Here is a 103,872-nt window from a genome sequence, read left to right as displayed (position 1 = left end):
CAGTTTATTTTCACAAGTACTACTCAGATATTATCTTTCATCATAGAGCACAGCCACTGTTGGCATTCAGCTCATTTTTTTATTTGTAGACAATAAAATTCATTTGATCTGCCTTCTATATTGGATTTTTCCACTTAATATGTTTCAAATGATACATTTTCAGCATTTTGTCTGCTTTCCTCCTGTTACAAAGTTTACACTAGGACTGGAGGACCAATCCGTGGCAGTTACTCATAAAGCCTCTATTAGACTTCAATAACTGACTGAGGCTTTCTGAAATTTTTTTGCCAAGTTGCAGTTTTTTCTCATCCTAAGCCACAAGCCTTCCCATATGTATCACCACAGTGACACCTAGAAGTTTAACAACAATTTGCTTGAAAATGTGGTGTTTTCAGAATTGGTGACTAATGATGGCACCATTCAAACACAAATGGGCTTGGGCTCACTTTCTGTTTCTCTGACCATTTCAGTTACTCAAGTGTATATAAACCCTGACAGCTCATGTGAATGCAAATTCTGCCATTTAGGGTTAGAAGTTAAGTGTAGGGCTAGGTATAGGATGAGTGAGTGTTAGGGTTAGGGTTAGTATTAGGACTAGGATGAGAGCTAGGATTGGTGTTAAGGTTTAGATTGAGTGCTATTATTAAGGCTATTGTTAGGGTTGGGGTTAGGGTAAGATTTAGAGCTAGGTTTATGTTTAGTGTTGGTGGTGTTAGTATTAGGCTTATGGCAAGAGTTGGGGCTAGTTGTAGGATTAGGGTTCTGTTAAGTTTAGGCTTAGGTCTAGGGTTAGATTAAAAGCCATGGTTAGGGTTATGGTTAGGGCTAGGCTTAGGGTTAGGGCTACACAAAGAGTTATGTTTAGCTTTTGGGTGAGAATAAGGATTAGGTCCAGGACTAGGGTTATATTTAGGATTCGATTTGTGATTAGAGTTATAGATAGGGTTAAGGCTATTGTTAGGCCTAGAGATAGAGCTAGGATTAGGGATAAATTTAGGAGTAGGGCTAGGGATAAAGTTAGAGCTGTGGTTTTATATACATTTTATATATATAATATAATATATATTTTTATATATGGTTATAAATATTTATTGTTATAAATATGGTTATATATCTATAATATATAGAGAGAGCTGTGGTTATATATAATATACAGTTATAGTTGAAGTTAGGGTCATCATCACTAGGATGAGGCTTAGTCTTTGTGTTAGCATGATGGTTAGTTTAAGGCTGGTGTTAGATATAGCATTGAAGTTAGCATCAGGTCTATGGTCAAGTTCACACTGAATGCTAGTTTGTTTTAGGGTTAGGCCTAAGCAGAAAGATAGGATTAGTGTTGGGGTGAGATTTAAAATTAGTTTAAGATTAAGGTTAGATTTAGTTCTATGGTAAATTTTAGAGTTAGAGCCAGAGTTAGGACTATGGTTAGAGCTAGTGTGATAGTTAAAGTTAGGACTATGGATAGGTTTTAGGCCAGGGTTAGTGTTAGGGTTAAGGCAGAGTTAGGTTTAAATTTTGGTATTACTGTTAGGGTTAGAGTTGGGGCTCAGATTAGGATTAAGGCTAATGCTTGTGTTATTAAGGCTAAAGTTAGGGAAAGGATTAGTGCTAGTGTTAGAGTTTAGATTGGGGTAAAGCACCATGTTGGGATACAATTAGGATTTTGGCTAAGTATAGAGTTAAGGTAAGGTTATGGTTAAGATGAGGGCCAAATTTAGGGTTAATGCTTTGTCTAGCGATAGACCTAGTATTAGGCTTCAGAATGGGTTTAGATGTAGGATTAGGTTTAGGGTTAGGGCAAGGACTAAGGCTAGGGCTAGGGCCAGGGTAAGGATTAGGGCTTGGACTAATGTTATAATTTGGTTTATTTTTATAAAATAAAAAGCAATAAAGACATAGTAATCTGAATAGCAATCATATTAAAAACAACTTCCTCCTAATACATCTCATGCTGATTCTGAAACTGAGGTGAAACACTGGAATTTAGGTGGACCTACAGAACATGGACACAGGGACAGACCATATCATCCCAAACTGGCTACTGCCCCAAAATAGGTGTTCAATTCCAAGTTTTTAAAGGACATTTTAAAACTAACCAATGGCAGAGATATCTAGGTTAACATATCCCAACTATAACTAAACTAAGGAGAGAATTACTTGGTTACTTCCCAAGAATCTTTAGTTGATCTTTCTTAGTATTTGCTCTTCATTATGGTAGTTCAGTTATTTCCTTATGAACTATAACATTTGTTGAACCAGATAAACTAGAAAAGATAATATAAGGGCAGTTAAGAAAGGTTTGCAGAAAATGGAGCTAAAAGTTGTGTATTTTGTGAAATTTTTTTAATCTATGTAGTTTTCTCAAAATAAACATTTCCATGAACTTTTTGAAGCATCCTCATCCATCTTAAGATACTCTTCCAGAAAGATATATAAACTCCACTGACTCATGTTGCATATCCACATGAGTGGAGATGCAATCTGTAGGTTGTATCATCTTGATGTTTCTATATGCCTTATACCACACAAAGAAGATCCCTGTCTGTCTCTGACAAGATAACATTAATCTAATTCTCCAAGCGGGTACCCAGAATATCACAAAGGTCAGAAAGAAAGCCTCATTCAGTGTTACTGTGTTCACAGAGGATGGCATTTATTCCTTGGGAAGTAGCATCCAGACCATCATGATGGGACATCCCACCCCTGAGGTACAGGTCTGCTTCCACACCCTGCAGGACACTGCTCCCAGAACCAGCACACAGGGCCACAGCTTTGACTCATGATGCTAAGGTCCCTCCTACCCCAAGAGCTAATTGAATATGAGTTAGTTTGAGGTGTCTTTTGATTCGCTCAATCATGGTTGCCAAGCCAACAGATTCATCCAGGGTGCATGATCGACCCATTCCAGTATGTAGAGCAAAGGCTTCTCTGCAGTGACAGAATTTCAGATCTCTGGTAAAGTTATCTGTTTTGAGAGAGCTGAGCCACCACCTGCATCAAAGGCTTCTCAGTACAATTCAGGTGGATCCTTATTTTTCTCCTCACCAATCCTAGCAGAAAAAGAAGTGACAGGAACACCTTCAACTTCTCTCACTGCAGACACAACTTTGTCCATATCTTGGGTATGGTTAATGTTGAATTGTACTCAGTGGTTCCCTCTATAGGAAAGCCATGAGCTTTGGAAGTGTGGGGAGCAGCCCGGACTGGACTGAGTTACTGGAATTAAGACTTATTCTATGCATCTGCTCTCCCACAATATGGCGCTGGGAGAGAAGTAAACAGCTTCCGCACAGCTGCCTCCAGTTCAACCAATAAACTGTAGGACTTGTTCCTGATTGGAGAGCAGCGTACTCGGTGTGTGGGCAGCCGAGTTAGGATTGGCGGAGGAGGACTATAAAGGAGGAGAGAGACGGCATGCACCAGGAACATCTAAGGGGAACATCTGAAGGAACGCTTGTGCAGCCCCCGAGAGAGCTGGCCGGCGGTGTGCCGCTCCCCTGCGGAAGTGGGGAATGTGGCCAGGGGGAACTGCCCTTCCACGGAGGTGGAAGGGATAGTAGCCAACCTGGGAAGAACCAGCAGCAAACCCGGGGAGGGCCGAGCAGACGAAAGAACAGCGCAGGGTCCTGTGTCGTTCCTCCACGAAGAGGGGGAGCGACATAATGGTGCCGTGACTCGGATATGAAGCCTAGGCAGGGTTTAGTGTCGTTCCTCCATGAAGAGGGGGAGCGACAGGAAGGATATATATGCCTAGATGTGCAGGCTCCAAGCCCTTTGGAAAACCACTTTTTCAATCCCTGGGGTGCAGCATCATAGGCTGTGTGAAGAGAGTAGATGCCAACTCTGTTCTCCAAAGCCCGGAACACCAGGCGCCCCTTTCAGGATGTCCAGGTAATACACTTTATGTGTAGGAAAATAGGTGGAAGGTAGGAAAAGATGAGATCTGCCTTCTTATGCAGAGCCTCCCCCATCACCTGCTCAGTCAAGTCATTGGTCAGGAAGAGTGTATTTATAGTTTGTGGTGGGCTTGTTCCACCAGCAATCCAACATTGTCCCAACTCTCAGCAGAAGACAGTGATGCAAAGTCCTTCAAGGAGGAAACGAGAGTCTTCAGATCCATGAAGGAACGGGAAGAATTGAAGTTCAGAGAATGGACAAACCAGACTGTCATGGGGACCAGGCGTAAGCAAGAAGACAACATACAGCAATTTTTGGGCAAAACTCAATTTGAGTCCAGGTACATCTCCATAGCCTTTAATCTGTCTTTTTACATTGGATTTTGTTTTCTAAACATCGCTTTTCAAGTTGTTGTATATTTGGATTGCAGAACAATTTGTAAGATGAATTTTTTAACATGCATTGCTAAAATGTTCTGAGTGAAGCTAATTGTCAACTTTATTAAGGAGGATTGCTTTCTGTCCACCTAGTGTAAAAATAAAATCAAGTAATGAAAAAATGAGATTACAAATTTAAAGACAAAGAAAGATCTGAAATTAGACCTGATAGAAAATGAGGAGCCCAACAAAAATCCCATTATGTTGATTTAAGTCATGGCTGGCTTGTACTAATACCATATACAAATAAAAAAGAATGAAAGCTGCAGGTTTCATTTGAGATTCATCAAGTGTGAGGTATTATTTGAACAGCTACAAAGAAGCATTCAAGATGGAGAAGGAACTATAGTCTAAAGGTCATGGAAGACGTTCAGACTGGAAAGAGAATGTCTGATTACAGATGGCAAAATCAGTCAAGCAGAATCAGAGATTGGGATCAATGGGGGAATACCTAGATGGGTAATGTTAAGGAGAATGCAGATGGTTTCAGGAGGAAAATACAAGAAACCATCAGTGGAGTTCTGATAGAAACAGAGAGGAATTACCAGGGGAAAATCATATATAGTACTTTCAAATATGCCAAAGAAAAACATTTAAATGGGCGTTATGCATTTAGTGTAGTGGTTATGATGCCTATTTTTTTTTTGACAGACAGTTAGTGTGAGAGAGACAGAGAGAAAGGTCTTCCTCCCATTGGTTCACCCCCAAATGGCCACTACTGCCATTGTGCTGCACCAATCTGAAGCCAGGAGCCAGGTGCTTCCTCCTGGTCTCCCATGCAGGTGCAGGGGCCCAAGCACTTGGGCATCCTCCACTGCCTTACTGGGCCACAGCAGAGAGCTGGACTGGAAGAAGAGCAACCGGGACAGAACCAGCACACCAACCAGGACTAGAACCCACAGTACTGGTACCGCAGGCTGAGGATTAGCCTAGTGAGCCACAGCACCGGCCTATGATGCCTATTAAGATACCCTAGTTCTACTTTAGAGTGCCTGGATGTGACTTCCAGAATCAATTAATTAGGCTTCTATCATTACCTTTGAGAGACTGGGACTACATTTCTGGCTCTTGTATTCAGTCTTGGCCCAGGTCTGGCTGCTGTGGGTGTTGAGGAATGAATTAATGCAAAAAAGTGTTCTCTCTACCTATATGTCTCATTCTTCCTAGCTCCCTTTCTCTTGAAGATAAATACTTTTTAGACATGACAAAAGATTCAATTAATGCAATGAGTAGAGAATAGCCTTTGGCTCTGACTATAATTTATGTTACTGGTAAGTGTTTCAGGGTTTCAATTAAGACTAATTTGAGTAGGTTAAAATTCAAATGTATAGTAGAATGATTTGCCTGAAAATATAACATTAAAAAGTGTCTGTGCAACCTACATTAATAGACTGAGAAAAATGCATGGACAATTATTTAAGGCCACACAATAGATTTTGTCCTCCACATACTCCTGGTCTTATCTATATATAAGTACAGGCTCCAAAAGGCTATCAAAGATCATACTGTTTTAGCAATTCCAAAATAAGCTAAATAACCTGTTTATGCTTTTTTTTAAATTTGACAGGTAGAGTTAGACAGTGAGAGAAAGAGAGAGAGGTCTTCCTTCTGTTGTTTCAGCCCCCAAATGGCAGCTACAGATGGCACTGTGCTGATCTGAAGCCAGGAGCCACGTGCTTCCTCCTGGTCTCCCATGCAGGTGCAGGGGCCCAAGCACTTGGGCCATCCTCCACTGCCTTCCTGGGCCACAGCAGAAAGCCGGACTGGAAGAAGAGAAACCAGGACTAGAACCCATATGGGTTCCAGTGCCCATATGGGATACTGGCACCGCAGGTGGAGGATTAACCAACTAAGACATGGTGCTGGCCCCTGTTTATATTTTAACACTAGGTAATTCTTGGCTCTGCAGCATATTGAGTGTTTATTTCCAGCCTTGAACTAAAACACTATGCACAACATCATCTTTATGACTCATAAAGGTTCTGTTTCAGAATACATCTCATAGGTATTTAGCAAATTTCCTCTTAATTTTTAAATTAATTTTTAAATGGAAATGTAACAAATATATCTTTTTGCTATAGCATCAGAAAGACAAGAGACTATCTAAAGCCATACAACCCTGAACCTCCCACCCCCCATCTCATCTGATCTTGGAAACTAAGTTGGGTCAGGCCTGGTTAGTACATGGGTGGGAGAAAGACAAGATATTAATTTGCTCTCAGCTTACATGGCTCTATTTTCTTATAACTGTGCCAACTTTATCTTGTTCATGTGCATTCTCTAATGATGAATGTTGTGTTTGCCGTTCCATTTTAAGTAACAAATTTTCATAAAGGTCCTAAAACACAATGTAAAATGAGCTGAGAAATGATGAAGTAGCAAGTTACTGAGATATATTAATTTCTCTGGTCTTAGAAACATGTAGACATGTAGAAGTCAATAGAACTATATCTGGAAGAGAAAGTGAAAGAAGGTGGTAGTTGTGGGGAGCAACTCAGACTAGACTAAGTTACTGGAATTAAGACTTATTCTATGCATCTGCTCTCCCACAATATGGCGCTGGGAGAGGAGTAAACAGCTTCTACACAGCTGCCTCTCACCAATTTGACAAGCTGCAGGAGCTGCTCCTGATTGGAGGAGAGAAGTGTGCTCTGCATGTGGGTAGCAGAGTTGGGATTTGTGGAAGAGGTCTATAAAGGAGGAGAGAGACAACATGCACCAGGAACACCTGAGAAACATCTGAGCAGCCCCCGAGAGAGCCGGCCGGTGGTGTGCCGCTCCCCCGCGGAAGTGGGGAAAGTGGCAGGGGGAGCCGCCCTTCCACGGAGGTGGAAGGATGGCAGCCCACCCGGGAAGAACAAGCAGCAAACCTGGGAAGGGCTGAGCAGACAAAAGAACAGCGCAGGGTCTAGTGTCGTTCTTCCGCGAAGAGGGGAAGCGACAGTAGTGAGAGAACTGGTCAGGATTGTACCTACATTTCACTGTGCAAAACAAGATTATGATAGAAATGTATACAGAATAACAGATATATAAGCTGGAAGAACAAAATAAACCTCCCTATGCAAGAATAGTGTTTTACCCATGATTACAGGCTGGAAAGAATTCTTGAAAGGGCATACACAATTTATTAATTAGCAAAGATTAAACACAACTTAGTTTCATGAAGACATTCATTTGCTACTGATTTTGTAAAAAATGTAAGTTAGTAAATGTGGTGGAATGAGAAGGCCATGCCAAGGTGGCCACTGGCAAGCGAGTGTCAGTTACTCAGGAATGGCTTTGAAACCCACTTGGCAATGGAGCCTGCCTGGCCACAGGCTGATTGGTTGGGGCATAGGTTACCCCTTGACCAGATTGGCTGGTCTTGGCTATATAAGATGTTATTCCAACTGTAATAAACGAGTTTGTGGGCTGCTCGCCTCAAGCCTGCTTTCACCTGACTCCTGGGGTCTATGTGGTGACTCCGCACCTCTTGCCCCCACCATGCTGCTCCTCTCAGAAATGAATCCACTGCAACATTGTTGAGAAATCAACAGCAACAAGTAAAGATAATATAATTTTAAGAATTATTACCCAAATTAATTACAGAATTGCAAAGAAAGATCATGTGTCACTAACAACTAAACAATGGAAAATAATTCAATGATATTAACTATGTTCCTCTTAATACAGGGATACCCTGGGGATGCCATGTTAGCATTTTTCAATAGAGTATCTCCAGATTTTATATAGCTAAAATTTCATAAAAAGCATGCATGTTGGAGGATTCAAAGAAGGTGGAATAGGGAAGGGCATACACTAGTGGTAACTAGTTTCAAAAAATGTTGGAAGTACATTATTGGGGAAGAGTTAGAGAAAACTGCGGTGGAAATTCTACAGGAGAGAAATGCCATGGATCAGTGTGGATGATGCAGACATGCAACATGAACACAGACACAACATGATGCCAGCAGCCAAGAGGAGGAGAAAGCACCAGCTTTGGAGAGTGAGGTGAGATCAGACTGCAGCAACCCATGCCACTGGTGATGTAGACAGAGGGAGATGTTGACATGAGTCTGGCCTGGAGCTCTGAGGGGAAAGTGTACCCACTGACCCAGTAAAAAACTAGGGGGGCATGTTTCTCTCACTACATTCACTAAGCAATGATGCCCAATAACCAGTTGAGAGAAGGTGGGCACCATTTTGGACAGAAACAGAAGATGCAGAAGCTCTTGTGCACGTGCCCAGCACCTGGCTGAGACAAGATGCCATCTACTACCAGTACCAGTGGCAGCAGCTTGAATGCATGCAACTTGCAACTGATGGGGAGAAGGAAGCATTTGGTTGGTGGCTATTGTGCATGTGTGTGATCTAGATTCTAACAGAAGGAAAACTCCATGTTTCCCACTGACTTTGAGTCTGGCTGGCAAATTGACTAGAGTCTGTGCACTCACATATTACTGAGGTCCCCCCAATCTCTCAACATGTCACAGGCTCCAATGCTCAAACTGTCAAGGCTCTTGGAATGTCTCTGCCTCTCTGTGAATGAGACAGTCTAGCAAGGTGGATCAAATCCTCTGCACCCATTGACAATGGGAGCCCTGTGTGCTGAGACTGTGGAAACCCTGTGACTGCATAAGAAGGCACAGGATATAGCTGGTTCTCTGGGCAACCAATGTGAGCTGCTCTACAGGCTCTTATCAAAAGAGAAAATTTTAAAAACCACAGGCAAGTGAAAAATGCTCAATATCACTAGTCACCAGGGAAGTACAAATCACAATCACAATGAGGTTTGACCTCACCCCTGTCAGAGTGGCTCTCAAACAGAAATCAACGATCAACACATGCTGGCCAGGATGTGGGGAAAAGGCATCTTAATCCACTATTGGTGGGAAAATAAACTAGCACAGCTGTTGTGGAAGACGTATGGAGACACCTCAGAAACTTGAAAGTAGATATAGTATATGACTCAGCAATCTCAATCCTGGGAATTAATCTAAGTGAAATGAAATAGGCACATGAGGGGCCAGCACTGTGGTGCAGTAGGTTAATGCCCTGGCCTGAAGTGCCGGCATCCCATATGAGCACCAGTTCTAGTCTTGCCTGCTCCTCTTCCAATCCAGCTCTCTGCTATGGCCTGGGATAGCAGTGGAAGATGGCCCAAGTCCTTGGGCCCCTGCACCACATGGGAGATGTGGCAGAAGCACCTGGCTCCTGGCTTCAGATCAGTGCAGCTCTGGCCATTGCGGTCATCTGGGGAGTGAACCAGCAGATGGAAGACCTCTCTCTCTATCTCTACCTCTCTCTGTAACTCTGTATTTCAAATAAATTAATTAAATATTAATAAAAAAGAAATAGGCGTATGAAAGAGCTATCTGTATCCTCATGTTCATTGTAGCTCAGTTAACAATAGCTAAGATATGGATTCCACCTAGACTTTTATCAACTGATGACTGGATAAAAACATTGTATATATATATATATATATATATATATATATAAAATAAATAACTACTCAGCTATAAAATATAACAAAATCCTTTGTTTTGCAACAAAATGAATCCAATTGAAAACCATTAAATTTAGTGAAATAAGCCAATCCCAAAAAGACAAACACCTTATGTTCTCCTTGATCTGTGGTAACTAATAGAGCAGCAAAAAATGGAATGTATAGGAGTGAAATTGACATTTTGAGAGTTTATGATTGTTTACAGCCCTTGTCTCTACTGCTGAACAACAGTGCTGTACTCTTTACTTAGTATAGGGTGAATCTTAAGAGTAAAAAGTCCACTGAAAGTAGATCAGTGTAGAAAGTAAGAGAAGTAGGGCTGGAGTCCACTGAAAGTAGATCAGTGTAGAAAGTAAGAGAAGTAGGACTGGCACTGTGGTGTAGTATGGAGAACTGTGCCCAATTTCAGTCCCAGAGGCTCCACTTCCAATCCAGCTCCCTGCTAATGTGTCTGGAAAATATCAGATCACTCAGGGGCTTGGGCCCCTGCAACCACATGGGAAACTTGGAAGAAGCTCCTGGCTCCTGGCTTTGGACCAGCCCATCTCCATCCATCGCAGCCATGTGGGGAGTAAACCAGTGGATGAAAGATCTCTCTCTGTCTCTTCCTTCCTTTGTCTTTGTAACTTTGCCTTTCAAAAAAAAAATGAATGGATCTTTAAGGAAAAAATAAGACAGGGAATTAGAGAGAAAAGATGAGAGGGGATGTGTGGGTGGGAGAGAGGATAGGGTGGGAAGTATCACTATGTTCCTAAATCTGTATATATGAAATACATAAAATCTGTTTACCTTAAATTAAAAAAATAAAAACTGACATTTAATTTCAATAGCTGTAAAATAGAATAACTACAATAAAAAGTTCTACTTGTAGGCCAAATAAATTGGAATAGTAATAAAAATGTAATATAATTTTAAAAAAGGTCTGACTTTAACATGTATCATCCCAGATGATGCATTGAAAACCTAATATCTGGGACTGGTGCCGTGGCACTGTGGGCTGAGCCTCTGCCTGTGGTGCCAGCATCCCATATGGTTACCAGTTCACGTCCTGGCTGATCCTCTTCCAATCCAGCTCTCTGCCACTTGTGAAAGCAGTGGAGAATGACCCAAGTGCTTTGACCCCTACATTAATGTGAGAGACCTGGAGGAAACTCCTAGCTCCTAGGTTCAGATTGGGCAAGCTCCAGCCATTGTCACCATTTGAGGAGTGAACCATCAAATGGAAGACCCTTCTCTCTGTCTCTCCCTCTGTCTGTAGCTCTACCTCTCAAATAAACAAAATCTTAAAAAAAAAAAAAAGTCCCCAAGACAATAGTTTCAACCCTCAGGAATAGATTGACAGCAATTTTGAAAGGACCTTGAGGTGATAAGTTTTATCTCTTACACTCTCTCTCACCATGTAATGACTTCTGCCATGTTAAGTTACAGGAATATGGCCCTCTCCTGATGGGGCCTCTTGATCATGGACTTCTCATATGGACTGTAAGATACACTTTTTCTTTATAAATACACATTGTACACTGGTTTTGTAACAACACAAAATAGACTAAGACTAAAAATAGATCAATACATATTTTCTCATCTGTAGGAAAGAGAGAAGGAAAATGGAGAGCCAGCGTGTGGCTTAGCAGGTTAAACTGCTGCCTGGAGTGCTGGCATCCTATTTGGGCACTGATTCTAGTCCTGGCTTGCTTTACTTCCGATAACTCCTTATTAATATGCCTGGAAAAGCAACAAAAGATGCCCTAAGTACTTGAGAGTGTGTACTCATGCGGAGAATTGGATGAAGATCCTGACTTCTGGCTTCAGCTTGACCCAGCCCTGGACATAGCAGCCAATGGTGAGTGAAACAATGGATGGAATATTCTCTCTCTCTCTCTCTCTCCCTCTGTCTCTCTCTATTTTTCCCTCTCTCTCTCTCTCCTTGTCTTTTTCCCTCTCTCTGTAATACTGCCTATTAAATAAATAAATCTTTAAAGCAAAACAGAACACTAGCTTCTGGAGGATATCATGTTAATTTAAAAAAAAGAGAAGGAAAATGCACAGAACGTTAGAAAGGCATGAGACTATTAAGTTTTTATTTTAAAAAATTTTTAAAGATTTATTTATTTGAAAGTCAGAGTTACAGAGAGAAAGAAGGAGCAGCAGCAGAGAGAGAGGGATCTTCTACCTGCTGGTTCACTCCCCATTTGGCTGCAACAGCTGGAGCTGCACTGATTTGAAGCCAGGAGCCAGGAGCTTCTTCCAGGTTTCCCAAGCAGGTGCAGGAGCTCAAGGACTTGGGCCATCTTCTACTGCTTTCCTAGGCCATAGAGAGAGCTGAATTGGAAGTGGAGCAGCTGGGACTTGAACCGGTGCCCATATGGATGCCAGCTCTGCCAGCAATAGTCTTACCAGTTGTGCCACAGTACCAGCCCCATTTTTTTTTAATTTAGTTCATGTCTGTTCTCTAATGAGAATAGGGAAGGATTTAAAATTTTTTTTTATTTGAAAGGCAGATTTACAGAGAGGCAGAAAGAGAGGGAGAGGGAGAGGGAGAGGGAGGGAGAGAGAGAGAGAGAGAGAGAGAGAGAGAGATCATCTATCCACTTGTTCACTGCCCAAATGGCTACAAACAGCCAGAGCTGAGACAATCTGAAGCCAGGATCCAGAGCTTCTCCTGGGCCTCCCATGTGATTGCAGGGTCTCAAGGACTAGGGCCATCTTCCACTGCCTTCCCAGGCCATAGCAGAAAGCTGAGTGGGAAGTGAAACAGGCAGGACTTGAACCAGCATATATAGGGGATCCCAGCACTGCAGGCAGTGGCTTTACCCACTATGCCACAGTGCCAGGCCCATGAGATTATTTAGCAACCAACATAAGAAGCATACTTCAAAAAGTTGGCAGAAAGTTGAATTAAAAATAAGAGAAGACTGAAAATAAGCTGAAGAATAATTAAGTAATCACTTTACTGGAGAAAAATTAATTTTATTGGATCTTGGAAATATATAGATGTCCTTATGATCATAACTGGAAGAGAAGATGAATGGAGAGAGTTGTGGTATGCTTTTGTACACTATTAACTATCTGTTTTAATTGAGTGGTTGCAGTAGCTCTGATTGGATCTGGCTCTGGTTGAAGATCTCAACTTGGTGGCTGTTTTAATTAGACTAGGCGCTATAGGAGGTTCCCAGCACTCTTGGTGAAACGGCGCACCTACCCAACCCCACGGCCAGTCCTGCTAGGCCCTGGCGTGTGCAGTCTTCCCTGTAAAAGAGGAACCATAGCCTTTCTCTGCGCTCCATTCCAGCCAATGTGGCCTGCCGCACCCATGCAGGCCTAGCCAGATATTTCCTGGGAGAGTGCTGCCCAGGGCTGCTTTTTTTCTCCCCATTTCCTCACTAGGAGGGGGGCAGAGGAAGTGCCTTTGGCTAGTGCTGGCCTTACCTAAGGGAACAAGAACCTTAATTCATTAACCCTTTCAAACCTGATGGGTTTTTCTCTTTACAGTTAATGGAAACTTAAACAATGGGCTCATATGCTGACGATCAACTCTTTTCTGTGCTACTGTACTAACTTATCTAATGAGAGTTTTCATGTGTCTTGAAGGTTTCATGTTTTTCTATTGCCAGTATGAGTATTGATTGGAAAAACTGCAATGAGAAGCTGTTTAGGTTATTTTCCTGTTTTAATGTTTGAGTGATTACCTAACTGATCAGATCTAGCCCACAGTCTTGGTTAAACATACTAATTTTTAACTAAAGAAGTTTGACTCTCTGACATTTTAAATTCTAAACCGAGTCTTTCAACTTTGGGGCTTCCAGTTGGATCCCTGGAACTCTCAAAGGATGAGACTCAAAAATTTGTTAAAGTACAACTGTTTGAGTCAATTCAAATTATACAATGTTAGAGTTGGATTGCTCTTGCCACCCCAAAAACGCTCCAAGAGACTTTCTCTCATGCAATTAACAAAGGGTAAGGTTTATTGATGATCCGACATGTCGGGGCCCTCATCCCAGTACAGGCGAGTGGCCCCAAATAGTCTTGGGTTGGGGTTTTTATGCATGTTTAAACAAAGAAAATCAATCATTGCATGGATCAGACAGAGGTATAGAGTAAACAATTGATACAAGTTAAGTGATTTTACAACCAGTTGATTTATGAATACAGGGAGTACAGGATATCGAGTAAGGGCCTGATTAGACCTCAGAGAACCATATGGCCTATACAGGGAGTATCAAAAAGCCTCCTATTGCCAAAAGGGAGGGCCACACAACAAACACAACAAGGTTGCAGGAACTGCCTTGATGATACCTAGGAATGCAGCCGAGTGGCGATAAGGGACACATGGTGGGGTCAGGGTTCCAGGAGGCAAGGAGATATACGGTGACTTCTTCTATCTTACTTAGGTGAAACTAAGGTTACGCTCACATTGGGGTAATTTACTGACTAATTAACTTTATAGAGAATGGCTATGTAGAGCAAGTCTAACGAGGTCAGGAAAGTTCACCAGAGGAGGTGGGGGGGGAGCGGCTTTTAACTTTTTAACCCTTCAACAAAGTGTATTAAAATGTAGTAAATGATGTCAGATCTATGTTGTATTCATGTTTTTGATTTTCAGCTAGAGTAGTCTTATAAAAATGAGAGTAAATTCTGTGTATACAAGCCTTTATGTTGTTAACTAAAGTAAGACAATACAGATTGGTTCAGAAAATTGGGTTAATGCAAACGCCCTGCCCTTTGGTTCACTTGCTCAGTTTTACATTTCTTTGATATGCTTTAAACTTGTTTCTCTTAAGGATAAAGATCTTTTCAAAGCTGTAACCATGCACTAGTGACTGTGTTTGCTGCTCAGGAGGTGTTGTCCTTATGTTTCTTAAAAGCATGGAAATGTAATTTTGACTTTTAATTCAGATAATGGTGTGGTATTCATTAATAACTCAGTGTCTTAAGTCATCTAGGCATCGGTGCTAAGTAAAACATGAAAAACGTATTATGTGTACTTTTCACGTCTTTGATAAGAGACTAAGTTTGTCAGCATGTATTCTCAGAGGTTGTCCATTCATGACAATTCAAAACTATGGAAAAGTAACTACGGGTGTAAAGTTTCAGAAGGTGTGAGCAAGTCATAAAAAGTTGTAAAAAGTTTATGATTTTAAAATATTGTTTACAGGGTTTTCTATAAGTTGAGTGTTAATGCCAAAATTACACTGACCTAAATTTACAACAATAGGGTTATTTTTTTTTAAAAAAAGTGTACTAATGTTAGTAAATATCTGAAAATGGTCTGAATCATAAATCTTAATCTGTTTTTGCAAAAACTATAACGTCTCTGTTTAACAGTGTCTGCTTAATCAGTTACTCTGCCATTTCTAAAGTTAGGTCCTGTAAGCTCTTTTTAACTCTGTTAAATAGTTCTGAGTTATGTGATGATTTTGTGTACTAACTCTTATGTTCAAGTTTTTTTTTTTATTATTTCTGGTCTATTCAACAACAAGAAATATAGAATCCATATTCTGCCAAAGTAATCTGTGTACTCTACTGTCTGTTAAGTTATGATTGATAAAAAGCATTAAGTCTTAAAAAGTTATGTTAAATGTTGTTATGATCAGATCTGGTCTAAAAGTGTTAAAATTGCCCTAAATGTTAAGGAATTCTATTTTGACCAGATACTCTAAGTTCTCTAGGCACCTTCAACAGACTTTCTGAAAATAAAAGTTTTAAATTCTCTGGACTTTTGATACCTCCACAGGGGCCCCTGGAGATGTCAAAAGATATATCCCTCATCTCACAGAGATAATAACCAATTGGGCTGTTTAGATTAAAAGTGGTGCCAAGATGTAAAATGATGCTAAACTTCAGTTTCTTTCTAGCTGCTCCAGTCTCTGGCTCAGAAGCCAGATCCTTTAAAGAAAGACTGACAAAATCTAAAAAGCATCCCGTGGTCCTGATTTACATCACCTTAATGCCCAGACCTTAGGACTAAGATATGGAATCACCCGGAAACAGGCAAGGCAAATTGTAAAATCCTGCTCTTCCTGTGTTATATTTCTCTGGGTCCCTCACTATGGTGTATAGCTTTGGCAGATGGATGTTACCCATTTCCCTAAATTTGGTAAGCTAAAATACATATATGTCTCTTTAGATAACATGTTCAGGTTTTGTTTTTGCCACCCCGCAATCGGGTGAGGCTGCCAAACATGTCATCTCTCATTGGCTTCAGGCCTTTGCTGTTTTAGGAATCCCTATACAAATAAAGACTGATAATGGCCCAGCGTATACTTCCAACTCTTTTAAGCACTTCTGTACTAACTTCCACATCTCTCATATCACCAGGCTTCCTTATAATCCCCAGGGACAAGGTATTGTGGAACATGCACATGCCACATTAAAAAAAAAAATCATTTACAAAAAATAAAAAAGGGGGAATATGGGGCCATAGCACATTCCCCGCAAAAATGGCTATCACATGCTCTCTTCATCTTAAATTTTTTAATACTGGATAATCAAGGGGAATTTGCAGCTGATCGTCACTGGCATCCTGAAACCGAAAGACAACAAGTCTATGTGAAATGGAAAGACCCTCTAACTGCTCAGTGGTATGGACCTGACCCTGTTTTAATATGGGGACATGGACATGTTTCTATATTCTCAAAGAAAGACAATGAAGTGCGGTGGTTACCTGAGCGACTGGTGCAGCAAACAATGTCACGAAGCAGCCCCTTGATCATCATGATAACATTAGTGATCGGGATCCTGGCTCGCCGGCTCACATCAAGCCAAACTTACGTTACCACCTCTGTTGGTTTGCCGGTAGTTCTAAATTGTTCATGTACTTATGATAATGGAATTAAAACAGCAGGGTTTGTACAATGGGTAAGGAACAATCAAACCTTGTTCCGTATTGGGAGGGATATACTTGAAAATCAATGGCTTAATGTGACTGATCAATCAAAAAGGGAGAATAGGGCCGGTGCCGCGGCTCACTAGGCTAATCCTCCGCCTAGCGGCGCCGGCACACCGGGTTCTAGTCCCGGTCGGGGCGCCGGATTCTGTCCCGGTTGCCCCTCTTCCAGGCCAGCCCTCTGCTGTGGCCAGGGAGTGCAGTGGAGGATGGCCCAGGTGCTTGGGCCCTGCACCCCATGGGAGACCAGGAAAAGCACCTGGCTCCTGGCTCCTGCCATCGGATCAGCGCGCACCAGCCGCGGCGGCCATTGGAGGGTGAACCAACGGCAAAGGAAGACCTTTCTCTCTGTCTCTCTCTCTGTCCACTCTGCCTGTCAAAAAAATAAATAAATAAATAAATAAAATGTGGGGGAGAATACTGATTTTAGCATATTAAAACTGGTCACATTGTCAGACTCCGGGGTATACCTTTGTCAACTCTGGAAAAAAGGCCTCGTTGATGTATTGGTTAAAACTGTTAAAGTAACTCTATGGTCAATTCCTCCTTCTCTGTCGAAAGTAGCAATTTCTGGCTACATTTAGCTGCCTCAGCTAATACGTCATCCTTTTGTGTAAATATAGCCGATTCTCCTACAGACCTGTTAACTAACAATATCCTGGGAGATCCTTCTACTAAAAAGGAGTTTACAAAAATTACCGGCATAAACCCTACTTCTCTAAAAATTAGCAATTCGACCAAAAGGTTATACTATGTGCCTTGGCAATTAAACAAAACTCAGCTTTCTCGATTCAATGGGAGCGAAGCTCCTAAAGGATGGGTTTTTCTGGGTGATTATTATGCATATAGCTCTCTAGCTCCTCATGATAGGGGTAAATGCTCCCTTGGATGGGTTGCACCCATCCTCAAACCTGCTGATAAGAATCTGTACAAAAGAAGATATACGTGTATGATTTATGAAGGATGTACTGATAATTTCCATGTTCCCGGGGATTGGGAAGCTTTTTTTCTTGCTGCCTCCATGGCAGGAGCTGCTGGGCTTGCTTATGCAAACACGGATTAAGAGAACTAGCATGTATTGTTACGAAAACTGTGAACACCACTGCTGCTGCCTTAGCCAATATTGCTGAGGAACTGTTACTGGAGAAATTGCAGGGTTCTTGTCTTTGCGCAAGAAAGAATTCAGGCGTGAGACAGAGAGTAGTGGGAGGTAAAATAACAAGGTTTATTAGGGAAGGGACATCCTTAAGGATGCAGTCACAGGATCTGCAAATGTTTGGAGTTACCAAGTTTACATCCTTAACCAGAAGACATGGTGAATGAGATTTTAGAGTCTTTTTTAATGTATGATTAAATGAATAACTACAGTGAACTGGAAAATATGAATAAGAGGTTGGTGTTATTGCAAATGGGTCCAATAGAGGGGGAATCCTCTTGCAGTACTACAAATGAGTCATATAGAACAATAGTGTGAACAAGCTAGAAGGTAATATTCCAGATAAAATTTGCATCTGATATGCACCCCTAAAGATGTACATGTTTAGGATTCTGAGCTTTGAAAATAAGTACACATGAATGCAAATTCTTGCCATGTTATATTTTGCAAGGCAATTTTGTTATATTACGAAAACTTTGACCTACATTTCTCCTCACACAGAATTAAGAATTCAATCCATAAGTAGAGGTGTACTTCAAAGATTAAATAAGAAAAAATATACAAGACCCCATGGATATGCTTTTAATTAAACAGCATCTGAAAAATTTGTTCTCTTGCCATAGGTCATGGGACTCCAAATCCCATTAAGTTGACATTTACCAATGCCATCTTACTAGTTAAAGTGATCAGTTTAAGTTCATAATCGATCATAAATATAGCATTAAATGTCAAAGGGATTACATAAAAAAGATCAGTGCCTGCTAATAATAATTGATAGAATTAAAAAGCAGAGAATGATCCAACATGGAAAATAGGATACACAGCAGACTCATAGAATGACAAATGCCCTAAACAGCACTCTGGCCTCAGAATCAGCCCTTAAGGCATTCAGATCTGGCTAAAAAGCCCATGAGAGTTTCTCAGGCATGGAAAACCAAGAGACTGTGGCAAAAAATGACCTAAATGAAAGATCTCTGTGAGTGAGATCCTGGTGGAAAGAACGGGCCATCAAAGAAGTAGGTACCTTTCTCTGAAGGGAAGAGAGAACTTCCACTTTGATTATGGCCTTGTCTAAATAAGGTCAGAGTTTGTGAACTCAAGAGACTTCCATAGCCTTGGCAGCTCATGACAAGAGCCTCGGGTGATTACTGACACCATAAATAAGAGTGTCAATTGTTAAATCAACAACAGGAGTCACTGTGCACTTGCTTCCCATGTAGGACCTCTGTCCTTAATGTGTTGTACTATGAGAATTAACTGTAAAAGTAATCTTCAAACAGTACTTTGTACTTTCCCTGTCTTCCTCTCTCTCCTTCTCCCTCTCTCTCTTCTGAAAAGTCTGACTTTCAGGTAAGTAAATCAATAATTTTTTAAAAAAGAAACTAGGAAAGCAGAACAGTTTCAAGAAAAAAAATATTTTAATAAGGACTCCAGAACAAACTATAAATGTGCTACTACTGCAGTTTTGTCACTATGATATACTAAAAGAAAAGTAATTAATGTCTATTATCATGTACTAATTTGAATGATTGATTATTGGTAATTAGAATTCAGTTTTAAATGAAAACATTTCAAGTGACAATACTCATCAGCCTAGTAGAAAAAGGTTGAAACAGGCTGGCGCCATGGCTCACTAGGCTAATCCTCCACCTGTGGCGCTGGCACTCTGGGTTCTAGTCCTGGTTGGGGCGCTGGTTCTGTCCTGGTTGCTTCTCTTTCAGTCCAGCTCTCTGCTGTGGCCCAGGAAGGCAGTGGAGGATGGCCCAAGTGCTTGGGCCCTACACCCACATGGGAAACAAGGATGAAGCAACTGACTCCTTGCTTTGGATTGGTGCAATGCCAGCCGTAGCAGCCATTTGGGGGGGTGAACCAATGGAAGGAAGACCTTTCTCTCCATCTCTCTCTCTCTGTCTAACTCTGCCTGTCAAAAAAAAAAAAAAAAAAAGGTTGAAACAAAGCACTCTCTCTTAATCTTACAAAGTCATGTGAATAGAAGGCACATCTGATTCATTCTATTAGGCCTTCCTAAAATTTAAAATTTTTTTTCTGACAACAGTGAATTTGGCTCATCATAGAAAATACTTTGAAGGCTCTTGTTAAAATTGTCCCTCTTTGAAAAAGTAAATTTTACTGCATGAATCTACAAGAGGTAAATTTTTGATTTACAAAACATTGGAAAACCAATTATGCTTAGTCTCTAATTTCTGATTTACTTTATAGAACAGAAATTACACAGAAAAATTTCACTTTATCTATTTTTTTTAAATATTTACTTACTTATTTGACAGACAGGAGAGAGACAGAGAGGTCTTCCCTTTGCTGGTTCACTCCCCAATGGCCACAATGGCCAGAGCTGAGCCAATCCAAAGCCAGGAGCCAGGAGATTTTTCTGGGTCTCTCACATGGGTGCAGGGGTCCAAGCACTTGGGCCACCATCCACTGCTTTCCCAGGTCATTAGCACAGAGCTGGATTGGAAATGGAGCAGCCGAGACATGAACTGGTACCTGTATGGGATACCAGTGCCACAGGCAGAGGCTTAATGACTGTGGCACAGCACCGGCCCCCACTTTATCTAAATTTATGGTAAACCCATGAGTTGTATCACAACACAATTTTTTCCTTCCTTCCTTCCTTCCTTCCTTCCTTCCTTCCTTCCTTCCTTCCTTCCTCCCTCCCTCTCTCCCTTCCTTCCTTCCTTCCTTTCTTCCTTCCTCTGTCTTTTTCTCTCTTTTTCTTTCTTCTTTCTTTCATTCTTTCTTCCTTTCTTTCTCTTTTTCTCTTTTTTTTCTTTCTTCTCTCTCTTTATTTCTTTTTCTTTTCTTCTTTCTTCTTTCTTCTTTCTCTTTATTTCTTTTTCTTTTCTTTGTTCTTTTTCTTTTTTTTCTTTCTTTCTTTTTGTTAATTTTTCTGTGTCATGAAGCTTGCACATTGCATCCAAGGACATGGACCAGGGAGAGAGGCTTATGATTACTGTGTGCAAGAACTCTCCTCTTGAGGGTCAAAGCACCTGACAAGGAAGCTCTCCTAGATTAAGTCCTCAAGTGCCTCTCTCAATAACAAGCAAGAGAAGGTGTGCTAACTGGAGAGCCTCTTTGGTTGAATTAACTCTGGGAGGTCTGAGTGTTGCTGGGGTCCTCATTGGGATATAATAATGGGTCATGAATCAGTTGAATGTGACTATTCACCACTAGAGGGCTCTGTAGGGGCGATTAAATTTTTACAATCATTGACACCTGATTCCCCACTGTTGTCCCTAGCTGCTCTTCTGGCGAAGAAAATCTGCTCCACTTGCAGGATACTTAAGTCCAGCAGTGGAGGAAGCATAATTGAAAGAGCCCACAGCTGAGATAAAGGCAAAAAGACACTTGCTTCCATGTGAGAATGACTGAGAATACTGTCTTGGTTGGGTAAAAGTCATCATGAAGAGGATAAGGGACCTCTGCATCTCCAAGTGTATTTCTACCTCCCAGCTGTGAACCCAGACTAGGGCATCCATTGAATAAACAATGATTGCATACTTCTATGTGGTGATTCCCTGCTTAACATTGCCTGCTGAAATCTTGTTCCCATATACTTTTACCCAGCATGATTTGTCTTAATTTTTTCACTTCTCCCTGATAATACTCAACAATTTGCACACTGTGCTCTACATTTGACACACTGACAGCACTTTCTTTTTGTGTGCACTATAAACCTGATAAATTGCTCTAATGATTTTTATTATTCCATCATTGTAAAAATTCCTGTATCATGTTCTTTAATAAGTTTGGCATAATACTGAACAGTGTTTGACACTGAAGACACTGTGTTTTTGCTTGCTAGTATTACCTAGATTGGGAGTAGTGATATCCTCTGATTATACCTTCAAATTGAACTAAAGAGAGCCTAAATTCTAAAACAGGAATAAAATTGCTGATAGTGGAGGTGAAGCTGAAGAGAAGGAAGCCAAGATTGGGCACTCTGGTGGTGTGAGTGAGCTGTTTATGGGTGATCTCTTCCTTATATAAAACCTGCAAGTTTGCCAAGTTATGTACCACTCAGTAACCTTCTTTCACATATCTTTAAGAATTCTGTCTCAAATCTCTCCCTTAATTTCATTTTCACAGTTACAGAAAATGAAGTTTTGAACAAAGCTGATGGTTATGGATTTAAATTATTTGCAGAAATTCTTTCTAATGCATGACTCACTGATGCTGAAAGTTCCCTCTTATCTCTCCCAGCAAGAATCCTTCATGGCCCACACTGCTGTTGGTGCTGTAGAAACTTACAGTGCTGAAGGGGTAGTCCAAAATGGAGGCTGTCATGATGAAATTCTCTGAGTGCACTATTTTAATATCAGGCAGTGGGTTAACGCCCAGGCCTGAAGTGCCAGCATCATTTATGTGAGCCACTTTAAGACCCAGTTGCTCCACTTTTGATTCAGCTCTCTGCTATGGCCTGGGAAAGCAGTAGAAGATGGCTCAAGTTCTTGGGCCCTTGCACCCACAAGTGAGACACAGAAGAAGCTCCTGGCTCTTGGCTTCTGATTGGCACAGCTCCGGCCATTACGGCCAATTGGGAAGTGAACCATCAGATGGAGGACCTCTCTCTCTGCCTCTCCTCTGTGTTACTCTGACTTTTGAATAAATAAAACTTTTTAAAAAAAGTTATTTGGCATATCACCTTTATTATAAAAATCACATCTGGGCAAGTTTTCGGCTCTGGATGCAACAGCTGTCACTGGCTAAGCGGTAATTACAGTGTACTGACTTCTTCCAGATGGCAGCAGAACCCACCAGCACAGCCCCTTCTCTGTGATGACACCACTCCACATGCCCACTGCTCTCCTGCATGCTGCTCTAGAGCTCTAGCCTTTTAGTTTGCAACCAATCAACCGCAGTTGGCTCTAATCACACACACAAATCATGCTGCAAATATCACACGTTTGAGAAAGGACTTACTGTTACAGACCCACTGGTGTGTGGGGACGGGGATGGCTGAGCACACCCTGGCACCTGCTCCTAAGAAGTGACACAAAGGGCCCCAGGTCTCAGAGCTTGCCCTTTGAGTGTTTACAGCATCTCTTGGTTTGGTTTGAAGAGGTCAATTATTTCTGAGTTTTCGGTCCAGTGATTTGACAGCTACCAAGAAATTAATTCTCCCATTCCTTAATCAGGCATTTGAAACTTATTAGCAATATATGTATTTCTACATCTTTGAATAATGACTACTTCTCTGAAGGAAACAGTGAGAGACACCATGGAGGTTTCCTCTGGTAGGGTAAATCACACTTAGTAATATATGATTCGAATTAGTAGATCATTTTCCATTTTGACTTAAAGATCCTACCAGTTTCTGCTTACTACATTGTACTTCAGAACTCTTTCACATTAAATATGACTAATATGCATTTCCATATTTTGAAAGAGAGTATAAAAACATCTCACAGCTTTTAATAAAACTTTCCATTTCCCTTTTGCAGCAAAGAGACAAAATCAGTTCAACACACCAGAATGAGAGGGGGGAAAAAAAACTCAACTACCTATTTAATTGTTTTATTGGTAAATAGTTTAATTTGCGATTAGTGTTTCTTTTCTTTTTTTAATAACCAGAGATGCGCCGATCTGAAGCCAAGAGCCAGGTACTTCTTCCTGGTCTTCCATGCGGGTGCAGGGACCCAAGGACTTGACCATCCTCCACTGCTATCTCAGGCCATAGCTGAGAGCGGGATCAGAAGAGGAGCAGGTGGGACTAGAACTGGTGCCCATATGGGATGCCGGTGCCACAGGCAGAGGATTAACCTGTGCCATGATGCTGGCCCCTGGGATTAGTGTTTCAAGATATGAATTTTGAGGACAAACAGTTCAGCCCAGAACAATGAAAAGGGACCCACTGCTCTGCCTCAGAGGTGGGCAGTTCTAAGGAGGACTGAATATTTGAAGTTAGGAGTAGGGCTCCTCACAGCATTTTCAATGCAATCGCTGTCTTATATGGCACCTGCATGAACACACATACACACACAGACACTTACACTTGTATACACATACACAAACCAGTATGGGATGTCTAAGTGTTTTGTATAGGTAAAATCAATATAATATCTGATATGATGAAATTAGGGAACAATTAACTGTGATGAGAAGTAGAAAAATGGTAATAAAATCTGCAGTTACACATATATATGGCATCCACCATTCATTGTTCCTAAAAATTAAACATTAGAATACATGATTCCTAATACATGATTTCTAGAAATCATGCCTTACATCAATATAGACTAGTCTACATGAGAGATGTTTTCTTAAAGACCTTGCAAATTTTAACTTGTTGCTCTAAATTAGCCATTAGGATTATAGAACACATAGGAAAGAAACAATCCAAAAAGGCATAATCTATTGATGCAACTAAAATTTTGGCATATTCTCTCGTTTATCTTTTCATTACCTATTAAATTAAGTTCATACTTCATTATCAATGAATTTTCAATTCCTTGAAATTTCATGTATCATCTAAGGTTTTCAAAATTATTGTCAAAGGTGTTTTAAATATGTGAATGAATTTTACTAATTCAATGAACTTGGGGTGACTAGTACAGAATTTTTTTCTAAAGATGTATTTATTTATTTGAAAGTCAGAGCTACACAGAGAGAGAAGGGGAGGCAGAGAGATAGAGAGATCTTCCATCTGCTGGTTCACTCCACAACTGTCTGCAATGGCCGGAGTTGTGCCGATCCAAAGCCAGGAGCCAGGAGCTTCCTCCAGGTCTCCCACATGGGTGCAGGGGTCCAAGGACCTGGGCCACCTTCCACTGCTTTCCCAGGCCATAGCAGAGAGTTGGATTGGAAGTGGAGCAGCCAGGACTTGAACTGGCACCCACATGGGTTGCCAGCACCACAGGCGGCAGCTTTACCTGCTACACCAGAACTCTGGCCTCTAGAATTTTTTAATTGCTAAAGTATAACAACACATATGACACTTTGGCTTCCTCAAAGCCTCCAAAGGATGTCAATAACAATGTGACTCTCAGGATATTGACAATTGATTGATGATGTTAATTGTCAGAGTTAATGTGTCATTACTGTATGACAATTACAAGTAATTCATGAATTACTTGTTCATTACAATTCATTACAATTGAAAGATCTTTATAAAGATTTCTTATAGGACAGCAAGTAGTTATATAGACCTACATTATTCTTAAATTGGTGAAAATTCCTTGAATATAAAAAGAAATCCAACCCTCTAAATGCTCTTTAAATGGTCTCAAAAACAGCCGTGAATGAAAACATAACTGCTAAAATCTACTAAGATTGAGGCTGGTGCTGTGGCATAGTGGGTAAAGCTCCACTTCTGATCCAGCTCTCTGCTATGGTCTGGGGGAGCAGTAGAGGATGGCCCAAGCCTTTGGGCCCCTGAACCCTCTTGGGAGACTTGAAAGAAGCTCCTGCCTTCTGGCTTTGGATCAGTGCATGTCTGGTAGTTGCAGCCATCTGGAGAGTGAATGAGTGGATGGAAGACTTTCTCTCTCTCTCTCTCTCTCTGCCTCTGACTCTCTGTAACTTTACCTTTCAAAATAAATGAATCTTTTTTTTAAAATCTGCTGAGATTAAGTAACAGCATGGAAATTCAGTGATATTTGAATTTAGATTTTCTCTTTCCCTCTCCTCTCCTGAATCATTGTCAGTAAACTGCAGTCCAATTGTGTGAAGCCAAGAATGGGAAGTTTTCCTTTCTGCCAGTTGACTGGATACCTTGGATGTGAGAAATCATCTCTACTTCTCCTCCTTTCCATGGGCCTGTTGCTGTTCCTGTGCACTGTGAGTGCAATTGTGAGGTGGGCCCCAGGCCCAACTTGTGGATGGGCTCCACACTGGGCATGAGAACTCTTGGAAACCTGCATCCATCAAATGAGATGTTCACAGTACAAAATTCTATGAAAAAAACTAACTAGATTTGTGTTTAGTTCAGGTTGGAGGGATGAAGCCATCATTAAGGAACAGTTATAGGGTACTGAGTTTGTAGCTGAAGTGGTAAATGTGTTCTTAATTGACAGCCATCATGAGTCCATATATCTGTTAAAACCACTCAATTGTACACTCTGAATGGAAAAGTTACATGATAATTAAGTGAACATAATATCTCCATAAGTAATTAAAAATTTGTATTTCAGATCATTTTAAAACATGTACATTTAATTATTTGAATTCATGTAACACTTTATACACTAATATTCCAAAATCAAGTATGCATAAAATGAGAATTCTCATCTTTGTTATGCATTCTATATGTAGACATGGCTAAAAATGCTTGAGAAAATTAAACTTAATAGAATGATTAACTCAGGGAGCAGGTTTTCTGTGGATGGTGAAGAGGAAAGTGGTATTTATCTTATCTATGTCTGTTTCTAAAGAATATTAAATGAATTAATATAGAACTAAACATAATCAGACTCAAGATGCATGAATGTATATATTTTCATTAATGATTATTACAAGATTGACTTGGATCTTAATTCTTGTAAGATCTTCAGTCAATTCCTCTTTGATTATCACTCTCTTTATGTTTACCACAGCAGCTACATTATATACATTTTTGTAGATTAAACACAAAATATATATTAGTACTCAGGTCATTGATAAGCGGCTTGAAATTACAAGTGCTAATCACTATGTGGGAGGTATAACATTAATTCAGACAGAGGAATTGAGTTGACAAAGGGAAGTCAGCAACAATTGAGTGTGGCTTTCCCACTTTCTCTTCTCAAAGATCCCCATTGAATCTATATCTCCAATTTCAAAATAAACAACTCCTGCTGGCACATTGTAGGGAATCCTGCAGGAGTCCCAAAAGAGTTACAGAGCACCACTAGCCCAAAAAGAAAGAGAAAAATCAAACCAAGATCGAGTTACTTTAGCTAATGCTACTAAGCACGAGGAACTGCCCAGATCTTCTGCCAGAAACAGACACAGCTTGTCAGCACGATAAGAACAGAAGAACATTACATCATAAAGAAGCAGCCAACCAGCTGGCCACTACTTTACTTCACCCACTTTACCGTATCACAATTGGTCTCACTTAGAAGGCTTCTATCACACCATTGGCCACACCCAAAACCAACTTCTGGTTGGTGACACCCAAAAAGGATGGGCCTGTGATTGAGGATGCCCTAGATCACAATCACTGCCCACCTACCCCAGAGAGGGGATAAAAATCAAGCCTCACAACTGCTTTCCATCCTCTTGGGCAACAATGGCTTATTCCAAGTGATGGCTGAGTGGATCTGCTGCATCTTGTCAAAGCTCTGCCAAATTGTTCACTGGCCAAAACTCTGCTTGCCAGACACTATATCTTCTATTTGCTTTGCAGTATTCTTTGCATTGTTCTGTATAAACATACTGACTTACATAAAAGCAGAAGGCATATTTGGCATAAAAGTTATTAATGTTATAAGAGATGTTTTTGGTAAGCTATTTATGATCAAAGTGCCCGGCCACTTTGGTAATATTTTCATCAAGATGTTTCCAGATTTTCAGTATGATTGTAGATTGGAGTAGCAGGGTTGGTGGTGAAATATGGGGGGGGGGGGCTTGAGATTGAAATTTGAAGAAATTGAAGGATAATATAGGAAATGATGAGGCATCTCATACTATTCTGTTTCTGTCTCAGGAGCAGTAGTAAAGTTTGTCAAGATGTCTTCTAATTGGTCATCCCAATGATTGGTATACAATGGTGAGATGATGAATATTTAATTGTGGAAGTAAGTCATCGATATAGGTTATTATATTTTTGATGAACTATTCTTGATTTATACCAATGCCATCTGTCTCATCATCAATCAAGATGAAATCTTCATAATTTTCATCTGTTTCCATACACTCCTGGGCTCTTTATTCACATTCCTGGGTTGTGTATCCAATTGGGAATTGATCCAGTGTAAAAGGTGATGAATGGAATCTTTGTATAATTCCATCTGGGCTCTGCAGTTCTACCATATATGTATATGGGTTTGTACTGATTATAGTCCAATTATTAATATCCATTGAATTTTATTCTTTTAAGGTTTTGATCAAACAGAAGGTGTAGTTGGAGATGAGCTTTCTCTACCAGTCACTGCTGTTCACTGACTGTTCATAAAATGTTAATGTCAAGACAGGACAACCACAGTAAAGGTTAAACAGGTTGTATATATTGTAGGAAGCATGTTTGGAAGAACCTTGAAGTTGATTTCATGGGGTTGCACAGGCAGATTGGCATCCCATCATCAGGGTAGATCAGTGTTATTGAGTGTTAAATTTAATGTCTGTGTCAGTGTAAATGTTGAAGATGTTGGGCTCAAACTCTGAGGTTGGACTCTTGTGCAGGATACTCACCAGGATGTCTAGTAGTTGGTTGTCATAAATCCATCCAAGGGCAGCAATGGTTTTATGAAGGTAGTGATGGCCTGTATTGTTGATGGATCCAGATTGGGTTGGCTATTTGCTGGCATGATCCTACTTCAGATAAGCACAAGTTTTTTTTTTTTTTAAAGATTTATTCATTTATTTGAAAGTCAGAGTTACACAGAGAGAGGAGAGGCAGAGAGAGAGAGGTCTTCCATCCGTTGGTTGGCCTAAATGGCTGGAGCTGTGCCGATCTGAAGCCAAGAGCCAGGAGCTTCCTCTGGGTCTCCCACATGGGTGCAGGGGCCCAAGGACTTGAGCCATCTTCCACTGCCTTCCCAGGCCACAGCAGAGACTTGGATCAGAAGTGGAGCAGCTGGGTCTCAAATGGTGCCCATATGGCTTGCTGGCACCTCAGGCCAGGGCATTAACTTGCTGCACCATAGTGCTAGCCCCAGTATAAGAGTATTGACCTGAGTTTACAAAAAATATTAACTCATCTCTCCTTGGGAGTTTTAATTGTTCTTTATTGCTTGTAGTCCAGTATGTGTTTCCTGGTCTGTTAGCTATAATTTCTTGTGAGGGTAACATTTGATCCTTAAATGTTTTTTTAAATTAACTTATAAGGTTTGACTTTGTGTTTTGAATTTTGTTGTGGTGTTACTTCTAATAAATCATTGGCATTTTGTGTTATGCTTTATGTGGGTGTTCTGTGTTTATTCTTGTTCTGGAGTTTAATTCAAAAACTGCAATGTCTAGGGCATTTTGCAATTTTTTTATTATTATTGTCTTGAAGTATTTCAGGTTTAATTCATCTGTTAAACCTTTCTATGTTACCACTAGCATGTGGATTATATGCCATATGGTAGTTCCATATTATTTTTTATTGATTGATTTATTTGAAAGTCAGAGTTACACAGAGAAAGGAGAGGCAGAGAGAGAAAGAGAGAGAGAGAGAGAGAGAGGTCTTGCACTCGATGGTTCACTCCTCAATTGGCCTCAATGACCGGAGCTGCACCAATCTGAAGCCAGGAGCCAGGAGCTTCCTCCAGGTCTCCCATGCAGGTGCGGAGGCCCAAGGACTTGGGCCATCTTGTACTGTTCGTCCAGGCCATAGCAGAGAGCTGGATAGGAAGTTGAGCAGTCAGGACTAGAAACCGGCACTCATATGGGATGCCAGTGCTTCAGGCCAAGATGTTAACCCATGGCGGCACAGCACCAGCCCCAGTTCCATATGATGTCAAAATTTTCTGCCCATCTTTTATATCCCATAAAGTGGGATCCTTGATCACTTTCAATCACTATTGGGACTCCCAAGAGTGAAATCCATGTCCGTAAATACTAATAGTGTTGTCCTGGTTTGGGTGTTTGCATTCTCTAGCAATTTCCAGTCCTGTTTCAGTGTCTACTATTGTACATGCATATTTCTTTTGGAGCTTGAGTAATGGATCTATAAAGTCTATTTGTAGTAAACAGCTAAATGTTCTAATTTTATAATTTAATGGTGGGTCTCTGTGTATAAATCTTGGTGATATATTTGGACAATCTGTACACATTTTGATAGCATTCTTACACTGTTGCCACGTAATGGGTAGGTTTCAATCAGGAACCCATTTGTACATTGCATGTGTTCCTATATGTCCTAGCCATTGATGTAATTGAAGAGTTTCTTTTGTTATCTCTAATGGATCAGTATTAACTATTTTCCATTTGGATTTTTCTTTAATTTTAGTGTATTTTTACTTTATATTCTCAATTTTGTTTAGTGATTTTCAATTTAGGTATGTTAATCTACCAATTATTAGGGGTTTTTTTTTAGCTTAATAGTTGCTATTTGATCTAAATCTGTCTACCACCTCATTGTATTGTGCTTCATGATTGGGTTTATTACTACTGGCATCTACATGAGTAATCATTATTTTAAGTTTGTTAAATCATTATTTTAAGTTTATTTGGACTCAGATATCTTAGCACATGTCTCATTGGACCATATATCTTTACCACAGATTTGCCAATTATTTTTCTTCCATTTACTAGGCGAAATTGTGACTGCATTGTATGAGCACTGTGAATTATTGCAAATGTAAATGTGTTTGTGTCCTTCTTGGATTGTTTTTTCTACTGCTAACCAAATTGCAAGCGTTTCTGCATGTTGTGCTGAATTGTCTATTCCCTCTTTTGTCAGGATCATTCTATCTGAGGGTCTACAGGCTGCACCTTTCCAGGGTCTACCAAGGCTGAGCCACCTGTAAACCAGGCATTCCTGAGTTGCTCTGATCAGGTTGGTCCCCAAGTGCCAATGGGTTTAGGTGGTGGGTTTTGTGTTTGTGGTGGTGGAGTTGTCATCTCAGCCACCTGTGCAGTGACTTTTGATATGTTGCCACCTGTCTTTGCCTGTCTTTGCAGCTATTGGGATTGATCTTACAAGTTCTTTCTCAGCTGTGGTATTGTCTGCATTTGCAAAGGAAGATAATTTTTGTGTGTTGATTTTATATCCTGCTACTTTATCAAGCACATCTGGGAGTTCCAATAGTCTCTTTTTTAAAAGAAAGCTTTTATTTAATGAATACAAATTTCATAGTACAGCTTTAAGAATATAGTGGTTCTTCCTCCCCATTTCTGCCCTCCAAGCCCACTGGCTACTCCCTCTCCCATCCCATTCTTCATTAAGATTCATTATTAATTAACTTTATATATAAAAGACCAACTCTGTACTAAGTACAGATTTAAACAATTTGTACACACATGCACACAGTATACAGTACTGTTTGAAAACAAGTTTTGCAATTAATTATCATAGTACAACTCATTCAAGACAGAGGTCCTACATGGGGAGTAAGTGCACAGGACTCCAGTTGTTGATTGAACAATTAACTCTTATTTATGGTGTCAATGATCACCTGAGTCTCTTGACATGAGCTGCAAAGTCTATGGAAGTCTTTTGAGTCCACAAACTCCAGCAATATTTAGACAGGGCCATAAGCAAAGTGGAAGTTCTCTCCTCTCTTCAGAGAAAAGTACATCCTTCTTTGATGGCCCCTTCTTTCTAATGGGATCTCACTCACACAGATCCTTCATGTAGAACATTTTTTGCCACAATGTCTTGGCTCTCCATACCTGAAATGCTCTCATGGGCTTTTTAGGAAGATCTGAATGCCTTAAGGGCTGATTCTGAGGTCAGAGTGCTGTTTAGGGCATTTCTCATACTATGAGTCCACTGTGCAGTCTGCTTCCCATGTTGGAACATCTCTGCTTTTTAATTCTATCTATTGTTATTACCAGACACTTGGTCTTATTTATTTGATCCCTTTGACACTTAACCCTATCTATATGATCAATTATGCACTTAATATAATCACTGTAATACATAAGGTGGCATTGAAGCCATCCAGCTTAATGAGATTGAGAGTCTCATGGCACGTTTTTAGGCTTACCCTTAGGTAAGTCTGTGGGAATGTGCTCCAAACTGTACAGCTTGTATCTCTCTTATTTCCACCCTTATTTTTTACTGGGATATATTTTCCATTGAATTAATACACCTATGATTAATTCTATTTTAAGTAAAGAGTACAACCAATGGTATTATGTAGAAAAAAAATGAGATAATAAGCTGTTCCTTGACATTCAAGACAAGGGCTGTTCAAGTCTTTGCTTCTCATCGTATCAATTTTACTTCTACAGGTTTCCTTTTAGGTGCTCTGTTAGTTGTCACAGAATAGGGAGAACATATGGTATTTGTCCCTTTGGGACTGCCTTATTTCACTAAGTATGATTTTTCCAGATTCATCCATTTTGTTGCAAATGACCCATCTTCCATTGATGGATGACTAGGTTGTTAATTCCATATATTAGCTATTGTGAATTGAGGTGCAATAAACATGAGAGTGCAGATAACTCTTTTGATGGCTGATTTCATTTCCCTTGGGTAAATGCTAAGGAATGGGATGGCTGGGTCATATATTCAGGTTTCTGAACTATCTTCAAACTGTCTTCTATAGTGATTTTACCAGTTTGCATTCCCACCAACAGTGGATTAGTGTACCTTTTCCCCCAAATCCTCACCATCATTTATTGTTTGTTTATTTCTGTATGAAAGCCATTCTAAACAGAGTGAGGTGAAGCCTCATTGTGGTTTTGATTTGCACTTCCATGATAGCTAATGATCCTGAACCTTTTTTCATGTGTCTGTTGGTCATTTGGATTTCCTCTTTTGAAAAATGTCTGTTTAAGTCCTTGGCCCATCTCTTAACTGGGTTGATTGTTTTGTTGTTGTGGAGTTTCTTGATCTCTTAGATTCTTGTTATTAATCCTTTATCAGTTGAATAATTTGTGAATAATTTCTCCCATTCTGTTGGTTGCCTCTTCTTTTTCTTGACTGTTTCTTTTTGCCATACAGAAACTTGTCAATTTGAAGTAATCCTGTTTGCTAATTTTGGTTTTGACTGCCTGTGCCTCCAGGGTCTTTTCCAAGAACTCTGCCTGGCCAATGTCTTGCAGGGTTTCCCCAATGTTCTCTAATAATTTGATGAAATCAGATCATAGATTTATATCTTTAATCCATGTTGAGTGGATTTTTGTGTAAGGTGTAGGGTAGGGGTCTTGTCTCATACTTCTGCATGTGGAAATCCAGTTTTCCCAGCAGCATTTGTTGAAGAGGCTGCCCTTCCTCCAGGGATTGGTTAGCTCCTTGGTCAAATATAAGTTTGCTATAATGTTTGGATTGATTTCTGGTGTTTCTAGTCTGTTACACTGATCTGTCCATCTGTTTTTGTACCAGTACCAGGCTGTTTAGATTATAATTGTCTTGTATGATGTCTTAAAGTATGGTATTGTGATGTCTCCAACTTTGTTTTTGTTGTATAAGATTGTTTTAGCTATTCAAAGTCTCCTGTGGATCCATATGAATTTAAGCATCATTTTTTCTAGATCTGAGAAGAGTGACATTGGTATTTTGATTGGTATCACATTGACTTTGTAAATTACTCTCTGAAGAATGGACATTTTGATGTATTGATTCTTCCAATCCATGAACATGGAAAATTTGTCCATTTTTTGTGTCTTCTTTTATTTCTTTATTTAATGTTTTGTAATTTTCATTGTAGAGATCTTTGACATCCTTTGTTAAGTTTATTCCAAGGTATTTGACTTTTTTGTAGCTATTGTGAATGGGATTGATCTTAGAAGTTCTTTCTCAGCCATGGCATTGTCTGTGTATACACAGGCTGTTGGTTTTTGTGTATTGATTTTATATCTTGCTACTTTATCAAACTCTTCTATGAGTTCCAGTAACCTCTTAGTGGATTCTGTTGGGTCCTCTATATATAGAATCATGTCATCTGCAAATAGGGATAGTTTGACATCCTCTTTCCTGAATTGTTTGATTTCTTTTCTTGCCTTATGACTCTGGCTAAAACTTCCAGTACTATATTGAATAGCAATGGTGAGAGTGGGCATCCCTGACTGGTACCGGATCTTAATGGGAGTGCTTCCAACTTTCCCCCATTCAGTATGAGTTGGCCGTGGGTTTGTTATGAATTGCCTTGATTGTGTTGAAGAATGTTCCTCTAAACCCAATTCGCTTAGATTTTTCATCATGAAAGGGTGTTGTATTTTGTCAAATGCTTTCTCTGCATCTAATGAAATAAGCATATGGTTTTTGCTCTTCAATTTGTTGATGTGATGTATCACATTGATTTGCAAATGTTGAACCATCCCTGCATACCAGGAATGAATCACATTTGGTTCAGGTGAATGATCTTTTTGTTGTGTTGTTGGATTCAATTGGCCAGAATTTTGTTGAAAATTTTTGTGTCTATGTTCATCAGGGAAATTGGTCTGTAATTCTCTTTTTCTGTTACATCTTTTTCAGCTTTAACAATTAAGGTGATGCTGGTTTCATAGAAAGAATTTGGGAGGATTCTTTCCCTTTCAATTTATTAAAAAATTTCAGAAGAATTGGTTAGTTCTTTAAGTATTTGGTAGAATTCAGCAGTGAATCTATCCAGTCCAGGGCTTTTCTTTGTTGTGAGGGTCTTCATTACTAATTCAATTTCTGTCTTTGTTATGTGTCTGTTTAGGTTTTCTACATCTTCATGGCTCAATTTAAGTATGTTGTAAGTGTCCAAGAATTTATCTATTTCTTCTAGGATAAGATGAGTAAAAATAGAGGCATACTTGTGTGCCTCACAGTAGAAAATAAAGAAATTACATGTTTACATGTCTTTATATTTAAAAATGCAGTCAGAATGACAATACTTATTGCACATCTTGGAGTACCAATGGTATTTATTTATTTATTTATTTATTTATTTATCTATTTTGACAGGCAGAGTGGACAGTGAAAGAGAGAGAGAGACAGAGAGAAAGGTCTTCCTTTGCCATTGGTTCACCCTCCAATGTCGGCCGAAGCTGGCACGCTGCAGCCGGCGCACCGTGCTCATCCAATGGCAGGAGCCAGGTACTTATCCTGGTCTCCCATGGGGTGCAGGGCCCAAGGACTTGGGCCATCCCTCACTGCACTCCCTGGCCACAGCAGAGAGCTGGCCTGGAAGAGGGGCAACTGGGACAGAATCCAGTGCCCCAACTGAGACTAGAACCCAGTGTACCAGCACTGCAAGGCGGAGGCAATGGTGTTTTTATATTTTTCATATACAAAATAATCATATGATATTCAGCTTTAAAATACTAGTATGCTTGTGAGAAAGTTAGAATTGGAGTCATTATAGAAGATAACCAATTTTAAAATTAAAATATTTTAATTCTAAAATAATTTTAATTAAAATAAAGATGAGGGAAGAGGGGCAGATGACATCAGGTAATAGTTATGAAAATCTAGTTATATAGGAATAATCAGTTCTTAGCTTTCCCAGTACAGCAAAGAAACTATAGATCACAATATTGCATTATATACTATATGAACAATTAGAGGGGAGGAGCTGATGAGCTTAGAAAAAAACTATAAGGAAATGGAAACACTAATTACTTGATTGATCTACTTATACATGTTTTGAAATATTGGATTATACTCCCTAAGTTTTACAAGTACCACATGTTGATACAAAAGATGAAATAGTTGTTTTCTGGGAAAAAAAAATGCTTTATAGAAATGATGTATATGTGGGGCCAGTGCTGTGATGTAGTGGGTAAAGCTGCTGTCTGCAGTGCTGGCATCCCATTTGGGCACTGGTTTGAGTCCTGGCTGCTCCATTTCCAATCCAGCTCTCTGCTATGGCCTGGGAAAGCAGTAGAAGATGGTCCAAGTCTTTGGGCCCCTGTGCCCATGTGGGAGACCTGAAAGAAGCTTCTGGCTCCTGGTTTCAGATAAGCACAGTTCCGGCCATTGTGGCCAATTGGGAGTGAACCAGTGGATGGAAGACCTCTCTCTCTCTCTGCCTCTCCATCTCTCTCTGAGTAACTCTTTCAAATAAAGAAATAAATCTTTAAAATAAAAGAAAATTGAGAGTCACCAATTAAACAAAAACTTTAAAAAAATGGATGTATAAGTAATGAATATTTATAACATTTATTATTTTTATGTACTTATGTATACTATGCATAGTTTTGGAAGAAATGCATGACATTTATATGTACAAGAGTGCATGTATGTGAACACAAGCATCATTTTTACTGTAAGAGTTTAACACTAAGAGATTACCTGTCACTTCAGGATGAAATAAAATGTCTTCCCTGTACCTCTTTAAGAGAAAAACTTACACTATATTGACAATATTTTAAATTGTTTAGGGGTGGGGTGGCATGGTGGTGCACTACGTTAATCCTCTGCCTACAGCACCAGCACCCCATATGGGCACCAAGTTCTAGTCCTGGTTGCTCCTCTTCCAGTCCAGCTCTCTGCTGTGGCCCAGGAAGGCAGTGGAGGATGGCCCAAGTGCTTGGGCCCCTGCACCCACATGAAATCAGGAAGAAGGACCTAGCTCCTGGCTTTGGATTGGCATAGCTCTGGCCATGGAGGCCATTTGGTGAGTGAACCATTGGAAGGAAAAGCTTTCTCTCTCTCCCTGTCTGTAACTCTACCTGTCAAATAAATAAATAAATAAATAATCTTTAAAAAAATTGTTTAGGGGCATTTATTTTCATTTTATCAAAAATGTTCAAAATATTTGCTGACATTCATTTTCTATGAAATTATTTTTGAAACTAATGAAAGTATCCATTGAAATGCTTTTAACACATTGACTATCATATTAATGTCTGTTGTTAAGGTAAATGAATTTACTATAAATTCAAGAATAACACTTCTTTTGTCATCTTTGTTTAAATGAAAAATGGTCTTAGAGAATACCAGGGGCTGACTTTTTAAGAAATAATTTTTACTTATTTATTTATACTTGGATTTTTAATGTTAGATCATTAAAATGTAGAAATAAATTTAATGTTGAGTCTAACATATTGACTTTTCATAAGATTTATAGGTTTTTCTTTGGTTATTTAAGTTTTTCTCTTTTGGACTGTCAGATTGATATGGGTGGGGTTATGTTAATTTTGTTCACCAGTATGTAACTTTAGTACTTACCATAACATCTGATGCAAATATAATGTTTGGTAATTTTAAACCTGCAAATGTCTTACATTGCACTTAATTAGTGGTTGGGTCACTCATGAATATTAACATTTTAAATCATGATTTTACATGTAAAATGGCTTAATATGTTTTACATGTTAGATTTTCCATTAAGCTGTTTATTTTAAAATACTGTCCCTCTGCTGAAAATATTTGTGCTGCTAGAGCCACCGATCCAATTAGAAAAAAAAATTTTCATTAACATTTTCTACTTTCTAATGTTCTTTATCAAAGAAAATCATTCAAGAACTTGAACTTCATGGCTCCTACATGGGCATATCAGTAACGGGAGACCAATCACACTATGCAAAGTAAACATAGATTAAAACATTTCATCTAAACCACTAGTTTCCAAGCAATGATGTTTGAAGACTTTGATAGTTCCTCAGGAACTGCATGCAGTGCAGGTGTGGTGAGGTTAAGCTATTACGGTTCTGAGAGCTCTCTTTGTTTGAATCAGTTGATATTATCTGCACGATCAATGAGAACTGGACATTGGGTTTTATTTTATACAAGCGTTTGGAGAAAATGAGCTTGAAGAAAAATGTTTGACAAACAGTGAAATAAGGATGTAAATCAAAAAATAGATCTTATAACTACTGACATTTTAATTACATTTTGTTTTGTCTAAAAGAGTCTAGAGTTTAGTATCTGTAGGATATGTCATACTGGAAGAAACAGGGAAAACATCTTCATTTAGCCAACCAATTTAAAACATGTTCTTTTCTTACAGCACTGACTCATCTAATGACTGAGGAATGTTCCCTTTTGAAAAATGATAAAGAAGTAATGTGGGGCCATGAATCCATCTTGCAGCCATTCCTGGCACATATCACGTGGCCCCCATGGCTGGAGGGGGTGTGGCATATCCCTCATGATGCCAGAGGCACTCCTTCTGGTAGAGCTGGATGGAGCTGCTGACTAACTGCTCATACTTCTTACTCAACCAGAAGATAGCATTTCTTCCCTAGAAACACCATTGTCTTTGGTGCCCTCTGACTTACAGAAGACTCCCTGAATGTGATGTAGTGCTTGAAGATCTCATGTGCCCAATTTGTTGCAATCTGTTTGATGATCCTCAAGTTTTGCCTTGCTCACATAACTTCTGCCAAAAGCGCCTGAAAGGTCTCATAGAGGGAACTGTGCAGAATTTATTGTGGAGACTATCATCATTCAAGTGTCCCTCCTGCCATAAGAAAATGTCAGCTACTGGAGTTAGCAGGTTGCAGGTTAATTATTCCCTGATGGGTATTGTGGAAAAGTAGAACAAGATCAAGATTTCTCCCAAGATGCCCGTGTACAAAGGACTCTTGGGGCAGTCCCTCATTGTTTTCTGCCTGACTGATATGCAGCTGATTTGTGGGATCTGTGCTATTCCTGCTGACCACACCAAGTATGTCTTCTGATCTATTGAAGATGCCTATGCTCAGGAAAGGAATGCCTTTGATTTCCTCTTCCAGAGCTTTGAGACAACGTGTAGGGGAGATGCTCTTTCTCACTTGGATACCTGGAAACTAGCAAGAGAAAATACTCAACAGTTACTGACTAAAGATTAAGATGAAATTAAGAAAAAAAAGATAAAATTAAGAAATTTTTTGAGAAGTTGAAACAAACATTGGATCAAAAGAATAATGAAGGATAATGAAATCCTATCTGACTTTGAGATCATGAAATTTGCAGTTCTGCAAGCTTATGACCCAGCGGTTAACCAACTCAACACCACCTTACAGGAACAATGATTGGCCTTTAACATGGCTGAGGCTTTCAAAGACTTGGCAGAACCCATGATGTTTCTGCAACATATGTAGGCATTCTGGGAGAAAATCAAGGTCATCAAGGAAATCCCTTTACCTGCCTCTTAATTTTCCCAGAAGCACTTTGATGAAGAACATTGACCAGTTAGTGTGAGAACATCAAATTAGTAGATGTGGATACTTTCTTTGCTTCAGGGCACTGTCACATTCATTAGCAAGATTCCCTGGCACTTTTATCAGTTATTTGTAGTAGTCTTTCTGCTTGACTTTCTCATTTTCTTCAGTCCCACTGCATCCCTAAAGTGATCTTTATTTGATGAATATGCAGGCAATTCACTGTCAGCCTATGTTCTTTGGGTGGGTGCACCTTATTGGCTGTGGTCTCACCAATCCTTATCCACACTAACACAGAAGGCCTGTATAGCAATCCTGACAGCCAGAGCAAGTACAACGGCGTACTGAACTCCTGGAGAAAGATCGATCTGTAAGGGCAGTTCATGACATCAAAGCCACAGATGTCAGGTTAGATAAATAAGATTTAATGCAGAGGTACATTTTGATGGCTGAGTTGTTACAAGACTTTATTTGGAAGGACAAGATTTTTGACTAAGTGATATATGAAATTGAAGATATGAAACACTAGAACTAGAGACCTATGCACTTAAACTTAGAAAAAATATCATTGATGCCTTAGGAACTGAAGTCCATAGACTTGAGAGTGAACAAAAAAAAAAAAAGAAATCCTGAAGTTCCATGTGTAAATCTGCAGATATTATAAAATGATACAATGAATCACTTCGGAAGCATGTTTGCCCAGCCACTCTGAAAAGCCATTTCCTACACTTTCATGCTGATTACAGAGCCATTCAGGAGACATTGTTTCTAAGAAGAAGAAAATATTCTGTGTGAAGAGCAATTGAAGATCCACAGAACCAGAACAACTTCTTAAATTCTATGAGACAATACAAGTTGGATTAATCTGAAAATCCCATTTTTGTGATTCAGTATGGAACATTTTGGTATTTGAATTGCTTATAGTTTCTCATTTTAGCCTATCAATGTGTGTTGTACCTTGAAATAATAATTCTTCTCTTTACATTGGTAAAACTAAGTGGCATCCCCAGGATTATGACTTTCAGTTTTGTTTCCACTGAAGTTTTCATTTCATCCAAATCTGCCCATCTGAATATGTTGGCTATATCTCAGTATGTGATTTTTAAACAGTCCCTGTTTCAGAGTCGATCTTTCCTCATAAAATGTGTAAATTGTTACTACATACCTTGTGACTTTGACTTGAGTCCTAACAGAAGCACTATCCTAACCTAGTTATCCACATTGTTCATTCCAGAAATGATTTAGTTGCTGAACTGCATGAAGGTGTTTTAGGACACTCTTTTAGTCCATAGTTGTTGTACCTTTGTAAAATGTCTTCTTTATCTTTGTTAATATTTCATTTAATTTTCCTTCTTTTATAATCCTACCTTGACTTTTACATTGTTGTAGTAACATTCTACTGAAGGGAAAAGTTTTCCTCATCAGCTGGATGTATTAATAATTCCCAAACTATGGTTCCTAATCAAAAAACAAGAAGGCAGGAGCAATACTTCCATAACAAGAACTTCTATTTCACTTTTCTCAAATGGTCACAGCCCAAGAACCATGACTCCCAAGAATAGAGTATCTTTTCTGATGAAAGAATAGAATGATTACATTCTTTTACCTAATAATTTCATTTTTAGGAATTTATTCTAAGGAAATAAAAGGAATAGACCACAAAGACATAATGGGCACATAATGTTCCTCTCAGTGTTTCTTAAAATAGTAACCCATCAACAAATAAGCAGGAAAACAATAGGGGGAAAATTCAAATATCTATCAGAAAAGAATATATAAGTCATTGTTGGAGCACCCAACAGGATTAGTCTACACATTGTCAACAAGAGAAGTGATCTCTTAAAGTCACCCGAGACAAAGAAAGATCTCCATCCTTAAAATCCACTAATAGAGTCTCATTTATGTTTCTTATTTATTTATTGGAAAAAATAGATTTCAATTAAAAATAAAATATATACAACATACATTCATTTACTATGAACAATGCGTGTGTGTTTTTTTTTTTTTTTTATTTGACAGGTAGAGTTATAGACAGTGAGAGAGAGAGAGACAGAGAGAAAGGTCTTCCTTCTGTTGGTTCACTCCCCAAATGGCCACTACGGCCGGTGCTGCATCAGCCCAAAGCCAGGAGCCAGGTGCTCTTCCCAGTCTTCCATGAAGGTGCAGGAGCCCAAGCACTTGGGCCATCCTCCACTGCCCTCCCAGGCCACAGCAGAGAGCTGGACTGGAAGAGGAGCAACCAAGACTAGAACCCGGTGTCCATACGGGATGCCGGCACTGCAGGCAGAGGATTAGCCAAGTGAGCCACAGCGCTGGCCCCAACAATGTGTATTTTAAAAAATAAGATGGGAATGGGATTCAAAGGTAAGTTTATTTTGGTGCATTAAAATTTGAAATTCATGAATCTGGGTGATTTTTAAAAACTTATTGAAAATGTCCATTATAAAAATCTATATGATATAAGAGTTTTTGAATCAAAATAATCTCTCAATGCATTTTACATGAATTCCTTGAATGGCCATTGTACATATTGTTTTGGAATTTATACACATTGTAAAATGGTTTAATAAAGTGAATTACCATATACATCATAATGCATATTTTTAAAAGTTAAAATTCTTTAAATTTTTCTCAAAAATTTTGGAGAAAACATTTTGAAGTGTAGTCACCATGTTTCACTTTTTTCTTCATCTTCCAAATCTTTCCTCTTTTATCCATTAATTATACATCTATATTTCCCCCCTCATTAAAATCTTTAAATTTGCTTTTCACTTCTGCAGCTTAGATGCTCTTTTCCTAGCTTCTGCACTGAAAGTTACTCCCCATTGTTATGTTTTAAGATCACGTATTATCCATTAGTGAGGACTTTCAAACTCTTCTGGCTAAAGCAACCCTTGTCCTCTCCTCTGGGACCTATCACATTATTTTATTTTTTATCCAGAGCACTTCAAATATTTAAACTATTTTACACAAAGCTATAATTTATACCACTTTCTTCAAATATGCTCTATGAGGGCAGAATTTTGACATTCAGGCCACTCCAGAATGTCAAATTAATTAATAGAAAAATCAGGTATGTGAATCTCACTAGCATCAACACAAGTTGGTAATTAGCCAGTAACACCATAAAGAAAAAAAACTGACAATCAGAGCAGTTCTGGTTGCTATGAAAGATTGATTTAGAAACAACAACTCAGATGTAGCCAGTAGTATATATAGAAATGTCTAACATGGGCTGTTTGGGAAATTTCATCTGCTTCTCTAAAAGAAATCAAGATGTGATATATTTTAAGGGACCATAGCCCTTTTGCAGACATGGAAAGGGTAGCTGATGGGCTGTGATTACCTGGGCACACAAGTGTAAAAAGTGGGTCTCTAATGGCTGAAGCACTAATTTACCAGTCAGTACATGTGGGTTTCAGAACTGGAGCCTGTGATGGAAACAGGTTGGGAACACATGAAGGAATAAAGAGGATGCAGTAAACCAGTGCTTAGAGATTGTTTATAACCTTAAATGCTTATGTTAGAATAAAACTGAAAATCAATCATTACAGCTCCCTTGTTAATTATAAACAAAAAATATCAGAGTATTGAAGAAAAAGAAGAAAAAAGGGAACAGCAGACATGTATGAAATGCTATACAATGTACCACAAATAAACAAGGACACAATGACTTTTTTTTAAGAAAAATGTTAACAAAGTTAACCATTAGGAAAAAACAATTAAGGAACAAATGGGGAAGGTAACACAAATAACCAGTTTAGGAATTAAAACAGTATCATTCTTTTGTAGAGATTATAGTTTTGACCAAGATACTAGAGAAAGATATGAAATTCCTAGGAGTAAAATTTGACTACAGAGATCAATATCCACCCTATTTTGAAAATCAGGTTTCCAAAACACAAATATAACATAAAATAGAAAAACTCCTATATAACGCAAGTAAGTTGAATCACATTTTGAAAACTCCAAACGGTCAACCCAGAAAGTCACACAATGACAATTTCAGGTCCAGAATTAGAGAATACTTCAAAATTTTACCGAAGAAAAAACAAATTTACATTTCAAAGACCTACCCAAAGTGAAAATAAGCAAAGCCTATTTTTTAGTTTCTTTTGGAAAACCACCATTACAGTGAGGATGGTGCAAGCAGGCCAAGACTTGAAATTAAAAAAGGGGGCTGGCGCTGTGGCACAGCAGGTTAAAACCCTGGCCTGAAGTGCCAGCGTCCCATATGGATGCCGGTTCTAGTCTTGGCTGCTCCTCTTCCAATCTTGCTCTCTGCTATGGCCTGGGAAAAGCAGTAGAAGATGGCCCAAGTCCTTGGGCCTTTGCGCCCATGTGGGAGACCCAGAAGAAGATCCTGGCTCCTGGCTTTGGATCAGTGCAGCTCTGGCTGTTGCAGCCATCTGGGGAGTGAACCAGTGGGTGGAAGACCTCTCTCTCTCTGTCTCTACCTCTCTCGGTAACTCTGTCTTTCAAATACATAAAATAAATCTTAAAAAAAAGAAATTAAAAAAATAAATTTTTGGATCAAGACTTGAAATAAAAATTAAGTTTTTAAAAGCATCTCTTTTCGGCCGGCGCTGCAGCTCACTAAGCTAATCCTCCGCCTTGCGGCACCAGCACACCGGGTTCTAGTCCCGGTTGGGGCGCCGGATTCTGTCCCGGTTGCCCCTCTTCCAGGCCAGCTCTCTGCTGTGGCCAGGGAGTGCAGTGGAGGATGGCCCAAGTGCTTGGGCCCTGCACCTGCATGGGAGACCAGGAGAAGCACCTGGCTCCTGCCATCGGATCAGCGCGGTGCGCCGGCCGCAGCGCACCAGCCGCCGCGGCCATTGGAGGGTGAACCAACGGCAAAGGAAGACCTTTCTCTCTCTCTCTCTCTCTCTCACTGTCCACTCTGCCTGCCAAAAAAAAAAAAAAAAAAGCATCTCTTTCATAAACAGAGCTACAAATATCCTCAGAAAAGTATTAATGTAATAAATGAAATCATCTAAGAAAATATATCAATAGGAAGCAGGGACATAATAAAAAATGCAAGGGTGGTTAACATTCCCAGACAGGCCTTCCAGGCAGGTACAAATCGCAAGAAGAAAATCCCATGGTCATTTAGATTTCGTGTTGGAAAGCATTTAGTGAAGTTCAGCAGCTAGGAAAGAGAAAACTGCTAGCAGAGCAACAACAAAAAAGCCAGCGACTTCTTTACTGTGCCTGAGAGTGAAATGAACCTACAGCAAATGACGCAAATAATAAGGGCTCATTGAAAGCTTTTTTCCTTACAGTAAACCTAGGCCATGATTCCTGCACTCTCTCTCAGACTTTCTACTACAGGTGTAATAAAGGAAATAAAACAGCAAAAAGTAATTACATGGTATAAAGATCAATTTCTAAGTCATAAAATGTGAATATACTGGGTGATGCTTATATACGGAGATAATCCATAAAAATCTAAAAACTGATAAATGAGATTACTGGAAGAATTATACATACGTATGTGTGTGTGTGTGTTCTAATTACTAAGTACTAGCAGGAAACAGAAAACAATAAAGGACAGGCAGACTAAAAAAAAAAACAAGTGAAATTGGAGGATTCAATTTTGTGATATCCTTAAATATTCTTTAAATCAATACTTAAAAAACCACAGATGATTCAACAGAAAAAGTATCACATAGATGATGAAAAAGAAAGACTCTGAAGCCAATAAACAGCCATTAAATGGTAACCGACCTGAGTTAGTTTACTGCAAGCTCCAAGTAGGAGCCTCTCAGGAAGATGCAGGTGGGAGCCCAGCAGTGAGCAGGACCAGAGAGGAGATCCCACCTCTCGCTGCAGGGAGGGTGGTGCGCAAGAGGACGAAGTTTCAGAAATGAACCCAAGACTCCTTCTTGCTTCTGCCTCCAGCAAGACCTGGAGTTATGCAGCACACTGATTGGCTGCATCTTTTATGACGTGTGCATCCTCACAGCTAGGCAAGCTGTCCAATCAGGTGTGGTAGCATAAGTGCTACGTAATCCCACGGAATCTTGACATCATAGTAGTCAACCAGTTCCGTGGTGGAGAGGCCCAAGGAGGGGGCTCCAACACTCAGAACTCTGAATGTAGCCCACGTCCATTGTTCTCGTACCTTCTTCCATCGCAGGAAGCTGCTCACCTAGGACCTCGGGACATGGTGCGTGGGGCTGAGCTTGAGGAGAGGGGAAGGCAGGGTGGGGAAGTTGTCAGAAAAGGCTGGCAGGATGTGGGCTTCCCAGAAGTTGTCGCTGGAGCCTGTAGGCCCCCTCTCATTGCTGATACGACCCTCCACTCAGCCCCTTCTGGTCTGCAGTACGGGGGCTGGACTGGCACCCGGGACCCCGGCGTCCTGTTCCTTTCCTGCTCACAGTCCAGGGGCCATCCCTGGGCAGCTGTTGGTGGCATCCCCTTGTCTTCCCCGATTGTGCAGTGGGGACAGGATGGTCATTATGGAGCATATGGGTTGTGTGCTGGGTTCCTGCAGCGAAGAGCTGTCACTTATTGGATCCTCAGTTCCTCTTCTCCCCGGGGTGACAGCATTCCCCAAGTTTTCTGAATAGTTCAGAAGCTGAGTCTCAGCTCATGGCCCTTGACTTCTTAGCGTAGCTCTTTCTGGGAGTCTGACCACGTTTTCTGTTGGTAACAACAGCGTCACAGACCAGGTAAGTTAATGAAACAGTTTTATTTTGATCAGGGCTTTGGTAGAGGTTTTAGGGGGGACAAGACGACACTGTATTTTGGTCTTGGATGTCATCTGAGCCTTTACATATTCCCTGAACTTTCAAATAAGAAATTTTAGCTAGTCACATTTATCAATGTTTTTAAAACTGTTTCTGTTCCATGAAAACCTTCCCAACCCCAAAGATATAAACCTTTTTTTTTTGAGTTTTAATTTTGATGTAGGGTGATTGTTTTCAAAGTTATTGGAGTATAATTGACAAACAAAATTTGTAGATATTCAAGGCCTGCACCTTGAAGTTTTGATATGTGAAGAGACTTTTTAAAAATTTATGGAAATTTCACTGTTTAATCCTGTTTTTCCAAACCTTTTGGAGTTCCCTTGTACATATACATTCTGAAATGATTAGGAAAATCAAACTAATATATCCATCACCTTACATAGTTTTTAAAAGAAAACCTAGTGCCTTAACAAGTTGTGAATATCTAATCATATATTCATAACATTTCTGAGCTGTACATTTTCTCCTAACTGTAAATGTGTGTCATTCAACTAACATCTTCCATTTCCTTCACTCTCAGCACGTAGTAAGCACTATTCTCTTCTGTGCTTAAGTCTGACTTTCTGAGATTCCATAAATAAGGGAGATTGTGTGGTATTTATCTTTCTGTGACATTTCAATCAGCCCAATGGTATATTCAAACTTTTCAATCCAGATTGTGACAAAATGTCAGAATTTCCTTGTTAAGGTTGAATGTGACTCCATTGTGTGTGTCTGGCATTTTCTCTACTCATCTGTTGATAGACAATGTTTATTTATATATCTTATTCGTGTGAATAATGCTCACATGAACATGGTTGTGCAGTTGTATCTTTGAGATAGTAATTTTATTTCTTTAGATGCACATCCAATAGTGGGAATGCTTTATCATTTGTTAGCTCCATTTTTAATTTTATTTGAGACACCTCCATAGTGTTCTCCATAGTGGATGTACTAATTTACATTTCTATAAACAATTTATATGTTCCCCTTTCTCCAATGCTGGTTCAATATTTATGTTTTTTTACTTTTTTATAATAGCTATTTTTACATACGTGTGATCATAACCATTGTGGTCTTGAGCGCAGTGCTGAGACCCTTTTAAATGCCTGTTGGCTGCTTATGGAAAAACTGATCCGATCCTTTGTCCATTTTTTATTACAATATTTCCTTTTGAATTGTGTCTATTCTTTATATTAATCCTTTAATCAGCTATGATTTGCCAGTATTTTCTCTCATTCCTTGCTTTCACTTTTCAGCTTTTCCTTTAGTATGTAGAACTTGATTTTTTTGCAGTCCTACTTCCTTATTTTTGCTTTTGTCACCTGTACATTTGGAGTCATACCTAAATCATTATAAAAGTCTGGCAAAGCCACAGTTTTAGATGTTGGTGATTTGAATCAGTGGATGAGAATGTCCTCTCTTTCTCTCTCCTTCTCCCTCTCCCCCTCTCTCTCTCTGTTTCTCTGTGTGTCTCTTTTTCTTTGAAACTAATTAATTGAGAAATTCTTTAAAAACTTCATGGAGTAATTGGTACCAAATCAGAGCTAGATGATAGTGAGTTCCTTGTGTTACATAGCATTGTGGGTGACTATAGTCCACTGTAAGCTATCCCATATTTTAGGAACAAATAGAGGAAAGGTGCTCCAAGGCCCTGAAGTATAATGGCAGAGAAGGGAAAATGTTGTTTACTCCAATCTATTCAGTACACATTGTATGCATGAATTAAAATCTCTCACTGCAGTCCATAGGTATGCATAATTATTGTCAACAAAAGAAACTCAAAACATCGTTCTTGGTGTGTAACATTAAGGGGTGTTAAAATACTTAAATTAGTATCACAACTAAAATTCTGATCTTTGGAAGCAGTTTATTCATACAAACATAATCTAGAAATATGTGAATTGGCATTTTTTAAAGATTGATTTTATTTATTTGATAGAGTTACAGAGAGAGGTAGAGACAGAGAGAGAGAGGTCTTCCATCTGCTGGTTCACTCCTCAAATGTTCACAATGGACTGAGCTGAGCCTATCCAAAGCCAGGATCTTCTTCTGGGTCTTCCACATGAGTGCAGGGGCCCAAGGACTTGGACCATCTTCTACTGCTTTCCCAGGCCATAGCAGAGAGCCGGATCAGGAGAGGAGCAGCAGGACTAGAACTGGTGCCCATATGGGATGCCGGCATTCAGGCCAGGGCTTTGACCCACTGTGCCACAGCACCAGCCCCATGAATTGGCATATTGTCATTCTAAGTGGAGTGATTAGGAGGCAGTATTTTACCTTACAATGGTAATTAGTACAACTTTTTAATTGTTTCATATAAGGAAAATGAAGTATTTCTTTAAGAGTATATGGAATTAGGGGTGGAGCCAAGATGGCAGAATAGTGAGGATGCGCACTGATAATCTGGGAAAAGATAGGTTGACAAAAGAGGAATTACAGTAATCACAGGGAAAGGCTTGGGGGAAAAATGCAGAGGAAACACTTCTGGATCTAGTGGATGTGACACAGACGACCAGCGGGGAGAGCAGGGACGCCCACAGCTCTGAGTCCACACATCAGCGCTGGAATGGGAGGTGAACTCAGTAACCTGAGACATTGGTGGGGAAACGGTGGACAGAGTCTAGAGGGAAGCAGGCTTGAGGAGGGAAAGTTCATCAGACTGACTACAGGAGAGAAGGAAGAAAAAAAAGTCGGGAGGTACTGGTATGGGCAAGTTTCTCTCTCCACTGACCTTGCAAAGGTGAGCAAGAGACAAAGAGCAGGTGCCATTCTGGATATACATAACAAAAGGGTAGAGCTAATGAACTGAGGTGCTACAATTCAGTGGCCTAGGCAACCCAGTGGGAGTCTCCAGGAGAAACTGAGCCCACACAGATTCTTTGGGCAGAAGCCAGAGATTGGAAGCTAAATACCATCAATTCTGCTCAGCTGTGTGGTATTACTTACCTCCTGATAAAAAAAAATTATGGTGACTTGATCAGCCCTCACTCTGACTGCTGATGAGCAACTTGATATGTTATCCCTCTTAGTATTTTGTTTGTTTGTTCTCCTTAATGCTTTTGGTTGAATACTATAATCAATACACAATTATTCTTAAGTGCTGAAACTTAACTGAAAAATGATCACTGTTAAATATAAAAGTGGGAATAAGAGAGGGAAGAGATGTGCAATTCGGGACATGCTCAACCTGACTTACCTCAAATGGTAGAGTTATAAACATAAGAGGGGATTCCAATTCAATCCCATCAAGGTGGCATGTATCAATGCCATCTCACTAGTCCCAGTGATCAATTTCTGTTCACAATTGATCATAATGATAGGACTAAGAACCAAAGGGATCACATAAACAAGAATAGTGTCTGCAAATACTAGCTGATAGAATAAAAAAGGGAGAGAATGATCCAACATGGGAAGTGAGATACACAGCAGACCCATAGAATGGCAAATGTCCTAACAGCACTCTGGCCTCAGAATCAGCCCTTAAGGCATTTGGATCCAGCAGAAAAGCCCATGAGAGTATTTCAGGCATGGAAAGCCAAGACACTCTAGGGAAAAAAAAAAAAAAAAACCTAAATGAAAGATCTCCACGAGTGAAATCCCAGTGGAAAGAACGGGTCATCAAAGAAGGAGGTACCTTTCTCTGAAGGGAGGAGAGAACTTCCACTTTGACCATGGCCTTATCTAAAAATTATCAGAGTCAGTGAACTCAGGGGACTTCCATAGCCTTGGCAGCTCATGACAAGAGCCTAGGGTGATTACCAATGCCATAAACAAGAGTGTCAATTTGTTAAGTCAACAACAGGAGTCACTGTGCACTTACTCCTCATGTAGGATCTTTGTCCTAGTGTGCTGTACATTGAGATTTAATGCTATAACTAGTACTCAAACAGTATTTTTCACTTTATGTTTCTGTGTGGGAGCAAACTGTTGAAATCTTTACTTAATGTATGCTAAACTGATCTGCGTATGAAGAGAATCGAAAATGAATCTTGACGTGAATGGAAGGGGAGAGGGAGTGGATAAGGGGAGGGTTGTGGGTGGGAGGGACGTTATGGGGGGGAAGCCATTGTAATCCATGAGCCGTATTTTGGAAATTTATATTCATTAAATAAACGTTTAAAAAATTAAATAAATAAATAAATAAAAAGAGAGAGATTTACCATGCATAACCTGAAGGTGTCACCTTTGCACACCCTTAACCCGGAAGAACCAAGCAGAGCTTTCTGGCCACACCCATCTCAAGCCTCCAAGGCTCCTCCAACAGCAGGCAGTCCACTTAACACAGACATAGTATTAAAAAAAAAACTCACAGTGAGGGAAGAAGAACTAACAATGCCAAGCAACAAACACAAAAATCAAGGGAACAAGATCAACAAAGACACTATGATGCCTACAAATAAACAAAACACCCCAAGCCAAGATTATGAAGATGATGAGATAGAAGAAATGCAAGATACAGATTTCAAAAAATTTATGATAAGAACATTTAGAAGTTTTCAAAAGCAAATCCTTGAACTACAGAAATCATTATTGGACAGGATAGAAAATCTCTCTCGTGAAAATGAATTTTAAGGAAGAATCAAAATGAAATGCAGAAACTAGTAGAACAGAAAAGTGTGCTAGTGAAGAGAAATCAAAATGAAATGAAGAACTCAATAGATTAAATAACAAACACATTAGAGAGTCTAAAAAACAGAGTTAGTGAAACAGAAGAGAGATTATCGGACTTAGAAGACAGAGAACAGGAAAACATACAGTCAAACCAAAGAAAAGAAGAGGAAATTAGAAATCTAAAAAATATTGTCAGGAATCTTCAGGATACTATTAAAAAACATTCAAAAAATTCAAAAAATTCAAGTTCTAGGAGTTCCTGAAGGCATGGAGAGAAAGGATTAGAAGGCCTTTTTAGTGAGATATTAGCAGAAAATTTCCAGGTTTGGAGAAGGACAGAGACATTCTAGTACAGGAAGCTCATAGAACCCCTAGTAACCCCTAGTAAACATGACCACGACATGTTGTAATTAAACTCACCACAGTGAAGCATAAAGATCCTAAAATGTGCAACAGAGAAACGTCAAATTACTCTCAGAGGATCTCCAATCAGACTCACAGCTGACTTCTCATCAGAAACACTACAGGCTAGGTGGGAATGGCAAGACATAGCCCAGGGGCTAAGAGAGAAAAATTGCCAGTCCAGAATTTATATCCTGCTAAGCTTTCATGTGTGAATGAAGGTGAAATAAAGACCTTTCATAGCAAACAGAAATTGAAAGAGTTTGTCGCCACTCATCCAGCCCTGCAAAAGATGCTTAAAGATGTGCAACACTCAGAAACACAGAAACATGGCCATCAATATGAAAGAAGGTAAAGGAAGAACACCTACCAGTAAAAGAGCATAGGAAGCTCAAAGCATATACTAGAAAATATCTTTGGGAAAATGGCAGGGCAAAGTCACTATGTATCAATAGTCAAATTAAATGTTAATGGACTTAACTCGCCAGTCAAAAGGTACAGACTGGCTGAATGGATTAAGGAACAAAAACCAACTATTTGCTGCCTACAAGAAACACATCTTTCTGACAAAGATACATGAAGACTGAAAGTAAAAGGTTGGAAGAAGATATTCCATGCCAACAGAAACCAAAAAAAATTAGCAGGTGTAGCCATATTAATATCAGACAAAATAAACTTTAATAGAAAAACTGTTAGGAGAAGACAAAGAGGGGCACTATATAATGATTAAGGGTTCAATTCAACAGGAGTATGTAACTATTATAAATGTATATGCACCTAATTACAGGGCACCAGTCTATTTAAAAGATATGTTAAGGGACTTAAAGGGAGACTTAGATTCCAATACAATTGTACTGGGGGACTTCAATACTCCACTCTCAGAAATAGACAGATCATCAGGACAGAAGATGAAGGAAACAGCAGATTTAATTGACACTATTGCCCAAATGGATCTAACAGATATCTACAGAACTTTCAATCCTACATCTAAAGACTTTACATTCTTCTCAGCAGTGCATGGAACCTTTTCGAGGATTGATCACATATGAGGCCATAAAGCAAGTCTCAGCAAATCCAAAAGAATTAGAATCATACCATGCAGCTTCTCAGACCACAGCAGAATGAAGTTGGAAATTAGCAACTCAGGAACCCCTAGAAAGTATGCAAACACATGGAGACTGAACAACAGGCTCCTGAATGAACACTGGGTCATTCAAGAAATCAAAAGAGAAATCAAAAACCTTCTGGAAGTAAATGAGGATAACAACACAACATATCAAAACTTATGGGATACGGCAAAAGCAGTATTGAGAGGCAAGTTTATAGCAATAGGTGCCTATATCAAGAAATTGGAAAGGTACCAAATAAATCAGCTTTCAGTGCATCTCTAGGACCTAGAAAAACTGCAGCAAACCAGACCCAAATGTAGTAGGAGAAGAGAAATAATTAAAATCAGAGAAGAAATCAACAGGATTGAATAAAAAAATTACAAAAAATCAGCCAAGCGAAGAGCTGGTTTTTTTGAAAAAATAAAAAAAAAAATTGACATCTCATTGGCCCAACTAACTAAAAAAAGAAGAGAAAAGACCCAAATCAATAAAATCAGAGATGAAACAGGAAACGTAACAACAGACACCACAGAAATAAAAAGAATCATCAGAAACTACTACAAAGAGTTGTATGCCAGCAACCAGGAAAATCTATCAGAAATGGATAGATTCCTGGACACATGCAATCTACCTAAATTGAACCATGAAGACAAGGAAAACCCAAATAGACCCATAACTGAGACAGAAATTGAAACAGTAATAAAGGCCCTCCCAACAAAGAAAAGCCCAGGACCAGATGGATTCACTGCTGAATTCTACCAGACATTTAAAGAAGAACTAAATCCATTTCTTCTCAAACTATTCAGAACAATTGAAAAAGAGGGAATCCTTCCAAATTCATTCTATGAAGCCAGCATCACCTTAATCCCTAAGCCAGAGGAAGATGCAGCACTGAAAGAAAATTACAGACCAATATCCCTGATGAACATAGACGCAAAAATCCTCAATAAAATTCTCGCCAATAGAATACAACAACACATCAGGAAAATCATCCACCCAGACCAAGTGGGATTTATCCCTGTTATGCAGGGATGGTTCAGTATGTGCAAATGAATCAATGTGATACACCACATTACCAGACTGCAGAAGAAAAATCATATGATTATCTCAATAGATGCAGAGAAAGCATTTGATAAAATTCAACACCCTTTCATGATGAAAACTCTAAGCAAATTGGGTATAGAAGGAACATTCCTCAATATAATCAAAGCAATTTATGAAAAACCCATGGCCAGCATCCTATTGAATGGGGAAAAGTTGGAAGCATTTCCACTGAGATCTGGTACCAGACAGGGATGCCCACTCTCACCACTGCTATTCAATATAGTTCTGGAGGTTCTAGCCAGAGCTATTAGGCAAGAAAAAGAAATTAAAGGGATACACATTGGGAAGGAAGAACTCAAACTATCCCTCTTTGCAGACGATATGATTCTTTACTTAGGGGAGCCCAAGAACTCTACTAAGAGACTATGGGAACTCATAGAGGAGTTTGGCAAAGTGGCAGGATATAAAATCAATGCACAAAAATCAACAGCCTTTGTATACACAAGCAATGCCACAGCTGAGAAAGAACTTCTAAGATAAATCCCATTCACAATAGCTACAAAAACAATCAAATACCTTGGAATAAACTTAACCAAGGAGTTCAAGATCTGTACGATGAGAATTACAAAATCTTAAAGAAAGAAATAGAAGAGGATACCAACTAATGAAAAAATCTTCCATGCTCATGGATTGGAAGAATCAACATCATCAAAATGTCATTCTCCCAAAAGCAATTTATAGATTCAATGCAATGCCAATCAAGATACCAAAGACATTCTTCTCAGATCTAGAAAAAATGGTGCTGAAATTCATATGGAGGCACAAGAGACCTCGAATAGCTAAAGCAATCTTGTACAACAAAAACGAAGTTAGAGGCATTACAATACCAGATTTCAGGACATACTACAGGGCAGTTGTAATCAAAACAGCATGGTACTGGTACAGAAACAGATGGATAGACCAATGGAACAGAATTGAAACACCAGAAACCAACCCGAACTTCTACAGCCAACTTACATTTGGTCAAGGATCTAAGACCAATTCCTGGAGCAAGGACAGTCTATTCAATAAATGGTGCTGGGAAAACTGGATTTCCACGTGCAGAAGCATGAAGCAAGACCCCTACCTTACACCTTACACAAAAATCCACTCAACGTGCATTAAAGAACTAAATCTATGACCAGATACCATCAAGTTATTAGAGAACATTGGAGAAACCCTGCAAGATATTGGCACAGGCAAAGAGTTTCTGGAAAAGACCTGGGAGGCACAGGTAGTCAAAGCCAAAATCAACTATTGGGATTGCATCAAATTGAGAAGTTTCTGTACTACAAAAGAAACAGTCAGGAGAGTGAAGAGACAACCGACAGAATGGGAAAAAATATTTGCAAACTATGCAAAGATAAAGGGTTAATAACCAGAATCTACAAAGAGATCAAGAAACTCCACAAAAACAAAACCAACAACCCACTTAAGAGATGGGCCAAGGACCTCAATAGACATTTTTCAAAAGAGGAAATCCAAATGGCCAACAGGCACATGAAAAAATGTTCAAGGTCACTGGCAATCAGGGAAATGCAAATCAAGACCACAGTGAGGTTTCACCTCACCCCGGTTAGAATGACTCACATACAGAAATCTACCAACAACAGATGCTGGCGAGGATGTGGGGAAAAAGGGACACTAACCCACTGTTGGTGGGAATGCAAACTGGTCAAGCCACTATGGAAGTCAGTCTGGAGATTCCTCAGAAACCTGAAGATAACCCTACCGTTCGACCCAACCATCCCACTCCTTGGGATTTACCCAAAGGAATTTAAATTGGCAAATAATAAAGATGTCTACACCATAATGTTTATTGCAGCTCAATTCACAATAGCTAAGACCTGGAACCAACCTAAATGCCCATCAACGGTAGACTGGATAAAGAAATTATGGGATATGTACTCCTTAGAATACTATACCGCAGTAAGAAACAATGAAATCCAGTCATTTGCAACAAAATGGAGGAATCTGGAACACATCATGCTGAGTGAAATAAGCCAGTCCCAAAGGGACAAATACCATATGTTCTCCCTGATTGGTGACAACTGACTGAACACCAAAAAGGAAACCTGTTGAAGTGAAATGGACACTATGAGAAACGGGGACTTGATCAGCCATAGCCCTGACTGTTAATGAACAACTTAATATGTTATCCCTCTTAGTATTTGTTTTTGTCTGTTGTACTTAATACTATTGGTTTAATTCTGTAATTAATACACAGTTATTCTTAAGTGTTAAAAATTAACTGAAATGTGATCCCTGTTAAACATAAGAGTGGGAATAAGAGAGGGAAGAGATGTACAATTTGGGACATGCTCAAGCTGACTTGCCCCAAACAGTAAAGTTAGAAAGACACTAGGGGATTCCAATTCAATTCCATCAAGGTGGCATGTACCAGTGCCATCTCACTAGTCCAAGTGATCAATTTCTGTTCACAATTGATCATAATGAAAGGACTGAGAGTCAAAGTGAGCACATAAACAAGTCTAGTGTTTGCTAATACTACTGACAGAATAAAAAAGGGGAGAATGATCCAACATGGGAAGCAAGATACACAGCAGACTCATAGAATGGCGGATGTTCTAAACAGCACTCTGGCCTCAGAATCAGCCCTAAAGGCATTTGGATCCAGCTGAAAAGCCCATGAGAGTATTTCAAGCATGGAAATTCAAGACACTCTGGCAAAAAAATGACCCAAATGAAAGATCTCTGTGAGTGAGATCCCAGTGGAAAGAACAGGTCTTCAAAGAAGGAGGTACCTTTCTCTGAAGGGAGGAGAGAACCTCCACTTTGACTATGACCTTGTCTAAATAAGAGTCGGTGAACTCAAAAGGCTTCCATAGCCTTGGCAACTCATGACTGGAGCCAAGGGAGATTACTGATGCCATAAACAGGAGTGTCAATTTGTAAAGTCAACAACAGGAGTCACTGTGCACTTACTCCTCATATAGGATCTCTGTCCTTAATGTGCTGTATGTTGTTATGTAATGCTATAATGAGTACTCAAACAGTATTTTTCTTTTTTTAACTTTTATTTAATGAATATAAATTTCCAAAATACGTCTTATGGATTACAATGGCTTCTCCCCATAACGTCCCTCCCACCCACAACCCTTCCCTTTCCCACTCCCTCTCCCCTTCCATTCACATCAAGATTCATTTTCGATTCTCTTCATATACAGAAGATCAGTTTAGCATACATTAAGTAAAGATTTCAACAGTTTGCTCCCACACAGAAACATAAAGTGAAAAATAATAGATGATATTTAAATGATGATGAATTCAGATCAGACCTATTGTCATGTTTAATCCCAGTGAGAGTCAAGTTGGGAATTGTTAATTTTTTTTTTTTTTACAGAAGATCAGTTTAGTATACATTAAGTAAAGATTTCAACAGTTTGCACCCCCATAGAAACACGAAGTTAAATATACTGGTTGAATACTCGTTATAGCATTAAATCTCAATGTACAGCACATTAAGGACAGAGATCCTACATGAGGAGTAAGTGCACAGTGACTCCTGTTGTTGACTTTGCAAATTGACACTCCTGTTTATGACATCAGTAATCTCCCTTGGCTCCAGTCATGAGTTGCCAAGGCTATGGAAGCCTTTTGAGTTCTCCAACTCTTATCATATTTAGACAAGGTCATAGTCAAAGTGGAGGTTCTCTCCTCCCTTCAGAGAAAGGTACCTCCTTCTTTGAAGACCTGTTCTTTCCACTGGGATCTCACTCACAGAGATCTTTCATTTATTTATTTATTTATTTATTTTTATTTATTTATTTATTTATTTATTTTTGCCAGAGTGTCTTGGCTTTCCATGCTTGAAATACTCTCATGGGCTTTTCAGCCAGATCGAATGCCTTTAGGGCTGATTCTGAGGCCAGAGTGCTCAAACAGTATTTTTCATTTTGTGTTTCTATGTGGGTGGAAACTGTTGAAATCTTTACTTAATGTATACTAAGCTGATCTTCTGTATATAAAGAAAATTGAAAATGAATCTTGTTATGAATAGAAGGGGACAGAGAGCGGGAATGGGGAGGGTTTCAGATGGGAGGGAAGTCATGGAGGGGGAGCCAATGTAATCCATAAGCTGTACTTTGGAAATTTATATTCATTAAATAAAAGTTTTTAAAAAAGAGTATATGGAATTAATTTTAATTAGGACAATATCACGAGAAGTATGGAATTAAATTGCAGGTTAATTTTGGTGTAAAATTTTATTGAAAAACATGCATGGTTATTTCATACTAAACAATGTCCATGAATTGTAAGGCCTTTGCATTTATGGGTTTAAATATATTTCAACCCAAATGAACATATTTCAATTTCATGTTCCAGAAAATATGTGAAACCCCCTCATATTTGTTCATTTTATTTTCTGCCATGAGGCCCAAATTCAGTCTGCCCAGTCCTGTCTCCTATTTTCAGTGAATCGTCTATGCTTTGTGCTGTGTTGCAAGTTATGTAATCATAAGCACATTCTAATATAAACACATTTCCATTAATCCCAAATGCTTCATATTATCTATAGCACTCCTCATTTACCATCATCCCCAGCACAGGCATTAATCTAAACCTATCTCCAGAGATTGACCTTTCCTGGACATGTCATAATGGGAAATGGGATGTTTGAGTATATGGGGATGGCTTTGCATTTCTTCCCTTTCTTTGTCTTTTGAATTGCATTATTTTCTGATCTATAATTTGATTGTCAAATTGTATAGCAGTATAAAAGATATACTAAACATTGCTTTCTTTACATATCAGTATTTGGGTTGCTTTCACATTTGGTTTCATAAATATTGCTTCAGTATTCATGTGCCTGTGGATTGTGTCTCTCTTAGTGGCATGCCTGGCAGAGAAACTGCTGAAGCAATAAATAATCCCATGTAGAAATTGCTTGGAAACTGCCAAATTATTTTTAGAGTGGCTGCAATATTTTACTGGAAATGTATGAGGGTTCCCTGTTCTCCACATCCATGTCAACATTCATCTATAGTGAATCAGAGTCATTTGACTTAATAAGAAGTGTTATTTCCCTAAGGTTTTGATTTACATTTCCACAATGATTTATATTAAGTATAGTTTTTTAAAAGATTTATTTTATTTATTTGAAAGACGGAGTTACAGAGAGAGGTAGAGACAGAGAGAGAGGTCCTCCATCCACTGGTTTACTCCCCAGATGGCTGGAACAGTCAGAGCTGTGTTGACGCAAAGCCAGGAGCCAGGAGCTTCTTCTGGGTCTCCCACATGGATGTAGGGACCCAAGGACTTGAACCAACTTGCACTGCTATCCCAGGCCATAACAGAGGGCAGGATAGGTAGTAGAGCAGCCAGGACTAGAACTGGCACCCATATGGGATGCTGGCACTTCAGGCCAGGGCTTTAACCCACTGCACCACAGCACTGGGCCCAGAAGAATATACTTTTGCAGTATTAAAATCTCTTACTGAAATCAATGCTTCATTTAAAAATTGTATGTTTTTTTTTTTGTAATTTTTCAGTATAAAATTCAAGTTTTGTGGGGCTGGCGCCATGGCTCACTTGGTTAATCCTCCACCTGCGGCACTGGCATCCCATATGAGTGCCAGGTTTTAATCCAGGTTGCTCCTCTTCCAGTCCAGCTCTCTGCTGTGGCCTGGGAAGGCAGTGGAGGATGGCCCAAGAGCTTGGGCCCTGCACCTGCATGGGAGGCCAGGAGGAAGCACCTGGCTCCTGGATTCGTATCGGCATAGCTCTGGCTGTAGTAGCCATTTGGGGGCAGAGCCAACATAAAGAAGACCTTTTTCAGCCAGCACTGTGGCTCAATAGGCTAATCCTCCACCTTGCGGCGCCGCACACTGTGTTCTAGTCCCGGTTGGGGTGCCGGATTCTGTACCAGTTGCCCCTCTTCCAGGCCAGCTCTCTGCTGTGGCCAGGGAGTGCAGTGGAGGATGGCCCAAGTGCTTGGGCCCTGCACCCCTATGGGAGACCAGGAAAAGCACCTGGTCTTGGCTTTGGATCAGCGCGATTTAAGTTTAATCAAGTTTTTTTTTTTTCTTAAATTTCTTGTGGTATTTTCACTCTTTGATGCTACCTTGAATGTTATTGTTAATTATACTTTTAGAATGTTCATCACTGTTAAACAGAAATATAATTGATACTTATATCTTTATATTCCACAAAAATACTGAGTTTTACTGTATTTTTGGAGTGGGATTTTAGTGACTTCCTCAGAATATATGTTACATATAAGACTATGTGTTCAATATTACAAGTCAATTTTGCTCTTTTGTTTGCAATCTGGAGCTTTATTCTATTGCTTTGTTCATTTTTTTGGTAGAATCATCCACTACACTGTTGAATAGAAGTGTTAAAAGTAGCAGTCTTGCCAGCGCCACGGCTCACTAGGCTAATCCTCCGCCTAGCGGCGCTGGCACACTGGGTTCTAGTCCCAGTTGGGGCGCCGGATTCTGTCCCGGTTGCCCCTCTTCCAGGCCAGCCCTCTGCTGTGGCCAGGGAGTGCAGTGGAGGATGGCCCAGGTGCTTGGGCCCTGCACCCCATGGGAGACCAGGAAAAGCACCTGACTCCTGGCTCCTGCCATCGGATCAGCGCGGTGCACCGGCCACAGCGTGCTGGCCGTGGCGGCCATTGGAGGGTGAACCAACGGCAAAGGAAGACCTTTCTCTCTGTCTCTCTCTCTCACTGTCCACTCTGCCTGTCAAAAAAAAAAAAAGTAGCAGTCTTATTCCCATTTTACAAGAGTTTATTGTAAATTTCCCATAGGTGCCATTTCTGTGGTGGAAGTTTGCCTCAGTTAACAGTTTATTTGGGGTTTTAATCATAAATTGAATTTAGTCAATTTTTTTCTTTATTGATGAGGTATTCAAATCTTGATTTTCTGATTATTACATTAAATATTTACACTTAATATTTTTATTTTTTAATTTGAGAGGCAGAGAGAGCTAGAACCCCTATCTTCTGGTTCACTCTGCATAGGTCTGCAATGACAGGTCTGGACTGGAAACCAAATCCTGGCCTCCAATGTGGGTGACAGGGTCCCAGTTACATGTTCCATTCCCACAGCCTCCCATATTTTCCATTGGCAGGCAGCTGGTTTCAGAAGCCAGAGGTGAGATTTGAACATAAACACTGCAGTATGCAATGCAGATATCTTACCCAGACTCTCAACTGAGACCAAATCTGTGCCTGTATGTCTGGTTTTGTTCAAATATCACACTGTTTAGATTACATTTGCTTTTGAATTAAGAGAATGTGAGGCCTTTAACTTTGATCTTATGTTCAAGAATATTTGGGTATTTAAATACTTTGACATTCCATATTAATTTTCTGTATAGTTTTTTAAATTTTTGACTAAAAATAACTATTGGGATATTATGAAGAATGATATGAATCTGTAGATCACTAGGAACATTGATTTATTACATATATTTTATAATCCATGAACAGAGTGTATATATATACATTTATTTGTGTGATCTTTAATTCATTTCAGTAATCTTTTATAGTTTTCAATGTTTAGGTATTTTATTTCCTTGGTTAAGTTTATTCCTAAGTATTTTATTACCTTTGGTGCTTTTGAAATTGAATTGTTCTCTTGATTGCTTTAATTTATTTATTTTTGAGAAGAGCAAGATAAGATGGCGGAATAGGAAGGGAGCACACTGATAGTCTGGGGAGAGATAGTTTAATAAAAGTGGAGATACTGCAGGTTCAAGGAAGAGTAGGGGAGGAAACAGCAGAAGAAACTCTTCCGGAACGCGTGACTCACAGCGGACCTGCGTGGACAGCGTGGGAGCCCACAGTTTGGGACATCAGCGGCAGACTCAACACACCAGCGCTGGAACGCGAGGTGAGCCGAACCTCAATAGCCCGAGACACCGGCAGGCAAGCGGAGAGAGGAGACTAGAGGGAACGACCCCCCGGGGGGGGGGGAAGTTCACAAGGCTAACTGGAAGAGAGAGAGAGAAAAAAAAAAAAAAGGGTGACTAGTACGGACACGGGTTTCTCTCTCTCCGCTCACCTCTCAAGGGCGAGCAAGACAAAGAGCAGGCGCCATCTTGGACATACGTCATAAGCAGAGCGACCTCAGGTCTGCACCGGCCCTGAGCCTAGCAGAAAACCCTGACTCTGGGCGGGGCGAATTAACAGGAGATTAGGACCTAGTAAATTTGTGGTGCTACTGAACTGAGACTGTGAAAAAAGAGACGGTGGGGGAGAGAACTCACGGAATTCACGTGAGCACTCTCCAGAGACGCTACAATTCCGTAACTTTGGCAACCCAGTGGGAGGCTGAAGGAGAATTTGAGCCCACTCTGAGGGCCGAACAGATTCCCTGTGGGGATCTTGGGAAAGAGCTTCCGATCTCTGGCTCCTGTGGGTATATCATTTGCCTGCTAACTACCTCCAACTTCATTCAGCTGTGCGGAATTACTTCCCTTTTGAATCAAAAAAAAAAAAAAAAAAAAGAGAGAGAGAGATTTACCACGCCTAACCTGGGAGTGTCACCTTTGGCACACCAAACAGAGCTCTCAGGCCACACCCATCTCAAGCCCTAAGGCTCCATCAAAAACAGATAGTCCACTTAATCTAGAGTCATAGTATAACAAGAAAAAGCACCACAGTGAAGAAACCAAATATCTCCAATATGCCAAATAACAAACGCAAAAACCGAGGTAATAAAAACAAGGAAGTCACCATGACGCCCTCAAATGAAAAAGACACCCCAATTCAAGATTATGAAGATGATGACATAGAAGAAATGCAAGAAGCAGATCTCAAAAAATTGATAAGAACATTAAGAAGTTCTCAAAAACAAATTCTGGAACTACACAAATCCTTAATGGACAAGATAGAAAATCTCTCTCGTGAAAATGAAATATTAAGGAGGAATCAAAATGAAACAAAACAACTAGTACAACAGGAAACTGTGATAGTGACTGAAGTGAAGAATTCAATAGATCAAATGAAAAACACAATAGAGAGCCTTACAAACAGAATGGGTGAAGCAGAAGAGAGAATATCGGACTTAGAAGACAGAGAACAGGAAAGGATACAGTCAGACCAAAGAAAAGAAGAGGAAATTAGAAATCTGAAACATATTGTCGGGAATCTTCAGGATACTATTAAAAAAACCAACATTCGGGTTCTAGGAGTTCCTGAAGGCATGGAGAGGGAGAAAGGATTAGAAGGCCTTTTTAGTGAGATATTAGCAGAAAATTTCCCAGGTTTGGAGAAGGACAGAGAAATCCTAGTACAGGAAGCCCACAGAACCCCTAATAAACACGACCAAAAGAGATCCTCACCACGACACGTTGGAATTAAACTCTCCACAGTGAAACATAAAGAAAGATCCTAAAATGTGCAAGAGAGAAACGTCAGATTACTCTCAGAGGATCTCCAATCAGACTCACAGCTGACTTCTCATCAGAAACTCTAAAAGCTAGGAGGGAATGGCGAGATATAGCCCAGGTACTAAGAGAGAACAACTGCCAGCCCAGAATATTATATCCTGCAAAGCTATCATTTGTGAATGAAGGTGAAATAAAGACTTTTCATAGCAAACAGAAATTGAAAGAATTTGTTGCCACTCGTCCAGCCCTGCAAAAGATGCTTAAAGATGTGTTACACACAGAAACACAGAAACACGGTCATCAATATGAAAGAAGGTAAAGGAAGGAAACCAAGGAAGGAAACCTCACAGCAAAAGATCACAGGGAATTCAAAGCATATATTAGAACTTATCTTTGGCAAATGGCAGGGCAAAGTTACCACTTATCATTAGTCACTTTGAACGTGAATGGCCTGAACTGTCCAGTTAAAAGACACCAATTGGCTGATTGGGTTAAGGAACAAAACCCATCTATATGCTGCTTACAGGAAACACATCTTTCCAACAAAGATCCATACAGACTGAAAGTGAAAGGCTGGAAAAAGATATACCATGCCAACAGAAATGAAAAAAGAGCGGGCGTAGCCATCTTAATATCGGACAACATAAACTTTACCACAAAAACTGTTAAGAGAGACAAAGAGGGACACTATATCATGATTAAGGGATCAATTCAACAGGAAGATATAACAATTATCAATGTATATGCACCTAACTACAGGGCACCAGTTTATCTAAAAGATTTATTAACGGACTTAAAGGGAGACTTAGACCCCAATACAGTAGTACTGGGGGACTTCAATACTCCACTCTCAGAAATAGACAGATCATCCGGTCAGAAGATCAACAAGGATACAGTAGATTTAAACGACACTATAGCCCAAATGGATCTAACAGATATATACAGAACTTTCAATCCTACAGCTAAAGATTTTACATTCTTCTCAGCAGTACATGGAAGCTTCTCTAGGATTGACCACATACTAGGCCATAAAGCAAGTCTCAGCAAATTCAAAAGAATTAGAATCATACCATGCAGCTTCTCAGACCATAAAGGAATGAAGTTGGAAATTAGTAACTCAGGAATCCCTAGAGCATACGCAAACACATGGAGATTGAACAACATGCTCCTGAATGAACAATGGGTCATAGAAGAAATCAAAAGAGAAATCAAAAACTTTCTGGAAGTAAATGAGGATAACAGCACAACATACCAAAACTTATGGGACACAGCAAAAGCAGTGTTAAGAGGAAAGTTTATATCAATAGGTGCCTACATCAAGAAATTGGAAAGACACCAAATAGATGAGCTTTCAATTCACCTCGAGGATATAGAAAACCTACAGCAAACCAGACCCAAATCTAGTAGGAGAAGAGAAATCATTAAAATCAGAGAAGAAATCAACAGGATTGAATCAAGAAAAACATTACAAAAAATCAGCCAAACGAAGAGCTGGTTTTTTGAAAAAATAAACAAAATTGACACCCCATTGGCCCAACTAACTAAAAAAAGAAGAGAAAAGACCCAAATCAATAAAATCAGAGATGAAAAAGGAAATGTAACAACAGACACCACAGAAATAAAAAGAATCATCAGAAATTACTACAAGGACTTGTATGCCAGCAAACAGGGAAACCTATCAGAAATGGATAGATTCCTGGACACATGCAACCTGCCTAAATTGAACCAGGAAGACATCGAAAACCTAAACAGACCCATAACTGAGACAGAAATTGAAACAGTAATAAAGGCCCTCCCAACAAAGAAAAGCCCAGGACCAGATGGATTCACTGCTGAATTCTACCAGACGTTTAAAGAAGAACTAACTCCAATTCTTCTCAAACTATTCAGAACAATCGAAGAAGAGGGAGTCCTCCCAAATTCTTTCTATGAAGCCAGCATCACCTTAATTCCTAAGCCAGAGAAAGATGCAGCACTGAAAGAGAATTACAGACCAATATCCCTGATGAACATAGATGCAAAAATCCTCAATAAAATTCTCGCCAATAGAATGCAACAACACATCAGAAAGATCATCCACCCAGACCAAGTGGGATTTATCCCTGGTATGCAGGGATGGTTTAATGTGCGCAAGACAATCAATGTGATACACCACATTAACAGACTGCAGAAGAAAAACCATATGATTATCTCAATAGATGCCGAGAAAGCATTTGATAAAATACAACACCCGTTCATGATGAAAACTCTAAGCAAACTGGGTTTGGAAGGAACATTCCTCAATACAATCAAAGCAATCTATGAAAAACCCACAGCCAACATCCTATTGAATGGGGAAAAGTTGGAAGCATTTCCACTGAAATCTGGAACCAGACAGGGATGCCCACTCTCACCACTGCTATTCAATATAGTTCTGGAAGTTCTAGCCAGAGCTATTAGGCAAGAAAAAGTAATTAAAGGGATACAAATTGGGAAGGAAGAACTCAAACTATCCCTCTTTGCAGATGACATGATTCTGTATTTAGGGGACCCAAAGAACTCTACTAAGAGACTATTGGAACTCATAGAAGAGTTTGGAAAAGTAGCAGGGTATAAAATCAATGCACAAAAATCAACAGCCTTTGTATACACAGACAATGCCATGGCTGAGGAAAAACTTCTAAGATCAATCCCATTCACAATAGCTACAAAAACAATCAAATACCTTGGAATAAACTTAACCAAAGACGTTAAAGATCTCTACGATGAAAATTACAAAACCTTAAAGAAAGAAATAGAAGAGGATACCAAGAAATGGAAAAATCTTCCATGCTCATGGATTGGAAGAATCAATATCATCAAAATGTCCATTCTCCCAAAAGCAATTTACAGATTCAATGCAATACCAATCAAGATACCGAAGACCTTCTTCTCAGATCTGGAAAAAATGGTGCTGAAATTTATATGGAGGCACAAGAGACCTCGAATAGCTAAAGCAATCTTGTACAACAAAAACAAAGCCGGAGGCATCACAATACCAGATTTCAGGACATACTACGGGGCAGTTGTAATCAAAACAGCATGGTACTGGTACAGAAACAGATGGATAGACCAATGGAACAGAATTGAAACACCAGAAATCAACCCAAACATCTACAGCCAACTTATATTTGATCAAGGATCTAAAACTAATTCCTGGAGCAAGGACAGTCTATTCAATAAATGGTGCTGGGAAAATTGGATTTCCACGTGCAGAAGCATGAAGCAAGACCCCTACCTTACACCTTACACAAAAATCCACTCAACATGGATTAAAGACCTAAATCTACGACCTGACACCATCAAGTTACTAGAGAACATTGGAGAAACCCTTCAAGATATTGGCACAGGCAAAGAATTTCTGGAAAAGACCCGGGAGGCACAGGTAGTCAAAGCCAAAATCAACTATTGGGATTGCATCAAATTGAGAAGTTTCTGTGCTGCAAAAGAAACAGTCAGGAGAGTGAAGAGACAACCGACAGAATGGGAAAAAATATTTGCAAACTATGCAACAGATAAAGGGTTAATAACCAGAATCTACAAAGAGATCAAGAAACTCCACAAAAACAAAACCAACAACCCACTTAAGAGATGGGCCAAGGACCTCAATAGACATTTTTCAAAAGAGGAAATCCAAATGGCCAACAGGCACATGAAAAAATGTTCAAGGTCATTAGCAATCAGGGAAATGCAAATCAAGACCACAATGAGGTTTCACCTCACCCCGGTTAGAATGGCTCACATGCAGAAATCTACCAACAACAGATGCTGGCGAGGATGTGGGGAAAAAGGGACACTAACCCACTGTTGGTGGGAATGCAAGCTGGTCAAGCCACTATGGAAGTCAGTCTGGAGATTCCTCAGAAACCTGAAGATAACCCTACCGTTCGACCCAGTCATCCCACTCCTTGGAATTTACCCAAAGGAATTTAAATTGGCAAACAAAAAAGCGGTCTGCACCCTAATGTTTATTGCAGCTCAATTCACAATAGCTAAGACCTGGAACCAACCTAAATGCCCATCAACGATAGACTGGATAAAGAAATTATGGGATATGTACTCTTTAGAATACTATACCGCAGTAAGAAACAACGAAATCCAGTCATTTGCAACAAAATGGAGGAATCTGGAACACATCATGCTGAGTGAAATAAGCCAGTCCCAAAGGGACAAATACCATATGTTCTCCCTGATCGGTGACGACTGACTGAACACCAAGAGGGAAACCTGTTGGAGTGAGGTGGACACTATGGGAAATGGTGGCTTGATCAGCATAGCCCTGACTGTTAATGAACAACTTAATACATTATCCCTCTTAGTAGTTTTTTTTATCTGTTCTACTTAATATGACTGGTTTAGATCTGTAATTGATGCACAGTTATTCTTAAGTGTTGAAAATTAACTGAAATGTGATCCCTGTTGAACATGGTGGTGGGAATGGGAGAGGGAAGAGATGTATAATTTGGGACATGCTCAGGCTGACTTGCCCCAAGTGGTGGAGTTGGAAGCATACCAGGGGATTCCAATTCAATCCCATCGAGGTGGCATGTACCAATGCCATCTCACTGTTCCAGGTGATCAGTTTCAGTTCACAGTTGGTCATGGTGAAGGGACTGGGAGTCAAAGGGAACACATAGACAAGTCTAGTCCCTGCTAACGCTAACCGATGGAGTAAATAAAGGGGAGAGTGATCCAACATGGGAAGTGAGATACTCAGCAGACTCATAGAATGGCAGATATCCTAAATAGCACTCTGGCCTCAGAATCAGCCCTAAAGGCATTCGGAGCTGGCTGAAAAGCTCATGAGAGTATTTCAGGCATGGAAAGCCAAGACACTTTGGCAAAAGATCTCTGCGAGTGAGATCCCAGTGGAAAGAACAGGTCATCAAAGAAGGAGGTACCTTTCTCTGAAGGGAGGAGAGAACCTCCACTTTGACTATGACCTTGTCTAAACAAGATAAGAGTCGGAGAACTCAGAGGGCTTCCATAGCCTTGGAAACTCATGACTGGTGCATAGGGAGATTACTGATGCCATAGACAGGAGTGTCAATTGGTAAAGTCAACAACAGGAGTCACTGTGCACTTACTCCTCGTGTAGGATCTCTATCCTTAATGTGCTGTACATTGAGATTTAATGCTATATCGAGTACTCAAACAATATATTTCACTTTGTATTTCTATGGGGGTGCAAACTGTTGAAATCCTTACTTAATGCATACTAAACTGATCCTCTGTAAAAAAAAAAAAAAAAAGAAAAAAAAAAAGAAATTATCAATTCCCAACTTGACTCTCACTGGGATTAAACATGACAATAGGTCTGCTCTGATTTCATCATCATTTAAAAAAATCATCTATTATTTTCCACTTTATGTTTCTGTGTGGGAGCAAACTGTTGAAATCCATACTTAATGTATACTAAGCTGATCTTCTGTATATTACGATAATCGAAAATGAATCATGATGTGAATGAAAGGGGAGAGGGAGTGGGAAAGGGGAGGGTTGTGGGTGGGAGGGACGGTATGGGGGGGAAGCCACTGTAATCCATAAGTCGTACTTTGGAAAATTATATGCATTAAATAAAAGTTTAAAAAAAAAAAAAAAAAGAGAAGAGCAAAAAAAAAATTTATTTATTTTTAATTTTTTATTTATATAAGGTGAACAAATTTCATGTGTTTCATATATTCAGATTTAGGAACAAATTGATACTTCCTATCCTACCCTCTCCTGCTCAGGCTCCCAACCTTCTTCCCTCCATTATGATTTTACTTTTAATTTTTACAAGACATACTTTCAGTTTATGTTATAATCATGTTTGACCCTCCACAAAGTGAAGGATTCAAGAAATAGAATGTAGAAGAAAACCACTGTTCCTTGAGAGTAAAGAAAATGTTATAAACAATAATCTCAAAATGCAAATTTTGCTCCTACACATTACAGCTTTTATACTCTGTATATTAGTAATATATATCAAGGAAAACATACAATATTTGTATTTTTTGAGACTCACTTATTTCACCAAGCATGATGGATTCCAGTTGCATCCATTTTATTGCAAAAGACAGAATTTCATTCTTTTTTGTGGCTGAGTAGTATTCCATAGTGCATAGATACCATATTTTTTTATCCAGTCATTACTTGATTGGCATCTGGGTTGATTCCATATCTTAGTTATTATGAATTGAGCTGTAATAAACATGGGCATACAGGTAGCTTTAATATGCCAATTTAACTTCTTTTGGGTACATTCACAGTGTGGGATGGCTAGGTCATATTGTAGATATACTGTCAGATTTCAGAAGAATCGCTATACTGCCTCTAATAAAGGTTGCACTAGTTTACATTCCCACTAAAAGTGTACTAGGGAACTTTTCCCCCCTACATCCTCACCAGCAGTCATTGCTTCATATTTTTTGTATGACAGCCATTCTAACTCTGGTAAGGTGTAACCTCATTGTGGTTTTTATTTGCATTTCCTGGCCAACAGCCAAGAGTTTCTTCTGGGTCTCCCACAAGGGTGCAGGGGTCCAAGGACTTGTGCCACTTCTACTGTTATCCCAGGCCATAGCAGAGAGTCGGATCGGAAGTGGAGCAGCCAGGACTTGAACTGGCACTCATATGGGATGCCAGCACTTCAAGTCAGAGCTTTAACCTGCTGTGCCACAGATCGGTGCAGCTTCGGCCATTGCAGCCATCTGGGGAGTGATCCATCAGATGGAAGATCTCTCTGTGTCTGCCTCTCTCTAACTTTGTCTTTCAAATAAATAAAATAAAGCTTAAAAAAAAAGAATAACTAAAAAAACCTGTATGGTTATCTCAATAGATGCAGAAACCATTTGATAAAATACAACACTCTCTCAGGATGAATAAACAAACAGTTTTCATTCTTCTATTTGTTATTGTGATGTGTCACATTTGTTAATTTGCATATGTTGAACCATTCCTGCATACCAGGGATACCACTTGGCCCAAGTGAACAATCATATTTTGTTCATCTGTGATACTGGTTTATAATTCTCTTTGTTGTATGTTTTTCTGGTTTTGGAATTAAGGTTATGCTGGTCTCATAGAAGCAGTGTGGGAGAATTTCCTCCATCTCAGTTGTTTGAAAAAGATTGAGAGGAATTGGAATTCATTTTTTTGTAAAAGTTTGGTAGATCTCAGCATGTTACCATCCAGTCCTGGGCTTTTTCTATGTGGGGAGGGTCTTTATTTCTTATTCAGTCTCCATCTTGTTTATTGTTTTGTTTAGGTTTTCAGTGCCTTCATGCATCAATGTTTGGTAGTTTGTGCTGTCTATGAATCAATCCATTTCTTCTAAATTTCCCTATTTGTTGGCATATAGCTTTTTTCATAATTTCTGATGAATTTTATTTCTGTGGTATCTAACATTTCCTTTTTATTTCTGAATTTATTAATATGTGTCTTCTCCACTCTTTTTTTTTTAAATTATTTAGGCCTGTGGTGCATCAATTTTAATTTTTTCAAAAATAATTGCTCTTCATTTCACTGATCTTTTGTTTCTTTTTTGTTTCAATTTTATTTCTTCTTTAATTTTAAGAATTTCTTTCGTCATACTAACTTGTGATTTGGTTTATTGTTTTTCTAGGTTTTGAATGGATTGTTAAATCATTTGTTTGATCCTTTTCCAATTTTGAGGTAAGCACTAATTGCTATAAACTTAACTCTCAGAATTGCTTTTGCTGTATATCATAAGTTTTGACATGTGTGTTGTCATTTTCACTTCTTTCCTGTAATTTTTTATTTACTTTTTGATTTCTTCTATGACCCACAGTTCATTCAGGAGCAGGCTGTTCAGACTCCATGTGCTTGCATGCTTTCTAGAGTTTCTTATGTTCTTAATTTTCAGATTCATTCCATTGTGGTCAGAAAAGATACATGGTATGATTTCATTTTCTTTTAATTTGCTGAGATTTGCTTTATGGCCTAACATATGATCTGTCCTAGAAGGAGTTCCATGCACTGGTGATAAGAATGTGTATTCTGCAACTATGGGATGAAATGTTCTGTATATGTCAATTCTGTCACTTTGGTCCATAGTGTAGATTAGTTGTCTTCTTTGATTTTTCTTTGTCTAGTTGTCCTGTGTATTGATGTAACTGTGATATTGCTGTCGCCCATTACTATTGGATTGAAGTCAATGTTTCTCTTAAGATCCATTAACCTTGGTTTTTAAATAATCAGGCATTGGGGCTGGAACTGTGGCAAAGCAGGTTAAGCATTCCATATGGGCACTGGTTTGAGACCTCACTGTTCCACTTCTGATCCAGCTCTCTGCTGTGGCCTGGGAAAGCAGTAGAAGGTGGCCAAAGTCCTTGGGCCCCTGCATCCATGTGGGAGACCCAGAAGAAGCTCCTGCCTCCTGGCTTCTGATTGGCTCAGCTCTGGCCACTGGCCATTTGAAGAGTGAACCAGCAAATGAAAGAACTCTCTCTCTCTCTCTCTCTCTGTAGCTCTGCTTTTCAAATAAATAAATGAATCATAAAAAAATGAAAAGCAATCATGCACCTGGCATTGGGTACATATACATTTACCATAGTTTTATCTTTCTGTTGGATTGATTCCTTCATTAATACAAAATGCCTTTCTTTGTCTTGTTCAATAGTTTTTGCTTTAAAGTCTGTTTTGCATGATATTATCATGGATAATATTTCTCTTTTTTACTTTTTGTTATCATGGAATATCATTTTCCATCCTTTAACTTTCAAAGTCTGTATGTATCTTTGTAGCCGAGATGTGTTTATTACAGGCAGTAAAAAATGGATCTTGTGTTTTAATACATTCAGCTAGTCTGTATCTTTTTTTTTTTTTAGATTTATCCCTCCACTTGAAAGTCAGAGTTACACAGAGAGAGAAGGAGAGGCAGAGAGAGAGAGGTCTTCCATCTGCTGGTTCACTCCCCAATTGGCTACAATGGCTGGAGCTGTGCCAATCCAAACCCAGGGGCCAGGAGCTTCTTCAGGTCTTCCTCATGAGTGCAGGGGCCCAAGGACTTGGGCCATCTTCTACTGCTTTCTCAGGCCATAGCAGAGAACTGGATTGGAAGTGGAGCAGCAGGGACTTGAACCAGTGCCCATATGGGATGCTGGCACTGCAGGCAGCAGCTTTACCTACTACACCACAGTGCCAGCCCCTTGATTTATTTTATTGTTTTTCTTTTGGGAACTTCATGGTTTTAAGATTGAGTTAATCTTACTCCTTATTGTGATGCATGCTCACCACTTATCTAGACCGTATATGTAATTACTAACAGTTTTCACTGGGCACAACTAGTTTACAAAAGTCTCACACACTAACATGACATGCAAGAAGTTGTAGCTCATACTGATTATTAATACAGGACTGAGTTTCACCTGAATATCAAATGAAGCTGTTAGTTTCTCCAGACTCCTTCACTCTGTATTTTGCTGTCACTTGCTGCTATTCAGGGGTATTAGATTGTGGCCTGTATATTCCTGCTATTTTTCTGTGCCTCCGCGGTTCCCCCAACCTCCCTTGGGCCGGGACAAGGCGCAGCCCCAGGAACCCTGTGCCACCTGGCTGGCACATGGAGGCCCCGCCCACGGGCAGGGCAGCAAGCTCCATAGGCCCACGGCCAAGCCCGACCCTGCAGCCTGCCTGGACGGCCGGAGGCACAGAGTTGGGAGGGCTCCCCCGGCCAAGCCAAGGTTGGCACAGCGCACCCCCAAATCCTCCTTTGGCACTGCCCGGGAGGATGGACCTGGCTGCTCCTCAGCTGGCTGGCTCCCTCCCTCTGGTCGGGCATTGCAAACCCAGACCCACTTCTGGTCCCTGTATTCCTAGCTTGAGAATGCGCTGTCTAGGATTCCCAGCACCTGTGGCCTGTATGCCCCCCCTCTTGGCCATTAGTAGAAGCCAGGTGGCCTCAAGGCCTAACCACTGGTGTGAAGCTCCACTCTCATTCTAATGGGATTCACTGCTCCTGCTTCCCTGCCTGCCCTCCAGCTAAGTTTTAAAAGGAGCTGTTCCTGAACATGTGGTTCTCTGCTCTGTCTTGCTTCCTTCTCTCCTTTCCCCTTTCCTCTCAGCTGTTCTCATCTTCTGTCTCTAGCTCTCTCCTCTCTCCCTCTTTCTCTCCATCTCCTGGCCTCTATCTCTCACATTCTCCTTCTCCTTGTTTTCCTTCTTTGCTTCTCCCCTCTGGCCTGCTGCGTTTTAGTCAATAAATCCTTTCCCTTACTCCAGTGTTTGGTGTGTTTTGTGGTGACCTTACAATAAGGGAATCTCCACGAGAAGGAAACCTGAAAAATGGATGGAGTTTTTTAACTGCAATTTGGATGAGCAGAATAATCACAGCTAACAATCAATCAGAGGCTGGGGACAAAATCCTGTCTAGTTTGCTCTTGTAAAACAAAAATCCAGCTGAATAGTAGGATAGGCAAATTCTTTCTATTCTCATGATAAAACTAGAAGCTCAGAAGGGTGGGATCATTGCTTCCTCGATATTCTCATGATAAAGCTAGAAACTGCTAATAGACAGGTCCTGGGGAGAAGCAAGCATCTTGTCCACTCTTACAAGGACTCCCCATTAGGTCATCTAGTCCTTACACCAGCACCCCCTGCCTTAGAACCTCTTTATAAACCCCCAATCACCCTCCTCCAACAGCATGGTAGTCCTAATGAAAGCACCCTACATTCCCCTCATCTTGTGAGTAATATTTGCAGAAGAGTTTCAGAAGCCTACAGAAAAAAAGGAGATGATTTGGAAGGGCAGGCTTTTGACCCAGCTGACAGAGAACCCTCCCCCCAACTGAGGCAGAATGCACCTCCCACCTGACACCCTGGACTCCCCTGACTGGCTGGTGGGAGCTTCCTCAGAACAAAGTCTGAAAATCTGCATAATTATCAATTGAATAGACTCATTGTTTTATTTCTAGCCTGGTGCTCCAATTACCCCTGTCCCTTTAAACATCCTCTGTGCTGCACAGTTTGGTAGCAAAAGGCTTCTTTGGTTTGAGAGGACTTTCTTTCCCAAGACTGTAGCTGCCTTCTGGAAATATTTATTTATTGGAAAGTCAGAGTTACACAGAGAGGAGAGGCAGAGAGAGAGAGGCCTTCCATCCAATGATTCACTCCTCAATTGGCCATAATAGCTGGAGCTGCATCCATCTGAAGCCAGGAGCCAGGAGCTTCTTCGGGGTCTCCCACACAGGTTAGGGGCCCAAGGACTTGGGCCATCTTCTACTGCTTTCCCAGGCCACTGCACTGAGCTGGATGGGAAGAGGAGCAGCCGGGACTAGAACTGGTGCCCATATGGGATGCCAGCGCTTCAGGCCAGGGCATTAACCCACTGAACCACAGCACTGGCCCCTGGAATGTATTTTTCAAGTGGCTTAACCCTTTCACATTAGTAAGGAGGGCAATGGTCACTTGTACCTCCACCCCAGAGCTGCTCTTGAGCTAATATTTTAGCTGGGACTCTGGGGACATCCCAGCAGCTTCTGAGAGCACTTTCTCTCTGGGACTTTCTTTTATCTTCCTGCTGTGCATTAGCTACCTTGCAGGGAGTCCATGGCTCCCCTTTGTGCCTAGAGTCAACAGCTCAGAGACTGGGTAAGTTGAACCAGGGGCATACCTGCAATTTCTGCCTCTGCTCTTTGGGCTCATGGCATTTGGACCTGGTTTAGGTCATTTTTTGTGATACTGGTGTGTGGGAGACAGATTCTAAGATTTTTACTTCAGCCTCCCTGTGAGGAAATTTGGATATTTTTTGGAAGAGTTCTCATTTGATTGTTTGTATGAGGATTTCTTCCTCTTTGGTGAAATATGAGTGGTTCAATTTAATTTCCATCCAAAATCACCTTGAGTTGCATCGTGGCTGATTGGGCAAGATATAGTCAGGATCTTATGACTAAGAAAAAAATGGTGTTCTACTGTAATATTGCATGGCCTGCATATGTGTTAAATTTAAGAGAAGGTGGTTGTTAAGTGGAATTTTTAAATGTTTATTTTATTTGAAAAGCAGAATTACAGAGAGGCAGAGGCGGGGGGAGGGTGTCCTGTTAGGAAAAGAGTCACAGAATAGAGAGGAGGCAGTGTACCAATTTATATCCAGACCGAATTTATTCAGAGAAAATAAATCCGTAGAGATGGGTAACCAACTGCCACTGTCAATGTGCCCATGATGGAACACCTGACAGAAGGCCCTGACCCCCAGGGAAGGTGGGGGATGGGGGTGAGGTAGGGGGCAGCAAGCAGAGGGGAATTCCTGGAACTGGTCTTTCAGGTGGCTGTAAGGGGTGGAGTATGAAGACAATAGAGTGTGAGACCCAATTCAGTTTTTTTTTTTTTTAATTTATTTATTTACTTGAAAGTCAGAGTTACACAGAGAGGGAGAGAGAAGGCTTCCATCCTCTGGTTAACTCCCCAGATGGCCACAATGGCCAGAGAGGTACATCGATCCGAAGCCAGGAGCCAGGAGCTTCTTCTGGGTCTCCCACAGGGATGCAAGGGGCCCAAGGACTTGGGCCATCTTCCATTGCTTTCCCAGGCAATAGAAGAGAGCTGCATTAGAAATGGAGCAGCCAGTGAAGTAGGCAGGCATACAGGTTAAAATTGATCAGATTTATGAACTGGAAGACCACGCCTTCACCACGCTGCTGTGTGACCTCATCCCCCTACCTGGCCACACCTGGATGCCCACCAGCCAATCAGGTTAATTAACCACTCTCCTTTGGAAGTGGGTTAAAAGCTGGGCCACCCCTTGGCACAGCCAGCTTTTTTTCCCTGGCCTCTTGCTAGGAAGGGGGATTGCTGTAGCCCCACACCTCCAGGGCGCATGGCCTTTGGGCCATGTGCTCTAGGCTTCCTGGCCTAGATGCTCATCCACATGGCTGGTTCCTGGTGCTTGGTATGAACCCCTATTTACCTCTCTCTTAAATAAAGCTCTCACTCTCCTATGTATTTTTCTCACTAAATAAAAGCTTAAAATGTACCATGCTGCCTCATTTATCTGTGCCGGTATTTAGAATTCTCCTCTAAATATTAGGCAAGAACCCTCTTGGGCTTATTAATATTGGGGATTTAGTAATAAGCCCGTGGTGAAATCGTAAGGCACCCAAAATTCCAGTAGCACATGTGGCACCCTAGATAGCATTTCTAGGGAACTTTAAGGGGCCACATTTTAGTGTAAAATTTAGGGGGTCTTCTCCAATTTCACCAGAACTCAAACCGGTGCCCATATGAGATTCTTGCACTGCAGGCAGCGGCTTTACCTGCTATGCCACAGCCACAGTGCAGGCCCTCCAATTGTGTTTCAAGGACAAAGAATACATTCCAATGTTTATCTCTTTTGGGCAATGCAGGAGAATGGCTGCCCAAGCTTCAGTTCTACCTCTGTAGGGTTAAAAAGTTAAAAGCCGCTCCCCCCCACCTCCTCTGGTGAACTTTCCTGACCTCGTTAGACTTGCTCTGCATAGCCATCCTCTATAAAGTTAATTAGTCAGTAAATTACCCCAATGTGAGCGTAACCTTAGTTTCACCTAAGTAAGATAGAAGAAGTCACCGTATATCTCTTTGCCTCCTGGAACCCTGACCCCACCATATGGCCCTTATCGCCATTCAGCTGCATTCCTAGGTATCATCAAGGCAGTTCCTGCAACCTTGTTGTGTTTGTTGTGTGGCCCTCCCTTTTGGCAATAGGAGGCTTTTTGATACTCCCTGTATAGGCCATATGGTTCTCTGAGGTCTAATCAGGCCCTTACTCGATATCCTGTACTCCCTGTATTCATAAATCAACTGGTTGTAAAATCACTTAACCTGTATCAATTGTTTACTCTATACCTCTGTCTGATCTATGCAATGATTGATTTTCTTTGTTTAAACGTGTATAAAAACCCCAACCCAAGACTATTTGGGGCCGCTCGCCTGTACTGGGACGGGGGCCCCGACATGTCGGATCATCAATAAACCTTACCCTTTGTTAATTGCATGAGAGAAAGTCTCTTGGAGCATTTTTGGGGTGGCAAGAGCAATCCAACTCTAACACCTCAACCCAATAGTAGAGCAGAGACCTTGGGGCTCCCTGATCTCTTAAACATCTATTGTATGGGTCAGTGCCATGGCTCACTTGATTAATCCTCCACCTGCAGCACCAGCATCCCATATGGGCACCGAGTTCTAGTCCCAGTTGTTCCTCTTCCAGTCCAACTCTTCTGTGGCCCAGGAAGGCAGTGGAGGATGGCCCAAGTGCTTAGGAACCTGCACCCACATGGGAGACCAGGAGGAAGCACCTGGCTCCTGGCTTTGGATCTGCACAGCGCTGTCCATAGTGGCCATTTGGGGGGTGAACCAATGGAAGGAAGACCTTTTTCTCTGTCTCTCTCTCTCACCATCTGTGAAATAAATTTAAAAAATTTAAAAAAATCTATTGTAAATTTCCAGATGCCTCTGATAAAATTGACTATGAGGAACAAGAGTTAATAATGCAATAAAAGATGTTTCTCTAACAGAGTGCCTACTGAATATGAAATGAAGATATAATTATGTTTATGTATGTTAGTGTCCAGTACCATCACTGGGACTAGAGTTGCTTTCCGAGTTAAATGCTGAAGTAAAGTTTTCAGGTTTCCACTGAGGAACAATAGGGTTAACTGAGGTTACCAATAGAGGAAATAATTATATTCAGTTGATTGGAGCTTTTAAAAAGGAATTTTAACCATACTAAAGCCATCCTCCTTCCCTTTTCCTTTTCACATTTTATATAGCAAAAATCAATTACTGATACTGTATATTGCCTGAATTACTCTGGGGAATAGTAGCATTTGTATAATGGTGGACTTTTGCCCCAGTTAACAAAGAAGCCTTCACCCAACTGATGCTGAGCCCCCTGGTTAAGAGGCCTCATCAGAAAAAAAGCTTGGGCATTTACATATTGTCAATTAAGGTGACTCATTGTTTTATTTACCTTCCCCTGAAGCTACCCTTGTCCTTTAAGAAACCCTTTAGCAGTTATGGCTTGGGATAGCAGTAGAAGATGGCCCAAGTCCTTGGGCTCCTGCACCCAAGTGGGAGACCCAGAATAATCTCTGGCTCCTGGCCTCGGATTGACACAGCTCTGGCCATCACAGCCAATTGGGGAGTGAACCTTTGGATGAAAGACCTCTCTCTCTACCTCTCATTCTCTGTGTAACTCTGACTTTCAAATAAATAAATAAATAAATCTTTTAAAAATTTAACCTGTAACAGAGATATTACATTTTATATCAAGAGCTCTCTCTCTCTGGGGCTGTACTGTGGCATATAGAGCTGGACCTCCACCTGTAGTACCACCATCCCATGTGGGTACCATTTCATGTCCCTGTTGGTCCTCTCCTGCTCTGGATCTCTGCTTTGTGGCCTGGGAATGTGGTGGGAGATGCCCAGGGGGGCTTGGGACCCAGTACCCGTGTGGGGGATATGGGGGAGGCCCTGGCTCCTGGCTTTGGATCAGACCAGCCCTGGCCATTGTGGCCATTTTGGGGGTGGTCTTGCTGGTAGAGGACCTTTATCTCTGGCTCTCCCACTCTCTGTGGCTCTGTCTCTCAAATGGATAAATAAAATCTTAAAAAAAGAGAGATATTTCTTTCCCCAAGATGCCAGCTTGTAGAAATAAGCTCTTTCCTCTTATCAACATTCATATCTGTACAATTGGCTACCCACATGGTGAGCCATAGGGCCTGATTAAAAGATTTAAAAAGAATTGCAGAGATTTCTATATTTTTCTGTGCCATAATGTATGCTATGCATTATATGTGTGTACTGTTGTATGTGTAAAAGTTGGTTGTGCTTATTTGTGTGATTTAAAATCACAACGTAATTTTCACCTAAGCACAAACAATAGATGAAAAGATGATGCAATGTTCATTGCTTCCTATGAAGTCCAATTTAAAGTTGTTCTTTGGCAAGATCATGACTTAAGAGATTAGCCATACTTATCTAATGTTTTAGTTTCTAAGGCAATGTAAGTATAATTGCTAAAAAATGAATTGGTGGTCTTTGCTGTGGCACCTTGTGCATCATCAGGTCCCTGCAACCTAAGGGATGTCTCCCTCTCCTCATCTTCCTGAGATATAAACTCAAGTATTCACTGACTGGAGAGGAGGTAGAGAAGATAATGTAGCAGTGCTGGGTCAGAATCCACAGCAAGGTTCAAGCTGATGCTGCAAGCCTTGCTGGATTCATGGATATGTGTGAGATGGAGCAAACATCAGCATCAAGCCAACAGGTGAGCATTTCTGCCTGATCTTTGACACCAAGGGGCCATCTTGCTGTTCACTACATCACAGCAGAAGCCATGTGGTGGCAGACATGAGCTGGAGGTGGTATACAAACTGAACACACACTGAAGAGAATGCCCAGTACAAGCTGTGCAAGGTGAGGAGGATGACTGTGGGTACAAAGGGAATCCGACTCCTGATGGCCCATGATGCTTGTGCCATGCGCAACCCAGATCCTCTCATCAAGGTGATCACGGGATGGATTACTGATTTGGGGCCCCTATCCAATTTGACATGAGGTAATGAACCTCAGGTTTTCCTGCCCAGGGATAAGAGCATCTCTGACTTACAGTGGCTGCAGAGAGATAAAGCAGTGTAGCAGCTAGAGAGACCAAGGGCTACTCTGCAGTAGGATGATTTTTTTTTGAATTGCTAAGTGTAAAAGATAGAGTTTTCTAAATACATGTACTCTTGGCTTCTTAAAATATATAGAAGGCATTGGGCCTTTTGGTAAATGTTTTCATAAGTTGTTAACATATAACTGTTCAAAGTTACCTGCTAAGTTTTCACTAAACAGTAAGTTACCAAGGATAAGAAATAATTTTTTAAGATTTATTTATTTTAATATTTGCAAATCAGAATAACAGAGAGAGGGAGAGGAGAAGGAGAGAGAGGGAGAGAGAGAGAGAGAGAGAGAGAGAGAGAGAGGTCCTCCATCCACTGGTTCACTCTCCAGATGGCTGCAATGGCTGGACCTTGCAGATATCAAGCCAGAAGCCAGGAGTCTCCTTCCACTCACCCACATGGGTGCAGGGGCTAAAGGATTCTGGACCACCTTCCACTGCTTTCCTAGGTCATTAGCAGGGAGCTGGATTGGAATGGAGCAACCAGGACTTGAACCAGTGCCCTTATGGGATGCCAGCACTCCAGCACTGCAGGTGGAGGCTTAACCTACTATGCCACAGCACCAGCCCCAATAAGAAATAATTCTAAGTCAACATCCCAAAGTTTAGAATTTTTGAAAGATTTATTTATGTATTTGAAAGGCTGAGTGAGAGAGACAGAGGCAGACATCTTCCATCTACTGGTTCATCCCCAGATGTCTGTAATAATCAAGCACTGGGCCAGACTGAAGGCAGGAGCCTGGAGCTCCATTCAGGTCTCCTACATCAGTAGCAGGGGCCTAAACACCTGTGCCATTTTCCTCTGCTTTTCCCAGGCCATTAGCAGGGAGCTTGATCTGAGGTAGAGCAGCTGCAATATGAACCAGTGCCCATATGGGATGCCAGCATCACAGGTGGTGGCCTTACCCATACATCACAACACTGGCCCTGACATTAAAAATTTTCAAAGTGGGGGGCAGAATCATCGGTTAAATGCAGTCTATCATACCTGCATCCCATAAGAGTGCTTTTTTGAGTCCAAGCTGCTGCACTTCTAATCCAGTACCCTGCTAATATGCCTGGGATAGCAGAAGATGGCCCAAGTGCTGGGACCCCTGCCACACATGTGGGAGAACCACATGGACTTCCCTGACTTCTGGCTTCAATCTGTCCCAGCTCTGGCTGTTGTAGATGGATGGGGAGTGAACCAGATAGACAATCTCTTTCTCATTGGCTTTATTTTCTGGAATTCTGTCTTTCAAATAAATAAAACTAGGATTTAGTCCCCTATGTTAAATCAGTAAAGTTTTTTTAGAATATATAAATAATGATAAATATTTGCTAGAGGTGTTTAATATTTGATTTTAAAGTCTAATAACTTTCTAAAAAAAGATTTATTTATCTGAAAGGCAGAGATACAAAGTGAGAAAGAGGAAAAAAAGAGATCTTCCATCCAATGACTCACTACCCAAATGGCCTCAATGGGTGGGGGTTGGGTCAGGCAGGAGCCAGTAAGCAGGAGCTAGGAGCGCCTGCTGAGTCTCCCACACAGGTGCAGGGACTCAAGTACTTAGCCCACCTTCCTCTGCTTTTCCCAGGTGCATTAGCAGAGAGCTGGATCAGAAGTAGAGCAGCTGGGACTCAACTGAGCCAGAGTCCACATGAGATGCTGGCACTGAGGAGGAGGCTTAACCTTCTATACCACAGTGCCTAAAATTTTGAGAGAGAGAGAGAGAGAGAGAGAGAGAGAGAGATGGAGAGGGAGAGGCAGAGTGAAATGTCTTCCATCCATGGGTTCACTCCCCAAATGGCCGTAATGGCTGGAGCTGAGCCAATCCAAGAGGAGCCAGGAGCTTCTTGTGGGTCCCCCATTCTCAAGCACATCTTGCACTTCTTTCCTAGGATTAGCCTACTACGCTCCAGTGCCTGGCCCCTCTAATAACATTTTCAACCGTCTTCTCAACTGCAGCTTCTTACAATTTCCATTTGATTGACTCCTTTCCAACAACTAGCCATCTCTTATAAGCTATTTTCTCCTCCTTTATTGTTTAGTTATGGCCTGTCATGAGAAATGCTTGTCTTTACAGCTGATATTGTGGCACAGCGGGTTAAGATGCTGCCTGTGATGGCAGCAACCCATATGGGCACTGGTTTGATTCCTCGTGGCCCACTTCTGATTCATCTCCTAGCTAATGCACCTGGGAAAACAGGAGAGTATGGCCCAAGTCCTTGGGACCCTGCACCCATGTGGGAGACCTGGATGAGTCTCCTGGCAGTGGCTTCTGTCTGGCCCAGTTCTGGTTGTAGTGGCCATTTGGCTAATGAACTAGCCAATGGAAGATCTCTCTCTCTCTGTAACTCTACCTTGGAAATAAATTAATCTTGAAAGAGAAATATTTATCTCAGGAGACTGGGGATCATAAGGGTACTTGATTCTTTACACCTAATTTTTTAAAAAGCTTCATTTATTTATTTGAAAGTCAGAATCACACAGAGAGAGGAGAGGCAGGAAGAGAGAGAGACACATCTTCCATCTGCTGGTTCACTCCCCAGATGGCCACAACAGCCAGAGCTGTGCTGATGTGAAGCCAGGAGCCAGGAGCTTCTTCCAGGTCTCCCAAGGGAGTGAAGGGACCCAAGGTCTTGGGCCATCTTCTAATGCTTTCCCAGGCCATAGCAGAGAGCTGGATAGGAAGTGGAGCAGCTGGGACTCAAACCAGTGCCCTTATGAGACGCTGGCAGTGCGGGCAGTAGCTTGACCTGCTGTGCCACAGTGCCAACCCCTACACCTAATTTCTTTAAGCTTTCTTTTTATTTGGAAGGCAGAGTTTACAGAGAGAGGGAGAGACAGAGATCTTTGGTCTACTGCTTCACACCCCAAATGGCCACAATGGCTGAACTTGAGCCACAATGGCCAGAAATCAGGAGCTTCTTCTCAGTCTCCCACCTCACTGTCAGGGGCCCAAGGACTTGGCCATTTTTCATTGGTTTCTTAGGCACATTAGCAGGGAAGTGTATCAGAAATGGAATAGTCCAGGACTACAATCAGTGCACATGTGGAAGCCTGTGTCACAGGTGGTGGCTTTTACACACCACACCACATCACTGGCCCCTACACATGATTTTTCTAGATGTATTTAAATTGTTCTATGGGATTTTTTTTCTGCTTGTGTTTCTAAGGTGTATTATTTTCTTTTATTTATTTATTTATTTGAAATGCAGAGTTACAGAGAGGCAGAGAGAGAGAGAGAGGTCTTCCATCTGATAGTTCACTCCCCAGATGACCACAATGGCCAAAGCTGCACTGAGCTGCAGCCAGGAGCTTCTTTTGGGTCACCCACAGGGATACAGGGGCCTAAGGACTTGGGCCATCCTCTTCTGCTTTCCCAGGCCATAGCAGAGAGCTGGATCAGAAGTGGAGCATCCAGGACTTAAACTGACACCGATATGGGATCTCAGCACTGCAGGTGGTGGTTTTACTTGCTAAGCCACAGTGCTGGCCACTGGTGTATTCTTTTCTAAGTTTTCTCATTCTTTTATAATGCTGAATTTATATATACCTGAGAGAGAATGAGAAGTAGATGGAAATATATAGAGACGTTTTTTTAAAAAAAAAAGATTTTATTTATTTATTTGATGGGCATAGTTACCGGGAGAGGAGAGACATAAATTTTTTATCCACTGGTTCAGCCTCCAAATGGCCAAAACAGTTGGAGATGGGCTGAACCCAAGCTAGGAGCCAGGAGCTTCCTCTGGGTCTCCCAGGTGGGTTTAAGGGCCCAAGGACTTGAGCTATCTTCCACTGCTTTCCCAGGACAAAAACAGAGAGCTGGATCAGAAGAGGAGAAGCTGGGACTAGAACCGATGCCCATATGGGATGCTGGCGCTTCAGGCCAAGGCATTAACCTGCTGCGCCACATGCTGGCCCCTTTTTTCTGTATTTGTGTTAAGCACTATGTATTAAAAATTCCATAGATATAACCCATGGACTTGCAGTGCTATCTATCTATGAGCGCCATCTACTGCAGCTAATGGTCTTTTAATGGCTTTCTCAGGTAACCAATGACCCAGCTTCTTCAAGGCTTCCACATTTAAGCTGTGCATCAGCTGTCATTTTGACCTCAGGCTGATAGAATGGTGTCTACTGATGGTCACTGTGGCTCCAGTATTCTTTTTTTATTGAACCAACCAAATAGGTGTTTTCAGGAGATTCTTTGAGTCTTGCAGGTATAAATTGTGTGCAAACAATCTTTTTTTTTTCAAGACTTAAAAGTTAAGCTATTGCCTGTAGTGCCAGCATCCCATATGGGTACCAGTCTCACTTCTTTGCATCATATTCTTGTTGATTTTTTTCCAAATTTCAACTTCCTGTGCCAGTGTCCACAGAGTCTTTCATGCACACATCATGGAACTGAACACTTTCAACCCTCTGCGTAACCAATTAGTACTGAATTGCGTTCACGCTTCCTGTCTTTTTCTTCACTATTCTGACTACTCTATGTCTAATGGTTAGTGATCACGTCTTCTCCATTTTTCCTCCCTATCTCTCCATTCTCTTTCCAGACGTTGGCTCTTAAATTCAAATTTTCTGGGGGCTGGTGATGTTGCACCAGCATCCAATATGGGTACCCATTTGTGTCTTGACTGCTCATCTTCTGATCCAGCTCTCTGCTTGTGGCCTGGGAACATAGTGTAAGATGGCCCAAGTGCTTGGGTTCTGGCACCCACATGGGAGACTTTGAAGGAGCTCCTGGCTCCTGGCTTCTGAGTGACTCAACTCTGGCCACTGAGGCCATTTGGGGAGTGAACCAGCAGATGGATGAAATATTTTCTATCCCTCCCTCTCTGTGTCTGTAGTTGTACCTCTCAAATAAATCAATAAAATCTTTTTTTTAAATCTTGTCCCTTTTATCTGTTCTTTTTAAATTTTTATTTTTATTTATTTGAAAGTTAGAGTTACAGATAGAGGTAGAGCCAGAGAGAGAGAGAGGTCTTCCTTCCACTGGTTCACTCCCCAAATGTCTTCAACAGCCAGAGTTGATCTGATCCAAAGCCAGGAGCCAAGAGTTTCTTTTGGGTCTCCCACATGGGTATAGGGGCCCGTGTACTTGGGCCATCTTCCACTGTTTTCCTAGGCCATAGAAGAGAGCTGGGTTGGAAGTAGAGCAGCTGAGACTCAAACCGGTGCCCGTATGGGATGCTGGCACTGCAGGCTGGGGCTTTAACCCACTGTACCACAGTGCCAGCCCCAATAAAATCTTTAAAAAAATGCTAATCTTCTAAGATTATTTTCCATGTTTCTGTGCCCTGTTTGAGGACATAGGCAATATCTTTTATGTAAGCAATAGCAATTACATTGATTTTTGGAAGAAATATGAAAAAGATTATATATATACTTTTGTTTATAAATAATTTTCAAAAACAGTGATTCATTCAGTTAACACTTCTTTGAACATATTTACTGTTTTTTTCTCCTCACAGTCCAGGACCACTCACCTAGATATGGTGCAGTTTGTAGTTCCCATCCCTTGGCCTAGTTTTTTCTTTGTCTTTTTGCCAGTGTGTTTTGCAATTTTGTATTCATGAGAATACATTGCTGAAGAGACAACCATCTATATCTTTTTTGTGAAGTGTAACCTGATGACACAAAAAATTTTTATTTACTACTTATTTATTTATTTGAAAGAGAGTTACAGAGAGAGAATGAGATAGATCTCCCATATGCTGGTTGCCACAAATTGCCACAATGGCTGAGAGAGAAGGAAGCATGGAGATCACCCATCAACTCGTCTTCTCCACAACTGCTCTACAATAGCCTGGGCTCAACCAGCTTGAGGCCTAGTGCCTACAACTCAAGCCAGGTTTGTCCCATGAATGGCAGGGTTCCAGATACTTGGCCCATTCCTGGATCTCTCCTAAGAGCACATTTCCAGGAAACTGGAATGTAGTGCTGAGGCAGGATTCAGAATCAGGCACTCAAATATAGGATGTGGGCATTCACAGAGGCATCATTAGCACTAGACCAACTGCATCCCTGATTTTCCTGTGAGATACATTGTGGGCAGAAAATATCATATCATAGTTCAATTCTACAACAACTATGGAGGCTATTTGATGACCCAGCATATCATTTCTCTGGAAAATATTGCATACATACTTGCAGAGACTATGCATTCTCTTGCTGAATGAAGCGAGGTGGGATGTGTATGTGTGTAATCAATTAAATCAAAATGTTCCATGGTTTTTCAGTGTGTTTTAGTTGTCCTGTCTCTTATTCCAAGTAGTATATTGTCATGTTCAGGTACTGCTCTTGACCGGTCTACTCTTTATTTTTACTCATTTTTCATGAACTGTTCAACATGTTTCCTTAGAAACGTGTGTTCGTATAATTGTCATTTTGACCAGATTCACTGATGCTCTTGCTAGAGAAAATATGTCTTATTTGTCTCCATTAATATCTTTTGTTTTCAAGTCCATTCTGTCCAGTATTGGATTGTCCATATAGTATAGCCAGTTCTCTTATCATCATTCTGTTTTTTAAAAGAATAATTCATTTGAAAGGCAGAGTTGCAGAGAAGCAGAATGAGAGTGTAATGGCATTAGAAAGCACAGCCTGTAATAGATTAGTAAGATGCTCACCAGTGGCAACACTAAACTTATGGTTTCTTCTGAAAGAGTTCAATGTTCAGGACAACTTCAGGTAGGCAAGACAACTTATTTTTTTTTAAGATTTATTTATTTATTTATTTATTTATTTGAATGGCATAGCTGAGAGACAGAGAGAGGGAGAGAGAGGGAGTGAGAGAGAAAGGTCTTCCATCCACTGGTTCAATCCCCAGATGCCTGCAGTGGCTAGAGCTGCATTGAGCCAAAGCCAGGAGCCAGGTGCCATCTTCCACTGCTTTTCTAGGCCATAGCAGAGAGCTGGATCAGAAGTGGAGCAGCCAGGACTCAAAGCAGAGCTCATATGGGATGATTGATTTATTTGAAAGGCAGAGTCACAGAGGAAGAAAAGGTAGGGGAAAAGGTCTTCCATCCAGTAGTTTACTCCCCAAATGGCTGCAAAGGCTGGAGCTGAGTCAGTCTGAAGCCAGGAGTCAGGAGCTTCTTCCAGATCAGCCACACATGTACAGGTTCCACACACTTGGGCCAAATTCCATTGCTTTCCCAGGCCATGGCAGAGAACTCGATCAGAAGTGGGCAGCTGGGACTCAAACCAGCACACATATGGGATGTCGGCACTGCAGGCAGTGGCTTTACCCACTATGCCACAGTGCTGGCCCCTCAAGTTTTATCCTGCTATGGATTGCATGGAGCATTTCTCTTTGTATTAATACAAAAAGTTTTTAAAAACATTTTAATCCTATACACATTATATTGTTTTGTTTTTTAGTGTAACCTGATAATCTTTGCCTTTTTAAAATATTCTACTGAGAAATAGTTGTACATGTTTGTAGGGTATGATGTATTCATTTGATGAATGTTAATTCTGGGATTTGGGATTCTCAAATGAGAATTGTTCACATTCTTCACCTCATATTCTATGGTGGGAACATTTAAAAGCCTCTACAAGAGGGGAGGGAGTATTGAGTAGTTGCCCCTCTGAAGCCACACTATTTTTTTAGATTCATTTTGTTGGAAATAGGTACAGAAAAAGGTAGGGAGATCAATAGCTAGAAAGATAGATGTGTCTTCTATGCACTGGCTCACTCACGAAATGACAATTGCCAGAGTTGAGCTAATCCAAAGCCAGGGTCTTCTCCTGGGTCTCCTACATCAGTGCAGGGGCCCAAGGACTTGGCCATCACCCACTACTTTCCAAAGTGCCTTGCCAGGGAGCTGGATTGGAAGGGAGCAGCCAGGCTCCCATATGGGATGCAGATGCTGCAGGCTGGTACACCACAGCACAAGCCAAATCACTAATTTACAACTTCAAAATATTTCTACATGTCTTCAAAAGCAGAGGTGTTGAAATTAATATAATCATGACTGGTGCTGAGTTGTCATCCTAAACAATAAACAGAGTTACAAGGCAATAGCAGAATATTATACTATAATTGACATTATATAAGAAACTAGAAATGTTGATTAATCATACATTAATAAGCCCCATAACACATTTTTTGAAAAAAGATTTATTTATTTATTTGAAAAGCAGAGTTACATAGAGGCAAAAGCAGAGAGAAAGTCTTCCATCCACTGTTCACTCCCCAAATAATTGTAACAGCCAGAGATGGGCCAATACAAAGGCAGAAGCCTTGGAGCTTCTTCCAGTTCTCCCCTGTGGGTACAGGGTCCCAAGGACTTGGGCCATCTTCTACTGCTTTCCCAGGCCACAGCAGAGAGCTGGATTGGAAGTGGAGCAGCTGGGACTAGAACCAGCACCCATATGGGGTGCTGGCACTTCAGGCCATGGCATTAACCCACTGTGCCACAGTGCCAGCCCCTTAGTGCTTTTTTTAAAAAAAGTTTTTTTTCTTTCCCTCAGAGTTCTGGAAATTTTTATCAAAATTAGTCAAAAACCTGCAATTAAGAACATTTGGGTCTGGCACTGTGGCTTAGCAGGTAAAGCTACTGCCTGCCATGCCAGCATCCCATATTGGGTGCTGGTTCGAGTCCCAGCTGCTCTGCTTCAGACCCAGCTCTCTGCTGTGGCCTGGGAAAGCAGTAGAAGATGGCCCAAATCCTTGGTCCCATGCACTTGTGTGGGAGACTCAAAAGAAGCTCCTGGTTTCAGGTTGGTATAGCTCTGGCCATTCATCTGGAGTGAACCAGCAGATGGAAGACCTCACTCACTGCCTCTGCCTCTCTGTAACTTAGGTCATATATAAGGACTTTTGAAAGTCTTAATCTTGGCCCAGCACTGTAGCATAGCAGGTAAAGCCATTGCAAGCAGCTTTGGCATCCCTATGGGCTTTGGTTTGAGTCTCAGCTGCTTCACTTGTGGTCCAGCTCCCTACTGATATGCCTGGGAAGGCTGTGAAGGATGGTCTAAGTGCTTGAGACCCTGCAACCAAGTGGGAGACCCAGAAGAAACTCCTGGCTTTGGATCAGCCCAGCTCCGGCCATTGCAGCCATTTGAGGAGTAAACCAGTGGGTTGGATCTCTCTCTCTTTCTAACTCTGCCTTTCAAATAAGATAAATTTTTTTTAATCTCTCTTCTTTTCTCATATTCCCAGGTAAGAAGTCAGATTGCTTCACTTGCTCACCTGTCTGCCTTGCAAATCCCATGCCCCACTCTCCCTCTGTCAGAGCCTCATTCACATTGTAGGTCAGAGGAGCATAAAGGGAAAGACATGGGGTCAGGAGACCAGCTCACCTTCCCAGGGCTGTCCCTGTCACATCAACCCCTGAAAGTGTTGTTGCTATGGTAACTCTCCAACCTTGAAGCTAGTGCTTCAGACTTCCTCTGACTGTAGGTCCCCATGTATCCCCTGGCCTCAGCAGGCACTCTAGATGCAGATTTGGTCCATGAGTACTGAAGTGCTGGCCAGGCAGAGGCAGGGCTAGCTCAAACTCCTGCCTATCACCCATTCTTTGTGTGTCAACAGCTGGAGCCAGCACCATGAGGCCACAAATATCTTCCCGCCTTCTGTGCCCTGCCTACCCTGTTGGCAAATGTGCAATGAGGCCAGCCTGTGAGGCTTCTGCTGTATCCTTGGATGAATGGGTTCTAGTGGGTTGGGGCTTTTTCTCTTCACATGGGTTTGAAAGTGTCAACATAGTGCTTGCCCACCTCTAGTCTTAGGGGATTTTTCATTTTCTGGGAGCTTATACTCAGGAGGTTGGCAGCTGGGCACTTCTGAGCTGCGAAAGGGATTATTTATTTATCTTTTTTGCCTTTTAAAAATTTTTATTTATTTGAAAGAATTATTTATTTATTTGAAAGAGAGAAGTAGAGACAGAGAGGTCTTCCATCCAATGGTTCACTCCCCAGATGGCTGCAACTGCTAGAGCTGCACTGATCCAAAGCCAAGAGCCAGGAGCTTCTTCCAGGTCTCCCACAAGGGAGAGAGGGTCTTAATAATTACTTCATAATGCATGACAGTTTAGATAAGATGGTCTTGATGTTTGATCTTACCTAGAGGGACATACCTGTCGCTCCCCCTCTTCGCGGAGGAACGACACAGGACCCTGCGCTGTTCTTTTGTCTGCTCGGCCCTCCCTGGGTTTGCTGCTGGTTCTTCCCGGGTTGGCTACCGACCCTTCCACCTCTGTGGAAGGACGGTTCCCCCTGCCACTTTCCCCACTTCCGTGGGGGAGCGGCACACCACCGGCCGGCTCTCTCGGGGGCTGCTCAGATGTTCCTCAGGTGTTCCTGGTGCATGTTGTCCCTCTCCTCCTTTATAGTCCTCTTCCACCAATCCCAACTCTGCTACCCACATGCCGAGTACGCTGCTCTCCTCCAATCAGGAGCAGGATCAGCTCCTGCAGGTCATCACTCAAGTTGGCGAGAGACAGCTGCGTAGAAGCTGTTACTCCCTTCTCAGCGCCATATTGTGGGAGAGCAGATGTATAGAATAAGTCTTAATTCCAGTAACTTAGTCTAGTCCGAGTTGCTCCCCACAATACCTTTCCTTATGAGCATAATCTTATCTTTCTTTTTTATTTTTATTTATTCTAAAGGTTTATTTTTATTTTATTTATCTGAAAGAATTACAAAGAGAAAGAGAAGTCCCCCATATGCTGGTTCACTCTGCAAATGGCCACATGAGCAGAACTATTCCAAAGCCAGGAGCAGAGCTTCTTCCTAGTTCTCCCACATGGATCCAGAGGCTCAAGGAGTTGTGCCATCCTCTGCTGCTTTCCCAGGTGCATTAGCAGGGAGCTGGATCAAAAGTGAAGCATCTGGGTCTTGAACTGGCATCCATATGGTGAGCCAGCACTGCATGCTGGGGCTTTAACCTGCTGTGCCACAGTACCAGCCCTGGAAAACACTGTGATAACATAGCTGTGACCACAGATTTCTAGCTCTGGCCACCAAGGATTAGGGATGGGATTGAGCACCCCCTTGGCTGACCTTCCCAAAGGCTGCCTCTGTAGTCCACTTTAACAGAGATTAGGAGGAAGAAGAATTATTTAGGCAGCAGGACCAATGTAAGGATAGATGGCAGGCCAATTAATGGCTGCCTTACATAGGAGTCTTCCACCAAGGAGACCCAACAAAGCCGGTCTACCTCAAATGGTACTGATTGGCAATATGAGCAATCTGGGCATTGGGCAAGCAGCGGTCATGCTAGAAGATGGCTCGTGAAGGGGCCTGACAACTCTACCAAGAGCGACACTAGTGGAAATGGAACTGCCCTGGAGGTTGAAGGACTCCAGGGTCAGAGCTGCAGACCCTGTTGGCCCTCCCTAAACTGAAAAAGCCATTCACTCTTCCCAACTTCCAAAGTAACCAGCATGGTTGAAGGGATGACCTAGGATCAGTAACATTGCAGGTAGAGCTCTAAATTTCTTTTAGAGATGTCACCTATTAAAACTAATCTATTCAGGCCAGCTCTCCTCCCAGGCCAGCTAGGTAATGGAAGTCAACAGGGTGTCTTCTCTAAGGAGGTTCCCACCTCATTTATGACGTCACTTCCAGTACCCCATGTGAAGAGTTAGATAGGTCTGGGCCTCACTTATACCTGGCTAGGCCTTAACATCAACCTGATAATTATCAAGCCTTTCTTGTCAGTTTCCTTTTATCCCTCAATGGGAAAACTCCCTCTTGGTTTGGACAGCACCTTTCTTAGATACTCTAATACTGACTGTCTTGGTCTCTGTGTATCTAATTTGCTTGTTAGATTCATTTTCTCCAGACTTAGGCAGAGAAATTCTAGATGGTCATGCACATGAAACCTTGAATGGAGACAGTTTCTGTGAGCTGGCACTGCAGCCCCCTTGAGAGGCCAGCTTCTGCTGGAACGCTGTCTTGATCACAGGTCCCTACTTTGCCCCTATTCAGCTGGAAGAAAGCAGAACAGTCTTCGCCTTAACCCCTGACAGCAGCCAGGGTTCCATACACAGAGGGAGGAAATGAGGGGCCCCAGAACTAGAAGCAGGCCAGACTAACTACCCCACAGCTCCTTGACTGCACATACACACTAAACAAAGCAGGAGCACTCAGGCGTACATCTGTCTTCACATTAACTGGGCAGGACTCTTTTGCTCTCCTATATCCCTCTTTGTTCTCCTCATTTTGGCCATCTTTCCCACCATGGGCAATGTTTCTAATTTCTCCTTTTATCCTCATAATCATAATGCTTCCATTATTACCATGTACAATTAATATATTTCAAAAGTCTTTACAGGAGCACATGACTACTATATCCCCAGCAATTATGCAGGAAAAACCCAAGACTGCTCTTCAGTCAATCCAATCCAGAGTATAGATACCCACCCCATGTCAATGATTCATATCAGCAAGAAGTAACCAGAAAGAAACTGGCACCCCATATCCTTATCTATACTCAGAGACAGGACTGATGGAACAAGGACATAAGCCTCAGTCATTTCAGGTTCTTGTTATTTCTTTTGTTCTCTTCCTTCCTTCCTTCCTTCCTTCCTTCCTTCCTTCCTTCCTTCCTTCCTTCCTCCCTCCCTCCCTTTCTTCCTTCCTTTAATTCATTCATTCATTCATTTCAGATTCTTCTGTTTCCTTCCTTCCTTCCTTCCTTCCTTCCTTCCTTCCTTCCTTCCTTCCTTCCTTCCTCCCTTTCAAGATTTATTTTTAATTTGAAAGAGTTACACAGAGAGAGAAGGAGAGGCAGAGAGAGAGAGAAAGAGGTCTTCTATCTGCTGCTTCACTCCTCATATGTCTGCAATGGCCAGAGCTGAGCTGATTGGAAGCCAGGAGTCAGGAACTTCCTCTGGGTCTCCCACGTGGGTGCAGGGGCCCAAGAACTTGGGCCATCTTCTACTGCTTTCCCAGGCCATAGCAGGGAGCTGGATAGGAAGTGGAGCAGCCATGTATCAAACCAGTGCCCACATAGGGTGCTGGCACTGCAGGTGGTGGCTTTACTCACTATTCCACAGTGCCAGCCCCTATATTTTATAAGAAGTTATTTTAAAAGTTTCATGGACAATACACGTTATCATTTAATTTTATAACCATGAAATTCTGAGTACTTTTATATAAAGCATTGTTAAAGAACTAAAAATCATGAGGATTATAGAATTTATGTATGTAAATTCCACAGAAGAGAAAAAGCTGCCTAACCTGGACCTCCATATCTGTTCAAGCTGATGTATTAAGACATTTAAATTGATATAATGATTGAAAGTTTTAGAAGTTCCCAAAACAGATGTGCCTATTTTTATTCTATTTGATTGTAAGTAAAATATGCAACTTGTTTTTTATTATTATTATTTTTAAAATAAAATTAGGCCCAGCACTGTGAAAATAGTGGGTAAAGCCAGCAACTATGGTGCTGGTATCCCATATGGCCACCAGTTCAAACCCCAGATGGTCCAAGTATTTGGGGTCCTGCACCTCTGTGGGGAACCCAGAAGGAGCACCTGGCTTCTGGATATGGATTAGCCCAGCCCTGGCCATTGTGGCCATTTGGGATGTGAACCAACAAATGGAACCAATCTCTCTCTCTCTCTCTATTTCTCTATACTCTCGCTATAGCTATCTCTATAATTCTTTCAAATACATTTAAAAAATCTCCATCAAAATGGGTTTAAATATTTTCAGCTATTTCCTACAATACAGAAGTATAAAGGACCTTTGAAGAAACATGAAAGAATTCTTTTTTTTTTTTTTTTTTGACAGGCAGAGTGGATAGTGAAAGAGAGAGAGACAGAGAGAAAAGTTTTCCTTTGCTGTTGGTTAACCCTCCAATGGCCACCGCGGCCAGTGCGCTGCAGCCGGTGCACCATTCTGATCCAAAGCCAGGAGGAAGGTGCTTCACCTGGTCTCCCATGTGGGTGCAGGGCCCAAGCACTTGGGCCATCCTCCACTGCACTTGCTGGCCACAGCAAAGAGCTGGCCTGGAAGAGGGGCAACTGGGACAGAATCCAGTGCCCCGACCGGGACTAGGACCTGGTGTGCTGGTGCCACAGGTGGAGGATTAGCCTATTGAGCCGTGGCACTGGCCTAAAGAATTCATTTTAACTTTGGATAAAATCACCTATTTTTTCTCTTTTTAAGGATATATTGCACTCATTTGAAAGGCAGATTTGTAAGGAAGGAGAAACAGAGTCAGAGACTTTCCATCTGCTGCTTCACTCCCCAGATGGCTGCAATGGCCAGAGCTGGGTAAAACCAAAGCCAGGAGAAAGAAGCTTCATCCTGGTCTTCCAAGTGAATGGCAGGGACCCAATCATGTGGGTCATTTCAGCTGCTTTCCCAGGCCATTGGCTGGGAGCTGGATAGAAGTGGAGCATCAGGACCTGAACAGGTACCCATATGAGATGCCAGCATTGCAGATAGGACATAACCTCTTCAGCCACATTGATGAGCTCCTAAAATCACCTATTTCTAAAGAGTTTATTTTTATTTATATTCTTTTTATAAAAGACTTATTTGTTTATTTCAAAGTCAAAGTTTACAGAGAAGAGGGAAAGACAGAGAGATCTTCCATCATCTGGTTCATTCCCCAAATGGCTACAAAGGCAGGGGTTGGGTTAGGTCAAACCAGGAGCTTCTTCCAGGCCTCCCATGTGGATGAAGGAGCCCAAGCACTTGGCCAATTCTCTGATGTTTCCCCAGGCCATCATCAAGGAGCTGGATCAGAAGTGTAGCAGCCAGAACTTGAACTGGCACCCATATAGGACTTCATTCTCACAAATGGTGGCTTAAATGCTAGCCCCTCCTTATATCCTTTATAAAATTATTTTAAAAGTCTCCTTCTAAATAAACAAAAGATATCTCTATTATTTACCAAGGTTAGTGTTCAATTTATTAACTGTCTCTATTTACAAGTCAAACTAACACCAGCATTTGTTCGAAGACCCAAATGGGGGGCAGTGCCATGATGCAACAGGCTAAAGCCCTAGCCTGCAGCACTGGCATCCCTTATGGGCACCAGTTCGAGTCTTGGCTGCTCCTCTTCTGATCCAGCTTTCTGCTATGGCCTGGGAAAGCAGTGGAAGATGTCCCAGGTCCTTGGGCCCCTAACCCACATGGGACACCTGGACGAAGCTCCTGGCTCCTGGCTCCTGGCTCCTGGATTGGATCAGTTCAGCTCTGGCTGTTGCGGTCATTGGGGAGAGAACAAGTGGAATGGAAGACATCTTCTCTCTCTCGCTCTGGCTCTGGCTCTGGCTCTACCTCTCTCTGTTACTCTGTCTTTCAAGCAAATAAAATACATCTTTAAAAAAGAAACTTAAATGAGTCCTATCCCTTGGGCATAAACTCAGCTAAATCTACAGTGTCGTGTCTGTAATCTGTCCATAGTGAAACTCAAGTCTGGTGCATATCTCTCTTCTGCTAGACATTACTGTGTCCTTCCTTTAAGAATCAATAACAGGGGCCAGCATTTGGTGCAGATTAAGCAGCTGCTCACAATGCTGGCATCCCAGATGAACTCAGGTTCAAGTGCCAGTTCTGATCCAGTTCACTACTAATGTGTGTAGGAAAGCAGCAGAACATTGCTGAAGTACTTGCGCACCTCCCACCTATATGAAAGAACCAGTTGGAGTTCCATGCTCCTGGTTTTTGCCTGGCCTAGTCCCAGCAATGGTAGTTATTTGGGGAGTGAACCAGCAGGTGGACGATCTCTCTCTCCCTCTATCTCTCTTTCTCTCTCTCTCTTTCCCTATCTCACCCTCTCCCTCCTCTGTAAATCTGACTTTCAGATAAGTAAATAAATAAATCCTTTTAAAAAAAGAAACCAAGAAAGCAAAATAGATTCAAGAATAAACTAAATAAATATTTTAATAGAGTCCAGAACAGACTATAAATGTGCTACTACTGCACATTTGTCACTATGATGTGCTGAATAAAAATAATTAATGTATATTATCCTGTACTTATTTGGATGATTGATTACTGGTAATTAGTATTTAGTTTTAAAGAAAAAATTTCAAGTGACAATACTCATCAACAGGAAAAAGTTGAAACAAAGCACTCTCTTAATCTCACAAAGTCATGTGAATAGGAGAAGACATCTGATTTTTTATAATCAGCCTTCCTAAGATTTACAATTTTTTTCTGTCAACAGTTAATTTGATCATCATAGAAAGTTCTTTGAAGACTCTTGTTAAACTTGTGCCTCTTTGAAAAAGTAAATTTTACTGCACGATACTGCAGGAGGTAAATTTTTGATTTATAGGAAATTTGAAAACCAATTATGATTAGTCTCTATTTTCTGATTTACTTTATAGAACAGAAATTACACAGATAAATGTCACTAGGTCTAATTTTTTAAAAATATTTACTTATTTATTTGATAAGCAGTCACAGATAGACAAGGGGAAAGACCAAGAGAGAGGTCTTCCATTTGCTAGTTCACTCCCCAAATGGACACAATGGCCAGAGCTGGACCAACTCAAAGCCAGGAGCCATGAGCTTCTTCATACATGGGTGCAGGGGTTCAAACACTTGGGCCATCTTCCACTGCTTTCCCAGGTCATTAGCACAGAGCTGGATTGGAAGTGGAGCAGCCGAGACATGAACCAGCACCTGTATGAGATACCAGTGCCACGGCAGAGGCTTAATGACTATGGCACAGCACCAGCCACCACTTTACCTAAATTTACAGTAAACCCATGAGTTGTACCACAATGCTCTTTTGTTTTCTTTCTTTCTTTCTTTCTTTCTTTCTTTCTTTCTTTCTTTCTTTCTTTCTTTCTTTCTTTCTTTCTTTCTTTCTCTCTTTCTCTCTTTCTCTCTTTCTCTCTTTCTCTCCCTTTCTCTCCCTTTCTCTCCCTTTCTCTCCCTTTCTCTCCCTTTCTCTCCCTTTCTCTCCCTTTCTCTCCCTTTCTCTCTTTCTTTCTCTCTTTCTTTCTATTTCTTTTCTTTCTTTCGGTTAATTTTTCTGTGTCATGAATCTTGCACATTGCATCCAAGGACATGGACCAGGGAGAGAGGCTTATGATTACTGTGTGCAAGAACTCTCCTCTTGAGGGTCAAAGCATCTGACAAGGAAGCTCTCCTGGATTAAGTCCTCAAGTGCCTCTCTCAATAACAAGCAAGAGAAGGTGTGCTAACTGGAGAGCATCTTTGGTTGAATTAACTCTGGGAGGTCTGAGTGTTACTGGAGTCCTCGTTGGGATATAATAATGGGTCATGAGTCATTTGAATATGACTATTCACCACTAGAGGGCTCTGTAGGGTCAATTACATTTTCACAGTCATTGACACCTGATTCCCCACTGTTGTCCCTGGCTGCTCTTTTGGGGAAGAAAATCTGCTCCACTTGCAGGATACTTAAGTCCAGCAGTGGAGGAAGCATAATTGAAAGAGCCCACAGCTGAGATAAAGGCAAAAAGACACTTGCTTCCGTGTGAGAGTGACTGAGAAAACTGTCTTGGTTGGGTAAAACTCATCATGGAGAGGATCAAGGACCTCTGCGTCTCCAAGCGTATTTCTACCTCCCAGCTGTGAACCCATAATAGGGCATCCATTGATTAAACAATGATTCCATACTTCCATGTGATGCTTCTCTGCTTAACATTGCCATATATTTTTACCTAGCATGATTAATTTTATCACTTCCGCCTGACAACACTCAACAATTTACACGCTGCGCTCTGCATTTGCACACACTGCCAGCACTTTCACTTGATGTGCATTATAAACCTGATAAATTGTCCTAATGATTTTTATTATTCCATCAGTGTAAAAATGCCAGTGTCATGTTCTTTAATAAGTTTGGCATAATACTGAAAGGTGGGAGCCTTTGCCATTGAAGACACTGTATTTGTGCTCACTAGTATTACCTAGATTAGGAGTAGTGCTATCCTCTGGTTATACCTTCAATTTGAACTAAATTCTAAAACATGAATGAAATTACTGATAATGAAGATGAAGCTGAAGAGAAGGAAGCCAAGACTGGGCACTCTGGTGGTGTGAGTGAGCTGTTTATGGGTGAACTGTTCTTAATACAAAACCTGCTGCTGCAGGTTTGCCAAGTTATGTACCTCTCAATAACCTTTTTCACATATCTTTAAGAATTCTGTCACAAATATCATCCTTTAATTTCACTTTCACAGTTACAGAAAATGAAGTTTTGAACAAAGCTGCTGATTATGGATTTCAATTATTTGCAGAAAATCTGTCTTGCTAATGTGTGAGTCACTGATGCTAAAATATTCCTCTTATCTCTCGCAGCAAGAAACTTTCATTGCCCACACTTTCGCTGGTGCTATAGAAACTTAGAGTGCTGAAGGTGTAGTCCAAAATGGGGACTGTCACGATGAAATTCTCTGAGTGCATTATTTTAATATCATGCATTTTAAATAATCATTTATTGCATTTTTGTGTTGCTATTGACTAACTCACAGTATCATGTTATCCTTTGCCTGTTCAGCTGAGCTATACTGCAATCTTCTTTAGGGACATGATCATCACTTTTTACCCAGAGATCAGTATTCATTACACATCTCCTCTGAGTTAGGCAAGTATCAAGGAATGAGGTTGTGTTGGTAAATAATTTACTTATACTGTGTGTTCTGTGGAATTTAAAGTTTAAAAGAGATAATTTATCATAACCACCTCAAAGGTCCTTTGGTACATCTTTCTGAATCACTTATGGATGAGAACTCCTTTGAAAGAAGAAATGAAGTAGGTGACATGTGGAGCCACTGCCTGTAATGCCAGCATCTCATGTGAGCACTGGTTTGAGTTCCAGCTGCTCCATTATGATCCATCTCCCTGTTACTGCATCTATTTGGGGAATGAACCAGCAGATGGAAGATCTCTATCTCCACTGCAACCTTCTCTCTCTGTATCTCTGCCTTTCAAACAAATACTGTAAATCTTATTTTAAAAGATCTTAGGGTCCAGCACTGTGGCATAGTGGGCTTAGCCTCTGCCTGTGGTGCCAGTTTGAGTTCCATCTGTTCTTCTTCCTATCCAGCTCTCTGCTTTGGCCCAGAAAAGCAGCAGAAGATGGCCCAAATGCTTGGGCTCCTGCACCCATATGGGAGAGAAGAGTGAAGCTCCAGGCTTCTGGCCCCTGGCTTCAGATCAACCCAACTCAGTCTGTTGTGTCTACTGGGAAGTAAACCAGTGGACAGAAGATTTTTCTCTTTGTCTCTCCCTTTGTTTGTAACTCTACCTCTCAAATAAAATAATAATTTTTTATAAAAAAGTTGAGTCTCACATTTGGAAGTTTTAGTAATTTTGATGGGTTGAGAGGAAATTTGTAAAGTTTGTGGTACAACTGGGAGCCTTCTGAGTCCTAGCATGTACGAAGAGAATAGCAAGCAGACAGTTGGTAGACAAGACCTAATAGCATTGTCTTTCTGAAGACCACAGTAAGTCCTATGGTCCCTGTTCAAAGGTCATGGGAAACCATCCACACGGTTGAAAGAGGAGTGTGACTTGATGAGATTTTTGTTTGTAAAATGGCCTTAGTACTAAAGAACATCTCCAGAGAAAACATAGAGGAGTACAGCTGAATGGTAAATCTTCATTAATAGTAACAAGATTTGATGAAAGAAATGGCACCTTTAAGGGAAATGTAATTCAGGGAAGGGAGATAAGAACTAGTGAATCTTTTCTCCTAGGATGGTACTTACACCAACTGTAGATATTGGGGCCCTAATTTGGTGTGTTGAAGAGGATTCCACTAGGATCTGGAATAACTTGAGCATCAGAACACATAATTTCAGACTGTAATACATTTAACAAGATAAGAATCTATGAACTCCTAGTGATATAGTACATAATGACACACTAACTAGGACAGAAGAGTGAGCCCTTAGCTTTGATGCTAGATCAAAATATAATAAATATAAATGACATGCTTATTAACATTTCTATGGTCCTGTTTCTAAGAGGAACCATAAATAATTAGAATTTGCAGACACTAAACACACAAAATATGTCATTAAAACAAAAATTATTTTAACACCCATTATAAATTAAACCTGTTTGATTTAAAATGACCAAAAACTCACAATTGTAGCCAAATTTACACACACACAGAGTTTATTTGCTTTTCATATCCAATGTAGTGCATCTCACTATAGTATGCTACTTCAAGACCAAAGATGCTTCTATCTTATAAGTTCACCTAGGCAGAATACATTGGTTTCATTTGCTCAGGCTAAAATGAGAAATTTTGGAAAGCATGAAAATAATTTCTTAACATTCTTATAGAGATAGGCATATGATATTTTGATGTTTCTACTGGAAGTCAAGATTGTCCAGTTGAGCTACTTAGTGCCATAGGGGCTATATAAAATGAATCATGCGGATATTTAGAAAGTATAAGTCTTCCGGTCACCAAATAGTTTTTTGATTCTTTTAATGTAAAAAGATTCTCATAATGTAAAAAGACAAATTGTATAATCAACTTTAAATATGAAATGAGAAAAAAATTGTAGTCACTAACATGTACACATGTTTCAAAATGTCTGTAGGCTATTAATATAAAAGTTTTTGCAAAAAATTAAATTCATGCATTATGAGAAATCTTATAAAGTTCAGAAAAAATACTTATTATGAAAAAACTGCATGGAATTCAAAGTTTTCAACAAAATAGATATCTTTTAGTTTCATTTACTCATGATTTTTAAAATTAGTCTCATATATAATATATGCATCAAAACCATATATAGTGGAAAAACCTTCATATATTTATTTTTCTAGATACATACATGCATGCTCTAACATTAGAACAGGATAATGATAGGAGATACTAAGCAGTCAGTAATCTGGAGGAATATAAATGTTCTCAGGAAGTCATGAGTAGAAGCTTTCAAGTTTACAATAATTGGTAGGAACTTTCTTAATTAGAACTCCTGATCTGGCTTCTAAAAGTGGCTTCCTAGACTTTACCTAGTCCCTCAGATAATTTTTTAAATATCTGGAATCTTCCTTTTTTCCTGATAAAATATAGCAGTGTCTGAAATTAGTGTTGGACCTCATACTCCTTGAGGGTCTACATAGCCTTGCAAGCATGCTTTATGGACGTGAGTGAGAAGACACATAGCATTGTTTTAAACAGTTTCTTTTTTAATGATATATATTCATTTGAAAGTCAAATTTAGAGACAGAGGGAGAGACAGATCTTCCATCCACTGTTTCATTTCCCATATGGGAGCAGTAGTCAACAGGCTGGATCAGACTAAAGCCAGGATCCAGGAACTCCATCCATGTCTCCCAAGGTATGCAAAGGCCAAAGTACTTAGGCCACTTTTGGTTTCTCTCCCAGGTGTATTAGCAGGGAGCTGGATTGAAGTGGAGCAACTGTGCCACAGAAAAGCACCCGTACAGGATACCTGAATTGCAGGTGTTGGCTTAATCTGTTGTGCCAAAGTGCCAGTCCCAGATACTGTGATAGGTCATCTTAGACAATATGTGCTACTCAAACTGTGTCAATTTTCTTATTGTTTTGTGTTGAAGTATCACATCGTAAATATAGATATATTTTAATATATATTAAGTATATAGATATTTCTCAAATCTCTATAATTTTTGAGTCCTCATATATCCATCTCTTTCATCCTCCTCTTTCCCTCACTCTACATTATTATTGTCAGTGTTTAATTATATGAGAAACAAGTGAAATGCCAGATACCAAAACAAATTTAATTCTTAAATTATTACCTTGAGTTGGGGTTTTCTTGTGGCAGCTATTTATTTTGAGGTTTTGGTTTTTTAAATTTAAGAATAGACTTAGCAATCTCTACACATGATTATCTAAGTGTGTCAATTGTTTCCATTTTGCAGCTTTGGCAGCATCATTCTCTCATGTGTGCATGTATTTTTCCTAAACCATTGAAGAGAAGTGAAGACTACCCTTTTACTATCAAGTAGTTCTGTGTCTAGTTTCTACGAAAAATATGACTTTTTAAAGTAATATCCATATAATAATGATTATGAAAGCCAAAAAAGTTAATATTCATGCAACATTATTACCTAATTCAAAGTAATCTCTTCTAAAGCATAGCCATATGAATACTTAATGTGGAAACTCTACCAAAGCACAAGGACATCCTTCTTGAGTATTTGTGGAAAATTATGTAGTTAAAAGTGATTGTGGGTGACTTTCGACAATTCTTTAATCATATAACTGCATGTACACACCAATATATGTAAAATATTATCAATATAAAAATTTGGAAAGTTCAGAAAAATTAAAAAAGAAACTATATCATTTGAGATAAACCTCTGTGCCTTTACACACATATATATTTCAGTGTGAATATAATATATAATAGACTTGATATTTTTATTTTTGTTTTACATTTGATGAGAGCAGTATTTTTATTTCATATTATATATTCAACAGGCAGAGAGATGGTAGGGTGGATGACATAAAGACAGACAGAACTCTCACTGTCTGGTTTGTTCCCCAAATGCTTGCAAATTCTGGGGTTGACCTGGGACCAAAACAAGAGCCATGAGCTCAGCCTATGTCTCCCATGTGAGTGGCAATAACTCAGCTACTTGAATTATCATCTGCTACCTCCAAGTATGTATACTAGTAGGGAGCCTGAAATGGCAATAGAACTGAGACTCAAAGCCAGCCACACTGACATGGGATATAAGCACCCAGATAGGCATCTAAACTGCTAGGCCAAAGGCTTGACCCTGAGAACAGTATTTTAATATGTTGCAACATATCATAAAATATTTAACCAGTCCCATACCACACTATTCAGCAATATATATTTTGAGGTTTTAAAACAATGAAGACATTTATATATATGCATTTTTAGCTCTTCATGTTTCCTTAGGTTAATTATTAAAAATATGATTTGATTTTCATTTCACTGATTGCTAGTGATCTTGAACATTTTTTCATGCATCTGTTGGCCATTTGGATTTCCTCTTTTGAAAAATGTCTATTGGCCGGCGCCACGGCTCAATAGGCTAATCCTCTGCCTTGTGGCGCCGGCATACCGGGTTCTAGTCCCGGTCGGGGCGCCGGATTCTGTCCTGGTTGCCCCTCTTCCAGGCCAGCTCTCTGCTATGGCCCGGGAGTGCAGTGGAGGATGGCCTAGGACCTTGGGCCCTGCACCTGCATGGGAGACCAGGTGACGCACCTGCCTCCTGGCTTCGGATCAGCGCGCTGCACTGGCCGCAGCGTGCCAGCCGCGGTGGCCATTGGAGGGTGAACCAATGGCAAAGGAAGACCTTTCTCTCTTTCTCTCACTGTGCACTCTGCCTGTCAAAAAAATTAATTAAAAAAAGAAAAATGTCTATTTAGGTCCTTGGCCCATCTCTTAAGTGGGTTGTTTGTTTTGTTATTGTGGAGTTTCTTGATCTCTTTGTAGATTCTGGTTATTAATCCTTTGTTGGTTGCATAATTTGCAAATATTTTTCCCATTCTGTTGGTTGCCTTTTCACTTTCCTGACTGTTTCTTTTGAAGTACAGAAACTTCTCAATTTGATGCAATCCCAATTGTTAATTTTGGCTTTCACTGCCTGTGCCTTTGGGGTCTTTTCCAAAAAGTCTTTGCCTGTGCCTATATCTTACAGCATTTCTCTGATGTTCTCTAACAATTTGATGGTGTTGGGTCATAGATTTAGATCTTTAATCCATGTTGAGTGGATTTTTGTGTAAGATGTAAGATAGGGGTCTTGCTTCATGCTTCTGCATGTGGAGCTCCGGTTTTCCCAGCACCATGTGTTGAATAGACTGTCTTTGCTCCAGGAATTGGTTTTAGGTCCTTGATCAAATATAAGTTGGCTGTAGATGTTTTGATTGATTTCTGGTGTTTCTATTCTGTTCTATTTTTCTATCCATCCCTTTCTGCATCAATAAAATGCTGTTTTGATTATAACTGAATGGCTTACATAAAGAAATCAACTAACAACAAATGCTGGTGAGGATGTGGGGAAAAAGGGACACTAACCCACTGTTGCTGGGAATGCAAACTGGTAAAGCCACTATGGAAGTCAGTTTGGAGATTCCTCTGCAACCTGAATATAGGTCTACCATACAACCCAGCCATCTCACTCCTTGGAATTTACCCAAAAAGGAAATTAAATTGGCAAATAGAGAAGAGCTGTCTGTACCTCAATGTTCATTGCAGCTCAATTCACAATAGCTAAGACATGGAATCAACCAAAATGACCATCAACAGAAGACTGGATAAAGAAATTATGGGATATGTACTCTATAGAATACTATACAGCAGTAAAAAAAATGAAATCTGGCCATTTGCAACAAAATGGAGGAATCTGGAAAACAAGCTGAGTGAAATAAGCCAATCCCAAAGGGACAAATATCATATGTTCTCCCTGATCTGTGACAACTAACTGAGCACCTAAAAGGAAACCTATTGAAGTGAAATGGACACTATGAGAAACAGTGACTTCATCAGCCCTTGTCCTGACTGTCGTGGAACAACATATTATTTTATTCCTTTTAGTGTTTTTTTTTAAATTCTTCTTAATACTGTTGATTGAACTCTTTAATTAACACACAATTATTCTTAGTCATTTAAATTTAAGTGAAAAGTGGTCACTGTTAAACATAAGAGTGGGAATAAGAGAGGGAGGAGATGTACAGTTCGGCACATGCTCAAATAGAATTACCCCTCATGATAGAGCTAGAAATGTGCCAGGGGAATTCCCATTCATTCCAATCAAGGTGTCATGTACCAATGCCATCTTATTTGTTAAAGTGATCCATTAAAGTTCATAATTGATTGAAAAGATAGGATTAATTGTCAAAGGGATTACATAAATCAGACCAGTGTGTGCAAATAATTGATAGAATAAAAAGGAGAGAATGATCCTACATAGGAAGCAGGATACACAGCAGACTTATAGAATGGCAAAAACCCTAAGCATCACTCTTGTCTCAGAATCAGCCCTTAAGTCATTATGATCTGGCTAAAAATCCCATGAGAGTTTCTCAGGCATGGAAAGCCAAGACATTGTGGCAAAAAAATTGACCTAAATGAAAGATCTCTGTGAGTGAGATCCCAGCGGAAAGAATGGACCATCAAAGAAGGCAGTACCTTTCTCTGAAGGCAGGAGAGAACTTCCACTTTGACCATGGCCTTGTCTAAATAAGATCAGAGTTGGTGAACTCAAGAGGCTTCCATAGCCTTGGCAGCTCATGTCAAGAGCCTCGGGTGATTACTGACATCATAAATAAGAATGTCAATTGTTAAATCAACAATGGGAGTCACTGTGCACCTGG

General features: G+C 40.5%; 1 long non-coding RNA gene and 2 pseudogenes across 1 annotated transcript; 2 read left to right on the top strand and 1 right to left on the bottom strand.

The window, feature by feature from the left end:
• Window positions 1-2,519: 2,519 nt before the first annotated feature.
• LOC127486864 (NIF3-like protein 1) lies at window positions 2,520-5,187 on the bottom strand (annotated as a pseudogene).
• Window positions 5,188-16,506: 11,319 nt separating this feature from the next.
• Window positions 16,507-39,829, top strand: LOC127485956 (E3 ubiquitin-protein ligase TRIM13-like; annotated as a pseudogene).
• Window positions 39,830-44,587: 4,758 nt separating this feature from the next.
• LOC127485564 (uncharacterized) lies at window positions 44,588-79,864 on the top strand. The gene is made up of 3 exons (XR_011381185.1): window positions 44,588-44,838; window positions 69,596-69,645; window positions 78,031-79,864. It is a non-coding gene; the product is annotated as an uncharacterized lncRNA (long non-coding RNA).
• Window positions 79,865-103,872: the final 24,008 nt, after the last annotated feature.

This window comes from Oryctolagus cuniculus, chromosome 12 (genome assembly GCF_964237555.1).
Source record: "Oryctolagus cuniculus chromosome 12, mOryCun1.1, whole genome shotgun sequence".
NCBI lineage: Eukaryota > Metazoa > Chordata > Mammalia > Lagomorpha > Leporidae > Oryctolagus > Oryctolagus cuniculus.
This window is presented reverse-complemented; position numbering and strand designations above follow the sequence as displayed.